Source organism: Bos indicus x Bos taurus, chromosome 2 (assembly GCF_003369695.1).
Source record: "Bos indicus x Bos taurus breed Angus x Brahman F1 hybrid chromosome 2, Bos_hybrid_MaternalHap_v2.0, whole genome shotgun sequence".
Taxonomy (NCBI): Eukaryota; Metazoa; Chordata; class Mammalia; order Artiodactyla; family Bovidae; genus Bos; species Bos indicus x Bos taurus.
Genome location: NC_040077.1, coordinates 96,541,589 through 96,685,767, shown reverse-complemented (window position 1 = coordinate 96,685,767; position 144,179 = coordinate 96,541,589). Strand labels below are relative to the sequence as shown.

Genomic DNA, 144,179 nt, shown 5'->3' with positions numbered 1-144,179 from the left:
TCCTGACCTGCATACAGATTTCTCAAGAGGCAGGTCAGGTGGTCTGGTATTCCCATTTCTTTCAGAAATTTCCACAGTTTATTATGATCCACACAATAAAAGGTTTTGGCATAGTCAGTAAAGCAGAAATAGATGTTTTCTGGAATCCTCTTGCTTTTTCAGTGAGCTAGCGGATGTTGGCAATTTGATCTCTGGTTCCTCTGCCTTTTCTAAATTCAGCTTGAACATCTGGAATTTCACGGTTCATGTATTGCTGAAGCCTGGCTTGGAGAAGTTTGAGCATTACTTTGCTAGCATGTGAGATGAGTGCAATCATGTGGTAGTTTGAACATTCTTTGGCATTGTCCCTCTTTGGGATTGGAATGAAAACTGACCTTTTCCAGTCGTGTAGCCACTGCTGAGTTTTCCAAATTTGCTGGCATATTGCATGCAGCACTTTCACAGCATCATCTTTTAGGATTTGAAATAGCTCAACTGGAATTCCATAACCTCCACTAGCTTTGTCCATAGTGATGCTTCCTAAGGCCCACTTGACTTCACATTCCAGGATGTCTGGTTGTAGGTGAGAGATCACTTCACTGGGTCATGAAGATCTTTCTTGTACAGTTCCTCTGTGTATTCTTGCCACCTCTTCTTATATCTTTTGCTTCTGTTAGATCCATACCATTTCTGCCCTTTATTGAGCCCATCTTTGCTGAAATGTTTCCTTGATATCTCTAATTTTCTGGAAGAGATCTCTAGTCTTTCCCATTCTGTTGTTTTCCTCTATTTCTTTGCACTGTTTGCTGAGGAAGGCTTTCTTATCTCTCCTTGTTATTCTTTGGAACTCTGAATTCAAATAGGTGTATCTTTCCTTTTCTCCTTTGCTTTTGGCTTCTCTTCTTTTCACAGCTATTTGTAAGGCCTCCTCAGAGAGCAATTTTGCTTTTTGCATTTCTTTTTCTTGGGGATGGTCTTGATCCCTGTCTCCTGTACGGTGTCATGAACCTCCATCCATAGTTAATCAGACACTCTGTCTATCAGACCTAATCCCTTAAATCTATTTGTCACTTCCACTGTATAATCATAAGAGATTTGATTTAGGTCATACCTGAATGGTCTAGTGGTTTTCCCCACTTTCTTCAATTTCAGTCTGAATTTGGCAATAAGGAGTTCATGATCTCAGCCATAGTCACCTCCTGGTCTTGTTTTTGCTGACTGTATAGAGCCTCTCCATCTTTAGCTGCAAAGAACATTCTGTACTCCAAGGCCAAATTTGCCTGTTACCCCAGGTGTTTCTTGACTTTCTACTTTTGCATTCCAGTCCCCTATAATGAAAAGGACATCTTTTTTGAGTGTTAGTTCTAAAAGGTCTTGAAGGTCTTCATAAAACCATTCAACTTCAGCTTCTTTGTCATTACTGGTCAGGGCAAAGACTTGAATTACAAATAGAGAAGATGTGGCATCTATATACAATGAAATACTTACTATTCAGCTATTTGAAAAAAGATGAAGTCTTGTCATTTGCAACAACATGGATGGACCTTAAGTGTATTGTGCTAAGTGAAATAAGTCAGACTAAAAGAGACAAATATTGTATGGTTTCACATGGCAGATAAACAAAACAAAATAAAAGAACAAACCAAAACAAGCAAAAGCAAACATGTAGATCTAGTGAACAGAGAAGTAGTTACCAGAAGAAAAGGGACAGAGGCGGGAACACTAAATGGATAAAGGGAATCAAAGATATGGTGACAGATTACCCAAAGTGTGGTCAGCACACTATAGGGTATACAGGAATAGAAATATAATGTTGTATACATGCAACTTATATAATGTCATAAACCAGTGTTACCTCAATGAAAGACAAACTAAAATATGCACAAAATATATAAGTCAATAAACAAATAAATGAGCTATCAAACTACCAAAAAGACCAAGATCTGAAAGAAAAGTTGATCGTAATTGTTCTCAAAATATATGATGTGTTGAAGTGTGAAGGACTTCCAACCCTCCGCATAGTTAATGTCTCTAGAATGAGTGAGGGTTTGCTACTTGGCTCCACATCTCAGATGACCACTTAGATTTGATCACCCAGTGTTTATACTATTTCCCAACTTAGACACTGCCATATCAGTACTTTTCTCTTGGGATCTACTGGTTGGCTTTATCCCAGACAATATCTATGGGAAGAGGAACACTTCTCCTTTCTTGGATTTCCTTCGAGACATGGCTCAGCTCCTATCTAGAGAGGAGCAAGTGCAGGCAGATAACTCCATTTAAGAGTGATAAAGGGCTTCCAGGCGGCGCTACTGGTAAGGAACCTGCCTTTCAATGCAGGCAACCTAAGAGATGCAGGTTGGATTCGTGGACCGGAAAATTCCCTGGAGGATCAGATGACAACCCAGAATGACTGAAGCAACTTAGCATACATGCATGCAAGAGTGACAAAATAGGTTTATAGAGGGTAAGTCATCTTACTTCGTTTATCTGTAAATTGGAGGGATTTAGAAATGATTAATACCAGAAAAAGGCAGAGGAACCAGAGACCAAATTGCCAATATCTGCTGGATCATCATAAAAGCAAGAGAGTTCCAGAAAAACATCTATTTCTGCTTTATTGACTATGCCAAAGCCTTTGACTGTGTGGATCATAATAAACTGTGGAAAATTCTGAAAGAGATGGGAATACCAGACCACCTGACCTGCCTCTTAAGAAACGTATATGCAGGTCAGGAAGCAACAGTTAGAACTGGACATGGAACAACAGACTGGTTCCAAATAGGAAAAGGAGTACGTCAAGGCTGTATATTGTCACCCTGCTTATTTAACTTCTATGCATAGTACATCATGAGAAAGGCTGCTCTGGAGGAAGCACAAGCTGGAATCAAGATTGCCGGGAGAAATATCAATAACCTCAGATATGCAGATGACACCACCCTTATGGCAGAAAGTGAAGGGGAACTAAAGGGCCTCTTGATGAAAGTGAAAGAGGAGAGTGAAAAAGTTGGCTTAAAGCTCAACGTTCAGAAAACTAAGATCATGGCATCCAGTCCCATCACTTCTTGGCAAATAGATGGGGAAAGAGTGGAAACAGTGAGAGATTTTATTTTTCTGGGCTCCAAAATCACTGCAGATGGTGATTGCAGCCATGAAATTAAAAAATGCTTACTCCTTGGAAGGGAAGTTATGACCAACCTAGACAGCATATTAAAACCAGAGATATCATTTTGTTAACAAAGGTCCATCTAGTCAAGGCTATGGTTTTTCCAGTGGTCATGTATGGATGTGAGAGTTGGACTATAAAGAAAAGCTGAGCACTGAAGAATTGATGCTTTTGAACTGTGGTATTGGAGAAGACTCTTGAGAGTCCCTTGGACTGCAAGGAGATCCAACCAGTCCATCCTGAAGGCGATCAGTCCTGGGTGTTCATTGGAAGGACTGATGTTGAAGCTGAAACTCCAATACTTTGGTCACCTGATGTGAAGAGCTGACTCATTTGAAAAAACCCTGATGCTGGGAAAGATTGAGGGCAGTAGGAGAAGGGGACAACAGAAGATGAGATGGTTGGATGGCATCACCGACTCAATGGACATGGGTTTGGATGGACCCCAGGAGTTGGTGATGGACAGGGAGGCCTGGCATGCTGCAGTTCATGGGGTCGCAAAGAGTCAAACAGGACTGAGCAACTGAATAACTGAGAATAACTGCTCCAAAGGAATGAAAGTTGGTAGGGGTGAGCCCAGTTTATCTTACATATTACAATTGTTTGTAACCCTCCAAAGTTCAATTTTAATCAGCAAAACCTTACTCCTTAGTATTCAATTTCTCCCATTAGGGACAAATTAAATTTTAATTTAATTTTTCTTCCTATGGGGCTGACAATGAAAAAGATATTGAGAAATATTGGTAATAGTTTATAAAATGCAATAAAATTGTATACGGTATCAGTCAACTATATATGAATACTCACAAATCATATTGGCTTTACATCCCATATCACTAAGAATGACCTGGGTGAAGAATTTGTCTTGATATTCTTCTTTCAGATAATTTTGCTGATCTTCCTTTTAATCTCTCATGTCTATGCTAAAATCACTGCCATTTTTTTATCAGAGAATTTATTGGTGACAGGTAAAAGTCTCAGTTTCTGCTTATGAAACTGCTTTAAATTCTGATTTACGTAACTTTAAAGAGATAGGAATGACTTTTCTCTCTGTGCATTAGTACAGCTTATTTCTCTTTCTCTATATCTTCCCCCTTCCCCTTCCTTTAACTACTAGCTTTGCGTTCTTGTACCACAGACTTGTGATTTCAAGCTTGAATTCACTTTCAAAATGCTTCCAATTAGGCAGAACTGTGGATGCACATGAACTTTCTATGTCACATCTTCGACCAGACGTTCCCACTCCTGCTGTTTGAGGTTTAACACCCAATCATTTTATTCTTAATTCTGTGTAGGCTACATCCAGTGTCAAAATGGTTTTGAAAAATGAACAATTATTTTTTGGAAGATACTTCTGAAAGAAAAAAATAATCAGCTTGCCTAAACCAAAATAATTTTTCCCCTTGAGATGACTTTAAAATGAGAGTCTTTCTATACTGGTCTAGACCTGGCCAACTTTACCAAGATTTTAAGCAAAGAACAGTTTTGCTAACTATTTGGTTTTACTGAGTCATCCAATCTCTATGGTATCACCATAACCTTATTTAAAATTCATGAAATAAATACTTCACAGATACGTTTTCCAGTCTGTATCTTGAGAAAGGGAACACAGAAAACAAAATAACACTCACGGACTCAGATGCATATATACAAACTTATAATTTGAAATCATAAGTTATAATTTGAATTTGAGGGAAGTAATAAAAAGCTCAAATTTCTGAAAAGTCAAATTTCCATTAAGTTTAGAAAGCAAGAGGACTGCAAAAACAATCTAGTCACACAAATCTAATCAATGTTCATGCATCTTCCCTAAAAGATAATAATTAGTAGTTTATTCAGTGTAATGCTAATTGCAACAAGTAAGTTTTATAATACTTGATAAGGGCTTCCCTAGTGGCTCAGTTGTAAAGAATCCACCTGCAATGCAGGAGACCTGAGTTCAGTCACTGCGTTGGGACGATCCCCTGGAGGAGGGCATGGCAACCCAATACAGCATTCTTGCCTGGAGAATTCCCGTGGACAAATGAGCCTGGCAGGCTACAGTCCATGGGGTTGAAAAGAGTCAGACACAGCTGAGACACTAAGCACACAGCACACAATTCATGTAATAAGCATTAGTTTTGAACCTACTGTGCATTACCATATTTTGTATTTTAAGGTCAACAAATTTGAGCATAAATCTTTCTACAGGATATTTCTAGTCTTTAGAAGGAACAAATCTGACTTACATGCAACAGATTTTTTAAAAAGTAACTTGATTCAAAAAAGAAATTGGATGCCTAACACAGTAAAGAAACAGCCACCAGCAGTGGCAAAAGAGGAATAAGGGTAGTGTGGAAGTGACAGCAGGCTAAAATAGGTCTGGGTCATAATTCTAATACTCATGACATTTTACTATGCGATTCACATAACACCAAGGGAATAATTTGGAAATGTTAGTGTTAATTTAACTTACATAGCAGTTTATGTTAGACTAGAATAAAAATATATACCTTATGTTCAAAATATTTTTATTTGTTGATTTTTAACAATGATATTCTCAAAACTTTATACTGTTTAGAGCCATGGAGACTATTTTAAAATATATGCATGAGCCAATAAACCCAGAAGTGTGTTTATTCAGATATTTATTTTAAAGAGAAAAATAGTTTTTCCTTCTGCTTTAATTGGTAGGAGACATTCTCTAGAGATTCAGTTCTCAAACCTTTTGGTTTGGGGATCCCTTTACACTGTTAAAAATTGAGAAACCAAAAGAACTTTTTTTTGTCTCAGTTATATCCATCAATATTTATCATACTGGAAATTAATACTATTGCATTAAAAATATTTATGACATTGAAAATGAAAGTAGTATATGTATTCTCTATAATATGTAAAATAGTAAACATTTTAATGAAAAATAACTATATATTTTCCAAAAAGAGAGTAGCATTATCTTACATATTTGTAAAATCTATTCAATGTCTACTTTAACAGAAGACAGCTGGATTTTCATATTTGTTTTTACATCAAATTTGTTGAATGTGTTGTTTTTTTGTTGGTGTGTAGAAAGAAACTGAACCTCACAGACTCTGAGTAAAGTCTTGGGGATGCTCTGGTAGTCCTAAGAACACACCTTGAGAACAGCCACTCTAAAGCAGACCAACCAGCTAAGGTGGAGGAGTTATCCCCGTGATACAAAGTAAAAGAATGTTTTCTGTACCAGGGGTTGTGACCATTTCAATTCATGCTTGAGCAACAAACTGTGCCACTGACAGCAAAATTAGGCCTGTATTTGCCCACGTGGGTGTTAGTTGGGAGAAATGTTGGCATAATTCCTATCCTTTTGGCAAAATGCCTGCTGAAAGAGAGGAGCAGCTGACTAGAACATATGTTTTCTAATTTCTTCAACTTCCACAGTAATGGGAAGTAATACTGTTGCACCTGCATGAAGAGAAATTGATAAAGTGCACAAAAACAAAACAACACACAGAAAGGTAAATACGATCTAAAAACTGAATTATTGGATAATTTCACTCATTAGAAAAAATGCATTTAGGAGCATGATAGAATATTGGAGATGTATGCTGAACATGGATATTTCCAGTTCTTATGCTATCACAGCTTCCTCTTTGTGAGGCAATTTCTGCCGAGAGTGATACCATGAATAGCATCATCTCTTTAGCTGATTGATTGATTGATAGTAAGAAGAAAAATAAAAATATTGACAGATGTTTAGAAAAAGGAGCATTAAAAGCCTACATCCATGTGCCCTAATTTCATGAGAGGCTGTCCATTTTCCTTCACACTTTAAAATCACTTTCTTCCTTGATTTAACAAGCATTTAAAATATGAAGCTTTTAAAAACTAGAGAATTCCTTCATTTTTCCAACAAAATATTACTGAGGAGAGCCATACCAGAAGACAAACAGTTTTATTTATAATACAGAACACATGTAATTACACATAGCTTGGTCTTATTAATCCATTTACAAAATGCTAAGCTTTTTTGTTAACCAAGGACCAAATAAAGAGTTAATTGAAAGTATTACTCAAATTTTCAACAGAGATGGAAACTCAGCTTATCTTGATCCCCTTGAACCTAATATTAAACATGATCACTTTGCTTCAAAATGGAATCTTGATGGCCCCGTATTTGAGTTTTCAAAAGGAAATCACTTTTTCTACATGTTAATATCAAAAAAACAGATTCACTGCTTCAATAGAAAATGTATCAATTCTATGCACTAATAATATCACATCCATACCTTAAGCACTATCATTGATCTTTGTATCAAGAAATGTTCTAATTAAATTTGCATTTTATTAATTTTTACCTTAAGGAAACAATTTCGGACAAAAAGTCTGATTATTATTTATATATGGAGCACTTGGGTAATCTAAAATCTAGACTAATGACTACAGGCGAGCAAATCAAATATTTACAACCTCCAATGCTATTGTATGATCGCCACTGCCTGACAGATTCAAAGTGCCCTCGGTTGCTGCCCAGGTGTGCAGCAGATTGTGCTGCACAGGGATGCCTGCTCTGGGCTCCGGGAGAACTCTTACTCCACCCAGCAGTTCCCCAGTGTGGTAACCAGTAGTGAAAAACCAGGGCGTGCAGTGGGACTCATCTTCCTAGGAGTCATGACATAGTATGTTAACAAAGCTGAACAAAGAAACACACTGCTAAGTTTGGGATTTTCTCAAATTGTTTTCTAAATGGAAATGGAAAGATTGATATTATCCAGATAAAATATTTTTAGGCATGAAAGATTTCAGATGGAAAGCTGGAATATTGGCTCACCTGTTTTAAAATAGAATACCTTGCAAGCTTACAGGAACTACATGACCAGCTTGCTTCAGGGCTGAATTAGAACAAGACTTATGAATCCCAGCCCTGAATATCTTCCACTTAAATGAAGTTAGTACTTTCTTTTCTGGTTGAAGTCCCATTGAAATACAGAATTAGCAATTATAGCATATCGATGATCTATGTGAAATTATTAATAACCTGTGGATGCATGCATTCATGCTCAGTTGCTCAGTCGTCTCTGACTCTTTGTGACCCCATGGACTGTAGCCCACCAGGCTCCTCTGTCCATGGAATTTTCCAGGCAAGAATACTGGAGTGGGTTTCTATTTCCTATGCCAAACCTGTGTGTAATGAATTTCAAATCCTACCTGGTCACTTTGTGTGCACCAATTTCCTTATGGTAAAGTGGAGCTGTGGTGAGAATTAACACGAGTAAAACACAAAGCACCTGGTACAAGGTACTTTCTAAATAAGCGATATTATTTATTGTTTACAAAAGAAATACTTTATTCAAGCTATAGATAAGATCCAATGGTATGCATGTAAACAATGATGTTAAGGCAATATTTCATGTCTCAGCAGCTGTTCCATTAACCATGAGTTTTTATGTCTAGTGTAGAACTCTGAACCCAGTGAGAGGATCCAATAACGCAAGATTAAAGAAAGATGATAAAAATAATATTTTCCCTTTCCATATAGAAAAATAATATTTTCCCATTCCAAGCTTTCTGATTTAGGGACTTTCTGGATGAGGCATTCATTGGCCATATCTCCTATATTTAAATATATTTTACATCAGTTTTCATTCCAATCCCAAAGAAAGGCAATGCCAAAGAATGCTCAAACTACTGCACAATTGCACTCATCTCACACACTAGTAAAGTAATGCTCAAAATTCTCCAAGCCAGGCTTCAGCAATATGTGAACCGTGAACTTCCTGATGTTCAAGCTGGTTTTAGAAAAGGCAGAGGAACCAGAGACCAAATTGCCAACATCCGCTGGATCATCGAAAAAGCAAGAGAGTTCCAGAAAAACATCTATTTCTGCTTTATTGACTATGCCAAAGCCTTTGACTGTGTGGATCACAATCAACTGTGGGAAATTCTGAAAGAGATGGGAATACCAGACCACCTGATCTGCCTCTTGAGAAATTTGTATGCAGGTCAGGAAGCAACAGTTAGAACTGGACATGGAACAACAGACTGGTTCCAAATAGGAAAAGGAGTTCATCAAGGCTGTATGTTGTCACTCTGTTTATTTAACTTCTATGCAGAGTACATTATGAGAAACGCTGGACTGGAAGAAACACAAACTGGAATCAGGATTGTGGGGAGAAATATCAGTAACCTCAGATATGCAGATGACACCATCCTTATGGCAGAAAGTGAAGAGGAACTCAAAGGCCTCTTGATGAAAGTGAAAGTGGAGAGTGAAAAAGTTGGCTTAAAGCTCCACATTCAGAAAACGAAGATCATGGCATCCGGTCCCACCACTTCATGGGAAATAGATGGGGAAACAGTGGAAACAGTGTCAGACTTTATTTTTCTGGGCTCCAAAATCACTACAGATGGTGACTGCAGCCATGAAATTAAAATACGCTTACTCCTTGGAAGGAAAGTTATGACCAACCTAGACGGCATATTCAAAAGCAGAGACATTACTTTGCCAACAAAGGTTTGTCTAGTCAAGGCTATGGTTTTTCCTGTGGTCATGTATGGGTGACCAGTCGTGTCCAACTCTTTGCGACCCCATGAATTACAGCACTCCAGGCCTCCCTGTCCATCACCAACTCCCAGAGTTCACTCAGACTCACGTCCATTGAGTCAGTGATGCCATCCAGCCATCTCATCCTCTGTCGTCCTCTTCTCCTCCTGCCCCCGATCCCTCCCAGCATCAGAGTCTTTTCCAATGAGTCAACTCTTCGAATGAGGTGGCCAAAGTACTGGAGTTTCAGCTTTAGCATCATTGCTTCCAAAGAAATCCCAGGGATGATCTCCTTCAGAATGGACTGGTTGGATCTCCCTGCAGTCCAAGGGACTCTCAAGAGTCTTCTCCAACACCACAGTTCAAAAGCATCAATTCTTCAGCACTCAGCTTTCTTTACAGTCCAACTCTCACATCCATACATGGCCATAGGAAAAACCATAGCCTTGACTAGACGAACCTTTGTTGGCAAAGTAATGCGTCTGCTTTTCAATATGCTTTCTAGGTTGGTCATAACTTTTCTTCCAAGGATAAGCGTCTTTTAATTTCATGGCTGCAATCACCATCTGCAGTGATTTTGGAGCCCAAAAAAATTAAGTCTGACTGTTTCCACTGTTTCCCCATCTATTTCCCATGAAGTGATGGGACTGGATGCCATGATCTTCGTTTTCTGAATGTTGAGCTTTAAGCCAACTTTTTCACTCTCCTCTTTCACTTTTATCAAGAGGCTTTTGAGTTCTTCTTCACTTTCTGCCATAAGGGTGGTGTCATCTGCATATCTGAGGTTACTGATATTTCTCCCTGCAATCTTGATTCCAGCTTGTGCTTCTTCCACTCCAGCGTTTCTCATGATGTACTCTGCATAGAAGTTAAATAAGCAGGGTGACAATATACAGCCTTGACGAATTCCTTTTCCTATTTGGAACCAGTCTCTTGTTCCATGTCCAGTTCTAACTGTTGCTTCCTGACCTGCATATAGGTTTCTCAAGAGGCAGATCAGGTGTTCTGGTATTCCCATCTCTTTCAGAATTTCCCACAGTTGATTGTGATCCACACAGTCAAAGGCTTTGGCATAGTTAATAAAGCAGAAATAGATGTTTTTCTGGAACTCTCTTGCTTTTTCCATGATCCAGCAGATGTTGGCAATTTTGGTCTCTGGTTCCTCTGCCTTTTCTAAAACCAGCTTGAACATTAGGAAGTTCATGGTTCACGTATTGCTAAAGCCTGGCTTGGAGAATGTTGAGCATTACTTTACTAGCTTGTGAGATGAGTGCAATTGTGCAGTAATTTGAGCATTCTTTGGCATTGCCTTTCTTTGGAATTGGAATGAAAACTGCCCTTTTCCAGTCCTGTGGCCACTGCTGAGTTTTCCAAATTTCCTGGCATATTGAGTGCAGGACTTTCACAGCATCATCTTTCAGGATTTGAAATAGCTCAACTGGAATTCCATCACCTCCACTAGCTTTGTTCATAGTGATGCTTTCTAAGGCCCACTTGACTTCACATTCCAGGATATCTGGCTCTAGGTGAGTGATCACACCATCGTGATTATCTGGGTCATGAAGATCTTTTTTGTACAGTTCTTCTGTGTATTCTTGCCACCTCTTCTTAATACCTTCTGCTTCTGTTAGGTCCATACCATTTCTGTCCTTTATTGAGTCCATCTTTGCATGAAATGTTCCCCTGGTATCTCTAATTTTCTTGAAGAGATCTTTAGTCTTTCCCATTCTGTTGTTTTCCTCTATTTCTTTGCATTGATCGCTGAGGAATACCTAACTTACCAGTAATCAATCGCTGTGACAGTATATTTGAAGAAAAAAGTAAAACACACCTTATCTTGTCTATTACCTTTGAGTGAAGGTTGTGTGAGAGATTGGTACAGACAAACCATGTTATCATGTATTTTCTTGTTTTGCAATTCCATGCCTCACTACATTCAATTCCTCTCTTCAACTAGTTTTCATTCAGATGTTTAAAACAGATAATAGACACAATACATTGCCATTTCGGCTACTTTCTTTTCAGGAAAAGTATGCTTTTTAAAAAGTTACCATGGTTACATGTGGGTCAGTAGTAGCCTGGTTCTTTTTTAACTTGCTATAAACCAAATAGGACTGAAATTTATAAAGTGGATGGAGTCTCACAACTTGGAATTTTCAGGCGAGGGCTGTTTGTCTACAAAATGTATCTAACTGCTTGCTGTTTACTTTACTATTCCTATTCTACAGGGCCTATCTTAAATCCAACTTCTCTCAGAAAGGTCTTTCCAGCTACTAGAAATGTAATACATCTTTCCCTGGAGCCCTCTTTGGAATTTTTTCTTTCCATTATTTCTCAAAGTGTGCCACTTTCTCCTAAGAAGTACCTGATACAGTTGCTAATTATGCCAACTTCTAAGTTTCACCTGAGGTTTAATTACTTGGAAACTCTGTTGTGGAATATGGTAATCTAAATAAAATATTTAACAAATGTTCAGAAAATTTTTCTTAAAAAACACATTCTTACAGATTTTTTGAAGTAGAATTCCACAAATGTCATAAATCTTACAATATATCATTTTGTGCTTTAGCCAGCAAATAGGTTTTAAAGAAATCTTATGTGTACAATTTTAACAAGTGTAAAGACCTGTGTAACCTATGCCCTTATCATGAATAAAAACATTTCCACAACACTCCAAAAATCTTTCATATCCACATCCTGTCAATTTCCCCTTTTCCAGAGTACTACTCTGATTCTGGGTTTTTTTTTAACACTTTATGTGATTTCTATCAATGCAAATGCTACCCAAGATTGAATAAGGTTTATATAAGGAAAAGTACAAAACTCTGAGGAAAGAAATCAAAGAACCAAATAAATGGAGAGATGTTCCATGCCCATAGATAGAAACACTCAATATTGTTAAGATGTTCGTTCTTCCCAACTTGATCAATAGATTCAATGCAATCCCAATAAAAATCACAGAAAGCTATGTTGTAGATGTTGCCAAACCAACTCTAAAGTTCATAAGAAAGGCAAAAGCCAGAATAGCCAAAACAGTATTGAAAAAGAAGAAAGTCAGAGGACTGATGCAACCTGATTTAAGACTTACAGAACAGTATTGCTGAAAGAATACACAAATAGGTTAATGGAACAGAATAAAAAGCCCAGAGACAGACCTAGACAACTGATCTGTGACAAAGGACCATGGGCAATACAATGAAGTGAAAATAGTCTTCTCAACAAAAAGTGCTGGAACAAACGGACATCCACATGTGAAGAAAAAGATGAATCCAGACACAGACCTTACACCCTTCACAAAAATTAACTCAAGATGGATCATTGACTTATATGTAAAAGGCAAAAGTATATAACTCCTGGAAGACAACATGGGAGGAGAAAAGTTATATGACCTGGGGTTTAATGATTTAAAAAAATTTTTTTGGTTATTGTAGACTCATCCAATAAAATACTACCCAGCAATAAAAGGAACAAACTACTTATACCTTAGCAACATAGATGAATCTCAAAAAGCATTACACTAAACAAAAGAAATCTGCATGGTATATGATTACATTTATGAAATACTAGAAAGGTACACCTAATCTCTAGGAACTGAAAGGAAATCAGTAGTTGTCTGGTTCCCTGAGTGACATAATATTGACTGGGAAGGATCACAAATGAAGTTTCTGAGGTGATAAAAATATTCATGAGTGTGGTGGTAGTACACAGGTATATGCTTTTATCAAAACTCTCTGTACACTTTACTTAAAATAGGTACTTAAAATAGGTACATTAATATGTGCATAAAATAAGTCAATGATATGACTGATAAGAGATTAATATCCAACATATATAAACAACTCATACAACTCAACATCAAAAAAACAAACAACCCAATTTTAAAAAATGAGCAGAAGAACTGAATAGATATTTTTCCAAAGAGGAAACACAGATGGCCAACAGGCACATGAAATGATGCTCAGCATAGCAAATAATCAGGGAAATGCATGCAAAACTACAATGAGATATTACCCCACACCTGACAGAATGGCTGTCACTGAAAAGAACACAAATAACAAATGTTGGTGGGGATGGGGAGAAAAGGGAACCCTTGTGCACTCGTGGTGGGAATGTAAATTGGTGCAGCTACTGTGGAAAACAGTATGAAAGTTTCTTTAAAAACTAAGAAGAGAAATACTATATGACCCAGCAATCCCACTCTGTAGTGGAATATGGGGTAAGTATATAGCAAAACAGACCAAAACACTAATCTAAAAAGATACATGTACCACAATGTTTACAGCAGCATTTTTTATAATTGCCAAGATATGGAGGTAACCTAAGAGTCCAACAACAGATAAATGGATAAAGAAGATATGGTGTATGTATACATATATAGAATAGAATACTACTCAGCCATAAAAAAAGAATGAAATTTTGCCATTTGCAGCAACATGCATGAACTTGGCATTATGCTAAGGGAAATAAGTCCAACAGAGAAAGGCAAATACTGTATGCTATTGCTTATACGTGGAATCTAAAAAAAATTCAACTAGTGAATATGACAAAAAAAAGAAGCAGACTCACAGACAATTAACTATGGTTACCAGTGAGGGGGAAGGGGCAACATAGGGATGGGAATTAGGAGATAAAAACTATTGGGTGTAAGATAGGCTCAAGGATGTATTATAAATGCAACATGGGGAATATAGTCAATATTTTGTAATAACTGTAAATATGAAATAACCTTTAAAATTGTATAAAAATTTTAAAGAGTTTAATGCACCTTTAAAATAGGTGCATCTAATTTTTAAAAAATAAAATGTACCTATTATAGTGGGGGAGATTTAAACTTATCTGCAAAGCAACAATAGAGACACAGATGTAGAGAACAAACTTATGGATACCAAGAGGCAAAGGGAAGTAGGATGAATTGGGAGATAGGGGTTGACATATATACACTTGATGTTTAGTTACTAAGTCACAGCCAGCTCTTTGCGACCTCATGGACTGTAGGCTGTCAGCCTCCTCTGTCCATGGGATTTTCCAGGAAAGAATAAACTGGAGTGGGTTGCCATTTCCGTCTCCGATATATACACTACTACATATAAAATAGATAACTCTGTGTGTGTGCTTAGTTGCTCAGTCATGTCCAACTCTTTGCAATCCCATGGATTGTAGCCCGCCAGGCCCCGCTGTCCATGGGGATTCTCCAGGCAAGAATACTGGAGTGGATTGCTATGCCCTTTTCCAGGGTATCTTCCTAACCCAGGGATTGAACCCAGTTCTCCCATATTGCAGGTAGATTCTTTACTGTCTGAGCCACCAGGGAAGCCCAAAATAGATAACTAATGAGAACCTACTGTACAGCACCGGGAACTCTACTCAATACTCTGCAGTGACCTAAATGGGAAGGAAATGAAAAAAGGGGGATGGATGCATATGTATAGCTGATTCACTTTGTCGTACAGCAAACATTGTAAAGCAACTACGTTGTTTAGTTGTTAAGTCATGTCTGGCGCTTTGCAACCCCATGGACTGTAACCCAAAAGGCTCCTCTGTCCATGGGATTTTCCAGGCAAGAATACTGGGGCAGGTTGTCATTTCCTTCTCCAGGGGATCTTCCTGACCCAGGGATCAAACCTCATCTCCTGCATCTCCTGCTTGTCAGGCAGATTCTTTACAACTGAGCCAACTGGGAACCTCAAAGCAACTGTACTCCTATAAAAACTAATTTACCAAAAGCAATGGGCAGGTTCAAATCACTGAATTCTTCCCTTATCCTATTAGAATATGCCCCCATCCAAGCAAACCACAAGAAGAAGCATATGATCTTAGAGGCATAGACCACACAGCTGAAGTGATATAGTATACATGGGTCATGCTATGAGACAGCATATTTTTGTTTATCATTCTGTTTTTTTCTAGCTTTACGCACATTTTTAATGTATACACAAACTCAGTAGCTATCCAACTTTAGTTCACGTTTCATGATTTACATGATTCATTATATGCTGTATTTCATGCTTAATCGCCTTTTGGAGAGTTACATATTATTTCTTTCTTTTGAACATCACTATTTTTCATTGTGATGTGCCTGTTTGCGACATGCCTTTCATTTTCTTATGCTTTCTACAAGGAAAAAAGAATAAAGGAGGTGGCATTTAAATTAAAAAGCTATTAATTAACTATATCTACCTACATACATAAAATTCATAGTCATATATCTATATACATCTTGCTATTTGATGACATTTTCTTAGAAACTTAAGGAAAATTAAATAATAAAGGGGAAAAATAAGGTGACGCTAATTAAATTTATATCCATTTTCCCACTAGGACCACAATGTGAAATACCTGTCTTAGCATTCTGAATGACTGCCTGAAATAAAATTTGGTCTGTCTAAGCTTTCTAACTTTTCAATATTTGAAGCTGTCATGATTCCTCATCATTTTGCCTTCAAATGTTATTTTTTTCATAGTTACAAAATTATGCCCACTGAATAGTCCAATGTCATTCTTGCTTCAGTGTTTTCTGTAAAATAACTATTGATAAATATTTACCAATGAAAATGATTTTATTTGCCTTTATAATTTCTTTCTAGTATTCTGTTTATTATTAATATGTGAAGCATCTTCTCGAAGATAAAAATTGCTTCTACTCCTGAGTCTCCTAATTTAGATGGCAGATTTTTGTGTGTGCAACCTTCTCTAGTTATTTCTTATCACCTATCTGCCAGTCTGGCTTTAAGAAAATTTATAGAAATCCTTATATGCATATAACCTTCATCAACATCATTAAAATAGTCTTAGATTCTGTACAGAATTCTTGAATTTATTGTTACAAACAAGGCAGTTTTAAGATACACTGCAAAAAGTTGCATTAACAAGCATGCATGTGGTAAGACAACAATAAATTATATACCACATTTGAGGACACTAGTGCACTTACTAGCACATAAAGCTTTACTTTAGAAAACTGCCTATAGCCCAGAAAGTGGGGAGTCCAGAAAGTGGGGAGCTCAGAGGCAAGGATGTTTAAGCCTGACAGTCACATGAAAGGTGAGATGGGATGGGACACAGAGTAGGAAGACAGTGCGTGGTTCAACCGGCGATGAATGTGGGGACTGGAGGTAGACTTCAAACTCGGGACACCGAGATGTCAAAGCAGAACTGGGAGAGTGCATGAGAGTCTAGAATTTGTGGGTGAAAAGAACTCTCGAAAACTGCGAGAGCTTCTGCAATAGGAAGTCTGCGTTTTTCACCCCTTTGTTTGCTGTATCTATCATAGAACCTGGCACATAAACGACCCAAGTGTTAGTTGAATGACTAATATGTGAATGAAGTGGAAATCCATCTGAGTTAAAATCAGGAGTAGGATTTTTTTCTTGGGGGAGGTACACCAAGCTTGCCTTTCTTGCTCATTATCTGAAGAGATTCTTACCACAAAACAGTGTCATGAGGATGCATGCGTCAGCTTTGTCTCTTTGGGGACAGCTCCATTGCCAAGTTCTGTGTAATGGCAACTTTAGTAAGCAAGTGAGTTGCTTTTCCCCACGAGCCCAACCTATTTTTTCTTGGTTATGCCCTTGTCACCAACCTGATTATCTGCCAGAAGAAAGAAGCTGCTTAATCAAAACCTTACAGATGACTCCTGGGAGTCACAAGAGGCATCAATCCCACCCAAGTCACCTGCCTGAGAATGGGGTAGGGTTGGTTTCCCAGAGGAAATTTGAAATATTATTTCAATTTTATAATATAAATTCTGATTATGTTATTATCAGAATGAAAGAGAACAGATACTGGGCAGTGAACACAAAACACTCTTCACAATATCTTTCTTTGAATCCCTTAATTGCCATCCATCATAGCCAGATTCAAATCTATCATTTTATTTGAATGTTATTTAGATTTATGCAATGCTGCTATTTTTGATCCAAATCAGGAAAACAAAAAGGAGTGTTGAGTCTATGTTACTTAATATTCATTTCATTGTTCATTAGTATTTCTATAACTCCTGCATGCTTAGTCACTCAGTAGTGTCTGATTCTTTGCAACCCTTTGGACTGTAGCCAGCCAGGCTCCTCTGTCTTTGGGGATTTTTCAGGCAAGAACACAGGAATGGGTTGTCATTTCCTCCTCCAGGGGATCTTCCCAACCTAGGGATCAAACCTGTGTCTCTTGTGTCTCCTGCCTTGCAGGCAGATTCTTAACCCACTGAGCCATTGTGCTGGCTACCATTCTGCCCTAAGACCTCCACAGGGAGAGAGATCAAGATCGCCATCCCCACTGAGGCTCATTCCTTCCTTTATCAGTCTTAAATTACTGGACCACAACTCTTTCCTTTGAGCTGAGACCAGATAATGCTTACCAAAGTCTCAGTGGTACAGCCTGCAAAGCTCTGGAGAAATGGTTGCCAGTGCCATGGCAGGCAGTGATTTCTCTGCCTCAGAGGAAATTTCTTCTTGATTTCTTCTCCCATCCTCAGACTACCTTACTTAAAGGGCTCTCAAATTCAGCATGCCCAACACTGAACAAACCAGCTTCGCTGAGTAGTACTTCTGCCTGCCTTCTACACTCTAGATATGGTACAGGTTTCCCCCTCACTATCCAAAAGAAGAATGTTTTTATAAGCTGAAGTGCTGTAAAACAAGGAAGCATGTTCCCTAGGACATATCTTACTAAGGGATGCAAGAAATAAATTGCAATAAAACACAAATGCTCGCATCCAATTCAAAGCTGGCAACTTGATGCTGAAATGCTGAGTGTAATTCCCTAGGAAGTAGCATGACAGTCCCACTCTCACTGCTCAGGGTATATGCTGCCTCTGGCTACAAAACAAAGCCTGATTGCTATCTTTGCTTTTTGCCTTTTTTCATAAAAGTGAAAATTCTCCTCAAATTTCTTTAATTAATACTAGATATATTTATGGGCTTCCTGGGTGGCTCAGCTGGTAAAGAATCTACCTGTGATGCGGGAGAACCTGGTTCAATTCCTGGGTCGGGAAGATCCCCTAGAGAAGGGATAGGCTACCCATTCTGGTATTCTTGGGCTTCCCTGGTGGTTCAGATGGTAAAGAATCTGCCTGCAATCCAGGAGACCTGGGTTTGATCCCTGGGTTGGGAAGATCCCCTGGAGAAGGGAACAGCTACCCACTCCATTATTCTTGCCTGGAAAATCCCCATAAACTGAGGAGCCTGACAGAAACAGTCAGACAGGACGGAGTGACTAAGCACAGCACACAGCACAACACAGATATATATATAAATGAGCCAAAGGATCCTGGTGTGTGATTTTTGTTATATGTCAACTTGTCTTTAAAAATTTAATGGAAATTAGACTATGGTGTTTATACTGATTTCTTACATTTATTCCTAACTTGCTAAAATGAGATTTTTTAAAAGACTTTTCTTTTCAAATGGTTTTGTATTTATAGAAATGTTGCAAAAATAAGTACACAGAATTCCAGTACACCCCTCACCTCACATTGGGTTTCCCTCTTTGTTAACACTTTATATTACCATTGTACACTTGTCAAACCTCAGGCACTAACACTGGCACATTTACTATTAACAAAACTCCAAACTTTGTCTGGATTTTACCAGTTTTGACATTAATCTCTTCTTTCTGTTCCATGATCCCATTCAGGGTTGACACCTTGCATTTAGTTGTCCTGTCTCTCTGCACCATCTGATCGTGACAGTTTCCTTGGTCTGTTCTCTTTTCCTGACCTTGACAGTCTTGAGAAGTACTAGCCAAATATGCTGTAAAATATCCCCAACCAAGGTTTATCTGTTTTCTCATGACTAAATCGAGGCAAAATGAAATTTTCCAGGGAAATAGCACTTGCTTAAGGAGTCCTATTCTAAGGAGTCCTTTTCTTAGTGTGTGAAAATAGCCTTTGAAAATTTTCTTGGTTTATTCTGCCCATAGTCAGACCCCAGAACAAGATCCAGCAAGATTAAATTATACGTTGCCATTTTTATTTTAAAGAATTGTTGAAGCATTCTTTTCACATTACAGTGGTTTTTAAAATGTTAGATGTTCTGGTTGCCAGTTGGGATGGAATTGGGAGTGCCTCCACTGCCCCTCAATTAAGCTGAATTGGGGGTGCCTGACTCTTGCCTGCTCGGGTTGGCATTTTTCTGAGGCACTGATCTCTGTTGCCAGGCTCTGAGGAGGTCAAAATCAGACTTTGGAAAAGCCTTTGGTCATTAGGAATCTGCTGTATGTGCTAAAATGGTGAAAAGAAAATGTTACACAAACTCAGAGCTTCATTTACTAAATGTTTTCCTATTTAGCCATTTTAATCATTAACCAAATGAGCCACATAAGCTCCCCAAATGAAATGTGGTTTAAGAAGAGATTAAGGGTCTAAGTTGGGGTTGAATTTAAATACGAACATCATTAAATTAAGAATCAGTGAGAGAGAAGGACATTTACCATTTTTCTTGTCTCTACACCAATTATAAATGACTTCTCAGTTCATATCAGTTCAGCCGAACAGTCTCATCTGACTCTCTGCGACCCCATGGACTGCAGTACGCCAGGCTTCCCTGTCCATTACCAACTCCCTCAGCTTACTCAAACTCATGTCCATCGAGTCGGTGATGCCATCCAACCGTCTCATTCTCTGTCGTCCCCTCCTCCTCTGCCTTTAATCTTGCCCAGCATCAGGGTCTTTTCAAATGAATCAGTTCTTCACAGCAGGTGGCCAAAGTATTGGAGTTTCACCTTCAGTATCAGTCCTTCCAATGAATATTCAGGACTGATTTCCTTTTTTTGTTTTTTATTTTTTTAATTTTATTTTATTTTTAAACTTTACAGTATTGTATTAGTTTTGCCAAATATTGAAATGAATCCACCACAGGTATACGTGTGTTCCCCATCCTGAACCCTCCTCCCTCCTCCCTCCCCATACCCTCCCTCTGGGTTGTCCCAGTGCACCAGCCCCAAGCATCCAGTATCGTGCATCGAACCTGGACTGGGGACTCATTTCATACATGATATTATACATGTTTCAATGCCATTCTCCCAAATCTTCCCACCCTCTCCCTCTCCCACAGAGTCCATAAGACTGTTCTATACATCAGTGTCTCTTTTGCTGTCTCGTACACAGGGTTATTGTTACCATCTTTGTAAATTCCATATATATGTGTTAGTATACTGTATTGGTGTTTTTCTTTCTGGCTTACTTCACTCTGTATAATAGGCTCCAGTTTCATCCACCTCATTAGAACTGATTCAAATGTATTCTTTTTAATGGCTGAGTAATACTCCATTGTGTATATGTACCACAGCTTTCTTATCCATTCATCTGCTGATGGACATCTAGGTTGCTTCCGTGTCCTGGCTATTATAAACAGTGCTGCGATGAACATTGGGGTACACGTGTCTCTTTCCCTTCTGGTTTCCTCAGTGTGTATGCCCAGCAGTTCGATTGCTGGATCATAAGGCAGTTCTAGTTCCAGTTTCTTAAGGAATCTCCACACTGTTCTCCATAGTGGCTGTACTAGTTTGCATTCCCACCAACAGTGTAAGAGGGTTCCCTTTTCTCCACACCCTCTCCAGCATTTATTGCTTGTAGACTTTTGGATCGCAGCCATTCTGACTGGTGTGAAATGGTACCTCATAGTGGTTTTGATTTGCATTTCTCTGATAATGAGTGATGTTGAGCATCTTTTCATGTGTTTGTTAGCCATCTGTATGTCTTCTTTGGAGAAATGTCTATTTAGTTCTTTGGCCCATTTTTGATTGGGTCATTTATTTTTCTGGAGTTGAGCTGTAGGAGTTGCTTGTATATTTTTGAGATTAGTTGTTTGTCAGTTGCTTCATTTGCTATTATTTTCTCCCATTCTGAAGGCTGCCTTTTCACCTTGCTAATAGTTTCCTTTGTTGTGCAGAAGCTTTTAAGTTTAATTAGGTCCCATTTGTTTATTTTTGCTTTTTTTTTCTTTTTTAAAAATTAATTTATTTTAATTGGAGGCTAATTACTTTACAATATTGTAGTGGTTTTTGCCATACATTGACATGAATCAGCCATGGGTGTACGTGTTCCCCAACCTGAACCTCCATTCCACCTCCCTCCCCGTCCTATCCCTCAGGGTCATCCCAGTGCACTGGCCCTGAGTGCCCTGTCTCACGCATTGAATGGGTCATAGAGGATCCTGCTGTGATGTATGTCGGAGAGTGTTTTGCCTATGTTCTCCTCTAGGAGTTTTATAGTTTCTGGTCTTACATTGAGATCTTTAATCCATTTTGAGTTTATTTTTGTGTATGGTGTTAGAAAGTGTTCTAATTTCATTCTTTTACAAGTGGTTGACCAGTTTTCCCAGCACCACTTTTTAAAGAGATTGTCTTTAATCCATTGTATATTCTTGCCTCCTTTGTCAAAGATAAGGTGTCCATATGTGCGTGGATTTATCTCTGGGCTTTCTATTTTGTTCCATTGATCTATATTTCTGTCTTTGTGCCAGTACCATACTGTCTTGATAACTGTGGCTTTGTAGTAGAGCCCGAAGTCAGGTAGGTTGATTCCCCCAGTTCCATTCTTCTTTCTCAAGATAGCTTTGGCTATTCAAGGTTTTTTGTATTTCCATACAAATTGTGAAATTATTTGTTCTAGCTCTGTGAAGAATACTGTTGGTAGCTTTAGAATGGACTGGTTGGATCTCCTTGCAGTCCAAGGGACTCTGAAGAGTCTTCTCCAACATTGCAGTTCAAAAGCATCAGTTCTTCAGTGCTCAGCTTTCTTTATAGTCCAACTCTCACATCCATAAATGACTGCTGGAAAAACCATGGCTTTGACTAAATGGACCTTAGTTCTTCAGTGTTCAGCTTTCTTTATAGTCCAACTCTCACATCCATACATGACTACTGGAAAAACCATGGCTTTGACTAAACGGACCTTTTTTGGCAAAGTAATGTCTCTATTTTTTAATATGCTATCTAGGTTGGTCATAACTTTTCTTCCAAGGAACAAGCGTCTTTTAATTTCATGGCTGCAGTCATCATCTTCAGTGATTTTGGAGCCCAAAAAATAAAGTCTCTCACTGTTTCCATTGTTTCCCCATCTATCTGCCCTGAAGTGATGGGACCAGATGCCATTAATGTTGAGTTTTAAGCCAGCTTTTTCACTCTTCTCTTTCACTTTCATCAAGAGGCTCTTCAATGTTTCTTTGCTTTCTGCCATAAGGGTGGTGTCATCTGATGGTTATTGATGGTCATCTGAGGTGGCATATCTGAGGTTATTGATATTTCTCCCAGCAATCTTGATTCCAGCTTGTGCTTCAGCCAGCCCAGTGTTTCTCATGATGTACTCTTCATAGAAGTTAAATAAGCAGGGTGACAAAATACAGCCTTGACGTACTCCTTTCCCATTTTGGAACCAGTCTATTGTTCCATGTCCAGTTCTAACTGTTGCTTCTTGACCTGCATACAGATTTCTCAGGAGGCAGGTAAGGGTGATCTGGTATACCCATCTCTTTAAGAATTTTCCACAGTTTATTGTGATCCTCAGAGGCTTTGGAGTAGTCAATAAAGCAGAAGTAGACGTTTTTCTGGAACTCTCTTGCTTTTTCGATGACCCAGTGGATGTTGGCAATTTGATCTCTGGTTCCTCTGCTTTTTCTAAATCTAGCTTGAAAATCTGGAAATTCATGGTTCATGTCCTGTTGAAGCCTAGCTGGAAAATTCTGAGCATTACTTTGCTAGCATGTGAGATGAGTACAATTGTGTGGTAGTTTGAACATTCTTTGGCATTGCCTTTCTTTGTGATGGGAATGAAAACTGACCTTTTCCAGTCCTGTGGCCACTGCTGAGTTTTCCAAATTTGCTGGCATATTGAGTGCAGGACTTTCACAGCATCATATTTCAGGATTTGAAATAGCTCAACTGCAATTCCATCACCTCCACTAGCTTTGTTCATAGTGATGCTTCCTAAGGCCCATTTGACTTCACATTCCAGGATGTCTGGCTCTAGGTGAATGATCACACCATAGTGATTATCTGAGTTGTGAAGATCTTTTTTGTACAGTTCTTCTGTGTATTCTTGCCTCCTCTTCTTAATATCTTCTGCTTCTGTTAGGTCCATACCATGTCTGTCTTTTATTGAGCTCATCTTTGCATGAAATGTTCCCTTGGTATATCTGATTTTCTTGAAGATATCTCCAGTCTTTCCCATTCTATTGTTTTCCTCTATTTCTTTGCACTTCACTGAGGAAGGCTTTCTTATCTTTCCTTGGTATTCTTTGGAACTCTGAATTCAAATGGATATATCTTTCCTTTTCTCCTTTGCCTTTCATGTCTTTTCTTTTCTCAGCTATTCTAAGGTCTCCTCTGACAACCATTTTATCAGTGAAAAAATGGAAACCCCACATAAAGGTTGTTTTTAAGTGCCATAAAGATGAGTAATCTAAAGGCAAAGTTGTTCAAAGCCATTTCTGCAACAAGAGACAGGCAAAATTTCCACAGTCTCCTAAGGCAGCCTAAGAACAGGATTTAGAGGTTATCAAGACATGGTACCTGTATACACAGAATAACAACACTTACATAATGGCTTGGAAATCTATGCGTCAAATAGAAAAGTAATGTTCCCTATGTTTAAAAATACTTTGTTCAGAAATGTAATACATCATGGGATGCCGATTCTCCTCTACATATTTACTGAAACTACATTACCTGTAATAGATGTAAGTTTTTGATGTTGCACTTAATACTTTATAATAAGAGCACCTATTGTTTCTCCAGGATTGAAGAATACGAAATAAAACACGATTTGCAGACTTCCTCTGTTAGAAAACTGATTTCATTTGTAAAATAAGTCACTAAGAACCAGATCATATGAAAAGATTGGTGCACTGCATGTTAACTGGTAAAGAATGACCAGATTCCTTAGGAGTCAGTGCTTTCAAAGAAACTCATCCACATTTGTGCCTTTAATTATATGATCTTTTCTTTTTTTATCCCCCCTTACTATTCATAATGAAAACATGACCACATTTACTATACATCAAATAAAAATGTTAACAAAATACTCCTTTACATACCAACTGTCAGTAAAGTATGTGTACATTCTTAAAAAAAAAGAATGGGATTTACATCTTTATAAACTTGAGTTAGATATTTTGGGTGAAATTTTTAAAAGAGCATAAACTAAAAAGCTATTTTTCATTTTGATGGTCATGATATATTGGTTAATAAAAATGTTTTGGGCTTCCCTGGTGGCTCAGTAGTAGAGAATCCACCTGCCAATGCAGAAGACATTGGTTTGATCCCTGGTCCAAGAATATCCCACATGCCTTGGAGCAACTAAGCCCGTGCGCCACAACTATTGAGCCTGTGCTTTAGAGAGCTGCAACTCCTGAGCCCATGTGCTGCAATTACTGAAGCCCAAGCACCCTGGAGCCCGTGCTCTGCAACAAGAGAAGCCCCCACAGTGAGAAGCCCAGGTACCGCAACTAGAGAGTAGCCCCTGCTCTTCAAACTAGAGAAATGCCCATGCGGCAATGAAGACCCAGCACAGCCAAAAATAAAATTAAATAAGCAAATAAATAACTTTTTTAATGCTTTTATCAAAAACTATTGTCATGTTATTATTTCTTTTTTACATGTCCTTGATTATTGGTAATTCTACCATCAAAATAGTTGGAATTATTAATAATTATTTTTTATTTCCTCATTGACTTGGCATACCACTAGGCTCTTGATAAATAAAATTTTAAAGGGTCACATGGGTGAGAGAACAATCAAGAATTTTAAAGTGAACTGGGTTCAAATCTTGGCTCAGCCACTGTGATTTTGAGCAAATTGTTTTACTTCTGATTATCATGACATTTTTGAGATGGTGATAACTGCATCACAGTGTATAATGAAAACTATATGATAAAATATACTGAAAATACTGAGCTTAGTACCTAAAACAAAGCCAGTGTATATATATAATTCTTTGTATATGTTATTTCTAAACTGTCCATCCATTCAGAATTGAACTTCCTGGGAGAAATTGCTTCTCTGTTTGTCTCAGGGAGAGTGTTCAAGAGTGAAGGACACAGACAGAGCAGGCCTAAAGAAAGAAAAAGACTGAAATCCAACTCATGGGCCAAAATACTTAATAACTAGAAAAATAAGAATGTCTTTTAATAAACTCAACCATATAAATATTTATATTTATAAAAATAACTGCTGGTAAGCAAGTAAGTTCTAATGACTATATGACCCAAGAAAACCTACAGATTCAATGCAATCCCTATCAAATTACCAATGGTATTTTTTACAGAACCAAAACAAAAAAAACTTTAAATTTGTTTAGAGACACAAAAGACCCCAAATAGACAAAACAATCTTGAGAAAGAATAGAACTGGAGGAATCATAATCCCTGACTTCAGACTATACTATAAAGCTACAATAATCAAAACAGTATAGAACTGATACAAAAACAGACACACAGATCAATGGAATATGATAGTAATCCAAGAAATAAACCCACATACTAATGGTTAATTAATCCATGACAAGACAAGAATGTACAATAGAGAAAAGATAGTCTCTTTAATAAGTGGTGCTGGGAAGACTGGACAGCTACACATAAAAGAATGAAATTAGAACATTCTCGAACACTATTATGAAAAATAAACTCAAAATGGATTAAAGACTTAAATGTGAAACCAGATAATATTAAACTCCTAGAGGAAGGCATAGGCAGGACACTCTTTGACAAAAATCACAGCAATTTTTTTTTCTTTTGATCTTTCTCCTAGAGCAATAGAAACAAAACCAAAAATAAACAAATAGGACCTAATCAAACATAAAAGCTTTTGCACAGCACAGACAACCATAGCAAAAAGACAACCTACAGAATGAGGAAAAATATTTGTGAAGGATTTGACCTACAAGGGATTAATTTCTAAAATATGCAAACAGCTCAGACAGCTCAGTATCAGAAAATAAACAATCAATCAAAAAAAAAAATGGGCAGAGGACCTAAACAGACATTTCTACAAAGAAGATATGCAGATGGTCAACAGGGACAGAAAAAGATGCTTAAAGTCAGTAGATCTGGGTCTGAAACCGTGTTCTCTCAATCACTTGTTGTGTGACTTTGGGCAAGTCAATCTACCTCCATGAGTCACAGTCATTTGTAAAAAGGGGGACAGCGATAAGACTTACTCCATAAACTTTGTGGTGAGGATTAAATAAGTCAATGTGTGTAAAAACCTAGCAGGATATGTGTACCCAACATGCACACAATAAACATTTCACTGCCACAATATACTGACTTGTCAAGCTCAGTGAAGTTCTGGGGCTACATGCTGATCTCTGTAGATTTGAAGAAGGGACATTTGACTGGTTCCTATAAACAAAGTTAGATGCTAAAAGAACATTTTAAAAAGTGACTCAAAATGTATTTTTAAAACAAACTTTAATTTATCCCACATGCCATTTAGAATACAGTAATAGAACAAAGAAAAAATAATAAATTCAGTGTGACCATCACTATAAATGATTACAAACAAAATCTGTTTGCAGATATAAGCTCACTGACCAAGAAAACCTTGTGTTAAGGTTTACAAGAGTGTTAAGGTTTACAAGAGAGTGAAGACTTGAGATTTGGCTGGTCACAGAGGGGACATTCAAAAGAAGGAATATGTGCAATATTCTTTTTTGAATAATTTCCCTTTTTCCTAGAATGAAACAAGTTTCTCACACATTTATTACTTTAACAAAATCCAGACAATGTGTCTTCCAGTGTGTACTTGTTCTGCAATCTTTAATCTTTCAATGTACATTTTTAGACCCTAATTGTTCCTGTGCACTGACAAAATGAATGGAATGATAGAAGTCCCTTAAAGTGGAAAAGAGAACACTGATTTGTTTAAAGGCAAATGTCACATACCAAATGATCTCTATCATATTTAGAGTGATATTTACAAGAAAAAACTAGAACCAAGCAACTGAAATGTTTCTCTACCCAAAAGGAGCAGAAGAATGAACATCACAGAGCAAGTACTGTACATTAATTCAGAAAAGAATTTGATGCCAAAATATGGTAATAAACTGCTCCACTGACTTTCTCGTTTTGTGGCTTTAGTATTTACAGGAGCCAATTCATGGCTCCTGAAAATGGGCTGTGAACACTGGAGTCCTGACTGCTCAGCTCTGGGGCTAAGCAGCGGGATACAGGCCAAGCTCCTCTAACACAACGAGATGAACCAGCTCTTTAAAGACAACAGATATGGATTCACAGAGCATCCTCGGTTTCTCCTTTGCTTCCTTCCAGGCCTGTGCTAAATTCTAATGGCCTGGAAGACTCCTCCATTAGAATCTCATCTCCCTGCCTCCCGCCACTTTCCTTGGTCTCTTCATGGATCAATTGTGGTAGGCAGTCCTGCTCTGAGTTACTCCAGACGTAGCCAGGTAAAGTCATGTGGTTGTCGGGCTGTCGGCTGGCCTTCCTGGGTGCTTTGCCTGAGATGAGCCCCATGCGCGTGCTGGCCGCCATCTGCGACTGACTGCTGGTGCTGTGCGTCAACGTGGTGAGCACGGAGCCGTATCTGTGGCCGCCGCACGGGGGCGTCCTTTTCCAGTCCACGGAGAGATTCCATCGACTCCACAACTTCTTCACCTCAGACTGAACCTAAACACCACAAGGACCATTTCATGCATCAAAAACCTTCAGAGGCCCTGCAACCTTACTGGATGGATGTATGCCCTGACTTCATTGATAGTAATAATCACTAAATTTCCACTGTGTACCAGGGACTTTATATATACAGTTGACACTTCAATAATGCAGGGATTAGGGGCCCCCAACACCTGCAGCTGAAAAATTCCCTATGAATTCTCAGTTAGCCTATATCTGGAGTTTCACACGGGTGGACTCAACCAACCCCAGATGGTGCGGTACTGTAGTGCATATATAGTGAAAATGTATAAGTAACAACACAGTTCAAACCTGTGTTGTTCAAGGGTCAACTGTGTATTCTCTCTCAGTCTCTTCCTGAGAGGTGTTATTACTGGAGATGAGCAAACAGGCTTACAGAGAGGCAAAAATATTTGTCCAAGGTTAGTGCTTTAATAGAAGTTGACATGCAGCCAGTATAAATGTGTGACTCATGGGAGAGGAAAAAGAGGGGTCTGCGTTGGAGGAACAATATGGATACACAGTGCCAGCTGAGGCTGTGGAAGGGCATGGAAGCTGCTTATCTGTAAATGGAACTGTTAACCTATCACTCTGCACAAGCATAATGAAGGAGAGAAACCGGGAGGAGGACTGGACTACGAAAAGTGGGCACTGCAAGGGCATTCTTAGCAGGGTAGGGCTCTCGTTTCCATTCTTGCTGCTGAAGATTCAGTTCTGCTACTGCAACTTTCCAGAAGGGAGCTTTTTGAAAGTTCCATGGGAATCAGTAGACACCTGATAAGCTGATGTCACCCAGAAGATTGGTACCATTCTTTCTCTCCTAAATGAACTGAAATTGTCCCATCACCATCTGGTAGTTTAAAAAATGTCACAATGTTCTAATGGGTTATTCCCAGAGAGTTATATTTGATTTTCTTATAGAACTTGAAATTAAATGTAAGTTGAAGCACTGACTGGAATATGATGTTCACTGTCCTTCCAAGTATCAATTTGCATTCCAACAAATTGGGTTTCTGACATCAAGGTCTGCAACTGAATTGACATTGAAAAGTGCTGGAAGAGGAAGACCTTGGCTTATTTACATCAATTCTTGCTTTCTCAAAACAATATATATCTCCTTTCTCCCTGCCCATTCTTTCCTGTAACCCCTGGGGATTCTAAAGAGATTCAGGTCATATTGTGATAGCCATTTATACTCAGAGTTAAACCTACAGGAGGTCTGGGTTCCTTCAGACTTACCTCTCCATTGCAATAGCAGTAGATGATAGACACAAAGAAACCCTGGAGGAGAAAATAGAATGTTTTAATTAATTAATTTTAATTATGAAGATTAGGGCACTAAAGCATCTTGTATCAAAATGCATATTTTGAAAAACAGGGTATTTTTAAATGATTCCTCCAGAAAATTATACAAGTTATTCTCTCCTAATATTCCAAATCCTTAAATATACATGAAAGTTGTCTGAGATCTTTCCTTGGTGTCAAATTAACCAAATAAATAAATAAAATACTCCAGGACACATGAATAACTGATTTGTATCATGTTAATTTCATGTTTGCCACTCAGAATCACAGAACATCCCCTAGCTGGTAAGTGAAATTTATACACTGTGAAATGTTGGCAACTATAGGTGTAGGGTATATTATAGTGAAAACACAAACTTTTTTTTTCCCACTCATTCAAAAATATTTGTTGACTTTATACACTGTGAAATGCTCAGTGTTACAGAGATAAACAATTTAATCAACACAGATAAGGTCCCTGTTCTCTTGCAGCTTATATTCTGGAAGAGAATACAGATGAATAAAATATAAACAAATAGCCACAGGAGAAAATCGTAAAATGATGAGATAAAGACTATTCAGGCAAAACAAGTGGTGGTGGAAGAGAAGAGTGGAGAAGGTCTATCAGAGGGGGAACTCGATGAAGACCTCTCTGAGAGGGTGACATTTAAGCTGATTTGAATGAGAAGAAGCCAGGCCATAAGAATATTAGAGGGAAGAGCATTCCAGGCAGAGAAAACAGCAAGTACTGCCCCTGAGGCAGAAGTGAACCTGAGGAACAGAAACTGTGGATGAGCTAGTGTGGCTCAGACTTAGTGGGCAGCATGGACCTTAGTGAGATGAGGTCACAGCTGGGCAGGATCCCTGCAACGTAGGGCTGTGCACACAAGCAAACAGTGTTTGGATTTCATTCTGACTGCAATGAGAAGCCTCTGGATGTGTTCAGCTGATAAGTGACGTGGTCAGATTTATCTTTAAGAGTCTTCAGACTATTCTATGAAGACTAGGTTGAAGGCCAGGAGGTGGCAGCAAATGAGTAGCAGGAAGAAGAGTTAGGAGGTGTGTTTAGCCATCCATGTGAGGGATGATGGTATCGTGTTTTGTACTGAGATCAAATGTATGGAAGCAACCTCTTCCTCTTTCTTGTCTCCCCTTCCCTTTTTTCCTCTCACCTGCCTATCCTGTCTTTTGTTTTCACTGACCTTCCATATACACACACAGATTCCTGCTCCAAAGGTGTCACATATGTTACAGCAATATGCTTTCTTGTCTCACAGCCCAGGCTCCTGCTGTGGTAAGAGGTTAACCTGACCTCCTCAGGACAGAAAAGCACAGGTGCCAGAAAACAGTCCCTTTCCTGGCCCTTGGGAGACGGGTGGGTGGTGCATGAAAGTCAGAGAAGAGGCAGAGACATGACCTTGCAATTTGGCAGCACCAGAGGGGGTTAGAGGAGCGGGGGTGGAGAGGAGAGCAAAATATAGAAATCACATTACTAGATGGCACTCTCTACCTGAAAGGAGTTGAAAAAGAGCTCACAGTGCATCCGAATCTCCCACCCTAGCCCCGCAAAGGAATGGGGCAGACACACGAACACGATGTAATGCACACCAAAGACCAGGACCAGCACCAGTGTGGATTTGGCGAGTTTCCTGGAAGAGAACAGCAAGTCTTTTAATTAGTCAATATAGAGTGCCCTTCTGTAGACATTGGAGAAGGAAATGGCAACGCACTCCAGTATTCTGGCCTGGAGAATTCTATGGGCTGGATAGTCCATGGAATTGGACTATTCCAAAGAGTTGGGCAAAGAGTTGGACACGACTGAGCAACTTCACTTCACTTTTCTGTAGACATGTGCATGCAAAGTTGCTTCAGTCATGTCCAACTCTTTGAGACTCTATGGGCTGTAGCCAGCCAGGCTCCTCTGTCCATGGGATTCTCCAGGAAAGAGTACTGAAGTGGGTTGCCATTTCCTCCTCCAGGGGATATTCCTGACCCAGGGATCGAACCCACATTTCCTGCATTGTGGGAGGATTCTTTACCACTGAGCACTGGGGAAGCCCCCTGTACACATAACTTTCTGGAAAAAATAAAGCTTAGCAGAACTAACAGGGACTGATTTCCCCATCTCTGACCCACTACTTCTGCTAATTTTTCCCTGCCTCCCTCTTCTTCCTGTCACTTCTATTCTAAATCGGCAGTTTATTCTCATTTCCGGTGATTACTATCCCCTGAAAAGAAGTGAAAGTTGATCAGCCATGTCTGACTCTTTGCAACCCCGTGGACTGTAGTCTGCCAGGTTCCTCTGTCCATGGAATTCTCCAGGCCAGAATACTGGAGTGGGTTGCCGTTTCCTTCTTCAGAGGGTCCTCCTGACCCAGGAACCGAAGCTGGTTCTGTTGCTTTGTAGGCAGATTTCTTTACTATCTGAGCCACCAGGAAAAACCACAATTATCCCCTAAGTCTTTCTAATCTCATTTCTACTCTTTTTGCTTAAAGGATACTATTTTCATAAAATTGTAAAATGCCTTTTTTTTTCTGTCCTAAATCTTCAGCTTCAACGTTTGAGATGTAAGAAGTGTCTCTTTCTCTAAGAATCATTTAATACCCCAATAATCTCAAAGTAAAGTCAATCCTAAAGGAAATCAGTCCTGAATATTCATTGGAAGGACTGATGCTGAAGCTGAAGCTCCAATACTTTGGCCACCTGATGGGAAGAACTGACTCACTAGAAAAAACCCTGATGCTCGGAAAGATTGAAGGCAGGAGGGGAAGGGGACGACAGAGGATGAGATGATTGGATGGCATCACCGACTCAACGGACATAAGTTTGAGTAAGCTCCGGGAAGTTAGAGATGGACAGGGAAGCCTGGCATGCTGCAGTCTATGTGGTCACAAAGAGTTGGACACAACTGAGTGACTGAACTAACTAAAAAAATCTCAAAGGATTGTAACCTTCTTCCTTCCCTATCTAGTCTTTCCTTCAGTGTTCTTCCTTCCTTTCTTTTGTCCTTCCTTCCTTCTTTCCTTTCTTTCTTTCCCTACTTACTTATTTTTTTTCTTTTTGGAAGTAGGCTGACTATCTAGTTTCAGAGATAATCCACTCTTTGTTCTCACCAGAGTTTTTCAAGTCTCTTGGGCAACTTTCTACTGAAAGTATAATTTCACATCGTTCAGAAATAAAGGAAATAGTAGCTTTTATTCAGAACTAGAGAAATAAGCATCTTTCAAACACAAGTGCACTTTTTCATTTTATGAAGATTGAAAGGCTACTTACATTTTTCCATTTCTATCATCCTTTGACCTTTGTCTTCACCAATGGGATGTGACATGAGACAAGCTATCCTAGTATAGCATGGACCCTTTACTGTAAATGCTTAGGCACAATTTATGGTACTACCACTTCCACCATACTGCAAATAACTGGAGCTAGCAGCTGAGCACTCGTTCATACTGTGCATCCCAGTCTAGACCTCGGTCCATCTGTACCTGTAGTCTTTTCTGCCTGACAGTAAATGCTTCCTACATGGTATAGAGGAATGTTTGTGAGAGAAGATGGAAATGCTGGTTATGATTTCTTCCTTTCTGTGTCTGAGATAGCATTTCATGACAACGTGAGGCAGAAAGAAATAGATTCTTGTTTGGGGATTGCAAAAACTAATCCACATGCTCCTGACTATTGGGTGTATATGTTCAGTTGCCTAAAAGCCACTTCCAAAATGACTTAGAACCTCCGAAATGATAATTGGAAAAAACAGACATAGTCTTAAAATAGTTTGATAGTGATTATAAATACTTAGGATATTCCTGGTAGCTCAGACAGTAAAAAATCTGCCTGCAATGCGGGAAACCCAAGTTTGATCCCCGGGTCAGGAAGAACTCCTGGAGAAGGCAATGGCAACCCTCTCCAGTACTCTTTCCTGAAGAATCCCATGGACAGAGTAGCCTGGTGGGCTACAGTCCAAGGGGTCACAAAGAGTCGGACACAACTGAGTGACTAACACTTTCATATTCATAAATACTTAATTTGTCCTTTTTTTGAACAAAGACTGAATAATAGACCTCCATCAATCAGTACTTTTGAAAGTTCTTAAAAATCAATTATTTGGGAGGTGCCAATTTGATAGCAAGGCTTCTCAGGTGGCACAGTGGTAAAGAATCTGCCTCGCAGTGCAGGAGAGGCAGGAAACGCAAGTTCAATCCCTGGGTCAGGAAGATCCCTTAGAGAAGGATACGACAACCCACTCCAGTATTCTTGCCTGGGAAAATCCCATGGACAGAGGAGCATGATGGGCTACAGGCCATGGGGTCACAGAAGCAGACATGACTGAGCACACAACACACCCAATCTGATGGGCAGGCTGGAACAATATAACAAATACATTTTCTTGATTTTTGTTGTGTGTGTGTGCTCAGTCGCTAAGCCCTGTCTGACTTTTTGTGACATCCTAGACTGTAGCCTACCAGGCTCCTCTGTCCATGGGATTTCCCAGGCAAGAATACTGGAGTGGGTTGCCATTTCCTCCTTCAGGCGATCTTCTTGAACCAAGGATAGCACCTGCATCTCCTGCTTGGCAGGTGGATTCTTTACCACTGAACCACCAGGTGAGCCCTGGTTACAAAGTTTATTATAAAATCCCAGTTGCTAAGAACATATTTTTAAAAACATACTTAGAATTTAAGCATATGGTAAGGTTTGTTGTTATTTATATTTTCCTAAAATATATATAGTTTTCTGACAAATAGCACAATTAAACCAAACAAAAATACATGTTCACAATTTAGTCTCTTAGAGACATTTCAGATCAATTGATATCTGTCCTTTAGTCTAAATAGTAACCAAAATATTTTCTTTTATGGATGTCTGTCCTGGAATTACCTGTATTGTTTTCTGGTGTCATGCCCAACCACATTGGTCTCCCAGATTTTAGTAGCCAGAACTCTAACAGTATTCAGAAACAGGATAAAATTCAGCTGAAAAAGATAATATTACAAAGAATTATAACTTAGTCTTCAAGTTGTTTGCAAAAATTTACATAAATTGAACTTCTTTGTATTCAAAGACTGAAAATTACTGATTCTGTAAATGTGAATGAGGAAACCTCAGATAAGATATTAGAAAGACAGTGATTCTTGATGTACCCTTATGATAACACAGAGAAAATTTCAACAACACTAGAAATCAGAAATACCAGAGGATAATCTGCCAGAGTCCATGGGGGATTTCCAGGCCAAAGTTCAGATGAAGTTCTGTGGCAGACTGGTTAAAGGATAATAGTTACTATATAAATGTAACTGACTGCCTTTTCAAAATGAATTACCCATCTCTGTATCTATTTGGGAGAAGGCAATGGCACCCCACTCCAGTACTGTTGCCCAGAAAATCCCATGGATGGAGGATCCTAGTAGGCTGCAGTCCACGGGGTCGCTAAGAGTCAAACATGACTGAGCAACTTCACTTTCACTTTCCACTTTGATGCATTGGAGAAGGAAATGGCAACCCACTCCAGTGTTCTTGCCTGGAGAATCCCACGGATGGAGAACCCCGGTAGGCTGCAGTCCATGGGGTCGCACAGAGTCGGACACGACTGAATCGACTTAGCAGCAGCAGTATCTATTTTAGGGAGAATAATAGGGTTGCTTTGGGGATGCTGTCTCTTCTACGATGTATGAAAAGCACTGGGTGAAGTATATGTAAGGTTAAGGGGGAAAAAAAAAGCCAGGTAAGATGCTGTATAAGATAAGAAAAGGTCCCAGTGTTGGCAGTTAAATTGAGATATGAGCACCACCAGAGACAATCAAGTTCTGGCTTTAAAAAGGAGAGAGTGAGGAAAAGATATTGGACATTTTATGTCCAAGGGCCTCAAGGATTAGTGAAGAGGTCCAAAATGAAAAAGAAGAAAAGATCTCCAGGTCAGGGTTCATAAAAGAGGTGGAAGCCCGAACCCCCTGGGTCCCTTCATTCAAGGAGATGTCTACAGTCCAGGAAGTGCCAGTACTTAGGAATAATGGAAATGTGGATTACCAAGAGTGGGTTAGTGTTAATGCCAGAGTAACAGTTCAAAGGGAGGACCTATCAACTCTGCATCCTGGGTTAACTTATCCTGCAGAGTCTTCAGTCCTTTCTGGAATTTGGAGAATTTTGGTTATTGGGTGATTTATGTGCCCCATTACCCAATCGAGTTTATCATCTGCATCAGCCCTTACCATTTTTGCCATCCTACCACTGACTACTCCATAGGCAACTCTCATCAATTTCACAGCTTCCCACAAGAATTGGGGGTCTTGAGCCCCATATCCTAGAGAAAGGACAGAGCTGTGCTGTGAACTTGTGGAATAAGGATGTCTTCAGGTTAATAAGAGCTACTGAGTATTGAACACTCTCTCTAGTTCACATAAATATGGTCACATAAATATGAAACAGGCATGTTTATTACGTATAAAGAAACTCTAGCTCAAGGAGGTTAGCTGATTTAACATAGACTACCCAGCTACCTGGAGAAGGCAATGGCAACCCACTCCAGTACTCCTGCCTGGAAAATCCCATGGGAGGAGCCTGGTAGGCTGCAGTCCACGGGGTCACTAAGAGTCGGACACGACTGAACGGCCTCACTTTCACTTTTCACTTTCACGCATTGGAGAAAGAAATGGCAACCCACTCCAGTGTTCTTGCCTGGAGAATCCCAGGGACGGGGGAGCCTGGTGGGCTGCTGTCTATGGGGTCCCACAGAGTCGGACACAACTGAAGTGACTTAGCAGAGACCCAGCTACCAGCTGGAATTTGAGCCAGGTCTATATGAGTCTGTATTATGGAATTCTTAACCATTATCTTTATTTTTTAATTAAATTGAATTTTTTAATTTATTGAGGTAACATTAGTTTATAACAATACATAAGTTTCATGTATACAACGTTATATTTCAGTTTCAGTATATACTACAGCATGTTTAACACCAAAAGTCAGTTTCTATCCTTCGCCTTTACCCCTTTCGTCCACCACACCCCCTTCCTCTCTGGTAAACTCTGTATCTAAGTATTTATTTTTATTTAGTTTGGTTTGCTCATTTACTTTGTTTGAGGGGTTTTTTAAATTTTTCTATATCCCACATATAAGTGAAATCATACAATATTTGTCTTTCTCTGTCTTGATTTATTTTAGTTGGTGTAATATCCTCAAGGTCCATCTGTGACACAAATGGCAAGGTTTCACCTTTTATAGCTGAGTCATATTCCACTGTGTCCTTGAGTGTGTGTGTAGATAAATATAGATATATAGGTATCACGTCTTCTATGTCTGTTCATCTATCAATGGGCACTTGGGTTGTTTCCATATCTTGACTATCGTAAAAGAAAATGCTGCTAGGACTATAGCGGTGCATATATCTTTTTGAATTAATGTCTTTGCATTTTTTGAGTAAATAGCCAGAGGTGGAAAAACTGGATTGTATATGATAGTGTCATTCTTCATTTTCTAAGGAATCTCAATACTGTTTCCATAGTAGCTACACCAATTCACATTCTCCACATTCTCTCCAACATTTCTTATTTCTCATTTTTTGATAATAGCCATTCTAATGGACATGGAATGATACCTCACTGTGGTTTTGATTTGCATTTCCCTAATAATTAGTGATATTGAACATCTTTTTGGTGCTTGTTGATCATCTGTATATCTATTCAGCTCCTCTACCCATTTGTTTGTTGTTGTTTAGTTGTGTAAGTTCTTTATATGTGTTGGATATTAGTCCCATTATTAGAATAATGACATATGATTTGTAAATATTTCCCCCACTTGGTAGGCTGTCCTTTTTGCTGCTGATAGCTTTCTTTGCTATGCAGAGGCTTTCTAATTTGATACAGTCCCATTTGTTTATTTTTGCTTATGTTTCCCTTGCCTGAGGAGACATACCCAGAAAGAAATTGCTAAGATCCATGCCAAAGAGCATACTGCTTATGTTTACTCCTAGGAGTTTACGGTTTCAGGTCTTACATCCAAGTCTAATCCACTCTGAGTTGATTTTTGGGTATTGTGTGAGATAGTGGTCCATTTTCATTCTTTTGCAAATGGCAATCCAGTTTTCTCAACACCGTTTTTGAAAAGACTATACTTTCTCCATTGCATGTTCTTTGTTCCTTTCTTGTAAACTGATTGTCAATATATGCGTACATTTATTGCTGGTCTCTCAATTCTGTTCCACTCCACTGTGTCTGATTTTCAGCCAATATTATTCTGTTTTGACTACTATAGCCGTGTAATAATTTTGAAATCAGGGAGAGTTATATTGCCAGCTTTGTTCTTTTTTCTCAGGATGTCTTTTGCTATTCAGGAAACTTTTGTGGCTGTATATACTTTTTTTTTTAATTTTCGTGTTCTAGTTTTGTGTATAATGTCCTTGGGATTTTGATGGGGATTGCATTGAATATGTATATTTCTTTGGGTAATGTAGACATTTTCACAATATTATTTCTCCCAATCCATCAGCACAGACTGTTTTTCTATTTCTTTGTGTAGTCTTCAATTTCTTTCACCCTGTCTTATAGTTTTCAGTGTAGACATTATTCACCTCTTTGTTAAATTTGTTCCTAGGTATTTTATTCTTTTTGCTACAATTGTAAATGGGATTGCTTTCTTAGTTTTTCTTCTTACTAGTTCATTGTTAGTGTATAGAAACGCAATGATTTAGTATATTGATTTTGCACCCTGAAACTGTAATGAACTTACTAGTTCTAACAGTTCTTTTATGGAGTCATCAGGGGTTTTTACATACAAAATCATGTCATCCGCAAATAGCATTAGTTTGACTTTTTCCTTTTTAATTTGGATGCTTTTTATTTCCATTTCTGGCCTAACTGCTCTAGCTAGGGCTTCCAATACTGTGTTGAATAACAGTGGTAAGTGTGGGCAACCTTGTCTTGCTCCTGATCTTAGAGGGATAGGTTTCAGTTTTTCATTGTTAAGTATGATGTTAGCTGTGATTATCATGTATGGTCTTTATTATGTTGAAGTACATTCCTTTGATATCCATTTTGTTGAGTTTTTTAATCATCGGTGGACATTGAATCTTATCAATTACTTTTTATACATCTATTGAGATGGACAGGGAGGCCTGGCATGCTGCAGTCCACGAGGTCACAAAGAGTTGGACACGACTGAGCAACTGAATTGAACTGAACTGAATTGAGATGATCATGTGATTTTTATCTTTCATTTTTTTAATGTGGTATATCATGATAGATTTGCAGTCATTGAACCATCCTTGAATCCCTGGAATGAATATCACTTTATATAATGTATGCTCCTTTTAATATATTATTGTATTAAGTTTGCTAATATTTTGTTGAGGGTTTTTATAATATTTTATTGGGCTTCATTTGTTCTTCTTTTCTAGTTCACTTAGGTGTAAAGTTAGATTGTTAGACTGTTATTTGAGATTTTTCTTGTTTGAGATATGCCTGTATTGCTACAGACTTCCCTCTTTAGTACTACCTTTGCTACATCATATGGATTTTGGTATGTTGTATTTTCATTTATCTTAATTTTTTTTCATTTCTACTTTGATTTATTCTTTGTTGTTGTTGTTCAGTTGACTGGTCATGTCCAACTCTTTGCGACCCCATGGACAGCAGCACAGCAGGCTTCCCTGTCCATCACCAACCCCTGGAGCTTGCTCAAACTCATGTCCATTGAGTCAGTAATGCCATCCAACCATCTCATCATCTGTCATTCCCTTCTTATCCTGCCTTCAAGTTCTCCAGCATCAGGGTCTTTTCTAATGAGTCAGCTCTTTGCATCAGGTGGCCAAAGTATTGGAGCTTCAGCTTCAGCATCAGCCTTTCCAGTGAATATTCAGGATTGATTTCCTTTAGGATTGATAGCGGAGAAGGCAATGGCACCCCACTCCAGTACTCTTGCCTGGAAAATCCCATGGAGCCTGGTGGGCTGCAGTCCATGGGGTCGCTAAGAGTCGGACACGACTGAGTGACTTCACTTTCACTTTTCACTTTTCACTTTCATGCATTGGAGAAGGAAATGGCAACCCACTCCAGTGTTCTTGCCTGGAGAATCCCAGGGACGGCTGAATCTGGTGGGCTGCTGTCTATGGGGTCGCACAGAGTCAGACACGACTGAAGCGACTTAGCAGCAGCAGTAGCAGCAGCAGGATTGATAGGTTGGTTCTCCGTGGAGTCCAAGGGACTCTCAAGGGTCTTCTCCAACACTGTAGTACAAAAGCATAAATTCTTTGGCTCTCAACCTTCCTTATAGTCCAACTCTCACATCCATACACAACTACTGGAAAAACCATAGCTTTGACTATATGGACCTTTGTAAGCAAAGTAGTGTGTCTGCTTTTCAATATGCTGTCTAAGTTTGTCATAGTTTTTCTTCCAAGGAGCAAGCATCTTTTAATTTCATGGCTCCAGTCACCATCTGCAATAATTTTGGAGCCCAAGAAAATAAAGTCACTGTTTCCATTGTTTCCCTAACTATTTGCCATGAAGTAATGGGACCAGATGCCATGATCTTCATTTTTTGAATGTTGAGTTTTAAGCCAGCCTTTTCACTCTCCTCTTTCACTTTCATCAAGAGGCTCTTTAGTTCCTCTTCACTTTCTGCCTTAAGGGTGGTGTCATCTGCATATCTGAGGTTATTGATATTTCTCCCAGCAGTCTTGATTCCAGCTTGTGCTTTATCCAACCTGGCATTTTGCATGATGTACTCTGCATAGAAGTTAAATAAGCAGAGTGACAACATACAGCCTTGATGTACTCCTTTCCCAATTTTGAATCAGTCCGTTTTTCCATGTCTGGTTCTAACTGTTGCTTCTTGACCTGCATACAGGTTTCTCAGGAGGCAGGTCAGGTGGTCTGGTATTCTCATCTCTTGAAGAATTTTCCTCAGTTTTTTGTGATCCACACAGTCAAAGGATTTAGCGTAGTCAATGAAGCAGAAGTAGATGTTTTTCTGGAATTCTCCTGCTTTTTTGCTGATCCAACAGATGTTGGCAATTTGATCTCTGGTTTCTCTCCCTTTTCTAAATCCAGCTTGAACATCTAGAAGTTCTCAGTACACATACCACTGAGGCTTAGCTTGGCGAATTTTGAGTGTTATTTTGCTAGCATGGGAAATTAATGCAATTGTGCAGTAGTTTGAACATTCTTTGGCATAGTTCTTCTTTGGGATTGGAATGAAAACTGACTTTTTCCAGTCCTGTGGCCACTGCTGAGTTTTCCAAATTTGCTGGCATATTGAGTGCAGCACAGCATCATTTTTAGGATTTGAAATCACTCAGCTGGAATTCCATCACTTCCACTAGTTTTGTTCATAGATATGCTTCCTAAGGCCTTACTTGACTTCACACTCGACGATGTCTGGCTCTACATAAGTGATCACACCATTGTGGTTATCTGCGTCATTAAGATCTTTTTTGTAGAGATCTTCTTTGTATTCTTGCCACCTCTTCTTAATATCTTCTTCTTTGACCCAAAAGCTATTCAGTAGCATGTTTTTTAAGTCTCAAAATGTTTATTATTTTTTTCAGCTTTCTTCTTGTATTTGATCTCTAGTTTCATACCAAAGGAGTTTCCCTTGTGGCTCAAGAGGGTAAAGAATCTGCCTGCAGTGCAGAAGACCTGGGTTCAATCCCTGGATAGGGAAGAGCCCCTGGAGAAAAGAATGGCAACCCACTCCATTATTCTTGCTTGGAAGATCCCATGAGCAGAGGAATCTGGTTGGCTATAGTCCATGGGGTCACAAAAAGTTGGCACAACTGAGCAACTAACACTTTCATTTTTCATGCCAAAGAGATTGATAAACTGTTTATGTTTCATGTCTGTGCTCTAAATTTATGTTTTCTGGTCACCATAAGTGTTCTCTTAGCTTCATTGACTAATATATCCCATTCCTTCCTCAGATTTGGGAAATTCTCAGCTATTATTTTTTAATATAAACTTTCTTCTCCCTTCTTCCATTCTTCTCCTGCTGGGATACCAGTAATATAATTCTTTCTTTCCTAACAGTTCTTATAGAATGTCTTCTTTTTTTAAGATCTTAATTCTCTTTTCCCTTCTGTCTCTATTATTTCTAGATTTTTATTTTCAAACTCACTAGTTCTCTCTTCCATATGGGCTGCTGTATTTCCAATACCTCCTTCCTCTTATTTATTGAGTCCTTTAGGTCCAGAATTTCACTTTGGTTCTTTTTTAGAGTTCCATTCTCCTTGGTAAAATATTCCTTCTGTTCATCAATTTTATTTCTGAGTTTATTTAACTGTCTTTCTGTATTTTCTTATAGCTTGTTGAGTTTCTTCATGACAACTATTTTGAATTCTCTATCAGTAAAATCACAATATTCTGTGACTTTAAGTTTGGTTTTGCGGGATCTGTCATTTGTTTTTTGTGATACATTGTTACCATGGTTTTCATGGCTCTTGATGAGTTGTTCTTCTGACAGCACATTTGAAGTAGTGAACACTCTTCTTTAGGTAAAGTTTTTTTTTTTTTTAACTTGATTCTAAGGATTCAATGGATTAGTAATTAGTAGAGGCCTCACCAGTTTCTGGTCTCTTACCTGAGCTGCTTCTGGTTATATTTGAGAATCAGCCTTTTCCACCTTCCATCAGCTCTGTCAGAGGTGTCATGCATGTCACTGCTTGTGCCTTTGGGGTTATTAGTGCCTTGCTGCTGCTGGCATTGTTACCTGGGACATCAGGGTGGTGGTCACTTCTGCTAGGCCCAGGGTCTCAGTCTCTATTATCCCTGGGGACAGGGGTGACAGGGAGCCAGGGTCACAGGCCCTTTGCCATGGCCAGGGTTGTCAGGCACTACCACTGTGGGTAGGGGCAAATGGAGGAGCCAGAGTAATCTGTATGTCCATAACTGGAGGGACAGGGTCATAGGCCCACAGCCACTACTGCCTGGATCCCTGTGGCCAGGGGCACCCCTTTGACAGGGAGGCTGGAGTCATATGTTCTGCTTCCCCTGATGCTGCCAGGCTCTCTGGGGCTGCAGGCTCAGCTACCATGGCTGGGGTTCCAGGATCACAGGCACCACTTCTGCTGTTCTGGTTCTGCCTCCCCCATGTGTTCCAGTCCACCTTCCTTTGCAAAGGTGCTAAATCACTTCAGCCATGTCCAACTCTTTGTGACCCCATGGACTATAGCCCACCAGGCTCCTCTGTCCGTGGGATTTCCCAGTGAAGAATCCTGGAGTACGTTGCCATGCCCTCCTCCAGGGGACCTTCCTGACCCAGTGATCAAACTCACGTCTCTTATATCTCCTGCACTGGCAGGTGGGTTCTTTTTACCACTAGTGCCACCTAGGAACTCTGGTGTCCTGCTGTGTTGAGCAGAGGCACCGTTGTTGAGTTATGGATGTTTTTAGTGGTTGTAGATTGAAGAGAAAAGGCAAAGAGAGTGCCACACACCACAATGATGCTGATGTCATGCTTAATCACAATCTTATACCTTCTTTTCAGGAGGATAAAAAGATCCAAAACATGAGAGCTAAGGATTTTCATTTATCCTCTCCCACTGCAATATTTGGTTCACATCTATAGAAACGTTTTCAATAAGAAGATAAGAAGGTACTGCATGTGTATCATATGTGTGCTACTTTCTGAATGGCTAAACTTACTTCATGCTTCATTAATTCCTCTTTCCCTAAGACTATACTCCCTGGTAATACAATGCAGGTGGAAGAGATACTGTGTAGGTGTGAAGGTCCAAGTGCTAGGAGCTGAAGCTGGCAGAGCCACGGAAACAGTACTAGCTGGGTACTGTCACTTGCCATTCCCTATTCCTAGAAAATAAATAATTACAAACGGCTACAGATGAGCCAATCTTTAGCTCCATTTATATTAAGATGCCCAAGATCAGGGACTCTGTACTCAAGTTAGTAGACCATACTAAGTAAATGCAGCAAACTTAGGGGCAGTTCCAAGATGGTGGAGGAATAGGATGGGGAGACCATTTTCTCCCCCACAAATTCATCAAAAGATCATTTGAATGCTGAGCAACTTCCACAAAACTTCTGAATGCTGGCAGAGGACACCAGGCACCTAGAAACGCAGGCTGTTCTTTTTGAAAGTAGGTAGGACAAAATATAAAAGACAAAAAGAGAGACAAAAGAGTTAGGGACAGAGACCTGTCCTGGGGAGGGAGTCGTGAAACAAAAGTTTCCAAACAGCAGGAAGCCCTCTCACAGGTGGGTCTGTGGGGAGTTTTGGAGTCTCAGAGGGCAACATAACTGGGAGAAAAAAAAAAAACACAGAATAGGCACCTAACCACAACTGCCAGCAGAGAAGTAGCCCAGACGCTCGGCTGGACAGGGAGGTGGGGGCTCATCATCAGTCCTTAGGGTAAGGACCAGGCCTGAATGCCCTGAGGACAATCTGAGGGAGCTAACGTGAGATAGCAACCCAAACTGTGGGATTGCCAAAGAGGGGAAAAAAGAAGAGAATTCTCCCTCAAAAGGCTCTAACCTAATGCACAGCCTGGCCTGCTCACAGAACAAAGGATTGAACAAATACCAAAGGAGAGCTAGCCAGCTGTGTACAGGTCCCTCCCCACTGCTGGAGGCAGAGAAGCAGGCATGCAACAGCCAGAGCTGGAAAACGAGGGGCTACTCCAATCTTGGCCCTAGGGACCAGCATCCTTCACCAAACTGTGAGTAGGCTCCCAGTTGCTAGCCCCATCTTCCTGGGATCCTGGATAGTTGACACTTGCCAGGAGGATTGCAGCCTGAGATCAGCTCCCTAGAGGATTCACACAGCACACCTGAGATGGTGCTCTTGCAGCGCACTGGGAAACCAAGTGGCCGGGATGGGGGAGGTGATTAAGATACACGGCCCACCTGGGACAGTGCACTCGCCAAGCACCTGGTCGTCTGAGCTGCTCGAACCTAGGAAGGGCACAAAATGCATGCTCAACCGAGTCTGTGCCCTTGCAGAGTACCCGAGAACCTAAACCTAAGCAGCTTAGACCTCGAAAGTGCATGAAATGCAGGGGTACTTTGGACAGTACCCCTGCAGAGCACCCTGGAGCCTGAGCAGCATAGACCTGGAAAGCACACACACCATGAGCTGGGGCAAACCCAGTGTGGTCCATACACTGTGAGCACTTCCCACACACACCCACAATATTTGTTTGTAGTGTTTCTCCCTCCCCACAACACAAGCAAACAAGTGAACCTAAATAAGTGACCACCTTCACCCCCTTGTGTCAGGGCAGAAATTAGTCACCAAAGAGACTTGCAAACAGAGGAAGCCAAAATAAAGAAGAGGGAACCACTCTGGAAGTGACAGGTGCAATAGATTAAAACCCTGTAGTTAACATTGACTAAGCACCTGATGTGAAGAACTGACTCATTTGAAAAGACCCTGGTGCGGGGAAAGATTGAAGGCGGGAGGAGAAGGGGATGACAGAGGATGAGATGGTTGGATGGCATCACCGACTTGATGGACATGAGGTTGAGTAAACTCCAGGAGCTGTTGATGGACAGGGAGGCCTGGCATGCTGCAGTCCATGGGGTCACAAAGAGTCGAACATGACTGAGTGACTGAACTGAACTGAACTGAACTGAAGCATTGGAAGGGGCCTACAGACCTTGAGAACAAGTACAAGCTGGAACAAGGAACTATCTGAAACTGAACTGACTCCACACTGCCCACAACAGCTCCAGAGAAATTCCTAGATATATTTTTACTACTATTATTTTTAATTTTTTTTATCTTTAAGCTCTTTATTACGCCTTTAATTTTCATTTTTATAACCTAGTATTACCTTGAAAAAAAAAAGACCCTACTTTCAAAGCAAATTTCATAGAGCCAGCTAGCTCTCCTTTGGTATTCTCTCAATCCTTTGTTCTGTGAACAGGCCAGGCTATGTGTTAGGTTAGAGCCTTTCATGGGAAAGTTCTTTTTTTCTCTCTGGTTATCCCACAGTTTGGGTTGCTATCTCACATTAGCTCCCTCAGATTGTCCTCAGGTCACTCAGGCCAAGTCCTTACCCTAAGCATGCAGCCTGAGCCTCCCCATCCAGCCCCCACTTGCTGGTGCCGGACACGAACATCTGGGCTACTTCTCTGCTGGGAGTCATGGTTAGGCACATATTCTGTGGAGTTTTTTCCTCCTGGTTCTGTTGCCCTCTGAGATTCCAAAACTCCCCACAGACCCACCTGTGAGAAGGCTTCCTGCTGTTTGGAAACTTCTCCTTCACGATTTCCTCCCCAGGATGGGTCTCCATCCCTAACTCTTTTGTCTCTCTTTTTGTCTTTTATATTTTGTCCTACCTCCTTTTGAAGAGAACGGCCTGCATTTCTGGGTGCCTGGTGTCCTCTGCCAGCATTCAGAAGTTGTTTTGTCAAAGTTACTCAGCATTCAAATGATCTAATGGTGAATTTGTGGGGGAGAAAGTGGTCTCCCCGTCCTATTCTTCCACCATCTCGGAACCACCACACACAGTGAATTGATTACTGGCTAGATTGCTTTCTCCCTTTTTGACTCCCCCTCTTCTCCTCCTGGTCACCTCTATCTCTCTCCTCCCTCTTTTCTTCTCCATGTAACTCTGTGAACCTCTCTGTGTGTCCCTCACTGTGGAGAATTATTTCACCATTTACCTAGATGTTTTATCATCTGTGCTGTATGCATGGAGAAGTCTTAAGGCTACTGTAAGAATAAGACTGAAAGCCAGAGGCAGGAGGCTTAACTCCAAAACTTGAGAACATCAGAGAACTCCTGATTCCAGGTAACATTAATAGATAAGAGCTTATCCAAAAGCCTCCATACCTACACTGAAACCAAGCTGTACCCAAGAGCCAACAAGTTCCAGAGCAAGACATACCATGCTAATTCTCCAGCAAAGGAGGAACACAACCCTGAGCATTAAAAGACAGGCTGCCCAAAGCCATGTCAAACCCATAGACACCCTAAAACTCACTACTGGACAATTCATTGCACTTCAGAGAGAAGAGATCCAGCTCCACCCAGCAGAACACAGACACAAGCTCCCCTAACCAGGAAACCTTGACAAGCCACTAGTCCAACCACACCTACAAGGAGCATGCTCCACAATAAAGAAGAACCACAAACTTTCAGCTTACAGAAAGGACACCCCAAACACAGCAATTTAAACAAAATGAAAAGGCAGGGAAATATTCAGCAGGTAAAGGAACATGATAAATGCCCACCAAACCAAACAAAAGAGGAGGAGATAGGAAGTCTATCTGGAAAAGAATTCCAAATAATGACAGTAAAGATGATCCAAAATCTTGAAAACTAAATAGAGTGACAGATAAATAGTCCAGAGACTATTGAGGATTGAGAAGATGCAAGAAATGTTTAACAAGGAAAGAAGTAAAGATGAGGCAATCAATAGTGAATAATGCAATAACTGAGATCAAAAGCACTCTGGAGGGAACCAACAGTAGAATAACTGAAGCAGAAGATAGGATAAGTGAGGTGGAAGATAGAATGGTGGAAATAAATGAAGCAGAGAAGAAAAAAGAATGAAAAGAAATGAGGACAACCTCAGAGACCTCTGGGACAATGTTAAACACTCCAACATTCAAATCATAGGAGTCTCAGAAGAAGAATACAAAAAGAAAGGGCATGAGAAAATACTTGAGGAGATAATAGTTGGAAACTTCCCTAAAATGGGAAAGAAAATAGCCAACCAAGTCCAAGAAACCCAGAGGGTCCCAAACAGAATAAACCCAAGGTGAAACACCCCAAGACATATATTAATCAAACTAATGAAGATCAAACACAAAGAACAAATATTAAAAGCAGTAAGGGAAAAGCAACAAATAACACACAAAGGGATCCCCATAAGGATAACAGCTGATCTTTCAATAGAAACTCTTCAGGCCAGAGGGAACAGCAGGACATACTTAGTGATGAAGGAGAAAAACCTACAGCCCAGATTACTATACCCAGCAAGAATCTCATTCAAATATGAAGGAGAAATCAAAAGCTTTACAGACAAGCAAAAGCTGAGAGAATTCAGCACCACCAAACCAGCTCTTCAGCAAATACTAAAGGATCTTCTCTAGACAGGAGACATAAAAGGTTTATAAAATCGAACCCAAAACAACAAAGTAAATGGCAATGGGATCATACTTATCAATAATTACATTAACTGTAAATGGGTTGAATGCCCCAACCAAAAGACAAAGACTGGATGAATGGATTAAAAAATAAGACCCCTATATATGCTATCCATAAGAGACCCACCTCAAACCAAGGAACACAAACAGACTGAAAGTGAAGGGCTGGAAAAAGATATTTCATGCAAATGGAGACCAAAAGAAAGCAGGAGTAGCAATACTCATATCAGATAAAATAGACTTTGAAATAAAGGCCGTGAAAAGAGACAAAGAAGGACACTACATAATGGTCAAAGGATTATAAATATATATGTACCCAACACAGGAGCACCACAATATGTAAAGCAAATGGTAACAAGTATGAAAGGGGAAATTAACAATAACACAATAATAGTGGGAGACTTTAATACCCCACTCACACCAATGGATAGATCAACCAAACAGGAAATTAGAAAGGAAACACAAACTTTAAATAATACAATGGACCAGTTAGACCTAATTGATATCTATAGGACATTTCACCCCAAAACAATGAATTTCACCTTTTTCTCAAGTGCACACAGAACATTCTCCAAGATAGATCACATCCTGGGCCATTTATCTAGCCTTGGTAAATTAAAAAAAATGGAAATCATTCCAAGCATCTTTTCTGATCAAAAAGCAGTAAAATTAGATGTCAACTACAGGAAAAAAAAAAAAAAACTATTAAAAATACAAACATATGGAGGCTAAACAACACACTTCTGAATAACAAACAAATCATGGAAGAAATCAAAAAGAAAATCAAAATATGCATAGAAAGTAATGAAAATGAAAACACGACAACCCAAAATCTATGGGATTCAGTAAAAGTGCTAAGAGGAAGGTTCATAGCAATACAAGCTTACTTCAAGAAACAAGAGAAAAATCAAATAAATAACATAACTTTACACCTAAAGAAACTAGAAAAAGAATAAATGAAGAACCCCAGGGTTAGCAGAAGGAAAGAAAGCATAAAAATTAGGGCAGAAATAAATTAAAAAGAAACAAAGGAGACTATAGCAAAATCAACAAAACTAAAAGCTGTTTCTTTGAGAAGATAAATAAAATATACAAACCATTAGCCAGACTCATCAAAAAAAGGGGGGGGGGGGGTTAAATCAACGAAATCAGAAATTAAAATGGAGAAATCACAACAGACAACACAGAAATGCAAAGGATCATAAAAGACTACTATCAGCAACTATATGCCAATAAAATGGACAACTTGGAAGAAATGGACGAATTCTTAGAAAAGTATAACCTTCCAAAACTGAACCAGGAAGAAATAGAAAATCTTAACAGATCCATTACAAGCATGGAATAGAAACTGCAATCAAAATCTTCCAACAAATAAAAGCCCAGAACCAGATGGCTTCACAGCTGAATTCTACCAAAAATTTAAAGAAGTGCTAACACCTATCATACTCAAACTCTTCCAGAAAATTGCAGAGGAAGGTAAACCTCCAAACTCATTCTCTGAGGCGACCATCACCCTAATACCAAAACCAAAGATGCCACAAAAACAGAAAACTACAGGTCAATATCACTGATGAACATAGATGCAAAAATCCTCAACAAAATTCTAGCAAACAGAATCCAACAACATAGCCAAAAGATCATATATCATGACCAAGTGGGCTTTATCCCAGGGATGCAAGGATTCTCCAATATTCACAAATCAATCAACGTGATACACCACATTAACAAATTGAAAGATAATAACCATATGATTATCTCACTATACGCAGAGAAAGCCTTTGACAAAATTCAACTTCCATTTATGATAAAAACTCTCCAGAGAGCAGGCATAGAAGGAACATACCTCAACATAATAAAAGCCATATATGATAAACCCACAGCAAACATTATTCTCAATGGTAAAAAACTGAAAGCATTTCCCCTAAAGTCAGGAACAAGACAAGGGTGCCCACTCTCACCACAACTATTCAACATAGTTTTGGAAGGTTTAGCCACAGCAATCAGAGAAGAAAAAGACATAAAAAGAATCCAGATTGGAAAAGAAGATGTAAAACTCTCACTGTTTGCAGATGACATTATCCTCTACACAGAAAACCCTAAAGACACCACCAGAAAACTAATAGAGCTAATCAATGAATATAGTAAAGTTGCAGGATATAAAATTAACACAGAGAAATCCCTTGCATTCCTATACACTAACAATGAGAAGACAGAGAAATTAAGGAAACAATCCCATTCACCATTGCGACAAAAAGAATAAAATAATTAGGAATAAATCTACCAAAAGAAACAAAAGACCAATATATAGAAAACTATAAAACACTGATGAAAGAATTCAAAGACGACACAAACAGATGGAGAAATATACCATGTTCATGGATTGGAAGAACCAATATAGTGAAAATGAGTATACTACCCAAAGCAATCTATAGATTCTATGCAATCCCTATCAAGCTATCAATGGTTTTTTTCACAGAACTAGAACAAATAATTTCACAATTTGTATGGAAATACAAAAAAACCTCGAATAGCCAAAACAATCTTGAGAAAGAAGAATGGAACTGGAGGAATCAACCTGCCTGACTTCAGACTATACTACAAAGCTACAGTCACCAAGACAGTATGGTACTGGCTCAAAGACAGAAATATAGATCAATGGAACAAAATAGAAAGCCCAGAGATAAATCCATGTACCTATGGACACCTTATCTTTGATAAAGGAGGCAAAAATATACAGTGGAGAAAAGATAATCTCTTTAGGGAAAACTGGTCAACCACCTGTAAAAGAATGAAACTAGAACACTTTCTAACACGGTACACAAAAATAAACTCAAAATGGATTAAAGATCTAAATGTAAGACCAGAAACTATAAAACTCCTAGAGAAAAACATAGGCAAAACACTCTGACATAAATCACCGCAAGATCCTCTATGACCCACCTCCCAGAGTAATGAAATGAAAGCAAAAATAAACAAATGGGACCTAATTAAACTTAAAAGCTTTTGTACAACGAAGGAAACTATAAGCAAGGTGAAAAGACAGCCCTCAGAGTGGGAGAAAATAATAGCAAATGAAGCAACTAATGAAGAATTAATCTGAAAAATATACAAACAGCTCATGCAGCTCAATACCAGAAAAATAACCCAATCAAAAAAATAGACCAAAGAACTAAACAGACATTTCTTCAAAGAAGACATACAAATGGCTAACAAACACATGAAAAAATGTTCAGCGTCACTCACTATCACAGAAATGCATATCAAAACCACAATGATGTACCATCTTACACCAGTCAGAATGGCTGCTATCAAAAATGGCTGATATCTACAAACATTAAATGCTGGAGAGGATGTGGAGAATAGGGAACCCTCTTACACTGTTGGTGGGAATGGAAACTAGTACAGACACTATAGAGAACACTGTGGAGATTCCTTAAAAAACTGAAAATAGAACTGCCATATGACCCAGCAACCTCCCTGCTGGGCATATATACTGAGGAAACCAGAATTGCAAGAGACATGTGTACCCCAGTGTTCATTGCAGCACTGTTCACAATAGCTAGGACATAGAAGCAACCTAGATGTCCATCAGTAGATGAATGGATAAGAAAGTTGTGGTACATATACACAATGGAATATTACTCAGCTATTAAAAAGAATATATTTGAATCAGTTCTAATGAGGTGGATGAAAGTGGAGCTTATTATACAAAGTGAAGTAAGCCAGAAAGAAAAACACCAATATAGTATATTATCACGTATATATGGAATTTAGAAAGATGGTAACAACAACCCTATATTCAAGACAGCAAAACAGACACAGATATAAAGAAAAGACTTTTGGACTCTGAGGGAGAAGGCGAGGGTGGGATATATGAGAGAATAGCACTGAAACATGTACATTACCATATGTGAAATAGATGACCAGTCCAAGTTTGATGCATGAAACAGGGCACTCAAAGCTGGTGCACTGGGACAACCCAGAGGGATGGGGTGGGGAGGAAGGTGGGAGGGGGGTGCAGGATAGGAGACATGTGTATACCCATGGCTGATTCATGTCAAAGTATTGCAAAAACCATTGCAATATAGTAAAGTAATTAATTAGCCTCCAATTAAAATTTTAAAATTAATTTAAAAAAATAAGAAAATAAATGTTAGAGCAACATTCCATAAATAAAGCATATGATGTACTTAAGCACAGTGCAATGCACAATTTTACGTCTCTTCTGAGTGGCTGGCACTGTGATAGACCTAAAGATAGATGAAGTAATATGCTCAAAAACTCAGTCTTTGTCTGTCTTTCACTCTGATAAAACAATAATCTGGACAAAACTGATTTAAACTGTAGGTGATCTTGTATTCATTGACAGTGAAACGGAACTTTGGCCACCTGATGTGAAGAGCTGACTCATTTGAAAAGACCCTGATGCTGGGAAAGATTGAGGGCAGAAGGAAAAGGGGATGACAGAGGATGAGGATGGTTGGATGGCATCACTGACTCAGTGGACATTAGTTTGGGTAAACTCCAGGAGTTGGTGATGGACAGGGAAGCCTGGCATGCTGAAGTACATGAGGTTGCAAAGACTTGGACATGACTGAGTGACTGAACTGAACAGAACTGAACTGAAAGGAAACTGATATCTATTTAGTAGATACACCAGGCTCTTTATCCACAAACATTATTCATTAAACCTTGTGACAGTGTAAAAAAAAATGCAGCAAATTCCCAAAAACTTGATTAAAGAAGACACCCACCAATCAGTCCATCAATTTGATAGCTAAAATGACAGTCAAGTAGATTATGGAAAGAATTAAGAAAAACTAAGATTAAGAGAACTTGCTGCTTTAAAAAACAGGTAAACAAAATACACAGATGCATGCACACATGCACATACATTCACATAACAGTTGAATGAAATTTAATAAATTATTATAAATAATTTAGGAACGTATAGACTATAGGTTAATCAGAAACTGAGTTATTAACTACTTACGATTCTAAGTATTTCAGGTGAATTAACAGTCTTCACAACAGCTCTATGAAACAGGCACATTATTCTCCCCATTTTGCAGGTGAGGAATCTGAGTCACAGCTTACACAAATTAGGTATGGTCACACAGCCGGCAAGTTGCAGATCCCTAATGCAAAAGTTGGCTTAAAGCTCAACATTCAGAAAACTAAGATCATGGCATCTGGTCCCATCACTTCATGGGAAATAGATGGGGAAACAGTGGAAACAGTGTCAGACTTTATTTTTTGGACTCCAAAATCACTGCAGATGGTGACTGCAGCCATGAAATTAAAAGATGCTTACTCCTTGGAGGGAAAGTTATGACCCACCTAGATAGCATATTCAAAAGCAGAGACATTACTTTGCCAACAAAGGTCCATCTAGTCAAGGCTATGGTTTTCCCAGTAGTCATGTATGGATGTGAGAGTTGGACTGAGAAGAAAGCTGAGCGCCGAGGAACTGATGCTTTTGAACTGTGGTGTTGGAGAAGACTCTTGAGAGTCCCTTGGACTGCAAAGAAATCCAACCAGTCCATTCTAAAGGAGATCAGTCCTGAGTGTTCTTTGGAAGGAATGATGCTAAAGCTGAAACTCCAGTACTTTGGCCACCTCATGTGAAGAGTTGACTCATTGGAAAAGACTCTGATGCTGGGAAGGATTGGGGGCAGGAGGAGAAGGGGACGACAGAGGATGAGATGGCTGGATGGCATCACTGACTCGATGGACATGAGTCTGAGTGAACTCCGGGAGTTGGTGATGGACAGGGAGGCCTGGTATGCTGCAATTCATGCGGTTGCAAAGAGTCAGACACGACTGAGTGACTGAACTGAACTGAACTGAATGAAACCCATGCAGCCCAGATGTATAGAATGGACTCTTAACCACTGCACAAAATGCCCATAAAATAGTTAATAGTGAACTGAAATACAGAAATTTTTTAAAGAGCAGAATCAATTAAGAAAAGATTGGAAAGAATCTAACTTACCAATTCAGTTCAGTCGCTCAGTTGTGTCCAACTCTTTGCGACCTCATGGAATGAAACAGGCCAGGCCTCCCTGTCCATCACCAACTCCTGGAGCATACCCAAACTCATGTCCACTGAGTTGGTGATGCCATCCAACCATCTCATCCTCTGTCATCCCCTTTTCCTCCTGCCTTCAATCTTTCCCGGCATCAGGGTCTTTTCAGATGAGTCAGCTCTTCCCATCAAGTGGCCAAAGTACTGGAGTTTCAGCTTCAACATTAGTCCTTTCAATGAACACCCAGGACTGATCTGCTTTAGGATGGACTGATTGGATCTCCTTACAGTCCAAGGGACTCTCAAGAGTCTTCTCCAACACCACAGTTCAAAAGCATCAATTCTTCTGCGCTCAGCTTTCTTTATAGTCCAACTCTCACATCCATACATGATCACAGGAAAAACCATAGCCTTGACTAGATGGAACTTTGTTGGCAAAGTAATGTCTCTGTTTTTTTAATATGCTGTCTAGGTTGGTCATAACTTTCCTTCCAAGGAGTAAGCGTCTTTTAATTTCATGGCTGCAATCACCATCTGCAGTGATTTTGGAGCCCCCCAAAAATAAAGTCAGCCACTGTTTCCACTGTTTCCCCATCTATTTCCCATGAAGTTACGGCGTGATCTTAGTTTTCTGAATGTTGAGCTTTAAGCCAATTTTTTCACTCTCCTCTTTCACTTTCATCAAGAGGCTCTTTAGCTCTTCTTCACTTTCTGCCATAAAGGTGGTGTCATCTGCATATGTGAAGTTATTGATATTTCTCCCAGCAATCTTGATTCCAGCTTGTGCTTCATCCAGCCCAGCATTTCTCATGATGTATTCTGCATATATTACTTATATACTATACTTTCCTAAATTATTTATAATAATTTTAAAAATTTCATTCAACTGTTAAATGAGTGTGTGTGCATGTGTGCGTGCATGCGTTTTTTGTTTACCTTTTAAGGCAGCAAGTTCTATTAATCTTAGTTTTTCTTAATTCTTTCCATAATGCACTTGATTGTCATTTTTGCTATCAAATTGATGGACTGATTGGTGGGTGTCTTCTTTAATCAAGTTTTTGGGAGTTTGCTGCATTTTTTTTACACTGTTACAAGGTTTAATGAATAATGTTTGTGGATAAAGAGCCTGGTGTATCCCCTAAATAAATAAGCAGGGTGACAATATACAGCCTTGACGTACTCCTTTTCCTATTTGGAACCAGACCATTGTTCCATGTCCAGTTTTAACTGTTGCTGCCTGACCTGCATATACGTTTCTCAAGAGGCAGGTCAGGTGGTCTGGTATTCCTATCTCTTTTAGAATTTTCCACAGTTTATTGTGATCCACACAGTCAAAGGCTTTGGCATAGTCAATAAAGCAGAAATAGATGTTTTTCTGGAAATCTTTTCCTTTTTCGATGATCTAGTGGATGTTGGCAATTTGATCTCTGGTTTCTCTCCCTTTTCTAAAACCAGCTTGAACATCTGTTCAAGGTTCATATATTGCTGAAGCCTGGCTTGGAGAATTTTGAGCATTATTTTACTAACATGTGAGATGAGTGCAATTGTGCAGTAGTTTGAGCATTCTTTGGCATTTCCTTTCTTTGGGATTGGAATGAAAATTGACCTTTTCCAGTCGTGCGGCCACTGCTGAGTTTTCCAAATTTGTTGGCATATTGAGTGCAGCACTTTCACAGCATCATCTTTTAGGATTTGAAATAGCTCAACTGGAATTCCATCACCTCCACTAGCTTTGTTCATAGTGATGCTTCCTAAGGCCCACTTGACTTCACATTCCAGGATGTCTGGCTCTATGTGAGTGATCACACCATCGTGATTATCTGGTTCATGAAGATCTTTTTTGTAGAGTTCTTCCATGTATTCTTGCCACCTCTTCTTAACATCTTCTGCTTCTGTTAGGTCCATACCATTTCTGTCCTTTATTGAGCCCATGTTTGCATGAAATATTCCCTTGGTATCTCTAAGTTTCTTAAAGAGATCTCTAATCTTTCCCATTCTATTGTTTTCCTCTATTTCTTTGCATTGATCGCTGAGGAAGGCTTTCTTAGCTCTCCTTGCTATTCTTTGGAACTCTGCATTCAAATGGGTATATCTTTACTTTTCTCCTTTGCTATAACCAGGTTTTAAAATCAATATTAGAAACACAAACATTAGGTCTAAGAGAGAAGGAAAATGGATTTAGCAATTTAGAAGACACTTGAAGAATCTTCCCAAATGGAGGAATGAAGAACAAAGACTTCTGTGATGAGGGATAGATGTCTACATGGAGGGCACAGAATTGAAAGTCATTATGAAGATTATTTCTCTTTCTGAAGAAAATGATAAATAGAACAAATCAATAAAGACATAAAAGGAAAAAATCCTGCTCTAGAGAAAGATTTGAGCCTACAGAAGGAAAAATGACACTATATATTGGGAAATGGAATGAAAAATAACAACTCACATTCTGGGGAGATTTTAAAATTTCTTTTAAATAAAGAAATATATGCTTGGGGCTTGTGCACTGGGACGACCCAGAGGGATGGTATGGGGAGGGAGGAGGGTGGAGGGTTCAGGTTGGGGAACACATGTATACCTGTGGCGGATTCATTTTGATATATGGCAAAACCAATACAATATTGTAAAGTTAAAAAAATTTAAAAAAAGAAAGAAATATCATTTAGAGACAGAAAAATCACTTAGAGGATCCTTGCATATCTCAGATAACCTTCTTGAAGGGAAAATTTTGCTTAATGTCATTAATAAGCCAGTGAAAGAAAGTGAAAGTGGCTCAGTTGTGTCTGACTCTGCCACCAGTGGACTACAGTCCATGGAATTCTCCAGGCCAGAATACTGGAGTGGGTAACCTATCGGATCTTCCCCACCCAGGAATCGAATGGGGGTCTTCTGCACTGCAGGTGGATCCTTTACCAACTGAGCTCTCAGTTCAGTTCAGTCTCTCAGTCATGTCCCACTCTTTTCGACCCCAAAAATTGCAGCACGCCAGGCCTCCCTGTCCATCACCAACTCACAGAGTTTACCCAAACTCATGTCCATCGAGTTGGTGATGCCATCCAGCCATCTCATCCTCTGTCGTCCCCTTCTCCTCCTGCTCCCAATCCCTCCCAGCATCAGGGTCTTTTCCAATGAGTCAACTCTTCACATGAGGTGGCCAAAGTATCGGAGTTTCAACTTCAGCATCAGTCCTTCCAATGAACACCCAGGACTAATCTCCTTTAGGATGGACTGGTTGGATCTCCTTGCAGTCCAAGGGACTCTCAAGAATCTTCTCCGACACCACAGTTCAAAAGCAACTGAGCTCTCAGGGAAGCCCAAAAGAGAACTCCAAGGAATTCAACAAGAGCATTCCTTGGAGGGATTTCCCAGGCAAGAATACTGAAGTGGGTTTCTATGTCCTTCTCCACGGGATCTTCCCGACCCTGGGATTGAACCTGGGTCTCCTGCATTGCAGACAGACTCTTCATTGACTGAGCCACCACAGAAGTCCTGTAGCACACAGAATAAGCCAGTAGCACACAGAATACATTTTATGGAAATGTGGCTTTAAAATAATGCAAATATAAACATTAGATTCTCTCTCAATTACGGTTTTAAAGATTTATTCAAAGTGAACCACAGATGAATTTCAAATTCAAAATTTCAGCCATGAAACCTGTGGTTCCGTAGGCCATCTCAAAGACTGCTCCTTGAATCACCTTTGCCAGAATCATTCTCCCCACTCCCTCTGCTCTCCCATCCTTACTAGGACAGCTCATTCTCAGGCTTCAGCCTGAATGTCACTTTTTCTCAAAAGCTATTCCTGACACCCCAGTCCCACCCTAGCACTTGTCACATTTAAATCTTATCTCACCCCATGGGCTTCTCAGGTAGTGCAGTGGTAAAGAATCTGCCTCCCAGTGCAGGAGACACAGGCGAGGCAGGTTTAGTCTCTGGCTCAGGAAGATCCCCTGAAGAAGGAAACAGCAACCCACTCCAGTATTCTTGCCTAGAAAATCCCATGGACAGAGGAGTCTGGTGGGCTACAGTCCATGGAGTCACAAAGAGTCAAACATGACTCACTTGCATGCACTAACCCACTATGGTTAAGTTTAAGGAGAAACTGGTGTCTGTTTTCCCACCATCTCATCCCCATTGCTAACACAGCATCTGGAGTGTTCTTGGTCTTAACCAAGATTTGTTAAATGACTGAATGAAATGCGCATTCTCTAAACCCTACTTATATTGAGGTAAATTAGCACTCCACTTCAGTGTAGAATTTTCACCTCTAAATGTCTATCACAAAAGATTTTAGTAGAGAAAGAAGTCAAATTTATGTACAAGAAAGTCCACTGTTTTAAAATATCTCTAAAGATATCTGAAACTGAAACTGTTAGTCACTCAATCCTGTCCAGCTCTTTGTAACCCCATGGACTGTAGCCCACCAGACTCTTTTGTCCATGGGGTTCTCCGGGCAAGATTACTGGAGTTGGCTGTCATTTCCTTCTCCAGGGGATCCCGACCCAGGGATCAAACCCGGGTCTCCTGCATTGCAGGCAGATTCTTCACTGTCTGAGCTACAGAATCTGTAAAGCTATCTATTTACACTTAAAATTTTCATCAGTGCCTTTGGATATGTAATGGGAAGGGTTCTCTTTCTCCCCATTCCTGATCTTTCCTTCCAGGGAAGATAGCTCAAATGATGTGCACTTCTGTTCTCCCCACTCCACCTTACTGTCTCCATCCCTGGAGAAGATGGACTAAAGTATTTGATGAGTGAATGCAGGAAGAATACTAAATCTGTTTAATTCAACTCATCCTTCTTTACTTTGGCAGCTTGCAGTGAGCAGACTTGCTCTGCAGCATCTCAGCATCTCAACATCCTGTGCCTGAGTGGGCAGATGCTGCCTAATTACGGGCTTCTTCAACAGGCCCACTGCAAGGAGAGATGGAAGATCACCCCAGACTCCAGCAGCTCTAAGGATTTTGCTTTGGTTCTCTCTCTCCTCCTTTGTTTTATATCTCGACTTGTTTGGAATCTGAGCAGCAAAGAGGGATGCTATGTACTAGCTGTCCTCAGACATCCTCTGAACACATCACATCTCACCCCATATATTGGTTTCTTTTTCAGTATCATGAACATAGGAAATGTGTCTGCTTTGTTTATATGTACATCAATTCTAAATATTGAACATTTAATGATAGATAATAAACTCCTTAATTTTTATCAATTATTATCATTTGATTATCTTTATAACAGGCATGATGATAAAGTATTTAACTCAATTCTTATCAGTTGGAATTCAATTTGTAACTTATGGGTAAATGCTTGAGCTTTAATTTCACTTGAAGTTCTATATTTGACTTATTTAGAAGGGGAAAGGGATTATGGAGCAGAGATTTTCCTCTAGGGAAAAAAAAAAACAATTTTGTATTTGCAACTCCATCAAAGATTAGAAATTAAATTTCATTCACTTTACTTTAAATTCCTTCCTTATCAGTCATTCCTCTCACCCTCCCCTCTTGTTCTTCATCACTGAGCTTTCTTTAATAACCACTGGGCGGAAATGAATCACTGACTCAACAGCAGCTGAGGTGCTTGTACTCTGCTTGTCCCCTTCTTTTTCTATTTCATAAAGTGCACTGGGTATTATTTTTTTTAACTCATCACTGTAAAATTTTTCTTAAAGGAATTAGTAAAAGGACAATCTTATTCCATTTGCTGGCATTCCCTGAAATATCCTTTGACGGGTACATGAACAAAACATGTATAAGAAAAAAATGAAAGTCTGGAGCCTCTCCATTTAATGCACTCTAAATAGCATGCAGTCTCTTCAAGAGCCACTACTTAGTCATTCAAATTAGATCATTACTCATAGGATGAGCAAGCCCATGACAAACATCACAAACTACTTGTTGACCAGAGATTAGTCCTTAGCTTGGGTACACAATGGTGCTGTGATCCATGACAGACATCTAAAAACAAGCAAATATACCAATAACAAAAAGAAAGGGGGGAGAGGAGGGGAGAGAGAGAGAGGGACAGAAGGAAGGAAGGAAGGAACTGTTGCCCTGTAATTTCCTAAAATCCATCAACATGTATAAACCAAACTATACGCTCTCACGGTTATTAATTTTCTGTAGGATTATTTAAAGATCAAAATCTCTGAAATAGTGTTGACAGATTATTATCAGGCAAGAGATCCACAAAATGCTTTCCAACATGTACATTTTTTTATTTTATGGATTATTTTGGGGGTGTTACCAGGAAATAAACTACTGCTTGTAGAAAAACAAGTACATAAATTCTAGTATCTCAGCAAATGACTAGCCCTGATTTCACATTTCAGTCTCTTTAATAAAAGTTTTGGGTTGCTTTCAGACTGAATTTTGGATTTTCTATTTCACCCTTCCCACATTACTTAGATGTACGTACCATAAGAAAAGTAACTCAAAGAAATTTATACCCGATGAGTATAAAAGCTGTATTGCATGTGTGCTCAGTCATATCTGACTCTTTGCAATTCCATGGACTATAGTCCACAGGTTCTTCTGTCCATGGGATTTTCCAGGCAAGAATACTGCTGCAGTTTGCCATTTCCTATTCGAGGAGATCTTTCAGACCCAGAGACTGAACCTGCATTTCCTGTGTCTCCAGTATTGGCAGGCAGATTCTTTACCACTGAGCCACCGGGGAAGCTCCCAAGTATAAAAGATGTATTATTAAATAGTAACTAAATCAGTAATAATTTTTATCAATGACACTAACCTTTTCTTGGTTCTTTAAAAATAAATAGTTCTTATTGCATTTACATTTTGGTTCTGCTAAGATGAAGCAAAACATTGTACAGAAAAATATTTTGAGAGTTTGTGATGCCTCCAAAGGAATGGATTTATGTGCATGGAAGAGATGGGACTGACTCCTATCAGAAGAAGAAAAAGCCTTGGATTGCTGTCACCCTGCTCATGGTCACCAGCTACTGAAGCACTGATGTCCCTTTGCTGCCCACCCTAGTTTAACACTGTTTACGGTTGTTCCAATTTTAACATAATTCTTTAATGCTTGTATCTTTCTTTGGAAACCTACATGAAGAAAATGACCTCTCACAGAGAAATCTGAACACCTTCAAAATATCGTAATTGATGTGAGAGTTAATTAGATAGAATTATGTACTTAAAAGTGAATAGTTAATAGTTCTCTTAAACAGATGTCCATGCCTCCAGACTAGTTCATTTAACCCCTGTTCTTGATCTTTCCTTCCAGAGGAGGCAGCTCAACTGATGTGCACTTCTGCTCTCCCCACCCCCTTTACTCTCTCCAGCCCTGGAGGTGATGGACTAAAGCATATGATGAGTGAACGTGGGAAGAATACTGAGATTGCTTGACTCAGCCCATCCTTCTTTATGGAGGGAGCCTGCAGTGAGCAGACTTCCTCTGCAGTTATCTCCAGGGTTAGGAGCATCCTGTGCCTAGACACCATCCCAGTTAGGTCAAAGCCCAAATCTAATCTGATCACTAACCTGCTTAATATCTTCCAAAGTCTCATCACAATTTTAAGGAAAATTCCAGTGTCCTTTTAGCACAGAATACAAGGCCAATCACGAATCAACATCTCTCCACTTTCAGTCTACTCTCCTGCATTTTCCACAAATGGACCCATCCAGCCAGCCACAGAAAACATGACCTGTCCTTTTATATTTTTAAAATTCCTGATCACATGAAACATAGCTAGTCTTCCACAACTACTGATTACACTTGTCATGTCTTTTGCAGCCACTTCAAATTTAATTGTCAAGGGAATTTGTCTAGTTCAGCATTTTCCAAGTGGCTTAGAGTGCCACCACCATGATTTTGCTATATCAGTGTTATTCATCCACTATCATTTACTTGATACCCTTCTTCAATCTACTTTTATTAAAGTTTAAACATTTACATTTCATATCATTACCATAAATGGAAATCCAGTAGAAGCTGCTATAAGCAAGTGGCAACTGTAAAAATAAATACAATGGGAACAAGTCATGTGAAATTTTATGTAGACTGGGTTGTCTGTCCCCCACCTCTATCCCCCAAAGGAAGATATCACACATAATAGAAGAGTATTAAAGACCAGTACCAAAATGAGACTGTCTCTGAGATACGTTCAGAAGAGTTGGAGAAGGACCAATATTCTTAATACATGATCCAACATTACTTAATAATATTGCATGTACTACTTAATCAGTCCTCTATGTACCAGGGTATGTGCTCTCAATCTGGTAAACACTGGCTGAGCTTAGATTCAATTAGCACGAACAGAAGTCTGTGGGCTCTGTAACTATAATGTATTGCCTGAATTTGAGTACTCTTGCCTGGAAAATCCCATGGACGGAGGAGCCTGGTAGGCTGCAGTCCATGGGGTCGCTAAGAGTCGGCCACGACTGAGCAGCTTCACTTTCACTTTTCACTTTCATGCATTGGAGAAGGAAATGGCAACCCACTCCAGTGTTCTTGCCTGGAGAATCCCAGGGACGGATGAGCCTGGTGGGCTGCCGTCTATGGCGTCACACAGAGTCAGACACAACTGAAGCGACTTAGCAGCAGGAGCAGCAGTCAGCACTTTATAAATGTATCAGTTCAGTTCAGTTCAGTCGCTCAGTCGTGTCCAACTCTTTGTGACCCCCGTGAATCACAGCACGCCAGGCCTCCCTGTCCATCAGCAACTCCTGGAGTTCACTCAAACTCATGTCCATTGAGTCGGTGATGCCATCCAACCATCTCATCCTCTGTCATCCCCTTTTCCTCCTGCCCCCAATCCTTCCCAGCATCAGAGTCTTGTCCAATGAGTCAACTCTTCACATGAGGTGGCCAAAGTACTGGAGTTTCAGCTTTAGCATCATTCCCTCCAAAGAAATCCCAGGGCCGATCTCCTTCAGAATGGACTGGTTGGATCTCCTTGCAGTCCAAGGGACTCTCAAGAGTCTTCTCCAACACCACAGTTCAAAAGCATCAATTCTCTGGCGCTCAGCCTTCTTCACAGTCCAACTCTCACATCCATACATGACAACAGGAAAAACCATAGCCTTGACTAGACGGACCTTTGTTGGCAAAGTAACAACAGTTTCTAAGCAACAGTTAGAACTGGTAAATGTATAAACCTAAGCTATTAATAGTTACATAACTGCTCTTGGACTCAAACTAAGAATAATGAAAATCCCAGTCTCAAAGCTGTTTGAGGGTTAAGGAAGAAAAGGTTTTGCGATAAAACCTGAAGCAAAAAAGACCCTAAAATATTCATTCATCAAATAAATAGAAAGTAGATCCAACCAGTCCATCTTAACAGAGATCAGTCCTGGGTGTTCATTAGAAGGACTGATGCTGAAGCTGAAACTCCAATACTTTGGCCACCTCATGCGAAGAGTTGACTCATTGGAAAAGACTCTGATGCTGGGAGGGATTGGGGGCAGGAGGAGAAGGGGACGACAGAGGATGAGATGTCTGGATGGCATCATGCACTCGATGGACATGAGTTTGGGTAAACTCTGGGAGTTGGTGATGGACAGGGAGGCCTGGCATGCTGCAACTCATGGGGTCGCAAAGAGTCAGACATGACTGAGAGACTGAACTGAACTGAACTGAAGACATTTAACTCAGTCAAGGGACAAAAGAAAAGACTTTTTGTTAAAATGAAATTGAGCAAGGACTCAAAAGACCTTTTGATCACATATTAGAGGATGATGAATATGAGGATGAAGGGATGAAGTCAACTAACACAGGTTGAAGGAAACAAGTAAAAACAAATACCAAAGAGTTTCTGTTTTCCTTTTCCCTTCCCATCACTTCATGGGAAATAGATGGGGAAACAGTGGAAACAGTGTCAGACTTCATTTTTTTCGGCTCCAAAATCACTGCAGATGGTGACTGCAGCCATGAAATTAAAAGACACTTACTCCTTGGAAAGAAAGTTATGACCAACCTAGATAGCATATTCAAAAGCAGAGACATTACTTTGCCAACAAAGGTTCATCTAGTCAAGGCTATGGTTTTTCCTGTTGTCATGTATGGATGTGAGAGTTGGACTGTGAAGAAGGCTGAGCGCCAGAGAATTGATGCTTTTGAACTGTGGTGTTGGAGAAGACTCTTGAGAGTCCCTTGGACTGCAAGGAGATCCAACCAGTCCATTCTGAAGGAGATCGGCCCTGGGATTTCTTTGGAGGGAATGATGCTAAAACTGAAACTCCAGTACTTTGGCCACCTCATGTGAAGAGTTGACTCATTGGAAAAGACTCTGATGCTGGGAGGGATTGGGGGCAGGAGGAGAAGGGGATGACAGAGGATGAGATGGCTGGATGGCATCACTGACTCGATGGACATGAGTCTGGGTGAACTCCGGGAGTTGGTGATGGACAGGGAGGCCTGGCGTGCTGCGATTCATGGGGTTGCAAAGAGTTGGACATGACTGAGCAACTGAACTGAACTGAACTGAACCTATAAATTCAAGATATGATGAGGACCAAACCTCTCTCCACCCCATATTACTGGCATCTTCAACAACAACTTGTAAATGCTCAAGAGCAAGTCTGCTCAGTTTGCAATCTGTATTTGTCTGTGGTTTTGTTTCCTTTCAGCTATTACAGATTCTTTCCTGGTTGACACCAGTGACAATGTAGGTCCTCATGTCTTGGGAGGAGGTGCCCTGCTGGGTCAGGACTTATCACATCTGCCAACTTCACCTTGACCACTTCTAGATGGTGCTGCCCCACCTGTGGCTTCTCCTGCCCTGCAGGCCAAGCATCCTGTTCCTTCTAAGACTGCTCTGGGAGGCCAGGCGCCAAGACAATGCTCCAAGTCCTGCTGTTGATTAGAAAATATTCCTCTCATATTTTAATGCTATGTAGAAAATTTTTTAAATCGTCTTTGAGTCAACATCAAGATGCTGCAAGGAATAATTAGTTATTAGAGACATTTATTTCAGAACGAAAATTACTACTTTCAAACACAATTGTACCACATATGAACAAAACACAGAAAACCACAGTGCTACAGTTTTAGAACTTTCATCCTTGGAAGAAAAGCTATGACAAACCTAGACAGCATATTAAAAATCAGAGACATTACTTTGCCAACAAAGGTCTATCTAGTCAAACTATCATTTTTCCAGTAGGCATGTACAAATGTGAAAGTTGGACCATAAAGAAGGCTGAGCATCAAAGAACTGATGCTTTTGAACTGCGGTGTTGGAGAAGACTCTTGAGTGTCCCTTGGACTGCAAGGAGATCAATCCAGTCAATCCTAAAGGAAATCAGTCCTGAATATTTTTTGGAAGAACTGGTGCTGAAGCTGAAGCTCCACTTTAGCCACCTGATGTGAAGAGCTGACTTATTAGAAAAGACCCTGATTCTGGGAAAGATTGAAGGCAGGAGAAAAAGGGGATGACAAAGGATGAGATGGTTGGATTACATCACCGACTCAATGGACAAGAGTTTGAGCAAACTCGGAGATGGTGAAGGACAGGGAAGCCTGGCATGCTGCAGTCCATGGGGTCACAAAGAGTTGGACACAACTGAGCAACTGAATAACAACAGTTTTAGATTTCATGAGTCCAAAATCAAGTGGTTTCTTCCAAACTTGTACTTAAGCCTGTAATTATCTCTAAAATTCAATTCTCTTGATATAACTTTAAGTCAGAAACTATAAATTCTCATTCATACTATGTGCAATGCAAGACTAAAAAACAAAATTTTATCCTGAATTTAACATATGAAAAACTATAAATGCAGCCATAAAAACAAAAAGACTGTTTCCCAATAATTTTGAGAAAAAAAATTTCACATGCTTTGGAAATGTAAGTGAAAAAAAACATGGTCCAAAAATGCAGGTTATAGTCTTGGTTTTGTCACATGGGCTGTGTGACCTTTATGTGTGCGGACTTTAGTTTCCTTTTTAAGAAAATAAAAAGATTGTGTGAAATGAACTCAAAAGTTCTGCAATTATACTGGCTTTGTGCTCTTATTTCACTTCTTACTTCTTACTGTTTCTGCAGATTATTTACTTTGTACACAAGTTTTATTATTTCAGCAAGTGTTTATGGAGTGGCCACTCCATTTCAGGCAGATTGCTGGACGTTAGAATATAGACATAGAGAAAAATATGGTTCTTATTCACACAAACCTTGCAGTTTAGTGGGCAAGAAAGGCATTCAACAAATAATCCAAAGCATTATACTAGATGATGATCTTGAAGAGGAAAAACCTCACCAGGCTCTGCGGGATATAATACTGCTGCTGCTAAATCGCTTCAGTCACGTCCAACTCTGTACAACCCTATAGACTGCAGCCTGCCAGGCTCCTCTGTCCACGGGATTCTCCAGGCAAGAGTACTGGAGTGGGTTGCCAAGCCCTCCTCCAGAGGATCTTCCCAACCCAGGGATTGAACCCAGGTCTCCTACATTGTAGGCAGATTCTTTACCACTGAGCCACCAGGTAAGCCCTCAGGTTGTAACAGGTGAACTAATTTAGATGGAGAGCATCAGGGAGGCCACAATGGAGAGGTGACATTTAAAGTGAGGAGTAGGAGGCAGCACCTCCCAGCCTTCCGGGAGTATAGTGCAAAATGAAGAACAGTCCTGAGAAGGGCAGACATGAAAAAGTTCAAGGAACTGAAAGGGAAACGAGGCAAAGGCAGAGCACATAAAGGATTGTGGGCATCAATGACAGGGTCTCCTCTGAACTATCAAGAATGCTGGCTTTTATCATAAGTGTACGGAGCTCACTAGGTAGGGATGCTGGCCCTGATGTTCAAATCCGAGCTCCACCACTTACTAGCTGAGCGACCTTGGGTTTCCTCATTTAGAGTTATTGGTAGGATTAGATCAATGTAAATCAATGTGATCAATGTAAATAAAGTGTATAAAACAGTGCCCAGTGGTGGTAAGCTCTTGGCTATGTATGTTGTTATTATTAGCATCATTTTTCAGGCTTCAGAAGAGCTCAGAGGAAGGAGCGCTGAACTCCGGGAGCTGAGACCTGGGCTCTAGGAGCATCTCTTCCCATACAGGCTGTTTCTACCATAAAATGAGGAAACCTTAAAAGGAATTGAGATAACCCTGAATTGTAATAAAGAAACAAAAAGGTAGCTTCAGGTGAATAAAAAAAAAATCTGATTTTTGAAATTAAATGGATGTTTTAATATGGGAAAAAGATTTAAGAATTTTTTATTTGTATAATTTTAGTTCTAGAAGATGAAAATGACATCCCACTCAAGGCTCCTTCAGAATTTACTGACTGTACCATCATTTCTGGTTCCCTTTCACCAATGATGAATCTTCTAGAATCTCTGTGATCACCTAGGGGCTTCCCAGGTGGCGCTAGTGGTAAAGAATCCACCTGCCAATGCAGGAGACAGTGGCAGGAGACACAGGTTCCATCCCTGGTCAGGAAGATCCCTTAGAGAAGGGAATAGCAACCCACTCCAGCATTCTTGAAGAGGAAAAGTTAACATTTTACATAACCTCCTGCTCCTTCTGCCTCTGTAACTCAGCTTGCTCCTTGCAAAGTCTGGATCACGTAGGTCACATAGTCTCAGAAAGTGGGAACTTACAATACTAGGAACTGGAGCTTATCTCACTCACCCTTGTCCTACTGTTTGCAAATGCCCAGCCCCTGTAAACCTACTTAATCATGCCTGTCCGTGTAAAGGTCAGGCATTCCCCTCCCCATCTTGACTGCTGTTCCCACGCTCAAAACCCCTTAGTTTGAATCAGCCTATTAACAGCTAGTGTTGCCCACTATAGTGTGTCCATAAAAACTCTGTAACCCCTTTGTTTGGGCTCAGAGCTTAGAGTGTTAACTCTCCTTTGGGCCCACCGGCATAATAAACATGTGTTCTCCAACTCTCCTAGTGTAGTGCTTGGTTTCTTGATTATTGGTTTCTGCAACATTCTCACTTGTAAAATCCCTTGGACAGAGGAGCCTGGTGGGCTACAGTCCATGGGGTCACAGAGTCGAATACGACTGAACGACTTTTAACTTCCTCAGTCACAATCACCTGATTTAACTGTTTCACATTGCAATCTAGAAAACTCAGCATATAAACTTCTCATCCACATTGGTGATGTGAGTAAGGTGGCTTAGTGGGTAAAGAACCTGCCTGTCAATGCAAGAGATGTAAGAGATGCACGTTTAATCCCTGGGTTGGGAAGATCCCCTGAAGGAGGGCATGGCAACCCACTCCAGTATTCTTGCCTGGAGAATCCCCATGGACAGAGGAACCTGGCAGGCTACAGTTCATAGGGTCACGAAGAGTCGGACACAACTGAGCAACTGACACACACAAAATCTGTAAACAAACGACAAACCTTCAAATAAAAATCAACTGTAATATACACTTGAAATATTACAGGCAGATAAGGTCCCATGCAATATGATTGCCAACTCTAGTCTTTTTCTTAGTACCTATTAGAGGCTACATATCAGTGTGGAATTCTCTTAACTCCTTTTGGAAAGTATGTCAAATAAAAGCTTTAAGCAATGCTTTATAATAAATCATACTCCCATATTTCCCTCTTGATAATTCCTGTTCTCTTGCTATTCCATCTTGACCTCTCCTCCTGACCTATTACCAGGTGATCAGAACATTGTAAAATAATGGCTGAAAAAAAGAGTTTAAGGACCTCCCAACTGCTTGAACCTGCAAAAGTTCATAGATATTTTGAAGTCCCAGAATTTTTCCTATGTGCTAGCAGATTAAAGGGAGGGTGTGTGCTTTCTTCATGGATCTCAGTGTCAGCCAGGAATAAGGATCCAGGAATAAGGAATAAGGATTCCCAACCCAGACTTTCTCAACAGCTACTATATAATGTGAGGTTTCCTAAACTTTTATAAACAAAGTGACCAACAGATTTTCTCTGGATTTTAGCAGCAGTTTAATTATCATCTTGTTTTTCTTTTTTTAAAACTATACAGGCTTTTAAACTTACCCCGATAGCAGCTAATATTGGGGCTTGGTAAATCCACTTGATGTCTCCAGCACTAAGTTCCCAGCATCTGAGACATTAAAAAGAACTTCCATGAATAGACTGGCAAAGCAAATAAGAATTAAGTAGCATTTTAAGTTTTACCAAAAACTCCATACCCAGGATTTTGATTAAGAAACAAGTAGACCAAAAAAAAAAAAAGCTCCTAAAACTCCCGGTGGGGAAAAAAATGTAGTGAGTCCTGCTTTCTATACTATTAGCTACCCTTTGGGGATAAGTATTATAAATAGTGGTGTATTATTTTTATAATAAGAGTCAAGTGGCTATGTTTCCAGAGCCACAAAAAATTAGTCTTCTAAATGTGGTACCACTGATTCTTTACTTTTGTTATCACTGGAATGAGCCGTAACAGTTAAACAGAGTTTAACAGTTGATAGAGAAAGTCCTCCCATTTTCAGAATTTACTCCATTGGCTATAAGACACTTACATTAATACATTCTTATCCATAGACATGCAACATAAAACTAACAATAATGCAAATGATCCCTGTTAATAGGAATGTAGAAGAAAACTGAATACAAATGATTTTTATCCCTAGAAAGGAAAATTAGCTGTTTGGTGAAATGTAAGTGACTAGTGATCTGTGAATATTGACCAGTTTTTACATTTATTTGTAAAATCATTTCAGCGTTCACAGTACTAAATATAAACATGCGATTCTTTTATTTCTCCTTTGAACCAGTTAGCTTACTGGTTACTAAGCTAAGCTTATTGGTTAGCTAACTAAACAGTGAGTCAAAAAATCTCTGACAGGTAGTCATTTCATATTTGCATAACATCATGACTTTTATCTTCTTTTTTTAAGAGTTTTTTTAATAGTATTAATAAAAATGCATTAGTTGTTCAGTCGTATCTGACTCTTTGCAACCCTATGGACTGTGTAGGTCACCAGGTTCCTCTGTCCATGGAATTCTCCATGCAAGAATACTGGAGTGGGTTGGCGTTCCCTTTTCCAAGGATCTTGGATCTTCCTGACACAGGAGTTGAACCTGGGTCTCCTGCATTGCAAGCAAATTCTTTACAGTCCGAGCCACCAGTATATAATTTACCTATTTCCTATACTTTTTTTCTGCTTCCTGCTCGCTCCAACTAGAATTTAAGTTTAGATAGGCAGGGATTGCTGTTGTTTTTGTTTTCTGTTATAAGTGCCTAGAACATACACAGGATTTAGGTAGCCAATAAACATGTTTTGAATTAACTGAATTAAAAGTAAGTTGAACTTCACCCAATCTGGTTTGTGGTAAAGGTCTTACACTAGAATAAATGGAACAGAGTTAAGAAAAACTAGTTCCACTTGAAACTTTAACATAACATTTTAAACAGTTTTTTAAAATTAAAGATACATAAAGCCTTCAGTTTCTCTCTCCTTAGACCTAACATTGATTGTAGCATTAGTAAATAAAATCTTATGAAGAAATTTTGGTGATATAATGATAATTTTTTTATTCTAGATGATAAACTTATATTAAGAAGTTACTTTTAAATTAATTGTATTCATTCTGATATATGGCAAAACCAATAAAATATTGTAAAGTTAAAAAAAATAAAATATATTAAAAAATTAAATAAAAATAAAAATAATAAATTAATTAACAAATTATGGATAATAAAAAGCTATTTCAACTATTTCTTGAAAGTAAAACATTTTCAGCACACATATAATAACAAAAATTTTAATTTTTATGTAAGCAATACATTCTCAGTCCATTCTGAAGGAGATCAGCCCTGGGATTTCTTTGGAAGGAATGATGCTAAAGCTGAAACTCCAGTACTTTGGCCACCTCATGAGAAGAGTTGACTCATTGGACAAGACTCTGATGCTGGGAGGGATTGGGGGCAGGAGGAGAAGGGGACGACAGAGGATGAGATGGCTGGATGGCATCACTGACTCGATGGACGTGAGTCTGAGGGAACTCCGGGAGTTGGTGATGGACAGGGAGGCCTGGCGTGCTGCGATTCATGGGGTCACAAAGACTCGGACATGACTGAGCGACTAAACTGAACTGAACTGAATATATTCTCATTTCAAAAATCAACCTATATAAAAAGACAGACATTGAGACATTTCAGCCCTCCCCATCTTCCTGTCTATATCCGACCTTGCCCTTCTGCTTACAGGTTAATATCTTTTATTACTTTATTGTGCATGCTTTCAGTATTTTGTTGTACATAAACAAACACATACAGATACTATAATCTTATTTTCCCCATCTTACAAAAATGCAATGTACACTTTATTCTGTAACTTGCCTTTTCCTTTTTATAGCATAACTTTAATTTCTTTCCATGTCAGTATTGAGAGAGCTCAGTAGCCCAGCATTTCATTGGAAGGAGGTACCATAGCTAAATCGACCAAACTCCTACACCAAAGTGTAATTCTGATCCAGCCACACTGAAATCAGCAAAACCAATGGGCTTGAAGACTGAGTCAGAATGGACATCAAACATACGTTACTTGTTTACACAAGTAACTTGCATACATTACTTGTTTACACAGTGTTGAACACTGACCAATATTATCTGCATGCACCTATATTCCACATTGTTCAGCCAGACAAGAAAAAGATAGTGTTACGAAATCATGAAAAACATCTATCACACCACCCTAAAAAGGCTTCCTACTGTAAGGAAAGTGGCACATGTTGTGAAAATATAAATTGAACACTGATTCACTAGCTATGAGACTCTTGGATTTCATAAATTCTCTTTTCAGCTTTGACATTTGGTAATACCTTTATAATCCTCTTTCTTTTTGCCACAATGACATTTCATTGTGGTGTCTCCTAACACACTGGAATTCAATCACACAATTTCAGTGAAGGAGAAAACAGAACAGGCTTTATCTTGAAAGCACAACTCCATCTTGGGGCTGACTAGACTTTGAGCTATATGCCCAGTATCTACGGAAACAACATACCACCTGGAAAACCAGAACCCTACCCGCCGGAGATGGAAGAGCCCCAGGGCTCATACCTAGACTCTCGTCTCCTTAAAGAATACCCTAATTATCTGTGTAACCGAATAGAATCATAAATTTTATTATGCTTATTGGGGTATGACCACAGGCCTATTGATAATTGTCCACTGTTAACTACCTAGGCCTAAGGCATATGAATCCCAGGTTATCTTTGACTGTATCTTTCTTTCCCTTTGTTCAGGGTATATAAGGTTTTCACAAGGACTGATCCGGGTCCTTGGCCAAGAGGAGATTCTGCCTTGGGCCCGCCAGTGTAATAAATTGCACTGCACTATCTGCATTGTCCTTCTGAGACAGTTTGTTTCCTGGAATGCGTGGCTACAACATCAGCTCTACAAAATCCTCGTACCTGGAAGTAGGTCAAATCAGCTACTTCTAAAAACAAGAAAAAATTGACTTTAATCATTTTCAATGTCAAAGTTTTAAATTTGCCCTTTGATAAGAGGAAACCGAGGTTTCAGATGTTTTTTTAAAGGAAATGCTGTTGATTCTTGTTTATCATTAATTATTCAATGACCCAGCTCACACTGTATTTGTCAACATGGCCAAGAAATTACCCTCTGTTCAGACTTTTTAAAATAAATTTTAACACCCTAGGAAATGCAGGAATAAATGTCAGTAAATATGTAACTCTGAATGGTAGAGCATAAAACACAGTAGTCTTGAATAGTAGAGCATAGACAGGAAAGTAGGTCCTTCAGCCAAGCTGGGAACAGGAAATGTATTGTCTCCCAGAAGGACCCAGTATTGGAATACTGTATTATCTCCAACACTCACACTCTGATAAGAGAAGAGGAAGTGAAGTAACCTCAAAGCCATGCAGATTTCCCAGAAATGACAGAGTGTAACATTTCTTGGTCCTTTTCACTGCAAGCCTTAATGTTCCTACTGGCATCTCTTATCTCCTTTGAGTGAGCAGGGAGACAGTAATAAGGTATCTCATAAGGTGTTTTTGCTTTTGTAAGTTAAAAAGAAAGAGAAAATTATTCACTCTTTAAGTCATTTGTCCAATCTAAACTGCAGGAAATTTCCTAAAGGAAATCAACCCTGAATATTCATTGGAAGGATTGATGCTGAAACTGAACCTCCAATACTTTGGCCACCTAATTGATGTGAAGAGCTGACTCATTGGAAAAGACCCTGATGCTGGGAAAGATTGAAGGCAGGAGGAGAAGGGGACAACAAAGAACAAGATGGTTGGATGGCATCACCAACTCAATGGATATGAGTTTGAGCAAGCTCTGGGAGATGGTGAAAGACAGAGAAGCCTGGCATGCTGCAGTCGCAAGGTGCCGGACACGACTGAGTGACGGAACAACAAACTACAGGCCTCAGTTATCTTACCCTACGTTAGTCAACACTTCACTAGAACTTTAGAACTGGAAGAAACTTTTTGTATATTCAATAGTTTAAAGTACTGTCTAAAACTGGGTCTTATCTGCTTATTTCTAAATGTCCAAGATACAGAGAAAATAAGAGTTCTAGCTTTGAAAGTCCAGACCAGAAAAAGATAAATCTCAAGTGTAAGAGACATGAACCAGGACCCCACCTGGCCTTTGGAGATGCTCCCAGTTTGCTCTCTCTACCTGAACTTTGTGACATGACACAATACGTAGGTCAGATGACACTCAAGAAACCCAAAAATCTTTTTATCTTAGACAAGCTGAATTTCATGAGAAATCAAATCAGGCAATTATGAAATTATGCCATGAATGTGGTAACACAGTTTTATTTTCTATGCAAAATAAATGTAAAATGACCTCTTAACCCAATTATCACACTCAGATCAGAGCACTACAGAATTCAAGATTTTAATCTAAGGTAAGGTAGGAATAAATATGCTATGCAGAGGAGTCATATGATCTAACTTATAGTTAATATTTTTACATTAATTCATCTGTTTTAGAGCAATATTTAGCATCAGCTTTAGTTTTGCAAGTATCATGTACCTAATGGATTTTTTCTCAAAATAATAAACTCATAGTTCCTATTTGTTCAGCAAAATAATTATGATTATTAATAACTTAATACCTAGTTTATAATTTTTAAGAAAAAGCGCAAGATAACTAAGTAAACTACCTATTTAATTCAATATATAATGCACTATAAATATATTTGCGTTCTTTCCATGCTCAAGGCCTGGAAGAGCTACGGAATGGATGAATGAGTCGAAGTGCTCCAGGATATGTATAGGCAATCAGGTCTCATTCTATTCATCTCTCACAAGAGAGGATTGGACCAAACAATGATTTTGGTTCTACCCTCTCTAAAATTCCAAATCTGAGTGATTTGGTTACATATCTCAGGGTAAAATTATTTAGCACCTCTTTACTGACTCAACCTCCCTCTCTCATTCATGAAATCAAATAGCAAGGCTGCAGGGTTTTTTTGAGATTTCCAATATTGCTGTGTAACTATAACAATAATGGTAACAATGTAGATAACATTAACCCTCATGTGTGTGTTAAGTCACTTCAGTCATGTCCAACTCTTTGTGGCCCCGTGGACTCTGCCAGGGTCTACCCTGCCAGGCTCTTCTGTCCATGCAATTTGCCAGGCAAGAATATTGGAGTAGACTTAACATTTCCTTCTCCAGGGGATCTTTCCAACCCAGGGATCAAACCCCAGGTCTCCTGCATTTGGCAGGCTGGTTCTTTTCCACTAGCGCCACCTGGGAAGCCCTCGTTAACCCCCAAGTGTCAGCAAATCCAAATAGCAAAAAGAGATAAAGGTAAGTAAAAATGAAACCCTGCAGGATCCTTCTGTGTATAAGCCCCTCCACATTTCCACTTCTTATTTGGGAAAAAGCTTTAGCCTTGTGAAATGAAAATATCTCCTGCCATATCAATAAACAAGAAATGTCACAGCCTTCAGCAATTTCTGGCCTCCAAATGTGAATGAGGGTTCCCAAAACTGTGATCCAACAGATGCTGCCACTTCTCCCCTCTCCCTCGCCAAGGTAAATGCTGAGGAACTAGGGGAAGGAATGCAAGAAACAGCCATCTGCCACTCCTAAAGTTGAACAAGGAAATAGGATTTGGCACCAGAGAGCTGAGCTGCATATGAAAAGAATGAATTCAGTGAGCCCAGAGGCTTGCATCTTCCCATACATAGAATGCTAAATTCCTTAACTTAATATCTAATCTTTGATGTTCAGACTGCTTACTCCCTTTGTTGCAAGCTTGTATATAGCCTAACTCCCCCCTCCTGCCTCCTTGGAGCAGTTTTCTCAGAGCTACTGAGATACGGTCTCCCGGGCTCTGAGTCCAAAACATGTACACCAAACAAAATAATTCTACTTTCAGGTTGTGACTACATTTTTTAGTCGACAGTTTTCAAGGGCTTCCCCAAGTTTTGAAGAGCAGACTCAGTTACTAATTAGGAAAGTGAGAAAATGCAGAAACAAAGGAAAAGCAGTCAAGCAAGAAAAGTAGTAACAACATGAACGACAGAGTTCCATGACTCCTAGTTTCTCCTAAAGAAAGATAGATAATGATCTAATGCATAACTTTGCACTGTTCTGCAGAAATTAAGCACCAGCCCAGTGGATGTTGACTACATACTGACTACAAGCATGTCGACCCCAGGCTGGTTAAAACCAGAAGACTGGTAATCAAGATTCCTAAAACATCACCGTTACCTAACCACTAACCAGTATCCATGACATCATCTTGCTGTGTGCTCATAAAACGTTTACTTTATGTACACGCAGAGAAGGCACCCTCTGGTTTCTCTTCTCACAAAGACACTAATCCTGTTATATCAGAATCCTACCCTCAGGACTTCATTTAACCTTAATTACCTTCTTAAGGGTACTATCTCCAAATACAGCCACATTGGGGGTTGGGGTTTCCCACATGTGAATTTGGGGGAGATACATTCAGTCCAAGCAATAAGTTTGACAGTGAAAGCAAAAAGCAGGGACTGAATACTTCTCTATGTTCTCCTTTCCTTTCTTTGACTCATCATCACTAAAAATAGAAATAATATGAAGCAATGAATGTTTCAGCATCCATGCATCATGTAGCATCAAAAGAGAAACAGGCAACTGGGAGGCTAGTGATTCCCTAGGATGGATTCCACTTCTAATGTGCACTTGTTTATCATTTTAATATATTAACCTATGCTATGCAAGACAAGAAAACAAAGAGGTGGATTAAACCTATACTTGACATCACATCTATGTAAGTAGTAAGTAGAACACGTGTGTGTTAAGCATAGGTACTAGATACTTAGGGCAACTGAGCACTAAATATCCAGTTCACCAAATATATGAGACACAAAGTATCCCTTGATACACAGGAAGTCCTTGATATTCTTGATGTCTTAAGCACCAACAGGTGGAACTCATGGCCACATATCCTTTGCCCAAAGAACGCAAATAAAACCTAGGACTGCTGAGTAGCCTACGTGGCAAGTTAGAACCATGGCCACATAAACTTGCCCTTACATCTCTCTGAGACAGCAAGTGTGTGTCCCTGGCCCAGGGCACCTTCTGTCTGTGGGTTTCCTTGCTGCAACCTTATTTCTGGCCCTCGTAACAACATTATTATTTCTGGCCCTCGTAACTGATGAGTGGGGAATGCTGATGTGGTGGAGAGTAAGAGAAAGGAGATATGAATATTGCATATTCATATATTAGTTAGTACAGTCCTTTCACCTGTGTGCACGACATCCTAAGTATGTTAACTAACCCATCTCTTTCCCCCAGCTTCTTATGGTATGTTTCAAATTGATTTCATAAACCATGGCGGTCAAGCATCCCAACTGGGTCTGTGAGTCCTTCTGTCTCATGACTCTGGAATGGATAGCTGGCTGGTAATATATGAGAGGCTACAGGGTAGTCCCTAAAGGGCAACGTCATCAAGAACAGCCGCAAGTGCGAACTCCAAGGAAGCCAGACTTGAGAAAATCTGAGGCTTTTGCTTTACCTCTTCCTTTTCACCCACCTCGCATCAGCCAGAGTTGCTCGTGCTACAGCCCAGACTGTCACAAAAGCCGCTGGGAACCCTGAAATCAGAAAAGGATTCAGAGACAATATTTGTTTCAGGATTAAGGTATCTTTTTCTTATATTCATCACATAAAAATATACTATTAAAAGGTGAGAGAAAAATTGGACATGAAAAATGTTACTATGTGAACAAGAAAATTCCACTTAATTTTCACCTTGTCCTTTTGAGAAGAGAGCTGGTACATTGATGTTATTTGTTCCCAAAAGTCTGAAGAAGAAGATTGGCCCTATTTTCATTTGAGGGGTATAAGGTTAAGCTATGTAAGGAGGGGACTGAAGTTCCTGAAGTCAAAGGCAGGCAGTGGTCAGTGCATTAACTTTACCTCTTGCCACTCCAACAGCCGTATGCTTTCCAAGAAGCGTGAAGCAACAAAGAGGGTCTCATGAGAAGTGACAGGAAGGCTATTGTTTTTAAAAATTCGAATTTTCTCATTCTAAAGGTGGAAGGCATAGAGAGGCTACACTGAAAGTTACAAAATTAGGATGTTTTGATCAGTTTATCCTCTTCCTTTTTGTTCATATTGGCTCCAGACAGAAGCATTTGCAGGTACTGAAAACTTACCAAAGAATGGTGCTATGTTAGCTTGATGATTTGAGCATGACATATTTGTCTTTCATAAATAATAATCACCTATGAGCTTGCAACATCAAATCTATTAATTACACTGACTTTCTATGAGTCTTTGCTTCCAGTAAAGATGGACTGTTCAGTTCATGCTATATTCAGTTAGACTCTGACATCATGAAAAAAACACAAACCATACTTTTATAGAACTCTGCAATAGAAGATCAAAGGATTTAATGGATATGTGGTCTTTTAGAAAGAAGTTTTAAAAAAAGGAAAGAGAGGCCACAGGAAGTACCATACAAAGAGAGAAAAAAATTTAACTCAGAACACTTTTAACACAATATTTTTTACCTTTTAAAAAACACATTTGTAATTTTTCAGATATCTTTTATAAGCAAAGGAACATAAAAATAGATGTAGATAAAAAATTTCAGAAAAATTAAAATAAGGTGATATCCTACGGTAGGGAATTTCTTTGGTTTTCTTAGTGATCTAGTTGAATTTAACCTCAGTCTGCCTGTGTGGCTATTTAATTTTATAACTCTATATTCCAGTTTTATTTATTGTTTTTATATAACTCCCTCTTTTAAAAAATCTGTTCAAATTCTATGTTTTAGGAAATTTTTGTCAAAATGAAAGTGAAAGTGTTAGTCCCTCAGTCACATCCTACTCTTTGGGACCCCATGGACTGTAGCCTGCCAGGCTTCTCTGTCCATGGAACTCTTCCAGGCAAGAATACTGGCATAAACTGCCATTCCCTTCTCCAGGGAATGTTTGTGACCAGGGATTGAACCCCCAATCTCCTGCACTGCAGGCAGATTCTTTACCATCTGAGCCACCAGGGAAGCTCAGTGTGCTGTGCTGTGCTTAGCCGTGTCTGACTCTTTGAGACCCCGTGGACTGTAGCTCACCAGGCTCCTCTGCCCATGGGGATTCTCCAGGCAAGAATACTAGAGTGGGTTGCCATGCCCTCCTCCAGAGGATCTTCCCAACCCAGGAATTGAACCAGGGTCTCCTGCACTGCAGGCAGATTCTTTACCAGCTGAGCTACTAGGGAAGCCCAAAAGTTAAGTGCTTTTATATGATAATACATACATTCTGGCATCTCATCTGACAGGTGAAAATTAAGAATGGCTGCTAATACAGAGGTAAATTACCACATTCAATAAGGATAAATAAGCAAGATTGAAGCCTTTTTTTCTATCTTGTACATTATAACTTTAGGCTCCCTAAAGGTAGGTAAATGGGCTTCCCTGGTGGCTCAGAGGTTAAAGTGTCTGCCTGCAATGTGGGAGACCCAGGTTTGATCCCTGGGTCGGGAAGATCCCCTGGAGAAGGAAATGCCAACCCATTCCAGTATTCTTGCCTGGAGAGTCCCATGGATGGAGGAGCCTGGTAGACACAGTCCACAGGGTTGTAGAGTCTGACACAACTGAGCGACTTCACTTCACTCACTTGGTAGGTAAACACTCAGCACTTTATTACTCACACTGTAATGATGTGTGGAGCTGTATTTATTTACATTGATTTTGCTGGTTCTTAATAATAAATTGGCAAGGAAGGAAATTACCATCTAAAGAAGAACATATGCTGTATCTGCCTTTGTAAATTGAAGACTGATATTTAAAATGACTGTTTTTGTACATCTTTATCACAAAACAAGATGTAGAGAAGCAAAATCAAATTCTAATGATAACTATGTTTCTATTCTTTCAACCAATCATAGCCTTAATTTTTCCTATTCCTGACTCAGTTTTCTCATAAATAAGGCACCTTATTCTTGGCTCCAACTGCACATTTTAAAATTGCATTTAATTCTATATTTAAGAAAAGAAAAGAAAGAAAAGAAAGCAAAGTCACTCAGTTATGTCCGATTCTTTGCAACCCCATGGACTGTAGCCTACCAGGCTCCTCAGTCCATGGAATTTTCCAGGCAAGAGTACTGGAGTGGGTTGCCATTTCCTTCTCCAGAGGATCTTCCTGACCCAGGGATCAAACCTGGGTCTCCCACATTGCAGGCAGACGCTTTACCATCTGAGCCACCAGAAGGGTCAGTCAAAAGTACAAACTTCCACTAATAAGCACAACAAAAGGTACAAACTTCCGGAAATAAGATAAATAAGTACTAGAGACATAATATACAACATAGAAAAAGATTAGTTGTTACTGTTTTAAATTGTGGTTAATTAAGTGAGCATAATATTGCATGTAATATGATTTATAAAAGTGAGCTTTCACGTAAATCCTACTTGCTTTCATGCACGTTATTAAACCATTCAATGAAATGACGATTTCAAGTTGTGATGGTTATCTTCTATAGTTGTCACTCCTATGCCAAAATGTTTCTGGGGAAATTAACACAAGTTGTAAAGGAAGGTAAGAAACTAAGACCTGTATAGAAGCTCACTGGAATCCTAACTACTTTTTTTTTTTTTTAATTTTTCATAGAAAGATTTGAAAACTAGTTTCCTGGGTTTCAGAGCTTCCCTGGTGGCTCAAATGGTAAAGAATCTGCCTGCGATGTAGGACAAGCTAGAGACTCGGGTTTAATCCCTGGGTCAGAAAGATTCTCTGGAGAAGGGAATGGCAACCCACTCCAGTATTCTTGAAAATCCCATTAAGAGAACAGCCTGGTGGGCTACAGTTCATGGGGTTGCAAAGAACTGGACACAACTAGAGCCACTAACACTTCCTGGGTTTCAGTGAGACAAACCCCTGACTTTATGAAGCAACAGACTGAGTGATACAGCCCAAATAAGATTTGATAGAGGACTGAGCAGCTGACTATCAAACCAATTCGTAAATAAAGAAAAAACAAGTTTATTAATTACTAGTGTGATCAGTGTCATAGCAAGCCAAAAAATAAAATCAAACTCAAAGTCACTGTTGAATTTTCTATCAACTTTATAAACTTCTACTAATGATGTGAGTACACAGACATAATTTTGATTTGAAGGCAAACTACAAAAACTATTGAGAGAATTACCAAAGTACCTCCCCAAAATATTAAATGTATCTTTTTTTATTTTAGTAACTGGTAGTCAAAGATAAGGGGACAGCTTAAAACCAAACTTTTTTCAGAAATAAAATTTTATTCACAACAATTAGAATTTCATAATAAATAAAGAGTAACAGTAAATTGACCCTTTGTCTTCTTCAAGGTTGTTAACTAACAGGAAATTCAATATCCCTTACTTTACATTTTTAAATGTTAAGACAATGTTAAGGCAAAACAGGCAAAAAAAACTTTCTTATTTTAGAGGGGAAAAAAAAACCTTCAAAGTTAATCTTGAGCCACTTAGTTAATTTTTTCCCTTTGCTGACCACCTGTTCATTTACAAATTAAAATAACAATTGTTAATCTTGAGACTTCTTAATTTTAACCACATATGAGTTTTAATTTCTCTTAAACTATAACAAACAAACAACATTCTTTCTCCATATCACATTGAGTTAGTTCCTGGTTCAGTAATCCCTCTAGGACTGAAAAGGCATTTTGGAATGTGAGTTGAATCTTTTTTTTTTAATTACTTATGCCAAAAGTCATTCTAACTATTTCCTCCCAAAAGACATGGTAAGTCTACATAATTAGCTTGTAATTTGTAGTGTTAAATACAGCCAAGATGGTTCTATAAATTGCTTTCTGTCATTCTCATCATATGATCTAGAATTATAAATCAAAGATGCATCATTATGGATTAGAAATTTAAAAATCAAAATTTGTAGAATGGAATTACAGTTAAATCAAGACACTGGCATAAGACATGATGAGCACAGCAGTTCTAAATGTGTAAGGCAAGCAAGGTATTTCCCCCAAAGAATCCTCTCAAGAATCTGGTCTAAGAACAGTAACCCTAAGTTAAACGTGAAAAGTTTGTTACCACTGGGAGAATCATAGACTTGATTTTAACGATTTTCCTCAATAAATAATTAAAGAGAAAGGAAAGATAAAGATGGGGTGGGGAGAGATTATTCCAGGAAAAGAGCTGAAAGAATGCTGATGACAGGCATGACACAAAGCCCTGAAATCCATAATCCACTTGAAAAGGAAAGGAGACAGAAATGCCTTACCCCAGCCTATCAAGGTGAAGCCCCACAGGTACTTGGTGTCCGAAAAGAATGCCACAAAGATTAAACTATGCAGATAGAGACCTTCCACCAAAATCCAATAGTAGTTTGTAGCCAAGAAGTAAATAAACATCACAACAGCCATCTTGCACCCAATCTGTTACAAATAAACCAACACGGCACCATATTAGAACTCCTAATCATACTGTTTCCAACATTAGACCACTAAAAAGCAGTTCCTCCATTTCTTTTTTAGAATCTAAAGTCTCTTATACATGGGGAAGCCAAGACTTTTTAAAGAGGCCAGAACAATGTTATTTAAATATAGCATTTTTAAGACTGCTGGTTTGATTTTATTTTCAAAATAAGATTTTTTTTTCCTTTAGAAGTAACAAGAAATCACCTTTCCTCAATTTATTCAAAAAAGAATACTTGATCATCAGAGAAAATTAGGAAAGTACAGAGAAGAATAAAGAAGAAATTTATCTATCATTCTACCATGAATTTATTTTATTCTGGACTTTGTTATACTCCAAAAAGTTAAATGGCTTACAACACTAAACATTTAATGTGTCTTATGAATCTATGGATTGGCTAGGTGATTCTACTGATCTGGGAGAAGCTCAGGTAATCTTGACTAGATTCACTCAAAGAAGTCTACCTTCAACTGGCATACCATCACACCCACTTCATCCTTCATTTAAACAAGTCACAAAGCCAATGCAGAATTATAATCAGCAGGGACGACAGGGAATTACAGGGAAAAGGACAAAGATAACTATGGCATTAATTCATACCATCAAGAAATCAGTCTACTCTACCTAATTTCCAGATATACCACTTCAAGGTGATAATGCTTTCCATTAACTGAATGACTGGGTAATTCTACATACTTAATAACACTAGGATATCTAAGAGCAAAATCAAGTACTATGGAATCTTACACGGGAACAAGTCTTTGGGTCTTTAATAAAGGAACTAAATCCCCTGGGTTTTTAAATCCCAACCTTCTAGTTTTGCAGGTAGGTTTTGCTTTTACTTTTAGAAGTGGTGAGCCATGTAAGGGGTCATGAGGAAAACACTTACATATTGTGATTTGTCCACAGCAGGCACTTCTATGGAGCTTTGTAGGTCATCCTGCAGTATCAGGGACCGCAGCTCCTTTACTCCTATGTGAGCATGGACCACTCCGTCCTTGACAAAGATGCTCGCAGCTCTCAGCATGAAAGACACAAATAAATGCATGTGGATATAGTTCCTAGTACAATGCAGTCGTCTACGGAGAGAAAATATTTAGTATTTAGATTTGAATAAAATTAGAAATGGAGAAAGAAAATACATAAATGAGCTCAAACTACCCCCAAAAAGAATATAATAAACCTGAACAAAAAGAGCAACAATTGGAGTCAAAAACTAAAATATAATTTTTTGAGAATTAATTTCAAATATACCCTGATCAGCTACCATGTTTATCCAGATTATGCAGTGTTAAATATTATACTACAGTATAGTATTATAATATACCATTATATTATATGTGCGTACATGCTAAGTTGCTTCAGTCATGTTCAACTTTTATGTGATTCCATGGACTGTAGCCCACCAGGCTCTTCTGTACATAGGATTTCCCAGGCTAGAATACTAGAGTGGGTTGCCATTTCCTTCTCTAGGGGATCTTCCCAACCCAGAGATCAAACTCACATCTCCTGCATTGGCAGGCAGATTCCTTACCACTGACGCACCTGAGAAGCCCCTATTTCTTCCTGTATGGTATTGAATCATCTAGAGATTATTTAAGATGAATTTCTGTCCCATGCCACCAAAATCATTTGGAAAAGGTGAAATAAGCCTTCACATCATGAATGAAATTTTTTCTAACTCCTTTGACAATACTCTGCATCATTTAGCAAAAATAGACTGCAATGCAGACACACTGTTTTAATGGTTTAATACCGCATTGAGGCTTTAAGTCTTTAAACAAACAATGAAGAATAACCCTGAATTTTTCATCAAAAAAAACTTATCAAAGTCAAATAATATAACACAAGGTTGAATTCAGAAACGCGTGTTTAGGGAAAGTATCTGGAGGCACAGATTGTGAGAGGTCTGTGTCTTTGATGAATAAGAAACAGACCTGCCCCTTCACAGAGGAAGGGATTGAGAATTACTCACCTGAAGTAACCAATGATGAGAATAGCCACGGCCAGGGATGCAAAGGAGACAGAGTATCCAATAGTGTACATGACATAGAGGCGTTCAAAGAACTCTTGCTGCAGGGCAAGAGATTTAATCAGAAAAGCATATTTGATGGAGGTAAATTAAGACCGTGCATTTAAAAGATAGGCAATGTGTTGGCACATTCATATAATATATAGATTATTTTTACGGCCTTCTTTTTACTCCCCAAATTCAAGTCAGGGTTAACATAAAATAATTGGCATTTCTTCTTGCTTTAACTCAATGTTTCAAGATTCACTTCATAGAGTTTTTGCAGTGTTCATTTTAACTAGTTGGAATTGTATATCTAACGTGGTATTTGGAGTAAATAAAACACATTGAAGGATGATTTTAAAACTAGTCAAAAGGATATATCACTTTTGGAATATTATTTCTAGTTTTCTTTCACTTTTCTACCAAGCTGTATTTTCTATGAAAGCAAACTGTGCAGATTTTAAATGAGCAGTTTGATGGGTTTTGACAAACTGAGTTCTTTGTGCCACTAGCTAGTCAAAAATCCACCCACCATCCACCCCCCAGGTTAACTACTGTTCCAATTTCTGTCATCACAAATTGGCTTTATCTATTCATGTACTTCATATATTTCTTGACTCTTCTCAGACTTCTTAGAATTATGTAGTGTACACTGTACACTCCTTTTTGTCAAGACACTGTTATGATATTCACTGATATTATTACATGAATCAACAGTTCATTCCTTTTTCTTCTTTTGTATTTCAAAATGACTATGGATTCAAAAGAAGTAGGAAAAGACAGTACGAAAGGTCCTCTGTACCCCTTCACCAGTATCCTCCAATGCTCGCATCTAATTACACTAAAATACCAAACTAGGAATTTGGCATTGGTACAATTCAGGTGTTTACAGTCTGTGTCATTTTATCTATCACACATGAAAAAATTTTTAAATGTCTCTGCAGTCGAGCTACAGAAATATTCCATCACAACAAAGATCTTCCTCCTGCTGTTCCTTTTACAGTCATACCTACCCTCTTCCTCTCCACCATCCTTATCACCCACCAAACATTAATCTGTTTTCTATCTCTGCAATTCTGTCGTTTCATAAATGGAGAAATGAAATCCTACAGAACATGAACTTTAAATCTGGCTTTTTTCACTCAGAGTAATAACCTCAAGATCCATTCAGGTTGTTACTCATACCAAGTTTGTACTTTTTTATTGCTGCACAGTTTGTGGCAAATGATTAGAATAATTAAGAGAGATAACTAAACTAGGGCTTTCCAGGTGGCGCGAGCTGTAGAGAACCTGCCTGCCAATGCAGGAGACATAAGAGACACAGGTTCGCTCCTTGGGTCAGCAAGATCCCCTGGAGGAGGGCATGGCAACCCACTCCAGTATTCTCGCCTGGAGAATCCCATGGACAGAGGAGCCTGGAGGGCTACAGTCCATGGGGTCACAAAGAGTCGGACATGACTGAGTAACTTAGCACACTGCCTGGTATGTACATAACCACCATTATATTTGAAATGAGTTTCAGACTTTGTAGATAACATACAAAGTTGGGTCATGTTTCTTATAGACTCTTCTAATTTCTGTTAATTGGTATCTTAAGATATTTGTTTTTAATATAACACTGATATAATATTAAGGCTAAGTCCATTTTATATTTTTATTTTCTGTTATGTTTTTCATTTCTGTGTTTTAATTTTCTGGCCATCCCTGCATTACTTGAACAATTTGTAGAATTCCATTTTGATGTATATTTTTGGTGGTGGCTTTTGGTGGTGGCTCTAGGTATTACACTATATAACTTAATGTGGAAGATTTGATCACTGAATTTTCAACTTTCTTCTTTTCTAATTAAGTATTGAGAGCTATAAATCTATCTCAACATCTGCTTCTGCTGTTTCCCACAGTCTTTGATATATATTGAGCTTTCTTTTTTTTACATTAGTTTTTTTTTTAATTTAAATTTATTTATTTTAATTGGAGGCTAATTAGTTTACAATATTGTATTGGTTTCCATTTATCCAAACTTTTGTCATTGGTCACATAATTTTCCACTATTTATGAATTCTCTACATATTTTAGTTGATTTTCTATTGATTCTTTTGTGGTCAAAGAACATACATAAGCTGTGTGATTTTAATCTTGAGATTTATTGAAACTTGTTTTATACCCCAGCATATGTTCTATCTTGATAACCTTTGGTGAGTACTTTAAAAGAATGTGAATTTTTCAATTATTGTGAATGAAGTAAAGTGAAGTGAAAGTCTCTCAGTCGTGTCTGACTCTTTGCAACCCCATGGACTGTAGCCCGCCAGGCTCCTCTGTCCATGGGATTCTTCAGGCAAGAATACCGGAGTGGATAGACATTCCCTTCTCAAGAGGATCTTCCGGACCCAGTGATCAAGTTCTGGGTCTCCTGCATTGCAAGCAGATTATTTATCACCGACTAAGCCATCAGAGAGAAGAAAATGGCAACCCACTTCAGTGTTCTTGCCTGGAGAATCCCAGGGACTGGGGAGCCTGGTGGGCTGCCATCTATGGGGTTGCACAGAGTCGGACACGACTGCAGTGACTTAGCAGCAGCAGCAGCAGCAGCAGCAAGCCATCAGGGAAGACTCTGAAGCTCCTAAACGCATATATATTTAGGATTATTTCCTCTTGGTAAATTGATTCTTTATAATTTTAAATATTGCTCTGTCTTGGTAATGCTCTTTGTCTTGATGTCTACATTTCTCAAAGACAGCATACAGTTGAGCAATACTTTTATTATCCATTCTAACAACCTCTGCCTTTTAAGAGAAATGTTTAGTTCACTGACCTCAAATACGATCATTGCTGTGACTGGGTTTAGATCTAACATATAGGTATTTGCATTCTATACGTCTATCTTTTCTCTGAGCTTCTGTACCTATTTCCTTACCTTTTATTGGGGGTTGGGGAATGGGGAACTCAATCAGGTATTTATTAGTATTTCACTTGTGTTATCTTTTAGCAGTTACTATAGAGACTTGGTTATGCATCTTGAACTTATCAGACCTACATTTAATAATACTGAACTATTTCACCATATAAACAGATATTTGCAATTATGTACCTAATTTTGCTCCCTTAGCCTTTGTCACATCTAGATTTTGTTCTACATAATTTATAAACCCTAATGAGAGGTTATTATGTTTGCTTTAAGCAGTCAGCAGACTTTTAAATGAATTAAATTATAGATATAAAGATGGATATAAACATAGCAATAAATAAGGATAGGTATATAGTTCTGCTTATTATTTTAGTCTGTCATTTTTATCCACATATGTATCTGTTCTGGTACTCCTCATTCTTTCCTGTCAATCTTTGCTTCCATCTGATATATTTCTCTCCCATCTAGAGAATTTTTTTGAGCATTCTTATACAGAAGTCTGATAAAGATGAATTCGCTCAGATTTGTTTCTGTCCGAAAAATATCATTATTTTCCCTTTATCTTAATGCATATTACCACTTTTAGATGTCATTCCATTGTATTCAGGCCTCTGTTGTTTAACTAAACGACAAGCATCCTTTTAGTTTTTGTTCTCCTGAACATCACGTGTGCTTTTCCTCTCACTGCTTCTAAGGTTTTCTTCTTACCTTGATTTACAGCATTTTAACTATGATGTGTCAAAGTACGGTTTTCTTTTTATTTAAGCTGCCTAGGGTTTCCTGAATGCCTGGGACCTGTGATTGACTTATTTCACCCACTTTATAAAATTACTGGCCATTGCCTTCTGAAATATTTATTTTGTCCTATTTCTTCCCCCTCTTCTTACCCCTAATTTCATATATCGTAGGCAATTACATATTATCTCACAGTCTCAGATGGTTTTATTAAATTTATTTTTTCTCTTAATGTGTCACTTGGAAAATTTTTGTAGCCTTCAAGTTCACTAATCTTTTTCATTCTGTGTCCAGTATTCTATTGAGCATATCAAACAAATTCTTCATTTTGAATTGAATATTTCAATTCTAGAATTTCCTTTTTTTTTTTAAGTTTTCATTTCTCTGTCAGTTTCCCCATCTATTTATGTACTTTTTTCACTAAATCAGCTAACATATTTATGAGTCATTACCTGGAAATTACAACATCAGGATCATCTATTTTTTCTGCTTTGTTTTTACTCTAGATTTGGGGTCCCTACTCTGTAATTTTTATTACATTATGGGCACTGTAAGTAACAGAAGAGTTGGGACTGAAGCATATAATATTGAGGCAGGAGGCAGATGGGCGCCCCCCTCCCACCAGGGTAAAGCAAATTGGAGATTCATTTTCTATTGACCAAAACTCTAAGATAAGAATAGTGGGACAATTAAGGGAGGAGGCTGGACCCTGCACAGACCACATAGTTCTCATTTCCAGAAGTTGGGAGATCTCCTGGACCACATATGTGCAGAAAGGGCCACTTGGAGGCCAAAGGGGAGTCACGTCAAGGGATGTTCCACCCAGACGCCTCTTTAGTAGGATCCATCTTGGCTAAGAGATGCATGTGCACACATGGGAGGATTCTGAGATATACCAAATATGGACTGTGAACCAGGCAAATCACAATGATTGACCAAAGGAAACCTGAAAGAAATATGAAACTAATATGCCCCATATTAGTGATTTAAACTGCCATGAAGGTGCAACTCAGTGACTTTCCCTGCGTGTCTATTCCACATGTACTGTACTCTTCTCCTCCTAGTAAATACTTTACTTGCTTCACTACTTTCCATCTTTGTGGAAACTCTTTTCTCCAAAGCCAAAGGGCCAGGGCCCTTGTCACTGACCACTGGTCTAAGTGACTAGGATCTGGTGCCTTCACTGCTGCAATCCAGCCCACGTCTGGCTGGAAATCCAAGTCCAGCCCCAAGCCATTGCAGACAGAGGCCACCTGAGATCAGTATTAATAGGCTGAAAAGGGTAGTCATCTTCTTCTATCAGGCTTCTTGGGTAGTGAGGATGGATTACTTTGTTTTAATCTGGGGTTGGGTTTGTTGTAGTTTTTCTCAGTTTGTTGTTCTTTCCATGATTCTGTTTATCCTGGTTTTAGGTTTTGAGAGCAGAATCCCAAATTTTCCTTCAGTAGATGAGAAGGCAATGGCATCCCACTCCAGTACTCTTGCCTGGAAAATCCCATGGACGGAGGAGCCTGGTAGGCTGCAGTCCATGGGGTCGCTAAGAGTCGGACACGACTGAGCAACTTCACTTTCACTTTTCACTTCCATGCATTTGGAGAAGGAAATGGCAACCCACTCCAGTGTTCTTGCCTGGAAAATCCCAGGGAAGAGGGAGCCTGGTGGGCTGCTGTCTATGGGGTCGCACAGAGTCGGACACGACTGAAGCAATTTAGCAGCAGTAGATGATGGGATCTTAGCACCAGCAGCCTCTAGCAGCCATTATTTGCGGTTTTGTCCATCTGAAGGTTTTCTAAGCTGCAGAGAAACTCTTTCTGCTTTCTGAACCATCCATCAGCTATATAAAATTCATATAGCCTTTAGACACAAGAATATATGATAATTTCTACAGTATGCTGCTGTTTTAAATATAATACTCCAAAGAATTTAACAACCTCATGGCCTCTCATAAGCATTCCCTACCTTTTTTGTCTTTTAATTTCACTTTGCTGTGAATTTCACTTTGCTCTCTAGCCTGCCCTGGGCTTTCTGCATCTCAGCACATGTTTGTCCATTATGCTGCTCTGCTCCAGTTCTCGGCTAGCCACTGTCTCATTTTAGATGAAGACCTCTTGTGTCTAGAAAAGATCTTTTTCAGCTCTATTTTATCAGGCTTTTCACTCACTGAGATTTGTCATCTCGGGGGTTTCTCTCAGCTTTCCTGCCCTCCCTCAGCAGTCATGCTGTAAGTGAGGGCCCCAGATACCCCAAGAGATATCTCTCAGCTCCTCTGTTCTGTCCCATGCCTTCAGCTAACAGCTACCTCTCACCCAGTGAGGGTCCTACATACATCTTGGGAAGTTTCTCTGTGTCCACCTACACTGTCCCCAGCCTTTAACTCACTGCCTCCAGAAACTCAGTGAAGGCTCATGGGTAAGAACTGGCTGATGGGTAATAGCTCACCCTGACTGGGCTTCATTTCTTGGAATTCTAAGCCTTTATTCTAGTCCTCGTCTGATGAAAGTTCTTTTAAAAATGGTTCTTTTCTTTTTATCCCCTTCTATAGCCTGGTTGCTCCTCTTCTAGTGCAGAAACAGGGATAAATACAGCCACAGGTTTCTTCTGTCATAAGAAGAGGCTTTCCTCTTTCTGCAATTAGCTTCATTTAGATTTCTTGGCATCTTCAGCTCACTGACAGGCTTTTACAAATTATTAATGTTGCATCTTACTCAGCTTATTCTTAATGCTGCAACTTCTCACATGCTGACTGGAAGCAGAAGACTGTCTCTTACTGCCTTTTTAAAACATTTATGACATATTTGCTCTTAATAAAATGTTAAACTTCTGTAGAAAATATTTGGATAATGTGTAAAATTAAAAAAGAGAGAGAGAAGGGGGAAAACTCCATAATTCCCACACAAGCAAAAAGAAACACTACATTTCATATATTTCTTTTCATTCTATTTCTGTGTATCATTTCCCATTGTTTTGAATATTTGCATTCCCAATTTATATACAACTTTATTATCTGATTTTCTTCCAAGTAATTGAATAACAAAGGGATTTCCCAAGACCACAAACTCTTTACACAAAATATATATTTCAGCTAACTTAGCCAATTCTTCACTGGAAATTTAAATTCTTCAAAGCATTCACTATAATAATTAATGGTTCAATGAACACTATTCCATTCAGTTCCCCCCAACTCCAAATCTTTATGCTTGAATCTCAGAAACAAAATTATAAGATCAAAGGATAAGACCCTCTTGAAGTCTATTAATATATATTGTTAAATTTTTGTCCAAAAATTCATATAGCCTTTAGACAGAAGGATATATAATAATTTCTACAGTATGCTGATGCTTTAAATATAATACCCTAAAGAATTTAACAACTTCATGGCCCCTCATAAGCAATCCCTGCCTATTTGTCCTTTAATTTTTGAAATCGTTTTCTGGACAAGATTATTGGAGTGGGGTTGCCATTTTCTCCTCCAGGGGAACTTCCTGACCTAGGAATCAAACCTACATCACCATGTCTCCCACATTACAGGCAGATTCTTTACCACTGATCCACTGAGGAAGCCATTCTCCCTTTTTTTATTACAAGTAATTCTCTCATTTGTCAAGTCAATGATATGAAAATTATTTAAAGAACAAAACAATAGATATTTTAAAAATCTTTGTCTTATTTTCCCTATAAAAATGTGGCATGTATTCTAAATTCACTGTTTTTACTTTTATCTTTTGTTTCTTATACAAAAATTCTGATTACAACCATAATAATTAATATCTCATAAGTAATATCACTTTGCCCTACAGCATATCAAAACTTTAGGACATATCCAGTTTTCTTATTAAAAGATTTTTTACATTTCTTAAGTTTTCTCAGATTATTACTTAAGGGTTGTAAACAACATAAAACACTCTAATTAAGGAGATAAAATTACTATGGCTAACAAAATTAGTCAAATTTTTCAGTTAAATTTTAAATCATGTTCATATAAAATAGTATATATTTTGGATATTTTACTTTCCTTTGATATTTTGACTCTTGGAATACAGAGTAGTCAAAAAGAATGGTTGTAATATTAGAGTTCAATGTAAATAAAATCATGATATAAGGTTCGATGCACGATACTGGATGATTGGGGCTGGTGTACTGGGACGACCCAGAGGGATGGTATAGGGAGGGAGGAGGGAGGAGGGAGGACGGTTCGGGATGGGGAACATGTGTATACCTGTGGAGGATTCATGTTGATATATGGCAAAACCAATACAACATTGTAAAGTTAAAAAATAAAATTAAATTTTAAAAAAATTTTAAAAAAATCATGATATAATTTAATGCCATTTAAAAGCTATGAAAGACTTGCGTTTGTCATTTAATCCACAAATTTATAACACAGAACACTAAACATTGTGAACGTTTATCTATTTCAGTGAAATTGAAGTTATTTTAAAGTGTTTTACATTAACTTGGCTTTGGCTCCACTGTAACATACACAATAATCTCCTCACATTAGCTAATTTTATCTAAGAAGCATGTCAACAATGAAATACAAAACTGAAGTCTTTTAGCAACTTACTAAAGAGTCCTTAAGGTGGTAGCATTTTGTGCTAGAAAAAAAATTAAGGAAAGAAGTCCTGACTATTAATGCCTAATCAAACAAGGAACTCTCCAACTCACCAATTCTCATGCCACTGCTCCTCCTCCCCCACAACCAAAAAAGACCACCAAGCATAAAGAAAAACGTCTGATGTTAGGAGAGTTATGCATTATGACTGTTCTCAGGGGCCTCACAAAATCATTTATACTTCAGCTTATGTTCACCCCTACCATCATATGACTATGGTGAAGTTATGCTCATCCCTATAGCACCATGCATTTTATAGATGAGGTCTGAGTGACAGGAATTTAAGCATGACTTCTAATCTGTCTACCATATATAACCTAAAAGTAACTATCTAGAGGTTTCTGAAGTTTACATGTGATTACCATATCAGAAATAGCACCGATAAAGAATGTGGAGACCAGGGCCCTGCTCTAGACCCTGTCATAACTGAGCTGTGTCACTTTGATCGACCCCTCGTCTCTGGTTCTAAGTTGACACACATGTGTACAATTAAGGTATTATGTGAGAAGATCTATAAGACAGCCCCTTGCTCCTCTTTAACTCTACATACTCTAATTTTTCCTGTACTAATGAAATCACCTACTGGCAAATCTTACGAGATGAAAAACACATCTATACAATATAAAGTTACTCCAGGAACATATAGTGAGACAAGATGTTGCTATTCATATGTAACCAAGAAAAAAATCATGAATTATATTGCTGACTACCTATTTGGATTTTTACACATAATACAGCATCATATAATATAATATAAACATAATGTAATATAAGTGACACATAAGTATACATACATATATCTCAGCCAGGTAATTCTAACCAAAAGAAAATACCAAAATGTTTCAGGTCCTAGACCTCTCCTTAACTAGGTATCTGAAAAGCTTTCAACCTTGCTTTTATCTTTTTTGATATTTGTGTCAGATAATAAAAGAGTTTTTTGTACAGTGGTTGGTAATCATTTTGTTTTCCTTTAGGGGCTCACAAATACAAAAATACCATTACCTTTCCTATGTTGATATCTGGTTGCAGAAAGCGAAGGCAGTCTGAATAATTAGACCATGTTTTATTTAAACTGTGCATAAAATCCCATGTTCCATTGGGGTTACAGTGTCGGAAAGCAACTCCTATAAAGATGTGAAGAAAAACACTGAGATTGCTCAGTTCTTATAGAGTCTATTATTTTTAAAAAAGGAAGTTTCTATTCCAAATAAATCATTTCATAAAAAATTAAATACCTTTATGATTGAAGTCGTAAATATAAGGAGGACATGGGACAGCCAACGTTTTCCCCACTGTTCCTCTAGGCCAACAGATGAGTCCATCCCATTCTGGGAAACAGTTTCCTTCTGATAAGGAAAAAATTAAAAAACAAATAAACAAAAATGCAGTTAGAACCAGAGAGTTAATGCATTTAAAATACAAAATTTCAAGTCACTGCCTATAGCAAAATGCAAAGCAAACTGGTAGTTTTGTAAACTAGAATGGGATGGACATATGATGCAAACATCTCAAAATTCATCCACCTAGCCCCATCAAAGGCCCATTGCTAGGAATATTTGATTTGCATAAATTAAAACTATTTAGTGATTCTAATATATATGAATCATAGCAATGAATATGTAAGAAACACCAAAATCCACTGAGAACAATTTCCTTTAGTAAAATTCTATCATAGTTGTAGTTACATTTTTTTACCCTAACTTTTTCAAATTACTGTTTAAAAATATGACACATGAAAAAGATTGAACGTCACAGATAAGCTCCAAGATCTGGGTTTGCCTTTTTACAAATAATCAGTAATTTATTTGAGTCTAATAATCACCTCAGACAAAATTCTCATGAACTCTACTCTCCTCCAGATGAATCCAGAACCCTACCGCTTCTCACAACCTCGACTGCCACCCAACCCCCCATCCACGCCACCACAACTCCAGCCTTAATTATTGCAATGGCCCCCAACTGGTCTTCCTGATTCTATTCTTGTTCCCCTCATGCAATAGCCCAAAGGCTTCCCACCTCATTCTGAGGAAAAGCCAAGTCTCTTCAACGCCTAAAAGCCCCACAGGATCTGCTCTCTTCTCTGGCTTATCCCTCATCCTCCCACCCCAGCCTACACTCCTTATCCCTCTTTCATGCTGTGTTTTTCACTTGAGCTCTCTTTTTTCTTCCACTATCAAGTTTTATTTTATTATAATTTTCTTAAACCATAGGATTTAAGGACCTTGAGAGTGGGGAATTTTGTTACATGCATTTGCTATTCTGTGTTGTTCAAGACTCTTCTCCATTAGTTGTGCACAAAACTTCCAAGAAGAGAGCCCATCAGCCAGGTCATATTCAGATTTCCCCAAAAGAGACTTTTAATGATTTCTGTATTCATCTTCCCTTGTTACTATAACAAATTACCACAAACTTACAGCTTGAAATAACCCAAACTTGTTATCTAGCTATTTCTGTCCGTCAGAAGTCTGGTGAGCTCAGCCAGACCTCTGCTTAGAGACTCACAAACCTGAATCAAAGACTGCTGCTGCTGCTGCTGCTGCTAAGTCACTTCAGTCGTGTCCGACTCTGTGCGACCCCATAGACGGCAGCCCACCAGGCTCCGCCGTCCCTGGGATTCTCCAGGCAAGAATGCTGGAGTGGGTTGCCATTTCCTTCTCCAATGCATCAAAGTGAAAAGTGAAAGTGAAGTCACTCAGTCATGTCCGACCCTCAGGGACCCCATGGACTGCAGCCTTCCAGGCTCCTCCGTCCATGGGATTTTCCATGGAAAAACCCTAGACAGGATTAAAAACCCATTTCCTTACTCATTCCAGTTGCTAGTAGAATTTAGTTCCTTTCACTGATGACTAAGATTCTCATTTCCTTCCTGGCTGTTAGCTAAGGGTTGTTCCCAACTTCTGGAAGCCACTTGCATTCCTTGGTTCATGGCCCCCTTCCTCTGTCTTCAAAGTCAACAAGGGAGGTCAAGTCTTTCTCATGTTTTCAATCTCTTCTCCACTCTTTTCTCTTACCAACTATTTTTCCTTCGTTTTCCACTTTTAAGAATCCATATATTTACATTAGTCCCATCCAAATAATCCAGGCTAATTTTCCTATTTTAAGGTTGACAACTTTAATTCCATTTGCAATGCCCCTTTGCCTTGTTACATAACATACACAGGCAGAACATCAGAGATTAGGGTTTGCACATCTTTGAGGGGACATTATTCTGCTACCAGAAGTACCATTACAGCTCTCAATCTTTTAGTTACCAATTACACTAACCGTGGCTGAAGATTTTATTCTAGCTAAGGTGGCAGAGTGGTAAAGAAGCTGTCTGTCAATGCAGGAGATGCAACATGCAGGTTTGATCTCTGGGTTGGGAAGACCCCCTGGAGGAAAAAATGACAACTTGCTTCAGTAATTTTGCTGGGAAATCCCATGGACAGAAGAGCCTGGTGGGCTAAAGTCCAGTTCAGTTCAGTTCAGTCACTCAGTCATATCCGACTCTTTGCAACCCCAAGGACTGCAACAGGCCAGACTTCTCTGTCCATTACCAACTCCAGGAGCTTGCTCAAACTCATGTCCATTGAGTCGGTGATGCCATCCAGCTATCTCATCCTCTGTCTTCCTCTTCTCCTTCTGCCTTCAATCTTTCCCAGCATCAGGGTCTTTTCCAGTGAGTCGGTTCTTCACATCAGGTGGCCCGAGTATTGGAGCTTCAGCTTCAACATCAGTCCTTCCAATGAATATTCAGGGTTGAGTTCCTTTAGGATTGACTGGTTTGATCTCCTTGCAGTCCAACAGACTCTCAGGCTTCTCCAACACCACATTTCAAAACCCTCAAGTCTTCAGTGCTCAGCTTTCCTTATGGTCCAACTCTCACATCCATGCATGACTACTAGAAAAACCATAGCTTTGACTAGACAGACCTTTGTCAGCAAAGTAATGTCTCTGCTTTTTAATATGCTGTCCAGGTTTGTCACAGCTTTTGTTCCAAGGAGCATGTGTCTTTTACTTTCATGGCTGCAGTCACCATCTGCAGCGATTTTGGAGCCCAAGAAAATAAAGTCTCTCACTGTTTCCATTGTTTCCCCATCTATTTGCCATGAAGTGAGGGGACCAGATGCCATGATCTTCGTTTTTTGAATGTGGAGTTTTAAGCTAGTTTTTCACTCTCCTCTTTCACTTTCCTCAAGAGGCTCTTTAGTTCCTCTTCACTTTCTGCCATAAGGGTGGTGTCATCTGCGTATCTGAGGTTATTAATATTTTTCTCAGCAATCTTTAATCCAGCCTGTGCTTCATCCAGCCTGGCATTTTACATGATGTACTCTGCATATAAGTTAAATAAGTACGGTGACAATATACAGCCTTGACGTACTCCTTTCCTGATTTGGAACCAGTCCATTGTTCCATATGCAGTTCTAACTGCTACATCTTGACCTGTATACAGATTTCTCAGATGACAGGTAAGGTGGTCTGGTATTCCTATCTCTTTAAGAATTTTCCACAGTTTGTTGTAATCCACACAAAGGCTTTAGCGTAGTCAATGAAGAGAAGTAGATGTTTTTCTGGAATTCTCTTGCTTTTTATATGATCCAACGGATGTTGGCAATTTGATCTCTGGTTCCTCTGCCTTTTCTAAATACAGCTTAAATATCTGGAAGTTCTCAGTTCATATACTGTTGAAGCCTAGCTTGGGAAATTTTGAGCATTATTTTGCTAGCGTATGAGATGAGTGTAATTGTGCTACAGTCCATGGCTACAGCCCATGGAGTCTACAGCCATCTAGTCCATGGCTGCAGTCCATGGGGTTACAAACAGTCGGATATATTGAGCGCACAGACACACACACAGAGCGTTCATTCTGTCAAGTTGTTTGTTTGGTTTTGAATACTCAGCATAACTGAACCTCATGGAACCAGTATCTACAGCAAAGAATTCAGTGTGAACCTGAAATTGACTTGCTAATGTCCACCATATCACATGGAAACAAATACTTGATTTGTTCTGTGGATGGCTGAAGCAATAAGAAAATGAGAATATCTTCCCTCACCCACACTGTTCTCACAGAAGAGAATGTTTTCTTGGAAACAGCCTCACTTTGCTCCATAACAAAAGCTTGGATTTACATACTGCTAGTAACCATGGAACTCATCACACTGGCTTCCATATTTGGTACATGGCTTTACCTGCTTCTTTTCACCATGACCTACTTTTTGTTTGCTTTACCTGCTTCTTTCCACCATGATCTACTTTTTGTTTATCTTTCTTCTTGTTTAAATAGAGTATAATGAATCAATCTCTTCCACCAACTTCAGTTCAGTTCAGTTGCTCAGTCGTGTCCAACTCTTTGTGACCCCATGGACTGCAGCACACCAGGCCTCCCTGTCCATCACCAATTCCCAGAGTTTACTCAAACTCATGTCCACTGAGTTGGTGATGCCATCCAACCATCTCATCCTTGTTGTCCCCTTCTCCTCCTGCCTTCAATCTTTCCCAGCAACAGGGTCTTTTCAAATGAGGCAATTCTTCGCATCAGGTGGTCAAAGTATTGGAGTTTCAGCTTCAGCACCAGTCCTTCCAAAGAATATTCAGGACTCATTTCCTTTAGGATGGACTGGTTGGATCTCCTTGCTATCCAAGGGACTCTTAAGCGTCTTCTCCAACACCGCAGCTCAAAAGCATCAATTTTGTCCTGAATATTTTTCTGTCTTGATAGCATTCAATATGGTTTCCCATCCATTTACTTTATATCTAATAAGTCACATATACTTATTTTTCTGAAACCAATACTTTCCCAGATATCTATCATGCAGTCTACATAAAATGGACCCAGACATATATTCTTTTGTTCTTGTAACTAGTTGTCCTTCAAAATGTGTGCTTCAGTGTCACATGAGATTTTCCAAGAGTTGGTCATGTGAGGAACTAAGGTCCTCATAGAAGTCTGAATCAATGATCAATTTATTCTATAATTATGCAGTTTTTAAGCTGCAATAGAGAAAACTGTTGCTATTTTGCTTATGCTTTAAAAGGGATAGTTTTTGGTTCCCTAAAAGGTTGTTGTTGGTGTTCAGTCACTAAGTCATGTCTGACTCTTTGCCACTCCATGGACTGCAGGATGCCAGGCTCCTCTGTCCTCCAATATCTCCTGGAGTTTGCTTAAATTCATGTCCACTGAAAATGTGATGCTATGTAACCATCTTATCCTCTGCAGTCTCCTTCTCCTTTTGCCTTCAATCTATCCCAGCATCAGGGTGTTTTCCAATGGGTTGGTTCTTCATAAAAGATGACCAAAGTATTGGAGCTTCATGCCATCCCCAATATACAAAGAGCTCATACAGCTTAATGTCAGAAAATAGCAACCCAATCAAAACATGAGCAAAGGGACTTGCCTGGTGGTCCAGAGGCTAAGATTTCATGCTCCCAAAGCAGGACACCCAGGTTCAATCCCTGGTCAGGGAACTATCCTGCATGCCACAACCAAAACCCAATAAGTAAATAAATAAATATTTTTTAAATGACCAGAAACTCTAAATAGACATTTCTCCACAGAAGACACACAGATGGCCAACAGGCACATGAAAAGATGCTCAGTATCACTAATTATTAGAGAAATGCAAATCAAAACTACAACAAAGTACCACCTCAGACCAGTCAGAATGGCCATCATTTTAAAAATCTACAAATAATAAATGCTAGAGAGGTTGTGGAAGAAAGGGAACCCTCCTACACTGTTGGTAGAAATGTAAGCTGGTGCAACCACTATGGAAAACAGTACCGATTTTCCTCAAAATACTAAAAATAGAGTTGCCTTTTGATCTAGCAATCCCACTCCTGGGCATATATCCAGATATAAATTATATTTCAGAAACTTACATGCATTCTTATGTTCATAGCAGCAGTATTTACAATAGCCAGGACATCAAAGCAACCTACACATCTATCAACAGATGAGTGGATAAAGACAATGTGACACATATATATGTACGGTGGTGGTTTAGTCGCTAAGTCCTATCTGATTCTTGTCACCCCATGGACAGTAGCCTGCCAGACTCTTCCGTCATGGGATTCTCCAGGCAAAAATACTGGAATGGGTTGCTCCATTTCTTTCTCCAGGGGATCTTCCTGACCCAGGGTCTCGAACCCAGGTCTCCTGCATTGCAGGCAGATTCTTTACAGACTAAGCTACAAGGGAAGCCCATATATATATATGTGTGTGTGTGTGTGTGTGTGTGTGTGTGTATGTACATATGTGTGTATGTGTGTATGCACATGTGTGTGCATGTGTGTAATGGAATACGACTTAAACATAAAATAGAATGAAATAATGCCATTTGCAACAACCTAGAGATTATCATACTAAGTGAAGTCAGTCAGAAAGAGAAAGACAAATACCATATGATACCACTTATGTGACACAATCTAAAATATGACACAAAAGAAATTACCTATAAAACAGGAACAGACTCAGACATGGAGAATAGACTTGTGGCTACCAAAGGAAAAGGGGGATGAGGGAGAGGTGGATTGGACATTTGGGATTTGCAGAGCAAATTGGTATATACAGAATAGATAAACAACAAGGTCCAACTGTATAGCACAAGGAGCTATATTCAATATCCTGTGATAAACTACAATGGAAAGGAATATGAAAAAAACTCTAATTAGAAAAGATATATGCACCCCAATATTCACAGCAGCAGTATTTATAAAAGCCAAGACGCAGAAGCAACCTAAATGTCCACCAACAAATGAATGAATAAAGATGTGATACCTATACAGATATACATACTGGTATAGTACTCAGCTATAGAAAGTATAAAACAATGCTATTTGAAGTAACATGGATGGACCCAGAGATGATCTTACTAACTGAAATAAGTCAAACAGAGAAAGACAAATATTATATGATATCACTTCTGTGTGGAATCTAAACAAATGATACAGATAAACATATTTACAAAACAGAAATATACTCCTGGATACAGAAAACAAACTTATGGTTACCAAAGGAGATGTAAGGGAGAAATAAATTAGGAGTTTGAAATTAACATACACACAGTATTATATATAAAATAGATAAATAACTAGGTCCTTTTGAATAGTACAGGGAACTTATACTCAATATCTTATAATAACCTGTAATGGAAACTTATAATGTAAATATACATATAGATAGATATAACTGAATCACTCTGCTATAAACCTGAAACTAACACAACATTGTAGATTAACTATACTTCATTTTTTTTAAGTTTTTAAAAACAAAATAGTATTTCTCTTTAAAAAAAAAAAATACCATCCCACACACATACACACACAGATATACTCCAAAACTGAGAAAACCAACACTCCCCCAAAATAATGTTTCTGTAGATTGTAATAATTTCTCTGCTGGCTATTTGACAAACAGAATAATCAACATTCACAAAAGATTGAGAAGACTGGGAAAACCATGCCCTCATACAGATAATACACAGAGATCTTAATTAGCATCTTCTCTTTGATCAACATTTCACAATCTGTATGAGTAAATACTTTCATTATTTAGCAAGAAACTAATTAACTGCCTAATGAGTCACCAAACTCCCTTTATAAATTAACACCATCAATTACATTCCATGCAATCTTTTGTGTGTGCCAGGAGGAACTGATCATTAGTGAAACTTGTCAAACCATATTTACACAAAGCATTCTAAAATTTGGAGAATCTGACTTTGACTCTTTACAGTTCTACAGTTTCCATAGCATAATATGGCCATACAATTGTGAAATAAACCTGGGATCATAATATTTGGGGTTTTGTTTTTAAATACTTAAATAGTTTTATAACTAGATATTTTTACATTTTCTTTTCTTTCTTTCATAGAAAAGAAGAAAAATTTTACTTCCTTTTTATTATAAAAATTTTTACCAAAATAAAACAGAGGATATAATATACCCAGTATTGAAAATTTACAGTTAGTAATATTTTATCAAATTTATCTTCATTGTAGTATTTTAAAGTAAGTTGCAGATAGTATAACAGCTCACTCCTAAATATTTTGATATATATCTCTCAATTTAAGAGAATTTTTAAATGAAAACTTAAATAAGTTAGTGAATTCAAAATGTCATTTGTCTTTTTACAGTTGTACATGAAGAAATGTTGAATCAATTTACATATAATTAGACATTTTTCATTGAAAGTAGACCAAAGTTTGTCCAGATTTAATTCTAGCATATTTTATAGAGAAAGATCTCAAAGAACATGTCTTTTCTCTTAATATTTATTCCTCTACATGTTTCACATGAGTTGCACCTTCACAAATTTTAGAAGTCATATAAGTTTACATCTAGATCATTTACTCTTTTTATGTTTAACTCTCATGATGTGTTACTGATTCCCAGTTGTTTGTCTTTGCCAACCTTATTCTGTCTACATGGAATGTCTTTTTACTTCCTCCTCTACACATCCAATTCCTACTCCTTTAATTTTAAGGTTACTTGTCCATAAAGCTTTCTCTGATTCCTCTGTGATGAACTAAGATGCTTTTTTTCACTGGTTCCACAATTGTGATACTTCTGTTGTTAAACTTAGACACCATCTGAGGGGTGTCTACTTCCTATACTATTAGATAATCATTTCCATGGAGTAAGGATAGAATCTGATTCATTTTTTCCAGTGCTCACTACAGAAGCAACACACTGTAGGCACATAATATGTTTGTTGAACTGTTAAAGGGACACTAAAGATAATCATGTTAGACTAGATAATTTCTAAGACATCTTCCAGCTCAAAATTTCATGAGACTTCATAAAAGATAATTCATTTAACTCTCATAGATAACAATCTTTATAAATACCTTCACGGCAATGTTGCCACTCATTAGTAGACCTAAATGTTTGAGACATCAGGGTCAGTGTTCTTTAAAGATAACACTAGTGACTCCCTTTCCTGACAGTATTAGCCTAGCCATTCAGACAACTCTTTTCTAGTGCAAGACATCTACAAAGGCTGAATTAATATAAAAACTTTCTTGCTTAAAACATGGCTTAGGGAGGGAGGTTCAAGAGGGAGGAGGGGTACATATATATATGACTGATTTGTGTTGTTGTATGGCAAAAACCCAACACAACACTGTAAAGCAATTTTCCTCCACTTACATTTTTTTAAACATGATTTATAGCTACAAATTAAAAAATATGAGGCCAGAAAATATTCCACAGGATCAGCAATCACCACATTGGGGCTTACAATAGAGGCCTCTACTGACTTGTTGGCTAAAAACTTGGATTTTGATGGTATTCTGATTAAAAAAAAAATTAGTCTGAGACCTGATGAAGTAGGAAGCTATACTGGAAACTCCTATATAAGGTCAGGATTCCCAAAAGATGAATCACTTAGTGGGTGAACAAAAAACAAAAGCACCCTTTAGAAAGAGACTGGATGTTTCACTGCTGGCTGCATTTAGAGGTGGAACAGGTAACAGTAAGAAAAAGATTCTTCTCTGAAAATTTCTAACCACAAAATTTCTCACACAAAGTGTGAGAAATCACAGTTTCTCACACTTTGGTGTGGTCTAATATATGGTCTTAGTTTAAAGTGGAGTTAGATCAATAGTTCTACTAGGCACCTTGCAGAAAATAGAAATAAATTTCTATTTATTCTATTTTTTAGAAGAATGGATATTAAATGAGGATCTCATAAATCCTTTATCATAAGTCATTAGACACATAAGGAAATAAGCCCCCATGTGTGGTAGTCAGTATTGACAAGCAAAGTCTATGGTTATCTTAATATCAAATGCAAAATATAAAATATGTCTAGTGAGAAAAAAAGAAAGATTAAAATTATATTTAAGATTAAAAAACTATCAAAATTAAATAGACTTCAAAACTGAAAAACAGAATAATAAAAATTAACTTGATGGATTAAAGAGCCTTTAGACAAAGCTCAAAAAAGAGTTGATGAATTAGAAAATATATTTGAAGAAATTACCAAAACAGCAGTAGAAAAACAAAGAAAAGGAAAACATGCAAGACAGGAAGATACAAAGGGTAATGGGAGAAGCTCCCTCATTTATCTACTTAAAGTTCCAGAAGGAGAAAATAGGAAAATGAGGAAAAGCAAATTTTCAAAGACAAAATAACAAAACATTCCCACCACTGAATAAAGACACAGATCCTTAGACTCCAGAAATCAAGTGAACCCATACCTAGACACACTATGAAATTGCGGAACATCAAAATCAAAGAGAAACTCTGAAAAGGAGCTAATAAGAAAAACTAATGACCAACAAAATTTTCCAACAATAACAATGGAAGCCACAGTGGAAAAATAAAGTCTTTAGGAGCTAAAAGTAAATAATTCTCATCCAAAGATCATTAGCCCAGAAAAAATATCTCTGAAGACTGAGATTGAAATTAATACCTTGTCAAACAAACAAAATACAGAGTTCACTATGTGTTCATGCGTGCTCAGTCGCTTCAGTTGTGGTCAACTCTTTGCAGTCCTAGGGACTGTAGTCTGCCAGGCTCCTCTGTCCACAGGATTTTCCCAGCAAGAATACTGGAGTGGGTTGCCATGCTGTCCTCCAGGGGATCTTCCTGAACCAGGGATCGAACCTGCATCTCTTGCATCTCCCACACTGCCCATGGATTCTTTACCACTGAACCACTGGGGAAGCCCAGAAGTAGTGATACTACTTATAGTAAGTATCATTATAAGTAGATTCCAGTGTAAGGAAACCTCTTAAAAAGATGTATTTTAGGAAGAAGAAAAATTATACAAACTTACACTTAATATAAAACACTAAGATAACAGCATATAATTTGGAAGCAGTTAAGGTATTTTAAAATGCTTATACTATTTGATAGAGGGAAATTATTGATAACTTTAAACTTTCTTTAATATAACATGAAAAATTCTAGGCTAATCACTAAAGAATTAAATATAACATATACCTTCCAAACTAGTAGGGAGAGGGAGGATGAAATAAGGAAAAAAGCCTCAATCAATTCAAAAGAAGCCAACACAAGGTGGAAGTAGAGAGTAGAAAGAATTATAGGAAGAGCTGGTAAAATGAAAAGCCCAGACAGATGGTAAATTCAAATACAGTGTATTCATAATCATAATTAATGCAATTGGCTAAATTCTTTAATTATAGACAAAGTCTATCAAAATGGATAACAAGAAAAATCCCACCTGTGTCTTGTTTATAAATGAAACTCCCGAAGTATAAGTACACAGAGAAGTTTAATAAATAAATAGGAAAAGATAAGGAATTGCTGAGTTAGAGTGTCAGTTTTGCAAAACGAAAAATTTTCGGCTATTAGTTTAACATAACAATGTGAATATACTGAACATTACTGAGCTGTATGCTTAAAATATTTAAGATGATTAATTTAATATTATGTGCATTGTACCATAATTAAAGATTTTTAAGGATGGAAAAAGGTGTGCAAGGCAAATATCAAACAAGAGAGAAAGAACTAAGTTATTTATTAAATATTGTTATTTTAATATAATAATTTTAGTATTTAGTTAGTATTTAAAGCAAAAGTAAAGTAGAAACAAAGAAAGATGCTTCACATCAATAGAAGGTTTGACTTACCAGGAAATATAACATTTCTCAATTTGTATACACCCAATAACATATTTTCTAAATATATGAAGCAAAAAGTTCATCATCATTGTAGGCTATTTTAAGACATATATATCAGAAAAGAATAAGTCAAATAGATGAGAACTCATAGATACAGAATACTTGAGCCACACAACCAATAAGCTTAACCTAGTGGATATTATAAAACACTGTGCTCAGAAACCGAACAGTACACATTCTTTTGAAGACCACATGAAACATTTATCAAAATTGACCCCAATAGAAGCAAGTAAGTCTCAGCACATTTTTGAAAATTAATATCATGCAGACCACATTCTCTGATCATAACCAACTGCAAAATCAATCACATATCTTTTTAAAGCACAGCTTTAAGGACATCATCTACTGCATGCAGATTTAGGGAACTCAGTAAACACCACCTCTGTTTTTAAAAAAATGTCTCTGAATCATTCAACTATCAAGACAAGGCATTTCCCTATTTACAACATTGTAATTTTCATACTACTCAATTCAGTAAATGACTTTATCCAATGGCCCTAATGAGAACTGTGAGTGACCACCAGACCCCAAGGAACACAAACCACAGGTCCCCAGCTGCAACAGGAGAGACGCCTGAGACCACCAACATCACCACAAACTTGTCAGCAGTTTTGTAGCTTTGTTTTTATAGTTTACCACTTGGAACTAATTGAAAAATTACATAAGGAGTCGGCAGATGAAGATAAAATAATCACTTTATTGAGAAGAAAGTTTTTGGAGAACATAGTCTATGTATGCATCAGTCGGCTTGCCTATTGACTCCTTTGAATTTTACCTACTAAAACTGCAGATGAACACCTTGAAGCTCCTTGAAGCTTACTGCACAGTCAAGGGCAAAACAATATGCATGCTCTCTGCAAACAGACGGATCCCAAAGACATGTCTGAGGAAGAGGCTGGCATATACCTGCCTGGTCTATTCCCAAACTCACAAACCAGGCAAGTCACTCATCCACAGGGAGGGAAGAGATGATGGTGAAAGAGATGAAAATAGCGTTATTCTGCCACACACCTCTCCACACACAAACATGGAATGACTGATGAGAAACTCCCTAACACTCAGTAAGGAGGAGATTCACAATCTTTGTGAGGATTTGGGTGGGACACACGGGGGGCACAGTTTCTTCCGTATCTTTACCTCCTTCCTGGAGCTGGGCTGTGATGTTGAGCTCACACTGCACTTTAGCTTTCAGCACAAGGACAATCTGCTCCTCTATAGTGATGGTGCCATCAGAATCCAGCTGTAGATATGAACAAAATACAAACAGAGAAACATATGCCACTATTTTTTTAAGCCATGACACAATCTTTCATTATTTCACCTTCTAATATAATTAAAAATTACTTTGATACCAAGCTACCTTGATATAGTTCTTTATAGAACTAGTTCTAAAGAAATAGTTCTTTATCTGAATCAAAATTCATAATCCATCAATGTATAAGATTTGAGAATAATCATATTTTACCTGCTTAGCCTAAAGGAAAAAAAAACCATTTTTAAAAAATTAAAAAGTTATAGAAAATTTTAATTAGGTCACCCTATGTAATATAATCAGAAAAAATAATAAACATATTGAAAATTTCCTGGAATGTTACAAAGACCCAGCATTTTATTAGTCCTCTTGCTGCTGCTGCTGCTGCTAAGTCGCTTCAGTTGTGTCCGACTCTGTGCAACCCCATAGACGGCAGCCCACCAGGCTCCCCCATCCCTGGGATTCTCCAGGCAAGAATACTGGAGTGGGTTACCATTTCCTTCTCCAATGCATGAAAGTGAAAAGTGAAAGTGAAGTTGATCAGTCATGTCCGACTCTTTGCAACCCCATGGGCTGCAGCCTACCAGGCTCCTCCGTCCATGGCTTACAATATGTCAATTATGGCACATAAAAAGGAGAAATGACTAGAAGATTCTTTTTAGCTCTACTGAAAAATTACCAGTGAAACTGGACAATCATTCCATGTTTGGGGGTTTTGGTTTACTCATCTATGAAATAAGAGAGTTACTCCAAATGGTTTCTAGTTGAATTTTTGCCTTTTTCCCTCCAGTTTTATTGAGGTATTACTTACAGACAACATAAATTAAGTTTACGGTGTACTATGTAGTGATTTGATACATTTACATATTGTGAAATGACTACCACAATAAGATTAGCTAACACCTCCCCCCCATAATTACCTTTAACGTGTGTGTGATGATAACATTTAAGATCTACTCTCTCAACAATTTTTGAGTATATAATAAAGTACTGTTAATTATAGTCACCATATTACACACTAGATCCCCAGAACTCAGTCACCCTATAGCTAGAAGTTTAAACCCTTTGACCAATGTCCCCTCATTTCTCCCACTCCCCAAGGCCTGGCTGCCACTAATTCTACTCTCTCTGAGTTCAGCCTTTTTAGGTTCCATACAAATGAGAACATACAGTATTTGTCTTTTACTTATTTCACTAAGAATAATGGCCTTAAAGTCAATCCATGTTGCACAAAAGGAAAGATTTCCCTCTTCTTTATGGATGGATCATATTCCTCTGTGTGTGCGCATCACATTTTCTTTATTTATCCATCCCTTCACAGACACTTAGATTGTTCCCATGTCTTGGCAATTGTAAGCAATGCTGCAATAAACAAGAGGGACACCTAACCTTTGAGATAGTGATTTCATTCCCTTTGGGTATTATCTAGAAGTGAGACTGCCAGATCATACAGTAGTTCTATTTTTATTTTTTGAGGAACTTATACTTTTTCCAGAGTGGTTTTAAAAATTTACATTCCCACCAATAGTGCACAAGTGTTCCCTTTTCTCCTCATCCTCTCCAAATCTTGTCTCTTGTCTTTTTGATGACAGCCATTCTAACAAGTGTGAGATGGATACCTCATTTCGGTTTTGAGGTATATTGCCCTCATTATTAATCATGTTGAGAATCTTTTCATGTACCTATTATTTCTTTTGCTGTGCAGAAGCTTTTTAGATTGAGGTCATCCCGGTTGTTTATTTTCTGTTTTGTTGCTTGCATTTTGATGTTATATCCAAAAAATAACTGCCAAGATCAATGTCAAGAAACTTTACCCCTGTTTTCTTCTAGTAAGTTTAGAGTCTTAAATTTAAGTCATTAATCCATTTGGAGTTAATTTTTGTGAGTAGTATAAAATGGGGATCTAATTTTATTCATTTGTATATGAATCCCATTTTCCTAACACCATTTATTGAAGAGACTGTCCTTTCCCCAGTAGGTATTCATGGCTCTCTTGTCAAAGAGTTATTTCTGGGCTCTTGATTCTGCTCCATTGGTCTATGTGCCTGTTTTTATGCCAGAATTCTGCAGTTTTGATTATGGTAGTTTTGTAATAAAGCTTGAAATCAGGTAATGCAGAGTAGATAAGTAAATAGGTATATAGTCTTAAATATTTCTGCATAGTATTCATGGGCTTCCCCGTGGCTAGAGGTAAAGAATCTGCCTGCCAACGCAAGAGACACAAGTTTGATCCCTGGGTCTGGAAGATCCCCTGGAGAAGGAAATAGCAACCCACTCCAGTATTCTTGCCTGGGAAATCCCATGGACAGAGGAGTCTGATGAGCAAAGTCCATGGGGTTGCAAAGAGTCGGATACAACTTAGCGAGTTCACATTTATTTTAACATGAAAGGAGAAAATAATCAAAATGAATTTTTTGGATTGGGATACACACCATCATTTAGCTAATAGACTAACACAATGCAGATTGTGAGTTAAAGGCAGCTACACTAAAAGTTTGCCATAAAATCTCACTTATCAAAAAGGGAGAACAAAATGGAAAGAGATGAGTCACCTGAGTGGACAGGGAGGAAAATCTGACTTCTTCCAATATTCTCTAGAAACAGTCAGGCACCATTCAAATTGTTTTGGTTTTTTGTTTTGTTTTTCCTGGCTGTTTTTCCAATTCAATAGTTACTTTCTTTTACTTTAATCCCAGAAAACACTGGGTAACCCATGACCAAGTTTCAGAACTATAAATTTGATTGAAAGAAATCTGACCTCAGTTATTAAACACGGACATTTCAAATCACACTGTGTACTGTTTTTACCTGAACACATTTATTTTTGTTTCCTTTTGTACAGATGTAGCCTTTTTACTGGGATAACCTTTTCAGGAACATAATCGTCATGTAAACTACAGCTTCTAAAGATAATTTTGTTCTAAAAAAAAAAATGTGGCCGGTTTAACCAGGAGGTAAGTTTGATTAGCATGTGCTAACTGATGATCTGTTAAATTGATCTTTAGTTATTTCATCAAGTGAAAGTAAGAAAATGTTCGTCTTTTATATTGTTTTCTCTTCCACCTATGTTTTGGAAACACGTGTTCTTTACCATAAAGGGACATTAAAAATCACAGTGTATTTAAACCAAAAGAGCAGTTTTCATATTCAGTGTCTGTTACTCCAAAAGCAACAACTACATCCAAAACAAAGCAGTACATTTAGAAAAATACATTTTAGCAATGTTTCCTGTGCAAAGGACCATTTGTAATAGGGAAGAACACATCTGACTCCATAGTGGATCTGTTTCTTTTTCTTTAACCTTTGTGCTCTGTTGCCCATGCTTAGTCAAGCTGGCTCTGCATCTTTTGTGAAAGAATGCTGCCTACAGCCTAAAATATTAATATACAGGATAGCCCAATCTCAAGATTCTGACCTTTAAAGATATAACACTCTTCCATTCATATAGTGATAAAAAGTTGCAGTTAAAGGATTAAAAGATTATGTTTATTGAATTCTGCTTGTCAGTGACTAAGACAGGAGAGTTCTAGAAACACCCAACTCTTTTAGATATATGCTTTGCCAGCAGCTCTCTTCTCTCCAGCTTTGTGACCAGATATGAGTTCCACTGTATAATTCGTATCCAGAACAGCCACCTCTGCCCCTTAGAATAGAATGACATTTTTTTTAATTAAAACTGGAGTAAATAATTAGAGACTTGAGTTCCCTGCAGGCTCAAAAAAGACAGATTTTCTTGGAATGAAAGAAATACAAATTACCTTAGTCAATGGAGTGATACGACTCCAAAGGTGGTACCTTATGGAGAAGCTAACACCCAAAGCCACCATGCTAATTGTCATAGGGGATTCCAAACTGCTTACTACTTCTCCATGGGGTTGGCCAAGACTTTGTCAGGCTTGCATCCCAGTCTGAGACTCTCCTTGTGCAACCCTGCTTCCTCACCCTGTTATCTTTCTCAGGCATTACCCTCCAATAAACATCTGTACCCCTATTCTCAGTCTGTTTCCAGGATTCACTAACAGTAAAGAAAAATTACAGACATTAATACAGTCGTCCTCATTGCCATGTGAAAATGTGACTGGGAAATGTATTGCTGGGCTCTGCAATGATGCTGGATGCATGAATTCATGGCCTCTGAACTGATCTGAGGGAAAGGAGGGGGTGGGGGGTAGCTTCACCAACTAAAGACCACAGAGTTATTCAAAACAACTGAAAGAACTGGCCTATGTTATCTATTTTGTAATGCAATCCAGTGTTTCCCAGATACTAAGCATTTATTATATACAAGCCACAAGCTAATTCTGCTTAGATGAGTTCCCTCTGTTGTTCTATCAATATACTAAAACTTTTAAATATATGTCTTGGCTGGGAATGAAGAAACTGAAGACCAAACAAGGTGTCAATGTGTCTATGCAAATCTCTTTAATGTAACCTTCAAATTTTGTTTAAAGTGCCAAAAATGTAAATATTATCACAAACTGTCATTTTACATAACTCAATCTATAAACATAAATGGAAATCATTGTTAAGCAACAGGTCTCAACCAGAGGCAATTCTGCCTCCCAAAGGACCATGGGCAGTATCTGGACACATTTTTGGTTGTCACAGCCAGGCAGGGGTAGGGGGTTGCAACTGGATCTAGTGTAAAGAGGACAGAGATTCTACTAAATATCCTACAACGGACAAATCAGTTCCCATAACAAAGACTTACATGGCCCAAAATGTTGAGAAGCTTTGACTTAAAATTATAGAAAAAGTGTTCAATGTCCTGAGTTTTCTAAAGCTAAAAGGAAATATCCTTCCCATGGTAGCATAGTGATTTTTTTTCTTTGTTGTGTTAAACAATGTCTCTCCATTTCCTTAGAAAAATTAATCTGGGACATTGAATAAAATAAATGGTTAGAAGTCATTTGCCCCTTATATAAGGAAGCTGCGTTTTCAAGCACATTATCCAAATACCTTATGAGACAGAAACATTAGAGATCACCCGAGTTCTATCACTGTCACCAAATTCTTAGTTTTTTTCATTCTTTCACATTCTTTCTGTTATCTGGGTGAAATTTTTCATGTATGAGCATACTCTACTTTTGAGCATTCATTGACAATTTAATTGCTCAATGACAGCGTACCTCGTTTGATTTTTTTTTTTAACAGATTTATTTCACGTGAACTATCCTGGTCATATCAGCAGGGCAAAAAAAAAAAAACAAAAAAACTGCACGTTTAGAATAACTGAAATTTTAACTGGCCGTTTGAAAACCAAGAACATAGTATTAAGTTTAGACAGTATCCGTGCATAATGCCTTAACTAATTGGGGGCTTTATTTGACGGTCAAATGCGCCCCCTTCCGAACAAAAGAGAGAAATAACGTTGGTTTGAGTCATTCGGTCACAGGGCCCTTAAACTGCATTCCACTCAACACTACAAGCATCTCTTTCTAGCTCGTCTGAAAAGCTCAGTGTAAATCCTATAATTTATTTGATTCAAAACAATGTGAGGATGAATTATGACTTGTACATTAGAGAGGCTCCTTTGTGAAAGATCACCCAGAAACTCTCTGAAGGATACTAGCAGTCCGAAAATGACAATTGCCACTTATTTTAAAAACGAACAACTCAACTTTAACAAGTTAGGTATATTTTCCTCGCTTTAATGATGCATGATTCTGTATTAGCAAGATCCAGTTATCCTTTCAGGCTGTGGTCTCAAACAACCCTAGAAATTTAAGTTCTCAAAACGGACGGTAAATTGCCAGCAGACAAAAAACAATTTAATTAAACAGGGAACCAAGAAATCTAACAGTAAGAAAAGTTCCTCACCTCTCAATCTCACTCTACCGATCCAAAAAGCCGTGGTTCCTAAATATCCTCTGATAGCAGATGCCAAGATGCTGGCCGGAATACCACCCCAGGACATCATTCGCCTAAAGGATATCTCTGCAGCTCCACTATATGCCTGTCAAATTTGCCGGGTGCACCTCTGTGTGTGCGTGTCTGTCTGTCTGTCTGTCTGCCTCTGTGTGCGTTAGTGCGTGGATGTGTAAGGATGCGCGCACCTTGGCCTCAGCCAAGTCCCGGCGTTCGGCCCTAACGCCGGGTTCCGGTGGGTGGCTCCAGGAAGCAGGTGCCTCCGGGCACTGGCTCTTACCTGGGCTCCGGCGAGAATGCAGCAGCCGAGCAACAGCCACCCCCAGAAATGCAGCGAGGCCCCTGGCCCGGCCATACCCAGACCAGCCCGAGCCAGGAACTGGAACATTCTTCCCGGAGCCCGGGATAAGCTCCACAGTCGCAACTTGGCCGGCGCGAGGCAAACTTGTCACTGGGAACACGGCGCAACTGCGAGTCGGGTTCGAGGCTACCGGCTGGGATGCCCTGGACCAGGCTGTCCGCACCGCGTGCGTTTGGGGTTGGGTCTTGCCTCTCGGAGGCTCTCGCTTTGGTCGGTCCTTCAGGCTGAGCTGCTAGAGTCCCGGCTTTAGCTCGCTGGCCCTGCGCCAGGTGGATGCGCGCGCGCCCCCCGCGCGGCTGCTGGAGCGGCAGGAAGGCGCTTGCGCTCCTCTTCCGAGTCACTCTGTCCCGCAGCTCAAGGGAACCCGAGGGCGACGGATCCGGAGCGCCGCTGCTGCCACCCGCAACTCGTACTGTCTCTGCCTCCCTCCACTCTGTCCCACGTCCCGATGCCTTGTCTCTAGGGGCACCCTGGGTCGTTGAGGAGTGTCCGAACTTTCCTTCCTGTGCAGACGCGGGCTGACCACCAGCCGCTGAGACCGGAACAGCGTGGTTAAAGGTTTCGGAGGCCAGGTGGATTCCCCATCCATGACTCTGAGCTGAACAGTACCTACATCTCTAAAGTTCTGATTGCCTTTCTCTTTAACCACTGTACTAATACTGTGCCTGTGGGGCGCGGGGGCGGAGAGAGGTTCTACTCCAACAGAAATCTCTAGGTCAAAATTTTTTTGGATCTTTATATTTTTGGATCCAGGCATTAAAAAAAAAAAAAAAAACTAGTTTTCTTTAATATTTTTCTGTGTGTAAACACCTTCGTTTGAGACAAAGTCTTTTTCTTTATTTTTCTTAGAGGCATAATCTTCAAGATGCCAGAGACTGCTTCACAGACATTGAATTGAAGACTATTCAGTCTCCCAGCATCTGATAAAATTTCCAAAGAATGATTCCCATAGATGAAACACAAATTCACTCATGTCCTCTTAACAATGAGCGTCTGAAGTGTTAACCGCTAGCTTTCATTGGAATGCCGAAGTGAAAACGGAGTTTGCTTTTAAAACGTAGATTGCTAATGACTGCATGCTCAGTCGCTCAGTCATGTCCAGGTCTTTAGGACCCCGTGGACTACAGCCTGTTAGGCTCCTCTGGCCATGGGATTTCCCAAGCAAGAATACTGGAGTGGGCTGCCATTTCCTCCTCCAGGCATCTTCCCCACCCAGGGACAGAACCCAGGTCTCCTGGGTTTCCAGCATTGGCAGATGGATTCTTTACCACTGAGCCTTACTAATGACTGGACAGCTCTAAAATACTAGAAATAGACAACGTTTATTTCTAATTCTACATAGCTAAAAAAAGTTCACTCCTATCCTTCTTTTTATTGTTTATAGTGCAGATAGGTATTATAAACAATTTGATGTGCTTTTCTCCATGCATAGCATTTTCCAGGCAAGAGTACTGGAGTGGGTTGCCATTTCCTTCTCAGCGGGATCTTCCCGACCTGGGGTTCTAACCCGGGTCTCCCGCATTGCTGGCAGACTACCATCTGAGCCACGAGGGAAGTCCTTTTTTGAAATTAACAAAATCTAAATTATATAACATATACACACACCTGCAAAATTACCAGTAAAATTCACTTTCCACTTATTCTACCAAAAATTTAAGGGGGGGTACGCTATTTTTCAAAACAGGACTCTCTATAGTCACTATTCTCTAAAATCTGGTTTGATTAAATTTTAAATAATTTATTTATTTTTGGCTGTGCGGGGTATTCATTGCTGCACAGTCTTTAATTGTGGCAAGTAAAGGCTACTCTCTAGTTGCAGTTCGAGGGCTTCTCATTGCAGTGGCTTCTCTTGTTTCAGAGCATGGGCTCTAGGGCACACAGACTTCAATAGCTGCAGCATGTGGGCTCAGAAGCTGCAGTTCCCAGGCTCTAGAGCACTGAGTCAACAGTTGCGGTGTTTGGGCTCAGTTGCTCCGCAGCATCAGGGATCTTCCTGTACCAGGGATTGAACCTGTATCTTCTGCATTAGCAGGCGGATTCTTTACCACTGAGCCCCCAGGGAAGCCCCCGCTTTGATTAAATTATTTAGAATTATTAACTGTTATACTACCCTACTCAAGCAAGAAAATAATAACAGTAATAATACTGACGGCATTTAATAAGTGCTTTGCTACATTCCAGTGACTCCTCTATGTACTTAAAATAATCTCTACAATTAACCCTGTGAGATAGTATTACTGTTGTCCATTCTTAGAGATGAGGAAATAGACACCAAGTCACTTGCCCAAGGTCCAGAGAGTCTATCATGTGGCACTTTTGATCATCTGTTCTCATGTTTGGCAATAGTATTATTGCAAATTGCCAGAGGAGGTTTTGTCCCAGGGTACATGTGGCAAAATGTCTGGACATCTTTGATGTGTCACAGTACATGTTTTGGCATGCTAGGTAAAATTAAAAAATAATTATGCAAATCACTGTGATAGCATCAGGATATTTGTCACTCTTCTCATACAATGCTATAATCACTTATACTATGGGTCAACATGGAATAATTAGTTAGGATTATTCACAAACTGATAATTAGGGGGAAAAAAACCAAAGCTTTGTGCAAAGCTGATGAAATGGCTTAACCACCAAGTGTCATTGCAAATAACATCTTGTCAATCCTTGAGATCAATGAAAACTAGGTAAAGGCTCTGATCATCCACATTCACAAGTGAAAAACAGGATCCAGATGATAAAGGAACTCAATTTCAGGTCAATCTTGGTCCTGAAGAAATTATCTGTTTATTTATGCCAAAGTTTCATTTTATGTCTTGTTGTTTATTTACTTGTTAGCTTGTTTTTGTCTAAATCATAAGCTGACCATCTGCAAAATTAGCTGGCATGCTTGTTAAAAGGCACCTTCTGGGGCTTTACGTCAGACCTGCTGAATCCCAATATCAAGGATCGGGTTCAGGAATCTCCATTTTTAACAGGCTCCTGGGTGTCTCATACAAGATTAGGTTTGGACACCGCTGTCTAGACTGATTGATACACACAGCTGGTGTGGGCTTCATGGGCAGTTGAAAGGTCTGTTAGTGCAATCCTTTTCTTCTTTGCAAAGTGTATTATCCTATGCAATGAAGGGCCTGGGGACAACAGTCAGCCTACTTGGTAAGAGAAAGATATGGGGACAAACAGGCTATTATCCCAACATTCCCCAAATTGCAGATTGGACAGCCTTATTTTGAGGTGGACTATTTTTGTTGTTGTTGTTGTTGTTCTGTTTATCCATCTCTAAGTACAGCCATCTTTCCTTGTTTTAATGTTGTGTTCTTTCTTGGTTTTTATTGGGGAGAAGTGAAGGATCAGAGGCTCTGCTCTGCTTCTCCCTGGGGCTCCAGTACTTTCAGGTTGAGTTTCTCTTGAGCAGACCACCTACTGTTTCTAGAAGCGAATTTGGAGGGCTTCATGCTGGGAGCATGAAGATTGCTGCTGTTAGCTGCTCTGCATTTACAGGAAAGGCAGCTAAAGCATTAAAATCAATTAATTAATTTGAGGTTAATCATCTATGTAAAGTAATTGCTTTGATCATTTCTCTAAGCTCTTTAAAGCTTTTTAATCACAAGCTAGGATATGTGGTTGTGCAGCTGCTGTGTGTGTCTGTGAGTGTGTCTGTGTTTGCCTGTCTATATCTGTGTGTCTGTCTGTGTGTGTTTACAATTGTATCTATTTTTAACATTCCAGGAATTTCTCAAAAATTTTAGTGTACTGATCTCAGGGTTTTTTTGTTTGTTTGTTTTCCAGTAGGATGCAGTTTGATTCTTTTAAAATGTGGATATGCATTTTCTTTCATTTCAGTAGGGTTTTAAACAGAAAGTACAAATAAATGTATGTTCTCTATTCATGTTTTCTGGAAACCCAAAGGGAAAAAATGTATTTAAAAATTCTTGGGAATTCCTTGGTGATCCAGTGGTTAGGACTCTGCTCTTCCACTGCACAGGTCCTGGCTTTGATGGCAGGGGAACTAGGATCCCACAACCTGCATGGAGGGGGAAAAAAAAAATTTAGTCACATTTTTATTATAATACATATTCCAAGAGAAAATTTTGCAAATGCATAAAATCACAGAGGAGAATAAAAATCAAACAAAATTCCTCTACCCACCATTTTGTCTACTCATAATTATTTTGAAATAAGATTGGCCTTTTACTGATTATAACACTTTTTAAAGGATGAAAAACAAACACACTGAATAAAAATGTAGGGTTGGGTGGGTTTTATTATTTAATTTTCTATACTTTCTATATATTATATGATACAACATTCTGGAAACAAAGAGTTATCACTGGGATGATTATCCTTGAACATGTATTTTTATGTAAATCATTGAATATTGCCTTAAATAAATTTTTAAATCAAAAATTTTCTTTAAAAAATATGTTCAAATTTAAGACTTATTGCAGATATTTATAAACTGAACCTGAACTTGTTTATAATTTTGCTGAAGCATCTCCTTACATGCTTGCTTTTGTTGGTATTACATTTTAGAATACTGTCCATTTAGCAAAGATGACATGTCCTTACTGTTATTATTTTTAGTGTATTAATAAGGTTGATTAATGCATACATGTATTGTCCAATAGTATCACTTCTTTTAAAAATTTATTCTTGCTTCTTGAGGGAAGAGATGAAGGGGCACACAATCTAAAGCAAGAAAGCCTGGGTTTGAATTCCGGTTCTGCCACTTCCTCGCTGAGTAACTCTGGGGAGATTACATAAAGGCCTTCCTTTCCCTTAATGTCCTCAATCATAAAAATGGAGAAAATAAGAGTACCTCCCTCAAAAGTTTGTTGGAAAATTTAAGTGAGTTAACAAACCTAAGCAGTGAGAAACTACCTGGTTCAGGGGAAATGCTCAATAGATGTTAGTTACAGTAATTGTACTGTTTTATTTCCTATTACTATTATTAATGATTTTAGCCCTGTGACCAGTGTATGAATGAGCAAAGGACTGTGGTGAGTTTGAGTAATTCTTATTTATGGAAAAAAAGCACTATCTCTATTTAGAATATTAAATATTTTTTACTAGAAATACCAAAATATCTTTTCAACTTTATTTTTGGCTTAATCTGAAATGTCTGAATCAGTGGAAAAGTTAAAAAAAAAAAAAAAAAAAACTTTTATGGATCTGAATCTATCAGTATTTTATAGTTTCTTCCTTAGCTTTTAAGGCATGAAAGAAACAGCATTCTAAAAACTAGAAATCTTTTCATCAGATCTTTTTCTATTTTTTCACTATTTCATAATTTCACATTTAACACTTTAGAAGTATTGACTTTTTTAAAATGATGATTTAACAATTTTCCCAAATACCTAACCAGTTAATGCTGCATCATTTATCAAAGAATCCACTTGTTTAATGAGAAAGATATTTTGAAGAGAGGTGGAGGATGGGTGTGAGGGAGGCTCAACTGGGAAGGGATATATGTATACATATAGCTGACCCACCTCCCCATTCACACCCCTCTAGATCATCACAGAGCAATGAGCTGAGCTACCTGTGCTATACAGCAACTTCCCACTGGCTATCTGTTTTACACATGGTAGTGTATATATGTCAGTGCTACTCTTCCAATGAAAGAAATGGGAATACAAGACCACTTGACCTGCCTCTTGAGAAATCTGTATGCAGGTCAGGAAGCAACAGTTAGAACTGGACATGGAACAACAGACTGGTTCCAAATAGAAAAGGAGTATGTCAAGGCTGTATACTGTTACCTGCTTCTTTAACTTATATGCAGAGTACATCATGAGAAACGCTGGGCTGGATGAAGCACAAGCTGGAATCAAGATTGCTGGGAGAAATATCAGTAACCTCACATATGCAGATGACACCACCCTTATGGCAGAAAGTAAAAAAGAACTAAAGAGCCTCTTGATGAAAGTGAAAGAGAAGAGTGATAAAGTTGGCCTAAAGCTCAACATTCAGAAAACGAAAATCATGGCATCTGGTCCCATCACTTCATGGGAAATAGATGGGGAAACAGTGGAAACAAACTTTATTTTGGGGGGTTCCAAAATCACTGCAGATGGTGACTGCAGCCATGAAACTAAAAGACACTTACTCTTTGGAAGAAAAGTTATGACCAACCTAGACAGTATATTAAAAAGGAGAGACATTACTTTGCCAACAAAGGTCCATCTAGTCAAGGCTATGGTTTTTCCAGTAGTCATTTATGGATGTGAGAGTTGGACTATAAAGAAAGCTGAGCACTGAAGAATTGATGCTTTTGATCTGCAGTGTTGGAAAAGACTCTTGAGAGTCCCTTGGACTGCAAGGAGGTCCACCAGTCCATCCTAAAGGAGATCAGTCTTGGGTGTTCATTGGAAGGACTGATGTTGAAGCTTAAACTCCAATACTGGCCGCCTGATGTGAAGAGCTGACTTATTGGAAAAGACCCTGATGCTGGGAAAGATTGAAGGCAGGAGGAGAAGGGGATGACAGAGGATGACATGGTTGGATGGCATCACCGACTCAATGGACATGAGTTTGAGTAAACTCTGGGAATTGCTGATGGACAGGGAGGACTGGAGTGCTACAGTCCATGGGGTCACAGAGAGTCGGACATGACTGAGTGACTGAAGTGAACTGATAGCTAGCTGATTCACACTGTTGTGAAGCATAAACTAAAACAACATTGTAAAGCAAGTACACTCCAATAATAAAATTTTTAAAAAATAGAAAAGCAATTTATGGTATTTGTTGTCCATAATAAAAATTAAAGTTTTCAAGGAAAAAAAAAAAAACCCAGATGTCAAAGGCCCCTGCCAAACAGTTGGCAATGTTTCTTCTGAATATCTGTCTGTTAGATTTGGAAAGCTTTAAGAAATTAGGCCTATGAAGTCAGTCCTGAAGGCTTTCTGACTGGAACTCTGGAAGTAGGCAGACAGCAGCAGGAAAAAACCTGGCCATTTAAACACGGTTATGGGCTTCCCATAAGGTAAAGATTCTGCCTGCAATGTAGGAGACCCAGGTTCGATCCCTATGTGGGGAAGATTCCTGGAGAAGGGAATGGGTACTCACACTAGTATTCTTGCCTGGAGAATCTCATGGATAGAGGAACCTGACAGGCTACAGACCATTGTGTTGCAAAGAGTCAGACACAACCAAGCAACGAATACTTTATGGGCTTCTTTGGTAGCTCTAGGTGAGTGATCACACCATCGTGATTATCTGGGTCGTGAAGATCTTCTTTGTACAGTTCTTCTGTGTATTCTTGCCACCTCTTCTTAATATCTTCTGCTTCTGTTAGGTCCCTACCATTTCTGTCCTTTATTGAGCCCATCTTTGCATGAAATGTTCCCTTGGTATGTCTTAATTTTCTTGAAGAGATCTCTAGTCTTTCCCACTCTATTGTTTTCGTCTATTTCTTTGCACCCATCACTGAGGAAGGCTTTCTTATCTCTCCTTGCTATTCTTTGGAACTCTGCATTCAAATGGGTATATCTTTCCTTTTCTCCTTTGCTTTTGGCTTCTCTTCTTTTCACAGCTATTTGTAAGGACTCCTCAGACAGCCATTTTGCTTCTTTCCATTTCTTTTCCTTGGGGATGATCTTGTTCCCTTGGACATGACTGAGCGACTGAACTGAACTGAACTGAACTGGTGGCTCAGATGGTAAAGAATCTGCCTGCGATGAGGGAGACCCAAGTTTGATACCTGGGTTGGGAAGATCCCCTGGAGAAGGGAAAGGCTACCCACTCCAGTATTCTTCCTAAGAGAACTCCGTGGCCAGAGGAGCCTAGAGGGCTACAGTCCATAAGGTCGCAAAGAGTCAGACACGACTGAGCAACTAACACTTTCACTTTCACTTCATTGGTAAGTTACCCCAAAAGAGAAAACATGTTCCACAAGGAAAGGGCTGACCCCAGACTGACTTTCAGTGGCTCATATGCTAGTCTTTTTCATCTGGAAAATTTATTATTAGTAATAACCACTCGCCTTACGATGTTTGTGAATTAGACGAAATACTGACAATGTCAAAGAAACTTTTACCAGCTGTACTGAATTACACAGATGATAGTAACTTTGGTATTTACAGAATTCTTTCATGTACACTATCATACTCAAATTGTAATTGTTAATATGCAAAGCTTATTATAAAATACTCTGTAATTAATTGGTAGCTTAAGGGAAACTAATGAAAAGGAAGCAACAGCAAATCTTAAAATTTTCCTGAGGATTAAAGAAAAGAATGAATTCATGCAGAGCCTACTTCAGTCAAGATAAAGCCCAAAGAAAATTAAGAATTTGAGCAATTGTTTGTTTGTCACCATCCCACTTCCTCTTTATACAGATATATATTCTTTTTACATTCTTTTCCATTATGGTTTAGCCCAGGATATTGAATATAGTTCCCTGTGCTGTGTAGGACCTTGCTGTTTATCTATTCTATACATAATAGCTTACATCTGCTAATCCCAAATTCCCAGTCCTTCCCTTCCCCACACCCATCCCCCTTGGCAACAACAAGTCTGTTTTCTTTATCTGTGAGTCTGTTTTTGCTTCATAAATGTGTTGATTTGTGTCATATTTTAGATTCCACATATAAGCAAGATCAGAATGGCCATCATTAGGAAGTCTATAAATAACAAATGATGGCAAGCATGTAGAGAAGAGAGAATCCTCTTACACTGTTCATGGGAACATAAACTGGTACAGCCAGTATGTAAAACAGTATGCATATCCTTAAAAAACTAGATTATATGGCCATATAATCCAGCAATCCCAGTCCTGGGCATATATCCAGACAAAACTGTCCTTCAAAAAGATACCTGCATGCCTATGTTCATAGCAGAACTATTTACAATAGCCAAGACATGGAAACAACCTAATTGTCCATAGACAGATGAATGGATAAAGAAGATGTGGTGCATATACACAGTGGAGAAAACTACTCAGCCATCAAAAAGAGTTTGATTCCTGGTTGGGGAGCTGAGATCTCACATACCTCATGGCCAAAAAACCAAAACATAAAACAGAAACAATATTGTGACAAATAAAGACTTTAAAAAAAAAGAAAATTAGAAGAGGGAAAAAAATATTTCAAAAGACATATTTGATGAAGGAGTGTTATCCTTCCAAATATATAAAGAACTCTAAGAACTCAACAATAAAAAACAAATAACTCAATTTAAAAATGGACCAAAGATCTTGACAATCACCTCATAAGGCAAATAAGCATATGAGAGGATGCTCTACAGCATGTCATTAAGGAAATGCAAATTAAAGGAACAATGTGATGCCACCACATAACCTCTAAAATGGCCAAAATCTAGAACACAAAACTGAAGCCATGAACTGTGTGGAGGCAAGGGTATAAGAGAAATATCTGTACCTTTTCCTCAAGTTTGTTGTATACCTAAAACTATTCTTTAAAAAAGAAAAATAGGTCTTGAAAAAAATCTAATCTAGTTGATGACATAGGTAATAAGAACAATTTGCTTTCATTGTTAGTTCACTTGTGACCAGGATTCAATCCTGACCAAATACTGACTGGACAGGTGGCCTCCTCTGCCCTTATAACTCTATTTTTATCTTTCTAAAGTCTTCTGGCTTTCTCAGAGTTGACTCACTCTTCTGTCCAGAATTTCTGAGAACTATGATTTTTCCCAAGGAATGACATAGAATATTGGTATTTGAAAAACCTTTCAACTTCTTCCCAATACGTAAATTGTTCCTACAAATCCAAAGCTATATTTCCTTCATAAGAATAATCCTAGGGACATCCCTAGGTTGTTCAATGGTTGGGAATCTGCCTGCCAATGCAGGAGACATGAGTTTAACTCCTGGTCCAGGAAGATCCCTCATTCTGCAGGGCAAGTAAGCCTGCCAGCTACAATTACTGAGCCCATGCACCCTAGAGCCTGAGAACTGCAGCAAGAGAAGCCACAGCAGTGCGAAGCCTGGCACAACTAGAGAGCAACCCTTGCTCGCCACACCTAGAGAAAAGCCGAGTGCAGCAATGAAGACCCAGCACAAAAAAATAAAGTAAAAATAATAATTCAAAAAGGAATATTTCCTTTTTTTAAAAAAAGGAATATTTCTAGTGATAAAAGTCTAATTCAGTAGGCAGTGAGATTAACATGGAAAACAACTGCTTGGACTAGCGAATAACGTGGATTAAATGGCTACAACTAGCTGACTGTAACAATAACTCATATTTTATAGCATTGTGTAAAATTTTTACAGATTTTACAAATTCCCTTCATAAATTCATATCCTGCGAAATATTTGTGTCAGCAAAATATCCTGGTCCTTCAGGACTTCCCCAGCAGTACAATGGTTAGAACTCCACCTTCCAATGCAGGGGGTGGAGGTTCGAGCCCCAGTTGGGGAACTAAGGTCCCTGGGTGTGGCCAAAAAAAATTTTTTTAAATACCCTGGTCCTTCAAACAATCTTAAGAGATGGGCAAACTAAGGTGCCCACTTTAATGATGGTACTCATTTAGATGAGGAGATTGCAACTTAGATAAAAGCTAAATAACTTGCAGAAGAACTTGAACTTGGGTCTTCTGTTTCCATATCTATCACTTTTCCTATTATCCTATCATACCCTCATATGATGCACTTTAGTGTTCTTATAGAACTTCACAAATCTCCTAAGTGCCTTCTCCTACATTTTCTCATTTCTCCCACAAAGATAACTTTCTAGTAGAATCACATTTTAAAAGATATTCTTCTTAAACTAAAGGATTAGTCACATTTCAGGCAGTATGACAAATCCATGGGTGATTTATTTTGAGTCTTTCAACACAGGGAGCCATATGCTCCCGAGGATGTACCAAATAACACTAAAAAGAGAAATTTAACCTAGATAAGAGGGATGATCCTTTAACTTGGAGATGGGTTAGAAAAAAAAAAAAAACAGAAATTTTCGAGTTAGTTATTCCTCTATTTCTTAAGAAAAAGTGCAAAGAACTTCGTAAAAGATAATTTCGTTAAGATTTTTAAGACTTAGGGAACATAACATTTTGTTAGCAATTTATACTCAGTACTTTCCTAGACATAGAAGCTCACTGTAAGAAGTAAATGTTGCTTAAAAACAAAGAAAGAGAACATATTGCTTGTGTCATAAAGAATTTATATGACAAAGCAAAATATCAACATAGACAAAATCATATATTATAAAAGTAGCCACAGACTTCAGAGTGAGGGAATGATCAGCTGGGGCTGAGGTTACTTGAAAGTTTTCAGGAGGCGGGAAGATTCACAAAGCTCCTTTGGTGATATGACAGAGGGAGGAGCATTTTATGTGTTTTGTGTGGCATGAGCTTCCCAAGAAGCTGGATATATTACATATTATATAATGCAATCTTCTAATGTACATAAGAAACCAGGAAGAAAACTGCCTTGTTGGTAAGAATGAGAAGATGAGAAGCAACAGGAGCTGAGAGTCTCTGTTTTCTGACTAAGATGTGGAACTTGGAATGGCATGGTAGCCAGTCATATCCTACCGGAAAGTTAAGATACGAAAATGTTTTCATAGGAAAACGTTTTCATAGTTAAGAAAAAAATGTTTCTGTTCTGTTCAAATAGAACAGAACAAGCGTTCTGTTTGCTCTGTGTGGAAGCAATGAGGAGGAGCCAGGATGTTGTGTAAGAAGACCACGTGTAATAACAACAACCCACAGGCAGTGAGCTAGGCACCAGAGCTTCCAGCAGAACAATCTCATCCTGTTTCCAATGTGTTCCCAAAAGGCAGCAGGGGATAAGGTGGAAGTCCACCATACCCTGTGTGGGTGAGAGAAGATTTCTGGAGGAAATATGGGAACTGATGTGAAGAGTGGCTACGTGTGAGTCAACAACAGGGAGGAATGCTGAAGAGGGCATTCACAATAGAGAGCAATGTCCATGCAGAAAAAAGGAGATGGGGGAGAGCTGGTTGGAGCATCACTGAGAGAAGGAAGTGGAAATGTGGCTAAAAGTTCTGAGGATGAAAACAACCAGCAGAGAAATGCAGGGGAAAGGGCAAAACTGAGAGAAAATGTGAACCAGGAAGTAAATGGCCTTGCTGATAAGAATGAGATGAATGAGAAAATATTAGCAGGACTTGGTTACTGACTGGCACTGGAGGATAAAAGGGATGATGGGGTTTTAAAAAGTCCCAAATGTTGTGAGTCTTGGGGACCAAAAGAATGAGAGTAGTGCTGGCTATAACGGAAAGGCAGGAAAGTACTGTGTGAGGAAGGAAGAGAAGCTAATCTTGACCTTCCTCTTGTTAAATTTCAGGTAACATTAGAACATACAGGTGTCAGGTGGGGAAGAATTTGGGGATTGAAGAGCATGTGAAATTGAAGGATGGGGCTGAGAGCTGGAGACAGATTTAGGGATAGTCCAGACACAGATGGAAGCGAAGACCATGTGTACATGAATTACTTGAAGGAATTCAATGTATTTGAGAGTATCAATTATTTTCTAATAGAACTCACACACACATAGAATAGATCGAGTATGGCATAACCCTACTGTACACCTCCTTCAGACATTTGGAGTACAATTAACAAAGGAGCATAGTGTTGGTAAACTAGATCTACTGACTCTTACATGTCAATATCCAGTTGGTGGACTTCCCTGGTGGTCCAGTGGTTAAGACTCCCCTGCCAAAGCAGAGGACAGGGGTTCAATTCCTGGTCCAGGAACTAAGATCCCACATGCCTGGAGGCCAATAATCCCAGGCACCAACTAGAGAGCCTGCACACCACAACTAAGACCTTATTCAGCCAAATAAATATTTTTTAAAAATGTATCTAGTTGGTTTCTGTCAGGAACTATGAAACTGACACTTCTCAACTATTTATTAAGATCTACTATGAAATTTGCATTTATTCTCTCCACAAAACTTTTTCACTTGTACGGAAAAGTTCAAGAGATACAAATATATCTAGTGAGATATCTGTCTAGACATTAAATATCTTTTGATAAAAGAATATCTTGAGGATTAGTTGAATTTTAACACACATATACCATATTTCCAATAAAACATAAATAGGCTTTAGAAATTAAAGAAACTTAATATAGCAATTATATATTGAACCCTAGTTCACCTGATTTGAAAAACTTTTAGATAAAATTATTATCTAATTTTTCAGGTCTAATAATTTTCCCTAAGTTAAATCAATGGGATCTGTATGAAAAGTTATAGATAAAGTAATAAACCTAATAACAAAGTAACCACTAACATAATTTACTCTGAATCATCTATTAGTGACCTGGGTAATTTTACTATTTTTACTAGGTTACCAGGTTAAACTAGACATCTGAAAAAATAGGCTCTATAAGAAATTCAAATAGCTCCTGCCATTCTTGAAAATAAAAGAATATCCCTTCACAGAGTAAATAGACATAGCCTTTCATTTTAGGTGGTCCCAAGGATAGGCACTGATGACTAATATTGGGCAGATATTTTTGACAGGCACTTTTCAGGATATTATAATATTACAAAAGAGAAACATCTACTGAAGTCAATTCTGTGTATAAGTTTGTGTGCTCAATTGCTCAGTCGTGCGTGTCTGACTCTTTGCAACCCCATGGACTGTAGGCTCCTCTGTCCATGGAATTTTTCAGGAGTGGATTGTGATTTCCTCCTCCATGGGATCTTCCCAACCCAGGGATTGGACCTGTATCTCCTGAGTCTTCTGAATTGGCAGGCATATTCTTTAATACTGTGCTACCTGGGAAACCCAAAGTCAATTCTACCACTCACCTTTTGAGGAATTTGAACCTTACTAGTTAGAATTCATATTTTGTTGTTTGCAATAAATAAGTACTGTACTAACCTCTGGATATATAATCACTATAATATTTATTTTAGTAAGCTATAAAAAGCAGCAGGGCTTCCTTTATGGCTCAACTAGTAAAGAATCTGCCTGCAATGTCGGAGACCTGGGTGGGATCCCTGGGTTGGGAAGATCCCCTGGAGAAGGGAAAGGCTACCCACTCCAGTATTCCGGCTTAGAGAATTCCATGGACTGTACAGTCCATGGGGTCGCAAAGAGTCGGACACAACTGAGCCACTTTCACTCACTCACTCAAAAAGCAGCAAGTATTATCTTCAAAACAAAATAGGTCAAATAACTCAAGGAATTAGTATGAGATTTAGAAAGAGACTAATTTTTCAGATGATTTAACTGAAGACCTATTGAAACAGAGTTTTATTTTCTATGAGATAATTAATAAAGGCTTGTGAAGTGAAAGTTGCTCAGTTGTGTCTGACTCTTTGTGGCCCCATAGACTATACAGTCCATGGAATTCTCCAGGCCAGAATACTAGAGTGGGTAGCCTTTCCCTTCTCCAAGGGATCTTCCCAACCCAGGGATCGAACCCAGGTCTCCTGAATTGCAGGCAGATTCTTTATCAGCTGAGCCATCAGGGAATCCCAAGAATACTGGAATGGGTAGCCTATCCGTTCTCCAGCGGATCTTCCCAACCCAGGGATCAATCCCAAGTCTCCGCATTGCAGGCGGATTCTTTACCAGCTATGAGGTAAGCCCTTATAGCTTAAGGCTTAAAGCTCCGTAAAAAAAGTGAGTGTCATTATAAATGGCTGGAAGGGTATTAGCAAGGAGATTTGTATCTCTAGATGGTGGAGAAAAGGTAAGCAGCAAGGCTGCATACTTTTCTGTGTCAGAAGGAGAGAAAAACCCTCAGATCTCTTTGTTGAACATGCTATGTTGGGGGTCCCACCATCTTTACTCTGGATGAATTGTTAGGTTTCCTAGGACACAGAAGCTATTACACCAGTGCTTACAATTTGTTACAATGAAAGGATACAGGCTAAATTCAACATGGGGAAAAGGCACATGGGGCAAAACTCAAGAGAAACCTAGCACAAGTTACCAGGTGTCTTCTCTCCGTGGAGTAGCAGAGACCCATCTAATTCTCCTGGCAAAGATGCACATAAAATAAATAAATAAATACTGCCATCTGGGAAGCACACCCAAGTGTTGGTGTCCAGGGCTTTTACTGATCTCACCCACTCCAGCCTCCCCTACCTCAAGCAAAAACAAGATAGTCAAACATAGAGCCCTTTATTAGCATAAACTATCTGGTCAAATCATCAAGGTCTCAGACATACAACACCTTTATCTAGCAGAATAGTGCCAGGATTCAGCACTTACCTCCCAGGAGCCAGTCAAGGTAATCCTGAAGACTGGCCTTTTGGGGGATGTGCAGGGATAGAGCCTCCCAGGCCTGCTGGGGCACACACATTAACGACAAGACTTCCCACTAAGCATACAAATGGTATTTACTAGGGATCGAAAGATAATGGTGAGAAATCTATACCTATAAAATGTTGTTAGGAGGACAAATACTATGTATATGCTTATTCGCTCAGTTGTGTCCAATTCTTTGCTATCCCATGGATTGTAGCCCACCAGGCTCCTTTGTCCATGGGATTTCTCAGGCAAGAATACTGGAGGGGGCTGCCATGCCCTCCTCCAAGGGATCTTTCCAACCCAGGAAAAAAACCCACGTCTCTTGCATCTCCTGCATTGCAGGTGGATTCTTTACCATCTGAGCCACCAGGAAAACCCTGTGCATGCTATTTATTATAAATAAAATTAAAATTTACAGATTTATGGGTGAGATGGTTTGCTACAAAATGAGAAATGATCATACAACAGGTAATCAACAGGGTGTGTAGAAGAAAAGTTTCATAACCAAAACTATACCATTTGTTTGAATAGTGTCTGCAGACAAAGTGAAAGTGAAAGTCACTCAGTCATGACCAATTCTTTGTGACCCCATGGACTATAGAGTCCATGGAATTCTTCAGGCCAGCAAACTGGCGTGGGTAGCCTTTCCCTTCTCCAGGGGATCTTCCCAACCTGAGGATCAAACTCAGATCTCCAGCATTGCACGCAGATTCTTTACCAGCTGAGCCACAAGGGAAGCCCAAGAATACTGGATCAGGTAGCCTATCACTTCTCCAGAGGATCTTCCTGACCCAGGAATTGAACCAAGGTCGCCTGCATTGTAGGCGTATTCTTTACCAAACGAGATATCAGGGGATGACTGCAGACATTGCTTATAAGGAAACTCGTCTGTTTAATCTAAAACCAAAATTTATCCTACTGCAGGAGAACAGGGACATTTTTGGAAGCTCTGCTGAGTGGTATCAGACTTTTCCAAGACTATTTATTTGTGCCTGATGTTTCCCTGAGTTTCTGAATCATTAGTCAAGTTTGGTGCTGGTTAAAAGCTAGAATTCAAGAGTCTAAATTGAGGATTCAAGCCTCTGCTGTGTTCACAAGGACATAGGTCGATGAGATAACTCCTCTCAGATTTAAGACACATTGTTCTAGGTATGAATCAAATGGTACAAGATCAAGATAGCAAATAAATGGATAATATAACAACCCTGGGAAAGAGAGAAGTCCTTTAAACATTTAGTGGAATGTTCTAATCACATTCCGAAACCACATCCATGTACCCAATAAATAGACTCCCTAAATAAAGATGTAATGTCCCTAAAGAAGGACTTCCCAGGTGGCTCAGTGGTAAAGAATTAACCTGCCCCAGGTTCAATGCAGGATACAGGATGCTTGGGGCTGGTGCACTGGGATGAAACCAGAGGGATGGTATGGGGAGGGAGGTGGGAGGGGGGTTCAGGATGGGGAACACGTGTACACCCGTGGTGGATTCATGTTGATGTATGGCAAAACCAATACAATATTGTAAAGTTAAAAAAAAAAAAAAAGAATTAACCTGCCAATGCAGGAGATGTGGGAGAAAAGCAGTTTTAATCCTAGGGTCAGGAAGGTCCCCTACAGTAGGAAATGGCAACCCATTCCAGTATTCTTGCCTGGAAAATTCCATGGACAGAGGAGCCTGGCAAACTACAGTCTATAGGGTTGCAAAGAGTCAGACGTGACTGAACACACACACACATATGCACAAAGAAGCTTTTCCTTTTGGACCCAAGAGTGTGACTGTCTTCTTCTTTCTGTATCTAAGACTCTGTGTCTAAGGACACACATTTAACTCAGCCACTAAATCACCATGGTAACTGGAAATGGGTGAAGCACTGACAGAGGCTGCTACAAAAAATAAACACTTTCAACCAATCATTACTGTAAACCCACAGTGAGTTTGTAGTTTGGTTTCTTGCATAAAACATGTGTTTGACTTTCATGACTATTCTGGCAACAGATTCTTTTTTTTTTTTAATTTAAATTTATTAGATTCTTAAAGAGAATTCCAAGGAGTACTGACATGCACCCTGTATATTGAAAAGTAAGAAACATCATTGTTTCATACAAAGTAGTAATAGCAGTGTTTATAAAATATGTAACTAACAAGAAAAAATAAAATAAATTATATATATTAGGTGGGAAGGGGTGGGAGGTGAGAGGGAGGTTCAAGAGAGACGGGACATATGTATACCCATGGCTGATTCATGTCGATGTATGGCAGAAACCAATACCACAGTGTAAAGCAATTATCCTTCAGTTAAAAATAAATACAGAAAAAATTATATAAGACAAAGCCTAATTTTGTAAATAATACTAAGTAAATATAAAATTCTAAATAAATCTAAAAAATATGTCAAATCTGGTTTGGAGATGGTATGTATACTAAAAATACTTTGGGATTTAACTCCCTGACATAGCACCAGTACAAGCAAAAGCTGTTTTCTAAAAACTTATGTCTGAAACTATGGAATTTTAAGCTAAAAACACTACTGGGTTATTTTTATAATTTCTATGTTTTGTTTATACATGACAAGAGGGGACAGATTTCAGGCTGCTATTTGCAAGCACTCTGCAAATAGCACACTGTGGGTGCAGATAGGCCCCTTATTATCAATAAATGAAAAACCAAATTGGAAAAAAAAAAAGAAACATCATTTCATTATAGATAATGAAGACGTATCTGTTATGGTACTTAAAGTAATTCATTCTGGGAGAAAAAGAAACTAATATTTCTAAACAAAATGCCTAGGGTAGTAAATTCTTTTTTTCCCATGATAGCTGTGGCTTAAAGAATATTTTTTTTTAAACCCAAATTAATTTTCTATTGTTTGATTTTATTTTTAGGTTGAATGATAAATTTCTTTCTAGTAATAAGTCACATGTATTATTACTATTATTATTCACTGGATGATAAATACTTCCAATGAATATATTCTGATGTGTGGCATTTGGAGACCAAGAAAAATATGAGTACCCTCTCAAAAACAGGACTAAAAGCAGCTTGTGTATCTTTATCATCCAAATAATATTTATTGAATACCTACTATGTGCCAGATGCTCTTTTAGGTTATGGCAATACTGCAACTTTTAAAAAACTAGGAAAAAAACTTTATCCAAGGATCTTAAAATTTTACTCATTGATAGTTTTCAATAAAGCATCAATGTTTGACCCCACTGTGGTAGAGGGAATAGCAGAGTCAATTTAACCATGATTCACAGCTTCTTCTTGGGGTTCACATACAGTCTAGACCTGGCAGGAAGGTGCTATTCCAGAGCTACATACGGACAGCAACCTGCAATCTAACAAGAGCTTAATCCTATTTATAAGCTAGAAATTAAAAGATGTATTTAATTATCGGTTCTCTGGTGCTTCTGTTATCTTTTGGTATTTATGAGAGTTAATAAACTGCCATGGTTTCTGCAAATATAACTGGCAGTAATCCACAATTGCTTGAGTTAATTAAGCAGAACAATTGTCAAGAGCTAAAAATAAAGTGAAGGAAGAATTTTAATGAATGTGTATGGATGGAACAGCACCAAAGAGTGCAGACAGTCAATTTGCAGATTTTCCCTAATAAATGGTGTGTTTCACTAGTAAATGCTTGTTCTTAATGTATTATTCTATAAAGCATAGCATATTCCCAACATTCAGAGTAATAGAAAATAAATTTTTAGAAATTCAGTCTTTCCAATAGCTTGACTATATAATCCTTTTTAAAAATACTTATTTATGTACTTATTTACTTATGTTGGCTGTCTGGGTCTTCTTTACAGTGTGCAGGCTTTGCTAGTTGCGGCACACATGGCGTGGTTGCAGCATATGGGGTCTTAGTTCCCTAGTCAGGGATCGAACCTTGGCCTCCTGCAATGGGAACATGGAGTCTTAATCACTGGACCTCTAGGGAAGTCCCTGTGATACTTTCTGGTGCTTAAATTATCATATAATTAAAGTATCTTCACATTATGAATACCCTTTTATTATTAATCATCTTTTGATTCTAAGATGAAGGTGGCAAAGATGTTGATGCTAGGGTTGCTTTATTCAATTCAACATATTCATTAAAAGTTCAAATATTCTTTTGTTGGATTATTATGTGTGCTACGCTCCAAGGAATCTGAGCTACAGGATATTCCCTTCTTACATCCATGAGTACTTACTAGGTATCAGACCCCAGATAAGGAGAACAATAACAAAAGACTAGAAGAAGCAGAGCCTCAGGGATTTGGGCATTGAATTGGTATGTCTCATATCCTAATAGGGCATATTAGGATAATATCCCCTAAAATTATCCTAATAGGATATGCCCTAATATCCTAATAGGGCATATCCTGATAGCTCAATTGGTAAAGAATTGGCCTGCAATGCAGGAGACCCAGGTTCAATTCCTGGGTCAGGAACATCCGCTGGAGAAGTGATAGGCTACCCAATACAGTATTCTTGGGCTTCCCACTAGTAAAAAATCTGCCTGCAATGCGGAGACCTGGGTTCGATCCCTGGGTTGGGAAGATCCCCTGGAGAAGGGAAAGGCTACCCACTCTAATATTCTGGCCTGGAGAATCCCATGGACAGTATAGTCCATGGGGTCGCAAAGAGCTGGACATGACAGAGCAACTTTCACTTTCACTTTCATATCCTAATATGTTTGGTCATCATTGTTGATGGTTTTCTTTCTTAAGTTTACTTCATCTATCATGTTTATTTCACTAATTCTACTCTGTCTATTCCAGAGCAGTTACTCTTACATGGTATTTCAAACCACACAATCCATAAACATAAATTTCATGCAAATACAGAGGATTTCAGGAGTTACAAAATCTAGATGCCAACACAGAGTATGTACATAGGGAGATAAATATGACCTAACAGTTTACTCCAAGTCTTGATGGAATGGAATTCATGAGTGGACACAGCAGAAGAGATTTCATGGCAGTGCTGAGTGATGGCATGAAATGTCACCTGAGGTGAGGTCTTCCTGAAAGTATGTGTGAAATTCTAGCTCTAGAAGTGTTGGAACCAGTGCTACTGGTGTTAAGCATTTGTGAGTTCATGATGTCATCTACTACTATGTAGTCTATTTCCTCAAGGAGTCAATGAACGATATTTGAGAGAGCCTTGCACCCAAATCCAGGTTCTGTTACTCCCAGGATCATCTGTGATCCTAGAATAAGTTACTTAACCCTTAAGCACCAGTTTCCTGCTTTTTGTAAAGCAAAGTAGAAGCGAAAGATAACTATATCAGAGATTTGTTGCAACGATGGAGTGACTGAAACAGACGTGGTCTCTCCCTTTCAGAGAACAGTCAAGTAAAAAGATTACTATACCCATGGACTGTAGCCTGCCAGGCTCCTCTGTCCATCCAATTCTGCAGGCCAGAATACTGGAGTGGGTATCAGTTCCCTTCTCCAGGGGATCTTCCCAACCCAGGGATCAAACCCAGGTCTCCCACATTGCAGGCAGATTCTTTACCAACTGAGCCACAAGGGAAGCCCAAGAATACTGGAGTAGGTAGCCTATCCCTTCTCCAGTGGATCAAATCCAGATCACTTACACTGAAGGTAGATTCTTTAGCAGATCTCCCACACTGAAGGCGGATTCTGAGCCACCAGGAAAGCCCAAGAACACTGGAGTGGATACCCTATTCTTTCTCTAGCAGATCTTCCTGACTCAGGAATCAAACTTGGATCTCCTGCATTGCAGGCAGATTCTTTACCAGGTGAACTACCAGGGAAGCAAAATCTCCTGAATGTCATCTTGACACAGTCATGTTCATTACGGGAAATGATCTAACTGCAAAGAACAGAGCCACACTTTTAATGAGAGATAAAATTATAATATGAATAAGTGGCTTTTCATTTCTGAAGCCCCAGGAATTTTTCCTACAGGAATCAGAGCAGCAGAATCAGGAGCTCGACTGATTGAGAAGGTAGGGACAGAGAATGTACTGGGGGGCGATTTTATAAGGGAGTTATAGTGTTGTAATTCAGGAACTGCCTGTTGTATTAACATTTTAACTTAAAAGTTTTATCAAGTATTAATTACCTCTTAAATAGAATATCAACTCTTGAAAATTTTCCCTTACCTGTTCTGGGCTGAATTTTGTGTATCCCCCAAAATTCAAGTGCTGAAACCCTAAGCCCCAGTGTGATGGTATTTGGAGGTGGCGTTTTGGGGATATCATTAGGTGAGTAGAGCCCTCTTGATGGGGTTAGTGTTCAGAAGAGTCACAAGAGAGCTGAGCTCTCTTTGTGCCATGTTAGGATACCGCTAGAAGGTGGCTGTCTGCCAACCAGAAAGAGGGCCTTCACTAGCAACAAAATTTGCCAGCACCCTAGATGTGCAGATGACACCACCCTTATGACAGAAAGCAAAGAGGAACTAAAGAGCCTCTTGATGAAGGTGAAAGAGGAGAGTGAAAAGCTGGCTTAAAATTCAACATTAAAAAAACTAAGATCATGGCATCCAGTCCCATCACTTCATGGCAAATAGAAGGGGAAAAAGTAGAAGCAATAACAGATTTTCTTTTGGGGGGGGGCTCCAAAATCACTGTGGATGGTGACTGCAGCCATGAAATTAAAAGATGCTTGTTTTTTGGAAGGAAAGCTATGACAAACCTAAACAGCATATTAAAAAGCAAAGATATCACTTTGCCAACAAAGATCAGAATAGTCAGAATTATGGTTTTTCCAGTAGTCATATCTGGATGCGAGAGCTGGACCATAAAAAAGGTTAAGTGCCAAAGAATTGATGTGTTTGAACTGTGGTGTTAAAGAGTCCCTTGGAGAGTAAGGAGATCAAACCAGTCAATCCTAAAGGAAATCAACACTGAATACTCACTGGAAGGACTGATGCTGAAGTTGAATCTTCAAAACTTTGGCCACCTGATGCAAAGAGCCGACTCATCGCAAAGACCCTGAGCTGGGAAAGACTGAAGGCAAAAGGAGAAGAGGGCACCAGAGGACAAGATGGTTAGATGGCATCACAGACTCAGTGGACATGACCTTGAGTGAACTCCAGGAGATAATGGAGGACAGGGAGGCCTGGCGTGCTGCAGTCCATGGGGTTGTGAAGAGTCAGACATGACTGAGCAACCGAACAACAACCATCTACAACTTCCCAGCCACCAGAACTTCAAGAAATAAATGTCCCAGCCTATGGTATTTTGTTAAAGCAGCCTGAACTAAAACATTGTACAAATACATTATTATACTTATTAGCAATTTCTCTTTTTTGTGTGACTCCCTCTACTTGTCCTCTTTGACTCTCTCGCACTAATTAGAACTGACTGATGGCAGTGTGCCAAGTGCAAAGCATTTCACAAGCATCAATTTATTTAAGCTTCACAACTCAATAATGTATTTATTTAGATACAGTCCAGATGGATATGAAATATAGATGTAATTATATATCTGTCAGTATCTATGTAAATACTGCATCTACAACCATCTGTATCATCTGGGTATGAAAGTGAAAAGTGAAATTGTGAGTTGCTCAGTCGTGTATGACTCTGTGATCCCATGGCTGTAGCCTGCCAGGAGACTTGGGTTTGATCCCTGAGTTGGGAAGATCCCCTGGAGAAGGGAAAGGCTACACTTCAGTATTCTGGCCTGGAGATTTCCATGGACTGTACATCCATGGGGTCGCTCAGAGTCGGACACTACTGAGTGACTTTCACTTTTAAGTTATCTGTCACATTTGTTTCTTTATCTTCTGGGTCTAGGTCTTCATCGATCTTTTACTATGAAGTTGGGAGAAATCACATCAAGGCAGAAAGCCAGATTCCCTTTCAAATCCAGATTGGCAATATGTGGTTGACAGAAAATGAGCCACTGTCAAAAAGACTACAGCCCAGGAGAGAATTGCAGTGTTTCCCAGTCTTTACACTCTGTGACACCTGTAGACTTCATCAGGGTTTCTTCCAGTGATCACAGAGCTTCAATGTAGCAAAGCCTCCAAGTGGAAATGCTGTGGCAGAACATAAAAATATTTTAAAATAGTTTTATAGTTTCTATTATATGCATCAATTGCCCTCCAGAAATGTGATTTGCAACCCTATCCATAAAATTTAAGCAATAATTTTAAAAGTACTCATTTGAGCGGCAAAATTGTATTCCATTATTTTAACTTGCATTTCTTTGACTATTAACGAGGGAACATTTTTAACATTTTAACATTTTTAACATGTTCATTAACCACTTTTACTGCTTGTTTTTTAAATGACCTGCTCATGTCCTTTACTTAACAGGCCATTCAAAAAATAATGTGTACAATTAAAGGACGCAGTTTCATGGAACAGATCATTTAAAGGCACTAAACAAAAGTATTATTTCACTATCAGGTAACAGGTAACTTGCAGAATGACAAGTAAAAATACAATTTATCTAACATTTTAAAGCAAAGGTTTTTATTTATGTTCTGGGAGTACTGTCAAGGGTAATTCCCTAAGTCTCAGGAAATTTATAGTAAACCCTTTTCCTTGTGGGTTATTACCACCATCCCTCACATCCAAACTTTATGTTCAGCTCTTAGCAACTGATGTTCCTCATTCATTACTTCAATCGAATGCTACATTTCTAGATTCTTTTCCTAGGATTATTAATAGGCCAGAAGAAATTTAGATAAAAACAACCACATTTTTCTATGCTGCACAATATGGCTAGAAAAAATCCAGCTTTAGAATGTCTCTAGAGTTGTCATTGAATGTTGTATGAGTTTCACAAGAATCTTATTTCAACATTTATACAATTCTACCAGGAAATTTCAGGAATTCCTTTCATCTTCTAAAGTGCTTTGGGGTCCATGACAATGTTATTATTTCTCCTTGGCGTATATACCACTCCCCTTGTAAATCTCTGCTTTGTAGCTACATCCAGGCAGTTGAGCAGAGGTACCGGACTGTTGGAAGAAGTCATCAAGAGGACATGACTACCACTTGACACATAAGCTGTGTCTGGACAATCAGAAGCTCCCCACCCCCTCCCCGGCCTTGGAATGTACATTCTGCTCACTGTTTCCATAGCTAGAGCCATTTTCAAGGACACAACTTTGAGAGATCAATGGACTGTTGAGACTATCTGGACATTGAACGCAACTAAGGCCTCTGTATTTTTTTTAATTTTTAAAAATTTTTGGTCATCCCCTACAGCACGTGGGATCTTAGTTCTTTGACCAGGGATGGAACCCATGCTCCCTGTACTGGAAGCATGGAGTCTTAACCACTGGACCACCAGGGAAGTCCCTCTATATCAACTTTTAAGATACTACTAGCAGGCAAGTGCAGAGATTACTTCCTATGGCCACCCAAGTCAAGCTTCATTTTAAAGGTCCTTTGCTGATTAAATTGGCCACCTACCAAAATTTGGAGTGGTCTGCCTCTCTTTGGTCTCTCATCCTCCATGTCCAGGGGCCAGTTTCAGATTTCACCTAGGGAGCTCCTAAGGTTTTGAACCAATACAGATACACCCTTATTTCATATCCATGATCTTTAAAAAATTTCTGCCCAAAGTTTAAGAATCAATTGGTATATGCAGTACAAATAATAAAAGGAAAATCACCCTTGCTTTATATTTGAGTTACACTTAAAAAGAAAAAAAAATATTTAACACCTTACAACCTCTAACTACTTCCCTTGGGGTAGTTTCTCACTGATGAATTCCTAGAGAACATAACAGTTTGACTGTAGAAAGTCTTGGCACAGAAACTGAGGATTTGGGTCAGTCCAAGTTCTGCCCATTAGGGTGAAACAGGAAGAGTGAACGCTAGTGCTCAGATGCAGTTTTTAGGCAGACTAGACTAATAATAATTATAAGAGGAACCTCAGATCTCCCAAGGGGATATTAATGGGAAGGCAGAGCAAGGAACTTGGAATGGAATCAATGCTGAAGGCCCAGCTTTATGACCCAGGGGCCACTAACAGCACAAAATGAACCTCAGAGAATAATGGCATCCACTGGTCAATGCTGAACTGATAAACCCCAGGCTGAGTTGGCAGTTGGGTAACCTGTATGGCCAAGCAGAGATCCTTAAGTACAGAGTAATATCAAAATTTCCTTGAAATAGCTTAAGCTCTTCCTGCTTCTATCTATGGTCCTATAACTAGAGCAGAAAAGGGCCTAAAGCCTGAAGAAGCATGTGTTTTTGAGGGGCACAGGAGATCAGACTCAGCAGTGAGATGGAATAGGCAATTTTCCAAGCCAGGTTTCCTGTATTCCCGCTCCATTCATACTCTCCATGCACTACCTGGACAGTTCCTGCATTGATGGGAAAGTTATTTGATTCTCTAAGCTAGTGGATATATAGAATTCAAAGAGTCAGTCTTTTCTTCCTTTAAAAATTAGGTACAGTAAAAACCATTTTGGAAAACAATTCGGCAATTTCTTATCATCTTAAACATATGCTTATCATCAGTTCAGTTCAGTTCAGTCACTCAGTCGTGTCTGACTCTTTGCAACCCCATGAATCACAGCACGCCAGGCCTCCCTGTCCATCACCAACTCCCAGAGTTCACTCAGACTCACGTCCATCGAGACAGTGATGCCATCCAGCCATCTCATCCTCTGTCGTCCCCTTCTCCTCCTGCCCCCAATCCCTCCCAGCATCAGAGACTTTCCCAATGAGTCAACTCTTCGCATGAGGTGGCCAAAGTACTGGACTTTCAGCTTTAGCATCGTTCCTTCCAAAGAAATCCCAGGGCTGATCTCCTTCAGAATGGACTGGCTGGATCTCCCTGCAGTCCAAGGACTCTCAAGAGTCTTCTCCAGCACCACAGTTCAAAAGCATCAATTCTTCGGTGCTCAGCTTTCTTCACAGTCCAACTCTCACATCCATACATGACCACTGGAAAAACCATAGCCTTGTGATGCTGCTGCTAAGTTGCTTCAGTTGTGTCTGACTCTGTGTGACTCCATAGACGGCAGCCCGCCAGGCTCAGCCATCCCTGGGATTCTCCAGGCAAGAACACCGGAGTGGGCTGCCATTTCCTTCTCCAATGCATGAAACTGAAAGGTGAAAGTGAAGTTGCTCAGTCGTGCCTGACTCTTAGCGACCCCATGGACTGCAGCCTACCAGGCTCCTCCATCCATGGGATTTTCCAAGCAAGAGTACTGGAGTGGGGTGCCATCATAGGACCTAGCAATTCCACATCTATGTATTTAGTTAATAAGGTAGCTATTATCACCCGTTTTATAAACGAGTAACCCTACAAGGCTGCATGTAGGGTAAGCGACTTGCCCAGAGTCACAGAGCTAATGAGTTGTGGGAGCTGAAATTGATACTCAGTGTTATGTCCCCTCTTCCCCACCAAACCTGGCATTTCATTATATCAAGGCATCTCTTGAAAAAAAAAAAAAGGAAAAAAAAATATTTTACCCCAAGTTTAGCTTAGGAAGGTAAAATGGAAACATCTTTTTAAAATTAATAATTCATTATTGTGAAAACTGTATTTTTGTAAATATTTTTATCAGTGATTTTAACAATATCATTCGTGTTTCCTGTTTTATTAAAATATTTTAATATTTAATACATCAAATCAATTGCCTATGGTATTGACTTCATATAAATGGAGGTTGTATGATTATTACTAAAACACTTTACTAGAGCCTTCATGAAAACCAAATTCTTATCTCAAGACCAGTTTCTGAAAGAATGAAACAAGCCCATCTGGTTAGCTGTCAAGAGTTACACAAGAACTTTTGTTGCTGTTGTTACACAAGACTTTTTTTTCCCCTGTAAATCAATTTTACATTCATTTCCAATTTGTTTACTAGCACAGAATTATAAGTCTGTCTTAAGTCTGTATAAAGTTACATTTAGTAACTTCTCCATTCTCTAGATATAAACATTAGAAAATGTCTCCCTGGACCTCCCCTCCCCCACCGCGCACGCTCCGCCCACCGCGGAGCCGCGCCCTCAGTCACGAAGAGCAAGTGAGCGCGAGCGACGGCATTCTCGCGCCCTCTCAGGAAAGAAAGCGCCGTGCTTCGAGCTTGACCCCACCAAGGCGCGAGTGCTCTACGATGCCAAAAATCGTCGATGTTTTTGTTGGGAAAGACGAAAAAGGCAGAAAGATCCCAGAATATCTGATCCATTTTAATGGTTGGAACAGAAGTTGGGATAGATGAGCAGCAGAGGATCATGTCCGTGACGCCGATGAAAATCGGAGATTACGGCGGAAATTGGCCAAAAAGGCTGTAGCTCGCCTGAGAAGCACAGGAAGAAAGAGGAAGCACGACAGGTTACCTGGGGTGGACTCTGTCTTAAAAGCCTCCCTGCTGACGAGAAAGATGAAAACGAAGAAAACTCAATAAACAGTTCCTCTGACAGTGAAGAAAAGAACGGAGAAATAAGTGAAAAAAAAGATACTGAAAGTCTGAAGTGAAGGAAGGACCAGGGCTGCACGCAGAAAAAAAGGAAATGGAAGAAAGAACAGTAACTATAGAAATCCCTGAAATTCTGAAGAAGAAGCTTGAGGATGATTGTTACTATATCAACAGGAGGAAACGGTTAGTGAAAGTTCCGTGCCAGACCAACATCATAACTATTTTGGAATCATACATGAAGCATTTTGCTATCAATGCAGCCTTTTCAGCCAATGAGAGGCCTCGTCACTATCATGCTATGCCACATGCCAACATGAATGTGCATTATATCCCAGCAGAAAAGAACGTTGACCTTTGTAAGGAGATGGTGGATGGATTAAGAATAACCTTTGATTACACTCTCCCATTGGTTTTGCTCTATCCATACGAACGTGTTCAATATAAAAAGGTGACTTCGTCCAAATTGTTTCTTCCCATTAAGGAAAGTACCACAAACAATAATAGGAACCAGGAGGAGCTCTCTCCAAGTCCACCTTTGTTGAATCCATCCACACCACAGTCCACAGAGAGTCAGCCAAACTCAGGTGAACCAACCACCCCCAAAAGGCGCAAAGCCGAGCCGGAAGCCTTACAGTCCCTGAGGCGGTCCACGCGCCACTCTGCCAATTGCGACAGGCTGTCCGAGAGCAGCGCCTCGCCTCAGCCCAAGCACCGGCAGCAGCACATGTCCGCCAGCATGCCCAAGCTATTCCTGTACCTGGAAGAGAAGACATCTGTTCATAGCAGATCATCCTCGCCTGTTCCTCTGACCCCTAGCAAGGAAGGGAGTGCAGTGTTTGCTGGCTTTGAAGGCAGAAGAACCAAAGAAATAAATGAGGTCCTCTCCTGGAAACTTGTACCTGATAGTTATCCTCCAGGTGACCAACCACCTCCACCCTCTTACATTTATGGGGCGCAACACTTGCTGCGTTTGTTTGTGAAACTTCCTGAAATCCTTGGAAAGATATCCTTTTCTGAGAAGAACCTGAAGGCTTTACTGAAGCACCTTGATCTCTTTCTGAGGTTTTTAGCAGAGTACCATGATGACTTCTTCCCAGAGTCTGCCTGTGTTGCTGCCTGTGAAGTGCACTACAGCAGGAAGAACCCCAGGGCGATTTATTAAGGTTTTGATGGTCCTAGAACAGCTTCTTAATCTCTTGGTTCCCAGTAAAGAACTACAGAGTCGGTGGACCTTCTTTACACAGAAAGCAAATGTGACACCCTGGGGGGCTCTGGCAGAGACGGGTCCATTTGTTTGAGTTGCTTATCTACTGTAGTTATTTCTGTTAAGGATTACCTCCTGGGTGCCTCGATGGTCTCCAACATTTAACCCTTGCCACCATACACGTGATCCGTGATGGCAGGAAAACAGCAGCTATGTTCACAATGAATCTTTCATAAACACGTGCTTAGGTTGGGCTGTTTCAGTAGACAAAGGTACTTGTTAGCAGTGACCATGTCTTTTAGTTATTTGTTAGCATTAAACAAAATCGTTTTGCAAACTGTTTTCATTCTTGTGATGAGGCTGAGCAACTATGTCCCACAAATTTTTAGTTTTGCTTGGATACTGCAAAGTAGTCCCCAAATATTTTAAAGGGAATTGATATTGCTGGCAAAAGAAAATTTGCAACTATACATTTGCTTGTTACAGTTATTTTTCTATAAAGCCTTGTTTTTGGTGATCTAAATAAAGCTTTGCCTGAATGTCTAAGATTTTGTAGCTACACTTGATTGTGTAATATTATGGTTCCTTTTCTGTAAAATGTTATTTTTGGCCATTTCAAATAAATCATTGCCCATCTTATTGGAAAGAAAAAAAGAAAATGTCTCTCTGATTAGAGAATTTAAAAATTACTAAAGCTGTGCTCTACGAATCTATAATATTATGCTTGCAAATAAATTAGAAATGAATATAAAATTGTTTTCAAGGGGGAAAAATAGCAATTATACACTTTGATTAATATAAATAGGCCAGAATTTTACCTCTAATTTAAAATAGAACCACACAGTGTTTGAGAGGGCTGACAGTAAATCAAAATAAAAATCATGACAGCACCAAAGAAACTTTTTACCTCCTCTGTGGTAACAACTGATTAGAATCCAAAGAACACAGCTGAGAACAGTTATCTCTGTAATGTACTGCTGGCATTACTCTGGTTTAAGAGGAAGTAGCTATTACTGAATTTTATTGAAACAAATAACTTCACTGGAATAAAGTGTCTTACTTATATATGAATCATTATTTTTAGTAAGTGAAGATCTGCCAACAAAAAGAGTCAAAAAAAGAAGACAAATGAAGAAAACCTACCAACATTTATGGAATCATAGATCAGGCTCTGTGTAGAACTTCCACAATCTTAATTTAGCAATAAATGCTTGCCTGTGAATTCAGGCTTAAACTCATAGGAGCCTAATACAAATCCAGTGACAGTCCTTAAATAAGTAGACTACTTTCTTCCTGTATTTTTCCATGTCCTCGTGAAATTCTTGTGCTTTTATGAAGAGGTCATTATACTTTCAGCATGTATCTGCTACTGCTGCTGCTGCTAAGTCACTTCAGTCGTGTCCGACTCTGTGCGACCCCATAGACGGCAGCCCACCAGGCTCCCCCGTCCCTGACATTCTCCAGGCAAGAACACTGGAGTGGGTTGCCATTTCCTTCTCCAATGGATGAATGTGAAAAATGAAAGTGAAGTCGCTCAGTTGTGTCCGACTCTTAGCGACCCCATGGACTGCAGCCTACCAGGCTCCTCTGTCCATGGGATTTTCCAGGCAAGAGTACTGGAGTGGGGTGCCACTGCCTTCTCCTCAGCATGTATACTTACAATTTTTTACTCATAATATTTGTATGAAAGTTCTGGGTTAATCAATTAAAAATATTTGCTAAATGCTTTTAAATCCACAGAGCAGTGCAAACTAGGAAAACACCCACATTGTCGGACACCCTGTGTATTCAGTGCCTCCTGGGAACTCTTGAATGGCATGGCCACTGAGTCGGCTTGATAACTTAATAAACAAAAATAGATTTGAATTCTGTTAAGAGCCCAAGTCAGCCTCAGGCACTGAGGAAGGATACCAGCTCTGCCTATGAGATAAAACATGCCTGAATAACTGAGCTTCTCCCTCATTTTAATCTCAATTCCTGGTTTCATGTGTACACATAGCCTATTTAAAAAAAAAAAAAAAAAAGACAGGAGTTCTCAAGTTCCTGAGGAAAGGGGGAGGCATGAGGTGCTGAAGGCAATCATCTATCAAATGTCCCTTAGATACTTACAAGAGGCATTTTCCATTAAAGGGGTGGCAAAAAATGGGAGCACCTAATAGGGAAAGATGCAAGTGGGACCGGTTACCACAGAGAAGAGAGCTCATATATGAATATGACCAAGGCATCTGCTAAATATGAATCAAGAAGTAAAATCTGTTACTCAGTGGAACCTAGATTTTAATAGATGATTCAGATGAGTGTTTTCTTTTTTCTTGTTCTTACTTAATTGCCTGTGTGGGCTGGGGAGCAAGTCCAAAAAATAATAGCTAAAACCCTGTGGGTCACTGTAAATGAGTTTCTTCTGGTCAATTCTTGTGGTGACATGAAATTTCAACTTCAAACAAGGACAAGTTTTACAAAAATATTTAGTCTCCAATCCAACACAGCCTATCTGATGAAAATCACCTATTTGCCAGTTCTAATTTTATTTGTATGTACAAACTATGTTAAAGTGCAACAGCAGGTGTTTGGATTTAAGTAAGAACTTGTCTAAAATAATAAGGATAATAAAATTTCTTCCCAAGCTTGCCTGGTTGGTTTTCTTTGTAATATTTTTTTAGAGTGCTCATTTACATTAAATAGCATAGTATTTCAAGAAATACCAGGTAATGGTGTATTATTTTGGCAAAAATGCAAGCATTACTGACTGAAAAACATTAAATAACATGGTAAATTTGGCATGCTGTTACAATGTGTGATATGGCAATGGAGACATTAATAATTCCTTTTTTAGAATTATTAACACCTAAATATCCTGTTAGACTCTCCCAGGCTCTGTATGGAGTAGGCTACGTCCGGTCACTTTTGTTATATATGTGGAGGAAAAAAGCCCTAAACACTATTGGGCTTCATGGAGAGCTGGAAAACACACACACACACACACACACACACAGAGTCCTAGCTTCTAAACCACGCTCAGGACTCAGCTTCCCTCTCGGTTTCTCCCTCTGTTGTCTCAGCGTGCACACGCACACACGCACACACACATTTGGCACCATCCAATATGGAGCTGAGTCCTATTGGACTGAGTCCTCAAACCAGATCACCTCATTAGCTGGTGGGCTCTGCTTCCCACCTATTTGGAGAGTTGCTTTGGGCATAGAAAAAGATTGAATCAATCAGTAAGGGTCATGAAAATTAAGTCATATGACAAGAAACTTCTTCAGTTTCTTCAACTATGGCTAAAAGTAGTAGCAGTTTGTCCCTAGAGTGCCATGGCCTTGTCTCATAGTTAAGATTACACAAAGAATTGTTATGGAGAACACAAAAGTAAGAAGTCTCTACCTTCCTAGGGAAAGAAAGTGAAAGTCACTCTGGTCATGTCCAACTCTGTGCAACCCATGGACTATACAGTCCATGGAATTCTCCAGGCCAGAATACTGAAGTGGGTAACCTTTCCCTTCTCCAGGGGAATCTTCCCAACCCAGGGATCGAACGCAGGTCTCCAAAT

General features: G+C 39.0%; 1 protein-coding gene and 1 pseudogene across 1 annotated transcript; one reads left to right on the top strand and one right to left on the bottom strand.

The window, feature by feature from the left end:
• Positions 1 to 27,035: 27,035 nt before the first annotated feature.
• PTH2R (parathyroid hormone 2 receptor) lies at positions 27,036 to 112,603 on the bottom strand. Its single transcript, XM_027565941.1, has 13 exons — positions 111,790 to 112,603; positions 105,527 to 105,629; positions 92,993 to 93,103; positions 92,760 to 92,881; positions 83,467 to 83,564; positions 82,381 to 82,570; positions 81,298 to 81,451; positions 76,596 to 76,656; positions 68,612 to 68,678; positions 34,428 to 34,522; positions 31,062 to 31,200; positions 29,507 to 29,548; positions 27,036 to 28,261 (listed from the first exon to the last, which is right to left on the bottom strand). Exons 1-13 carry the CDS (start codon positions 111,895 to 111,897, stop codon positions 27,866 to 27,868), a joined length of 1,686 nt encoding a protein of 561 aa, XP_027421742.1. The 5' UTR covers positions 111,898 to 112,603; the 3' UTR covers positions 27,036 to 27,865.
• Positions 112,604 to 138,607: 26,004 nt separating this feature from the next.
• LOC113907047 lies at positions 138,608 to 141,528 on the top strand (annotated as a pseudogene).
• The last annotated feature ends 2,651 nt before the right edge of the window (positions 141,529 to 144,179 follow it).

Excerpts from the sequence above, each read along its gene's own strand:
- PTH2R (XM_027565941.1), bottom strand. The coding sequence starts at position 111,897 with ATGTTCCAGTTCCTGGCTCGGGCTGGTCTGGGTATGGCCGGGCCAGGG. Across the intron at positions 82,571-83,466 it reads CTCATCATTGGTTACTTCAG|ACGACTGCATTGTACTAGGA; the intron begins GTGAGTAATTCT and ends TTCTCTCCGTAG. Across the intron at positions 31,201-34,427 it reads GACACCAGAAAACAATACAG|GAAACTCGCCAAATCCACAC; the intron begins GTAATTCCAGGA and ends GTTCTCTTCCAG.